The 126,418-nt window shown below is 44.6% G+C and overlaps 3 protein-coding genes across 12 annotated transcripts; all 3 read left to right on the top strand.

Annotated features, from left to right (window-relative positions):
- Nucleotides 1–6,563: 6,563 nt before the first annotated feature.
- Nucleotides 6,564–6,742, top strand: MTLN (mitoregulin; the record flags this gene model as incomplete). Its single annotated transcript, XM_079940958.1, has 1 exon — nucleotides 6,564–6,742. Exon 1 carries the CDS (start codon nucleotides 6,572–6,574, stop codon nucleotides 6,740–6,742), a length of 171 nt encoding a protein of 56 aa, XP_079797084.1. The 5' UTR covers nucleotides 6,564–6,571.
- Nucleotides 6,743–82,753, top strand: NPHP1 (nephrocystin 1). 9 transcript variants are annotated; one of them, XR_013831063.1, is made up of 24 exons: nucleotides 6,743–6,879; nucleotides 8,430–8,601; nucleotides 11,194–11,366; nucleotides 14,504–14,577; nucleotides 22,861–22,921; nucleotides 24,006–24,130; nucleotides 31,564–31,714; nucleotides 32,028–32,129; nucleotides 35,627–35,727; nucleotides 36,057–36,099; nucleotides 37,076–37,163; nucleotides 38,655–38,749; nucleotides 40,691–40,819; nucleotides 49,739–49,813; nucleotides 52,126–52,236; nucleotides 53,353–53,435; nucleotides 55,308–55,384; nucleotides 56,316–56,415; nucleotides 65,172–65,284; nucleotides 67,302–67,375; nucleotides 69,285–69,319; nucleotides 70,777–71,023; nucleotides 76,749–76,859; nucleotides 82,634–82,753. XR_013831063.1 is itself a non-coding variant. In XM_079940950.1 (23 exons), exons 3-23 carry the CDS (start codon nucleotides 11,298–11,300, stop codon nucleotides 76,800–76,802), a joined length of 2,004 nt encoding a protein of 667 aa, XP_079797076.1. In that variant the 5' UTR covers nucleotides 6,743–6,879; nucleotides 8,430–8,601; nucleotides 11,194–11,297; the 3' UTR covers nucleotides 76,803–77,400. The 9 variants fall into 9 exon arrangements, 6 of the variants coding, with proteins under 6 accessions (XP_079797076.1, XP_079797075.1, XP_079797077.1 ...); XR_013831064.1 differs by having other exon boundaries at nucleotides 69,285–69,329; XM_079940950.1 differs by lacking the exon at nucleotides 82,634–82,753 and having other exon boundaries at nucleotides 37,079–37,163; nucleotides 76,749–77,400.
- LOC307196192 (MAL-like protein) lies at nucleotides 82,710–110,162 on the top strand. 2 transcript variants are annotated; one of them, XM_079940957.1, is made up of 4 exons: nucleotides 82,710–82,834; nucleotides 104,359–104,526; nucleotides 106,758–106,880; nucleotides 108,806–110,162. In XM_079940957.1, the coding sequence occupies exons 1-4, from the start codon at nucleotides 82,730–82,732 to the stop codon at nucleotides 108,866–108,868; spliced, it is 459 nt and encodes a 152-aa protein (XP_079797083.1). In that variant the 5' UTR covers nucleotides 82,710–82,729; the 3' UTR covers nucleotides 108,869–110,162. The 2 variants fall into 2 exon arrangements, with proteins under 2 accessions (XP_079797083.1, XP_079797082.1); XM_079940956.1 differs by lacking the exon at nucleotides 108,806–110,162 and having other exon boundaries at nucleotides 106,758–107,033.
- The last annotated feature ends 16,256 nt before the right edge of the window (nucleotides 110,163–126,418 follow it).

Below are 126,418 nucleotides of genomic sequence, written 5' to 3'. Positions count from 1 at the left end.
TCATTAGAACCCTGTGCTTTGTTCTGTTGGATGCCAAGGTCCAGCACTGTGGCAGGCAGAATTATCTCCCCTGCCCCCCCCAAAAAAAATTCCACATCCCAACCCCCGGGATTGTGAATCTGCTACTTTATTCCTCTATAGAGACTTTACAGCTGTAATTCAGGTTACTAATCAGTTGACCTCAAAAGAGTGATTATCCTGGATGATCTAAATTGACCCAGTGAAATCACATGAGCCCTTAAAAGCAGAAGAGGAAGGCTTTCCCTGGTGGCGCAGTGGTTGCGAATCTGTCTGCCAATGCCGGGGACACGGGTTCGTGCCCTGGTCTGGGAAGATCCCACATACCGCAGAGCAACTAGGCCCGTGAGCCACAACTGCTGAGCCTGCGTATCTGGAGCCTGTGCTCTGCAACAAGAGAGGCCGCGACAGTGAGAGGCCCCTGCTCGCCGCAACTAGAGAAAGCCCTACGCACAGAAACGAAAACGCAACACAGCCATAAATAAATAAATAAAAATTTAAAAAAAAAAGCAGAAGAGGAAGGCAGAAGGGGTGGTGAGAGATGAAACTCCGGGAAGGACTCAGTGTGCATAGTGGGAATGCTACTGCCTTGAAGATGAGGGGAACTACAAGGAACTGAATCTGCTATCAAACTGAATCTGTCATCAATTTGAATGAGCCTGGAAGGGAATTCTTCCCAGAGCCTCCAGAAGAGAACACAGTGCCTTTATTTCAGCGGTTTGAGACTCAGAGCATAGACTCAGAGCTAAATGGATGTTCGTTTAAGCCCCTAAGTTTGTGGCACTTGGTTACATGGCAAGAGAAAATGAATACAGGACACTGGCCTTTCAATGCCAGATTCAATTTCTTGCAGTGAGGCTGGCCTACAACGAGAAGGTCAGGTGGCCCCAGTTCCTTAGTAGGCACACCAGGCATTGCATTTGCCACCATCCACCTCCTCTGGTTGTTCCCTCTCAATTCCAACATCACACCCTCTGGGAGGCCCTTCCTCAACTTCTCCCAGCCAGTGGATCACTTCCTCTCTGTGGTCCCATGCTCTTCATGAAAACAACCACATGGTACCTCAGTTCCTCTATTTATGTATGCTGTCCTGCCCCACTAGGCCACAAGCACCTGGCAGAGGTGAGGCAGGAAACCTTCATCTTTGAATCCCCAGCTCCTAGCACGGAGCAGGCGCATGGTAGTAAGTGAAATCCAAAAGCAGAATTCATACGAGCTTGTAGCCAGTGACCCATGTCTACACGGTGTCTGAAATAATTACTTCTTATAACTGTTTATTGTGTGGATTGCCCTAAAGCTCTCTGCATGTTCTTGAGAAAAGACAATAATTCTATTTCTATCCAAAGTCGTGACTTACGGAATGGTTGTTTTACAGTGGGGTCTTTTCAAATGGCTTTTCTTTGATACAGTGTAAATGTGTGCATTGTAAAGAGTAGAAACTAATCAAAGATAATCGTGGTCAGTGAGTTTAGGTGAGCATCCTTCTCCACATCTCTCTACCTGCACACACTTTAACACGCATGTATGCAGCTCTGTGCAAATGAGATTACATCCCACCCTGCGGACGCTGCTGACCTTGACCTTCTATCTACATCCTTCCTACCCAGGAACCCAGAATCAGGCCAGGCCTCCACCCATCTCTCACTAGAGGATAATTCTGCCTGGTTTAGGTGAATCCAAACGGGATGTTTTCCTGGCAACAGTTACCAAGGAGAGTATGCGACTTAAGGTAGCTCAACCTGACTAAAAAGAAGCAATGGGCTTAAGAAGAAAGGTTTCTTTTTCTCTCTCCCCTCCCCTTCTCCTATAATTGTAAATTTTTAAAAACCCAAAAAACATGTATTCCTAATGGCCACTGGCAACGATCTTGCAGCCAGCCTTGGGAAAGATGATTCTGAGGACGGCAGAGCAGAGAGATGCAAGTATCCAGGTCTCTGAGGGCCTTGGGAAGAGGCTGCTTTTTGGTACTTCCATCCTTAGAACTGTCTAACCTTTGCACTGAGAATTATGTGAGCTATATTATAGGATTCAGGAGACAGAATGTGGTAGATCTGTATGGCTGACAGGAAAAAAATCTGCAACATAGTACATGGTGGTAGTACCCTGCATGGAGTTTGATATCTTTTGTATACATTTTTTAAAGGATGCACATACCTATATTTTCTGATAAATGAATAAAATATTTTCCTGGAAGCATAATCAGGAAACTAATCAGCGTTTACCTTCGAGCACACAGCTGAAACAACAAGGGGTAGAAACATGAAGGGAGAGGGACTTTTTCCTCTTATTTTATACTTTTCTATAAGGTGTCATTTTTCACTGTATTTCTATCTTACTTTTATGTGTTCACACATGGTAAGATCAACAGGGATGTGGGATGGAATTTAATCAGCAATTTTGTCTGTTTCATGAAAAAAATATTTTCTGTAATGGAAAAAATTACAGCTCTGGTCCTTATGTCTGAAAACGCTTGTTCCTGGCAGCATCTCTGCTGGTGGGGACAACACACCTCCACAGGGTGAGAAGGAATCCGATTTAGAAAGCACAACCTTTAGAGGCCAGTTAACACAAAGCACACCCTATTACAACCCTTTGAGGTACTGTATTGGTTTGCTAGGGTGGCCGTAACAAAGTGCTACAGACTGAGGGGCTTAAACAACAGAAATCTGTTTTCTCACAGTCCTGGAAGCTAGAAGTTCAAGCTCAAGGTGTTGGCAGGTTGGTTTCTTCGGAGGCCTCTCCCTTTGGCTTGTAGATGGATGTCTTCTTCTCCGTGTGTCTTCACATAGGTTTCCCTCTGTGCATGTCCGTGTCCAAGCTTCCCTTTCTTATAAGGACACCAGTGGTTACTTGCAAGGTATTGATGAAAACCATTCCACACCACTTCCAGAAATTTCCATTCAACAAATACTTATTAAAAACCTTTTGTTTTCCAGACACTGTATCAGATGCTTGACAAATATTCACCCTAATGACCTCATTTTAACTTAATTACATTTGTGAAAACCGTAACTCCACATAGGGCCACATTTTGAGGTGCTGGGGTGTTAGGACTTCAGCACATGAATTTGGTATGGGGGGGACACGATTAGGCCCATAACAGGTATTGGTTACCATCCCCACTTTAGAGTTAAGGAAACGGAAGCTCAGAGAGGAGAATCAAAAAAGGAGGTGAAGGAGTTAGTCATGCAGGTATCTGGGGGAAGAGTATGCCAGCCAGGGGAACTGCACATGCAAATGTTCATAGGTAGCACCGAACCTTGTGAGGTCAAGAAACAATGAGCAGGGACTTCCCTGGCAGTCCAGTGGTTGAGACTTCACCTTCCAATGCAGGGGGTGCTGGTTCGATCTCTGGTCGGGGAGCTAAGATCCCAAAAGCGTCGCAGCCAAAAAACCAAAAACATAAAACAGAAGCAATAATGTAACAAGTTCAATAAAGACTTTAAAAATGGTCCACATCGAAAAAAAAATCTTAAAAAAAAAAAAACAATGAGCCGAAAAACAAATGAAACAGTGAGCAGGCCAGTGAGATGTAAGAGGTAGAGGAGAGCTGACCATGCAGGGGCTTTGGGCACTGCAGAGTTGGAGCAGAGGCATTGCACGGTCCACCTTCTGATTTCAAAGGCTCACTCGGGCTGCTGTATTGAGAATAGAATGTCATGGACAGATATGGAAGCACAGAAACGTGATAGGGGCTATTGCAGTATCTCAGGTAAGAGATGATGGTAGCTTGGGTGCCGTGGTAGCAGTAAGGTGAGAAGAAGTTTAATTCTGGTCATATTTTGAAAGTAGAAATGTTGATGCAAATAATCAATAAACAATCTATAATAAGAATAGAAGAGAGTTTTATTTGAGTCAAACTGAGGACTATAGCCTGGGAAACAGCCTCTCAGTAGCTCTGAGAGACTGCTCTGAAGGGGTAGGGGAGGAGTATATATACATGATTTTTTTTTTGGCTAGGAAATACACGTAGTCAAGCATACATCTTGGTAAAAGATTACTGCCAATCACAAAGAACACATATCACAACTTAATGATTTTAGTGCCTTTCTATGTAAGAGAAGATGCAAAAATCTGGGGTCATTGAAATTCTTTCTGAGGTATGCATCTTAACTACCTAAGGACCATCTATTCAAATCACAGAATGACCCATCCATTTTTTTTTTCCTGCATTTCCCTCAGGGGGTACTCTAGGTGGGCAACTGCAGTGGGTTGCTACTTATCCCTTTGTATTACTAGATGGTGGGCGATTTCTTTAATGGTTAATGCAGATGTATAATGTATGTTTGACAGGCCATAAGACAGGCTGTTTTAGTTAGCATAAAGTTCAAGGCACATCACGTATAAGCCAGAATGACTTCCCTGTACCTCAATATGTGAAGAGTTCTTCCACTAGAACCTACAGGATTGACTAATAGATTGAATGGAATATGAAAGAAAGAGAAGGTTTCTGAGGGTTTTTTTTCTTTTTTAAAGGCTAAGCTACATACTTAACTGTATATTCCAATTCATCAGAGTGTGTCATAATTATTTTTTTCCCTCTCTTTCACTCTGCACTAAGCTGTCTGAGGGCAGCTATTGTGCCGTATTCACCTCTACATTCCCAATACCTACTGCAACATTCAAGAAATATTTGCTAAGTAAATGATCATTAAGCATGGCAGACTTGAATTCACATTGGACCCGATACTGTCTTTATCATCACCCTAGTAAGATAGGTTTCATCTCAAGTATGAAAGTCCAATTGCTGATATCTATAGAGAGGCTAGGTCAGGCCCGTGCTCTAAAAGAGTTCAGGCTCCATGTGCTGGTCTCCCTTTCGTGACTGTATCTGTTTTCTATTGCTGTGTAACAAATTACCACAACACACAGTTATAATCTCAACTTTCCATGGGTTAGGGGTCCAGGCACATGGGTCCTCTGTTAGGGTCTCACAAGGCTACAATCAAAGCATCAGCCAAGCTGTAATCTCATCTGGAAGCTGCACTGGGGAAGAATCTGCTTCCAAGCCTATTCATGTTACAGGCAAAGTTAATTTCCTTGTGGTTGTAGGACTGAGGGCTTTTTGCTGGCTGTTGGCTGGAGGCATGCTGCTGTTCCTAGAGGCTACCCATATTTCTTTACTATATAAGCTTCTCCAACATGTTTGCTTACTTCATCAAGCCCACAACGGGAGTCTTCAGTCTGTTAAGAAGTTTTATATCACATAAGGTATATCACATAAGGAGTGACCTCCCAGCAAATCACAGATCAGCCCATACTCTAGGGGAAGGACTTAAGACATGAACTTCAGGAGTGGAAATTGTTGGGGGTTACCTTAGGGTCTGTCCACCAGCATGAATTTCATCATTAGAATTTGTTTTCCCTCTATCCCCACAACTCTGACCCAGTGTTAGTTGTGGAATAGAATGGCTCTCTAGACCTTGCTGTCCAATATGGTAGCCACTAGCCCCTTATGTGACTAGTGTGACTGAAGAACTGATTTCTGAATTTTTAAAAACAACTTAATAAAATTTAGTTTAAAAACCAATACTCGGACTTCCCTGGTGACACAGTGGTTATGAATCCGCCTGCCAATGCAGGGGACACAGGTTTGATCCCTGGTCCAGGAAGATCCCACATGCCGTGGAGCAACTAAGCCCATGTGCCACAACTACTAAGCCTGCGCTCTGGAGCCCGCGTGCCACAACTATTGAAGCCCGCGTGCCTAGAGCCCATGCTCCCCAACAAGAGAAGCCACTGAAATGAGAAGCTCACACACCACAACAAAGAGTAGCCCCTGCTCACTAGAGAAAGCCCGCACGCAGCAATGAAGACCCAAAGTGGCCATAAATAAATAAATAAATAAATTTATTTATTTTAAAAAAGATACTCAACTCAGATATTGGAGAAATTTTTACATGTGTTTGAAACAATGTGGGTACATGAATCTAATTTTTCAACTAACTTTTGTGAATTCTAGAAACTGATCAAGTCTCTCCACCGAAAATTTAGTGTTCAAATTGAGATGTGATGTTAATTATAACATCTACACCAGATTTCGAAGTCTTAGTATAAAAAAAGAATAAAAGATCTCATTAATAGCTTTTCTGATTACATGTTGAAAAGATAACATCCTTTATGTATATTAAGCTAAGTAAAATACGTTATTAACAATAATTTCATCTGTTTGCATTTTTTTAAATGGGTTCCCAGAAAATTTAAAGTCACATATTTGGCTCGCATTCTGCTGCTGAGAGAAAATACAAAGAGGTTGAGCTGACCATGAGGTTGGAAAGACGCACCACCGTAGTCAGCTAATAATAATAAATCGAGGCAACATCTGATGAATGCCAAACAATAAGTATGGTAGGGGTTCAGAGAAGGTAACTGTGGGGCTATCCAAGGGCGGGGCAAGTCTTCACCAGCAGGCGAGATCGACGAATCTTTAAATTGCAAGAGCTGCGCGGCAAGGCGCGCCGGGCTCTCACGGCCCGCGCCCCGCCCCGAAACGCGGTGCGCCTTTTGACCCGGCCGCCGCGCCGTAGGCCGCGCTGCAAGCCTGGGAGCCGCGATGGCGGACGTGTCCGAGAGGACGTTGCAGCTGTCCGTGCTGGTGGCCTTCGCCTCCGGAGTGCTCGTGGGCTGGCAGGCAAACCGGCTGCGGCGGCGCTACCTGGACTGGAGAAAGAAGAGGCTGCAAGACAAGCTGGCGGCGACGCAGAAGAAGCTGGACCTGGCCTGAGATCCCTGCGCTGTCGGTCCCCGCCGGCCACCGCGCGGCCACCTCGAGGCCACCTCGCCTCTCCGGCGCGGGGCTCCAGCCGAAGCCAGGCTCGCCACACTCTCTCCGCTCGCAGTGCCGGGCTCTTGTCGGAGTCGGTGAGCAGTACTTACAGCGACGCCTTATGGGGAGACTTCGGGGACGGCCAGATATCTTGGGACAGGAGGGTCTTTGGAGAGCCCACAGGAGGTGACTTGTCCCCCCAGGCACCAGAAAGAGGAGGAAGTTCTGTTTTCCCTAATAACTCACATTTTGGTATCGTAGTTCACTGCGTGTGTTTAACGGGACTGTCTTAACCGCGTGCAAAGTCGTTGCACCTTGGCAACATTAAGCTTCAAAATGGAAAATACTGGAAAGAATAGAAAATGAAAAAAAAGGACCGTGGAGGTCTTCCTACCACACCCTTCCCCCCTCCCCACATTAATTTATTTTTTAAAATATCCTTGGTAGCACCATAGTACATCTTTGCATTCATGTTTTGTCATCTCCAGTCTAAATTCTTAGGTCCTTGGCAGGCTGGCAATGGCTTGAAAGTCGGGAACCTTGAGTCTAGTCCTGGCTTTTTCATCAGAGCTCTGCAAATTTACAGGGTCGCAGTTTTCTTATCTGTAACACCAGATCTTCTTGTTCATGGTTTAACTAAACAATAGCATAATTTGAAGTTAACCATTATGTATTCCTAATTTTTATTTCTCTTTTCTGTTTCCAACAGCTTGTTGAAGATGGATATAGAGAACTGGACAGAAATAGTTTCTCCTTGCACTTTATGAATCAATTTTATTTTTAAAATAAAAAAATTAAACATATTTGAACCTTTTATTAAAAGGAAAAGGAGTATCTTGCCTCCTATGCAGCTTACTGAATTAAGAGATTTGATCCTCAAAACTTATAATTACTGTCTTTGGTCAGATATCTTGTTTTCTAAAGAATCTATGCTGGTTCCTTGGTACAACTGCAAAGCAAAGTTGGTCTAGGAACCACTATGATTCCCTTTGGTTAGCAGTTTTGCTGGACCTATTCTGGAAAGCAAATGGCTATGTAAAAATAACTGAGGTAGGGGTAATGTATGTAAGACCTTTACACATCTGAGGCAGACAACATACTCCAGGCACGAAGTATAAGTTTTTACTGACAGAAGTTTCATTTGTGTCATTATGGAGTATACATGTGAAGGAGAAACCTCATTGAATAGACCTTAGTGATAAATCCCAACTACAGTTGACCCTTGAACATGGGTTTGAATTGCACAGGTTCACTTACATGTAGATTGTTTTCAATAAATCTATATGTAAGTGGCCCACTGTCCACTTACTATCCATGGCTGGTTGAGTCTGTGCCTGCGGAAACATGGATAGGAAGGGCCAACTGTGGCGCTTGAGCAGCCTTGGATTTTGGTATCCGTGGCAGCTCCTGGGGTTCCAGGATGATATCCTCCGATGATACCGAGGGATAACTGTGTCTGAAAATCAAGAGTGACCAAGTCCCAGGTTATTTTTGATTTTCCAGAGGTGTTTTCTAGAACACTGCCCTTGCTCATTCCTATAAAGATTCATTTTGTTTCTCAGTAAATTTAGGATCAGGTCCGTATTAACATAAGAAAATTCGGGAAAGTTGTTTCCACAGAGAGCTTTTTTTTCTTCCATTTTAGGAGGGCCGTTATGCTTTATTACTTCCAACTTCATTTGCATTCTGTGAATGCAGTACTTAAGGACCGAAATGTTGGTTCTTAGAGCGCCATTCCGTCTGGGCTGCAGGTGGCTGAAGTATCTGAGTCACCATTCATCACTGAGGGTCAGGGAGTTGAGGCTCTTTGAGACAAGGTAGGTTTCTTATGGCACATCCACGGTGCCTCCAGACTGTTGGTTTGTTCCTGGTTAAGCATCTAGGTTATGACCAGTTCTGCCCGTATGGGCCTGTTCTTGTGCCACTTTCCTGGTGGACCTGGTCTTTCCAATGTGACTCCTTTCCCATTACTTATGTGCAGCACCCGGACACACTCGTCTCCCTCTCCTGTCTCACCCCAACGTTCTGTCATCCTGCCCCTCTGGGCCTGTGCTGTTCACCCCCGAGGCCTGTCTAGTCCTTACGCGGTTTTCAGCCACCCTACACCACTCAGTCTGCCCCTCGTTTTCTGCCTACTGCCTCTTTACACTGTGCCCATGTGTTCCCAGCCCTGTGGTGGACAATTCCCCCCGACATTTCCTCTCACTGTTTCACCTCTAGCTGTCTACCCCTTGCCCCACTTAAATGTGTTTGGTTTTTTTCCCTGAAACTGTTGGCTTACATGGAGATGTTACATTTTCCATGTTAACCACTAGTCTGGAAGCTGTTAAATTCTTTTTCAGTATCTCCTGTGAGACAGCGGTACAAAGTTGATATACATTGTAACACACTGATGGAAGAAAATGATAACGAGTTTTATGAAATAGCTTGTTCTCGGGAGAAGCAATGGCCGTGGTTTGCTTTGGTTTCGGCTACCTCACTTCAAAACGGTCTTGTAGGTTACTCTGATTTTCGTAATGGCATCAAGGGATGACAACAGAAGCAGTGACTAGTGCTAAAGCGACTATACTGAGCATTACAAGTCAAAAGAAATGTAAGTTAATGAAAAAGAAGGCAGCTAGCTGAGTAATCTCACTCCTTACGGCATGGTGAATACCTAAGCGGTATTTCTCAAACTTGAAGGTGCACATGAAACACTGGGGTATTGATAAAATTTAGATTCTGATCCTGTGGGTCTATGGTGAGGCCTGAGAATATGCATTTCTAACAGTCACCCAGGTGATATGGGTGATACTGATGCAGGAATCATAAGGAATAAATGCTTCTCATGCTGAATAGTGTACAAAAATGTATAAAATCAAAGCATCTTTCCACCCGAGATGAACAAGAGTAATAAACCTTTTTTGCACCCTTCCTCATACATATATACATGTGTAGGGGGTTTATTTTGTTTATTTTTACCAATATAGAGTTTTACCATCTTCATGACCCTGTAACTTTTCCATTTAAAATATGGAAATCCCTATAAAGTAGGTAGATTTTTTAAAAAAAATTTTATAGACATATATAAAATAAATGAGGATTTCATAAATGATGGGTTGTCTTTAGTGTAGTTTTTTCTTTTTGCTTACCTCTAACAAGATCACTTAGAAGTACCGATTTATTAATCCATCTAAAAATACTTTGTAGTACTTACTACTTCCTCATTTGTTGTTAGATTTTCAATGGAAAAACTATGGCTGTTTAAGTGAACTTTTAAGTATCATGAGCCATGGTGGAGAAATTACTTCAAAGTAAAGACATGAGATACAAAAAAGAGTAGAATGGATGAGTATATTAGAGTATGTCATACAATGAAACATCAGAGAGCAATGAGAATGAACAAACTACAACCCACGCGATGATATAGATTCATTGCACAAACAAGTTGAATGAAAGAAGCCTGACAAGATGCCAGTACACTGCGTGATTCCATTATTCAGTTCAAAAAAGAGGCAAGACAGATTTTTACAGTTAGAGATTGGGATAGTGTTTACATTTGGTGTAGGGGGTGGAGGTGGGCAGGGACTAGAAGAAGGGGAAGACCACTAGAGTGCTGGTCACATTCTGTATCCAAATCTGGGTTATGTTAACTTACATGGGGGTGTGTTCACCCTGAAAATTCAGTGCGGTGGGCGCTTTTCACTTCTCTCTATTGAAGAAAAAAGTATTGCAAATAACATGGCAGTTGGGCCTGTGGAATTACCTTGTGTGTTGTACTGAAGAACACATCAGTGTGGTTCATCTTTTGAAAAGTGAGCTCAGGTCGTCATCCTTATTCGGTGTAGTGGAAAGAGTTTGGGAATTGGATTTATAGGACTGAGTCCCACTTGGGGAAATGTTATTACAACCTCCCTGAGAGATGTAAAATGGAGCTCATAATTAGGTGCTCACAAGATTGCTGTAGAACAGAGTCACCATCCTCCCAGAACTCAGGATGGACCATGTGCAAAACTACAATGAAGTGATACTTCAGCAGTATCCCAAGTGGCAAAGAATTTAACACTGCCTTTTTGAAGTGAGAGTATGCGCCAGAACCACGTATCCCATTAAGGCCATATAGGCAAGCTATGCTTGCAGTTAATTTAAGACATTGAGATGCTTAAATTGTATCTTAAGGTTAGTTTAGAAAAACTGGTGTCAGAAAACAACTGCCAAAACACCCGGTACCCCAGGAGGAATGTCGTGGTAGTACTGGGTATTATGGGACTTGTAGTTTCGGACGCCGCGGGGCATTCCCCCTCATCTCCACCCCAATCCTTTCGGACTGGCGAGAAAAAGGTGAGTAGCTGGTCAGTGAGCTCAGGACCTGCGGGCTGGCGGAGCGGCTTCCTCGAGGGAGAATCATCCCCACACTCTTCCCGCACCAGGCAGTCGGGCTGCGAGGCGGGCGCGCGGTGATGGCGTCACCTTCCGGTGCCGCCGTCTTGGTTTCCCTGACGACCGGCGTGAGCTCCGCGCCGAGGCGAAGGAGATGCTGGCGAGGCGGCAGCGCGATCCCCTCCAGTCACTGCAGCGTCGCAATCAGGAGCTGAAGCAGCAGGTATCATCTGGCTGTCCATTGGGGGACCTGGGCTCTGGTGGCGGGCGAGCTCTGGGGCGCACCCTAACCCTGGGAGCCTACCCAACCCACTTCAGTTTCCAAGTTGTAACCTACCTCACCCCCAGCATCGAACTGATGCCAGCACCAAACTGATTCTAAGCCTTCACACTCCCAACCCAACCCCGGGGAGGCTAGAAAATCGGGACCATCGACTAAGTGCTGCTCTCCCCCGCATCTCACCCTAACGGCTCTATCTCCAACCTAACAGCTCCCCTTAACCCATCTCACCTCCAAATCTAAACTTTTTTTTTTTTTTTTTTTTTTTGGTACGCGGGCCTGTCACTGTTGTGGCTTCTCCCGTTGCGGAGCACAGGCTCCGGACGCGCAGGCTCAGCGGCCATGGCTCACGGGCCCAGCCGCTCCGCGGTATGTGGGATCTTCCCGGACCGGGGCACGAGCCCATCCCCTGCATCAGCAGGCGGACTCTTAACCACTGCGCCACCAGGGAAGCCCTACAAATCTAAACTTTTAACAATAATTATTCCAACCACCTCTGCGCCCAACATCACTCTCCTCCACTCTCCATGCCTCCTTTCCTTTATCCTTCATCCAGTGGAGCTACTGAGTGTTTTTGCTTCACATGAATCCCAGTGAAATAGGTGTCAAGGAATAGTCCTAATATATAAGAAAAATAAGACCTGACAAATGAACAAAGGACTTGAACTAAAGGAGAAATACTAGTAACACACAAATATGAGAAAAGTTAACTTAAAAGTTAATCAAGTAATTGCAAAGGAAGTAAGAGATCACAAACACTTAAAATATCACAATACCCAGTATTGGGGAGGCTGTGATGAAACAGGCACTTAACACTGCTGCAGGGTATAAGGCACAGCATTTCTGGAAAGCCGTTTGATAAGATGTAGCAAGTATTCATGCTCCTAAGCTGGGAATTACATTTCCAGGAATTTACCATACATAATAATAAAATATTGAGACACAGGTTGAGGTATGGAGGTATTCATCATAGTATTACTTATAATACAAAAGGCTGGATGCAACTTAAACGATCAGTAGTAGGGGAATGGATAAATAACATGTTGGGATATAATAGATTAAAATTTTAAGGAGATTTTAACATGTTAGGGAAGATATTTGTGATAAAATGTCAAGTTAGAAAAAATATAAAATTGAATATACAGTATTTCAATTTTAAAATTTTATATGTAATATACGTAGAAAAAAAGATGGAAGGAAACATGCCAGCATGGTAACTCTATGTGGCAGAATGCTAATGACTATTATGTTTCGCTTCATACTTTTTGATATTTTCATAATTTTGGGTTGGGGTGGGGAAACTTCCCTGGTGGTCCATTGGTTAAGACTTCGCCTTCCAGTGCAGGGGGTGTGGGTTCAACCCCTGGTCGGGGAGCTAAGATCCCACATGCCTTGTGGCCAAAAAACAGAACATAAAAACAGAAGCAATATTGTAACAAATTCAATAAAGACTTTAAAAACGGTCCACGTTTAAAAAAAAATCGTAAAAAAAAAAAATTAAGAAAGGGAATTCCCTGGTGGTCCAGTGGTTGGGACTCCATGCTTTCACTGCTGAGGGCCCTGGTTCAATCCCTGGTCGGGGAACTAGGATCCCACAGGCCGCGTGTCATGGCCAAGAAAAAAAATTTTGTAAGAAAAAAGTAAGTAGTAATTAATGTGTTGTTAATTTATTTTCTGAAATTCCTATTTTACTTTGCTAATTTTACTTTTTATTTTTCATTTGATCTATTACCAAATATTGTTTTCACTAAATAGAATTATTTTATAAACTTTGGCAGGTAAGAGGTGTACTGAATGCTCGTATTTTATCCACTTTTGGACTTTCACTTAAAAAGTACAAAAGATGGGATGGATAAATGTTTCTTAATGGACTCTATTGGAATTATAGTGGTACAACAAAATAGAATACTCTTCTGGTAGAAATAAAAATAAAACTTGATGAGACATTGACTTAAGCTAAGCTTTGGCCAGATGCTTAATATGGTTTTGTATTTAATTTTAAATTTAGTGGGACATTGAGAGAACCAGGAAATGTTGTAGAAGTAAACTAAAAAAATTATAATTATTACAAAGATGTAACAAAGTAAACTATTGCCAGGATTATTCAAGTCGGAGACAAATTGGCTCCAGAGCCTTTTGATACCCTGAATGTCTGTGAAGGACTCTGTAGGTAGTGTGAGCTCATTCTTCCCTGGCCCCACGGAAGACACCTGAAGCAAAAAATGGAACAGATTTCCAACTTGGTATCCATGGGACAAGTGATCAAGAGCCCATCTGGGTCATGCCTGTGATGACCGACTCTGTTAGCATGTGTGTGAATTTTGTAAATAACAGATGCAAAATGGCAAGAGTAGAGAATTTTTATTTCTCTTTTTTCATCCACTTTATCTTCTCCACAGTATCTATAGAATGCAAAAGCTGTATGTGCCTCATTTGTGGGTATGTTGGCAAAGTTACACATAGTGTTTGGAAATTACTAAATCACAATGTAAGATATAAGAATGAGGATTAAAAAATTTGTGGTTTATTCACATAATGAATACTACTCGGCAATAAGAAGGAATAAACTAATGATACACACAACAATATGGAAGTATCTCAAAAACATTCTTGTGAAATGATTACACAAATGAGTACATACTTTCTGGAGTAATGGTAATTTTCTGTACATTGATAGGGGTTTGGATTACAAGGGTGTATGCATTTGCCAAAACTCAGCAAATGTATACTTAAGATTTGTGCATTTCATTTGTATGTAAATTTTACACCAGATACTGAACTCTAGTTAGTGATACCCATGGTGTATTAAGGGGAAATATATTGATGATTGTAGTTTACTTTGACATACATAAAAAATAAGATGAATTGATGAATAGATGTGTCATAAAAGTATAGTAAAATGTTAATGGTAGAATCTAGGTGGTGGGTATTTGGATGTTCACTATAAAGTTCTTTCAACTTTATTGTATATTTAAAAGTATTCATTATAAAATATTGGGAAAAAAGAATTAAAATTTTATTTCCTAAGGTTATATGGTATTTAACAATATGATATTTTAAACAGTCTCCATTTATTGTAGGTTGATGATTTGCTTTCTGAGAGTCGATTGAAAGGAGCTCTAGAAGCCAGTAAAAGACGAGATATTTACCAAAGGTAAAGCATATGAAATTATGTTAGTTTTGTAGGGACTGTACTTACATTTCAGTGAGCAGTATTTACAGCATAGAAATTGAGGAATTATTTCTTTTTTTAATTAATAACATTTCTAAAAAGACAAAATAATAATGGGAAATAATATTGAGGTAACAATGAATGAAATTTTCCAAAATGTATTTTACAATATTTCTTACAATTATCTGTGTCTACCTAGTCTAAATGTTGGAATGATAAGATTAAATAGAGAATTACAAACGTTAAAAAGGGGCAGCTTACATCTATTTTGTACTCTGTATGTACCAAGCCGAGTGGTCCATGCTCTAAAAACTTCTTAATTAATTTTTACAATAACATTTTGAGGTACTCATTAATACAGATGAGAAAATTAAGGTTCACAGTGGTTAGTTAATATGTCTAACACTACTTAGCTATAAGACATTAAAGTGGGATGGCAATAAAAATGTTTTAAGATAAATGCAGAATTTATAGATATATTTAATTAATTAATTAAATTCAAGTATAGTTGACTTACAATGTTGTGTTAGTTTCTGGTGTACAGCAAAGTGGTTCAGTTATACGTATATATGTGTATGTGTGCATATATATATATATATATATATATATGTTCTTTTTCATATTCTTTCCATTATGGTTTATCACAGGATATTGAATATAGTTCCCTGTGCTATGCAGTAGGACCTTGTTGTTTATCCATCCTATATAGAATAGTTTGCATCTGCTAGTCCTAAACTCCCAATCCATCCCTCCCCCACACCCCCCACCCCTCCCTTGGCAACCAAAAGTTTGTTCTCTATGGCTGTCAGTTTCTGTTTCATTGATAAGTTCATTTGTGTCATATTTTAGATTGCACATATAAGTGTTATCATATGGTATTTTTCTTTCTCTTTCTAACTTAATATGATAATCTCTAGGTTCATCCATGTTGCTGCAAATGGCAGTATTTCATTCTTTTTTGTGGCTGAGTAGTGTTCCACTGTGTGTGTGTGTGTGTGTGTGTGTGTGTGTGTGTGTGTGTGTGTGTATGTATATATATATATAAAACATCTTCTGTATCCGTTCATCTGTTGATGGACATTTAGGTTGCTTCCATGCCTTGGCCGTTGTAAATAGTGCTGCTGTGAACAGAGGGATGCACATATCTTTTCGAATTAGAGTTTTGTCTGGATATATGCCCAGGAGTGGGATTGCTGGATCATAGGGCAGCTTTATTTTTAGTTTTTTGAGGAACCTCCATACTGTTTTCCATAGTGGCTGCACCAATTTACATTCCCACCAACAGTGTAGGAGGGTTCCCTTTTCTCCATACCCTCTCCAGCATTTGTTTTTTTGTAGACTTTTTAATAATGGCCATTCTGACCAGTGGGAGGTGGTACCTCATTGTAGTTTTGATTTTCATTTCTCTAATAATTAGTGATTTTGAACATCTTTTCATGTGCCTGTTGGCCATCTGTATATCTTTGGAAAAATGTCTATTTAGGTCTTCTGCCCATTTTTTGATTGGGTTGTTTGTTTTTCTGTTACTGAGTTGTATGAGCTGTATGTATATTTTGGAAATTAAGCCCTTGTTGGTTGCATCATTTGCAAATATTTTCTCCCAGTCCATAGGCTGTCGTTTTGTTTTGTTTATGGTTTCCTTTTCTGTGGAAAAGCTTGTAAGTTTGATTAGGTCCCATTTGTTTATTTTTGCTTTTATTTCTATTGCCTTGGGAGACTGACCTAAGAAAACATTGCTACAATTTATGTCAGAGAATGTTTTGCCTATGTTCTCTTCCAGGAGTTTTGTGGTTCTATGTCTTATATTTAAGTCTTTAAGCCATTTTGAGTTTATTTTTGTGTATATTGTGAGTGTATGTTCTAACTTCATTGATTTACACGCAGCTGTCCAGCTTTCCCAATACCACTTGCTGAAGAGACTGTCTTTTCTCCATTGTATATTCTTGCCTCCTTCATTGAAGATTAATTGACCGTAGGTGTGTGGGTTTATTTCTGGGCTCTCTATTCTGTTCCATTGTCCCATATGTCTGTTTTGTGCCAGTACCATGCTGTTTTGATTACTGTAGCTTTGTAGTATTGTCTGAAGCCTGGGAGGGTTAAGCCTCCTGCTTTGTTCTTTTTCCTAAGGATTGCTTTGGCAATTCTGGGTCTTTTATGGTTCCGTATACATTTTAGGATTACTTGTTCTAGTTCTGTGAAAAACGTCATGGGTAATTTGATAGGAATTGCATTAAATCTGTAGATTGCTTTGGGTAGTATGGTCATTTTAATAATATTAATTCTTCCAATCTAATCCAATATTAATTCTTCCAGTCCAATTAATAATATTAATTCTTTCTTTCTTTGAATCATCTTCAGTTTCCTTTATCAGTGTTTTACAGTTCTCAGTATAAGTCTTTCACCTCCTTACTCAGGTTTATTCCTAAGTATTTTATTATTTTTTTGATGTGATTTTTTTAAAAAATAAATTTATTTATTTATTTTTGGCTGCATTGGGTCTTCCTTGTTGGGTCTTCGTTGGTGTGCATGGGCTTTCTCTAGTTGTGGCGAGCGGGGGCTACTCTTTTTTGCAACGCACAGGCTTCTCGTCATGGTGGCTTCTCTTGCTGCAGAGCTCGGGCTCTAGGCGCGTGGGCTTCAGTAGTTGTGGCATGTGGGCTCAGTAGTTGTGGCTCACAGGCTCTAGAGCGCAGGCTCAGTAGTTGTGGCGCGTGGGTTTAATTGCTCTGTGGCATGTGGGATCTTCCAGGACCAGGGCTCAAACCCGTGTGCCCTGCATTGGCAGATGGATTCTTAACCACTGCACTACCAGGGGAGTCCCTTTTGATGTGATTTTAAAAAGGATTTATTTTTTTTACTTTCCTTTCTGATATATATATATATATATATTTTTTATCATTTTCCGTTTCTGATATTTCATCATTAGTGTAAAGAAATGCAACTGATTTCTGTATGTTAATCTCGTATCCTGCTACCTTGCTGAATTTCTTTATCAGTTCTAGTAGTTTCTGTGTGGAGTCTTTAAAGGTTTTCTATATATAATATCATGTCATCTGCATATAATGACAGTTTTACCTCTTTCAATCTGGATACGTTTTATTTCTTTTTCTTGTCTGATTGTTGTGGCTAGGACTTCTAATATAGTTGAATAGAAGTGGTGAGAGTGGGCATCCTTGTCTTGTTCCAGATTTTAGTGGGAAGGCTGTCAGCTTTTCACCATTGAGTATTATGTTGGCTGTGGGTTTGTCATAAGTAGCTTTTATTATGTTGAGATATGTTTCCTCAACATATGTTTCCTCAACATATGTTACCCATTTTGGTAAGAGGTTTTTTGGTTTGTTTTTTTTTAATTTTATTTATTTATTATTTACTTTTGGCTGCGTTGGGTCTTCATTACTGCGTGCGGGCGTTCTCTAGTTGCGGTGAGTGGGGGGGCTACTCTTTGTTGCAGTGCGTGGGCTTCTCATTTTGGTGGCTTCTCCTGTTGTGGAGCACGGGCTCTAGGCGCGCAGACTTCAGTAGTTGCAGAACACAGGCTCAGTAGTTGTGGCATGTGGGCTCACTCGTTGCGGCTCATGGGCTCAGTAGTTGTGGCTCACAGGTTCTAGAGCTCAGGCTCAGTAGTTGTGGTGCACAGGCTTAGTTGCTCCGCAGCATGTGGGATCTTCCTAGACCAGGGATCGAGCCCATGTCCCCTGCATTGGCAGGTAGATTCTTAACCACTACACCACCAGGGAAGTTCCTTGGTAAGAGTTTTTATCATGAATGAATGTTGAATTTTATCAAATGCTTTTTCTGCATCGATTGAGATGATCATGTGGTTTTTGTCTTTTCTTTTGTTGTTGTGGTGTATCACATTGATTTGCATATGTTGAACCATCTGTGTGACCCTGACAACTTGATCATGGTGTATGATCTTCTTTATGTGTTGTTGGATTCGGTTTGCTAATATTTTGTTAAGAATTTCTGTATCTATATTCATCAAAGATATTGGCCAGTAATTTTCTTTTTTGTTGTTATCTTTGTCTCATTTTGGTATCAGGGTGATGGTGGTTTCATAGAATGACTTTGGGAGTGTTCCCTCCTCTTCAGTCTTTTGGAAGAGTTTGAGAAGGATCAGTATAATTCTTTTTGTATGCTTGGTAGAACTCCCCAGTGAAGCCATTTGGTCCTGGACTTTTGTTTGCAGGGAGTTTTTAAAATTATAGATTCTATTTCACTTCTAGTGATTGGTCTGTTCAAATTATCTAGCTCTTTTTGATTCCGTTTTGGTGGGCTGTATGTTTCTAGAAACTTGTCCAGGAAATGCAGAACTTAGTCAAGCAAGAGAAGGAACTTCACTACAGTCTCAGTGGAGTTGCAGCCTTTGGTCCATTTGAATCAAATGCAAGAATTATGTCATGGTATAATTTGGGTCTAAGAGCAAACAACCTAAGCCTGAAGGTTATGGACTTGATGTTGTGACAGCAACTATAAAAACAGCTCAGAGTGAACATCAGTGGCATAGGCCAAATTGTGGTAAGTCCTTGGCCTATGTAGCCCCAGATCCTGTGACCTGTCAGAAGTCTCTGTCTATTAGCAATTCTGCCTTGCTTGGGATGGTGGCCTTAGCTCTCTTGAGATGGGAAAACTGTTCTCATGATGGATGATTGCTTTTTGTTTTGTTTTGAATTTTCTTTTTAATCCTTGGGAGAGTTTAAAATTAACTAGCGTTTAAAATTACATAGACACGATGAACTAAATCAAATTAGACTATTATTACTTTTGTATTACGTTTAGGACATCATTAAAATAATCTGTATGCTTTGGGTATTTAAAGAATTTATAACATTCAAATGGATGTGAGATTTGTGCTGCTAGTTTAAATGATTCATTAGAACATTTGAAAAAAATTTACTTAAGTCAGGCAGAGTGCTTAAAAGCAAAATAAAATTTAAATGAATTTTAAGATGTGGGAATTTAATTAACTACCTTCATTAGTAGGATTGATTATTTGAGGAATTTAGCTCAAGTTGAATTAATCAAACAATAATGAAAGAAAAAGGGAAGGTAATTGTACTTGCTTTACTAGATTTTAAAGTAGAATAAGGGTTATATGCTGAATTGAAGTCCCAGGGAAAACTAGATTTTTAAATTTTATTTTAATAAGCTAATAATTGTTTTTATACCCAAGTAATAGTCTTCTCTGTGTATAAAAAATCCCCTCACAGTCATTTTAAAATACACATTGATATTTTCATGTCTGGAAAAAACATTCAGCCCTTATGTTTGATTAATAATTGGGTAGATATGGAGTAAAAAAATTTTCTACTTAAACCTTTGAAGACATTGTCTGGTTCCTTTACACCCAGTGATGCTGACAAGTTTCATGGTCATTCTTTTGTAATTGATCTCTGTTTGAGGCTTTTCTCCTCAGCCTTGGTGTTTTGAAATTTTGTCACGGTGTATTTAGGTGTTGTTTTAATTCTTCTCAACACTCAAAGGGTCTTTTCAGTTTGAAAACTCTTGTCTCTCATGAGCTCTGGGAGAGTTTCTTTTACTAAAAGATAATTTTTTTACTTCTGTTTGTTTCTTCCTGAAACACCTTTGAGTCAGGTATTGAACCTCCTGGAATTTTCCTCTAGGTCTCTCCCCAGTAGTTTTTGTTTCTTTGCTTTTTTGTTTATGCCTGAGTGGTTCTCTTGACACTTTTTTTTTTTTTTTTGGCTTGCGGGATCTTAATTCCCTGACCAGGGATCAAACCCGTGCCTCCTGCAGTAGAAGTGTAGAGTCCTAACCACTGGACCGCCAGAGAAGTCCCTAAATGCAGTCTCATCTTAGCCAATCCTGACCTTGCACAAGCCTTTCTCAGTGTTCCTTTTCCTCAAACCTTCTGAAACCGTGCAACTCAGATCGGGATTTGAACCCATGGGCCAGGTCTCAGACCCAGCCAAAACCCAGATTGGGACTTGAACCCACGGTCTTTTAACTGAGATCACACACCTGGTCTCAGAACTTAATGAAGCTCAGGTTCTTGATGTCTCATCGCAGAAAGAATTCAGTGAGAGACAAAGTGATAGGTAAGAAGTGGATTTATTTAGAGAGAAACACACTCCGCAGAGTGTGGGCCACCTCAGAAGGCGAGAGCAGCCAACTTTTTCTTTTAACTTTTCCGTGGATGTTTTATTTCAGCAGCTGTGTTGTTAATTTACAAGTGTTTTTCCTTGTTCTTTAATTTTTCTGTTTTCTAGCATTGTGTTCCTGTTTTTACGTTATCTCATTAATACTTCCATGATTGGGAGTTGTTGTTTTTTTTAAAGTTCTTTTCTGTTCTCTGAGTTGTCTTTGGTTCCTCTGGGCTCAGATAGTTTTACTTTCGGTTAGTCTTAAATTTTATCTTCCATGTTGCTAGTTTTCTTCATTATGCCCAATGGTCCTTGGATTATCTTTTTTTTTAAGAATGAGGGACTAAGCTGATTGTTCTAGAGAGTTGCCATGGGTTCTTCTACTGTTGTGTTTATGGGTCTCAAGGACCAGCCCTTCCTGTCATTTTGCTCAGTCATCTTCAGCTTGTCAGTGACAGCTCTGCATACCATTACAAAGTCCCCAGTCATCATTACCTAAAAGCAGAAAGGATGATGGTTCTTTACCTGCTCCATCAGGGAGCATAAAATGGGAGGAACTGCCCAACACATTTCTTTTATGTATCATTGGCCAGTGCTGGGCCATACACGCACCCTACCTGCAGTGGAGGCTGATCACTTGCGTGTCAGTGGGAGGCCAAGCATGCCAGCATGGAGGAGGGTGGCAGAAGGGCTTTGGGGTAGATAACTAGCAGGGTCAGCTGCAGGTTGATGTTTCTACTTGTCTTTTCTGCCTCTTTCACAAAGGATTTTTGTCCCCCTTTTCACTGCTTATGTCATTTTATGAGTCTCTGGAAGAAAAAACAATAACTCAGCATAAAAATAATGACTTTTTCAGGTTATTGGTGGAGAAAACATTTGATTTTTGAAAACTCATAACTAGCTCTAGCCCATTTTCAGTCATTTTTTTCTCTTTTTTTTAAATTGAAGTACAGTTGAGTTACAGTGTTGTGTTAATTTCTGCTGTACAGCAAAGTGATTCAGTTATACCTATATATACATTCTTCTTTATATTCTTTTCCTTTATAGTTTATCTCAGGATACTGAATATAGTTCCCTGTGCTATGCTGTAGGACCTTGTTGTTTATCCATTCTTTATATAATAGTTTGCCTCCACTAACCCCAAACGTGGTCATTTTCATACTTCTAATTTGGGTGTCTAAGACTTAAGCCAAATTATATGAGCTGTCCATGAAATATCTAAAACACTGTACCCATATGGATGGGCCATGTTCACAAGGGGAGTGTGCTGTTGGGGGGAGAGGCCAGCTGTAGAATCCTAAACTCTGCCTTCACATGGTTACTCTCCCTCTGACTAGCTCTGGTCACTTTTCAGAACCTCACTTTCTTCAACTGGAGTGAGGATTGTTATGAGACTCAAATGAGGTGATGCTTGTAAACTGCTTAGCAGTATTTGTGATGCAAAAAGTAAATTTTAGCTGTTATTGTCATTATTAGTTTTGTCGTCTTGTTTGCATCCTAGGTTTATGGAATTTTAGAGCTGGAGAAGCATTTTTAAAGTCCAGTGCTTTCCTTATTTTAGAGATAGGAAACTGAAGCCCAGAGTCACTGAAGTTTTCTGAGTTCTGGTTATCATACCTCATACCTGAGATCTTGACTATGAGCATCACCCAAGCTAATGGATGGAAAGGCATTTACATATGAATTTTTAAACATCATTCATGCAATAGAAATTGCCTTACCTGGGCTTCCCTGGTGGCGCAGTGGTTGAGAATCTGCCTGCCAATGCAGGGGATACGGGTTCGAGCCCTGGTCTGGGAAGATTCCACATGCCGCAGAGTAACTAGGCCCATGAGCCACAAGTACTGAGCCTGCGCGTCTGGAGCCTGTGCTCCGCAACAAGAGAGGCCGCGACAGTGAGAGGCCCGTGCACCGCGATGAAGAGTGGCCCCCGCTCGCCACAACTAGAGAAAGCCCTCGCACAGAAACGAAGACCCCACACAGCCAAAAATAAATAAATAAATTAATTAATTAAAAAAACAAAAAAATGGCAGATGCTTGCTTTAAAAAAAAAAAGAAATTGCTTTACCTGCTTAAAGACTTATGTATGATTTTATAAAATAGCTTTTCGTTCTGACAATTAAAAAACCAATATTTTGTTTCTTTCTTTTTTAAAATTTAGATGTATCCAATTAAAACAGGCAATAGATGAAAATAAAAATACTCTTCAAAAATTAAGCAAAGTAAGTATTATGGTTAATCATGTTAAAAAAAATTCCGTTTTTACCCAAATACTTTGTTAAGTGGAAGTTCATTAGAGGGGGAAGTTCCTGGGTTCACATAAGTTATGAAGTGTAACTGCGGTCAGTGCTGACCTGCCCGATGGGCTTACTGAATGTGCTTGGGAGCAGAAAAGGCAGGGCTCCAAATCCTGGTAAAAGTTCAGCTTTTAATGAACTCACCCAGCATTGAGGACTCGGAAAAACCTGGAAGGAGCTATTTTTATTTTTGCATTGTGTAAGTTTTATGATTTACAGTTTAGAATTGTTTTCATTTTAATTACATTGTGGGGAGAGTACATAATCTGGCCCTGAGGGTAAGTGGTAGAGAAACTTCTTATATCACATGGCAGCCCTGATATTGGTGACTCTGCAGAAACAGGGCAAACTAGAGTTTACTCTGGGCAGTTCCCATCAGGATTTCCTCTTTTAATATGAGCCTGAGCTTCAGCTAGGTGTCCGGGCCAGAGACTCACAGAGCATTTAGGGTGGAAGGCATTTGAAAGTCATCTGCCTGCCTGCATGTGGATCTCCTTTACTGCGTCTGAGACAAGGGGTCACTGAGTGTCTCTTCTGCATTTCTCCAGTGACACAAAACTGTAATTCCGCAGGCAGACTGACCCTAAATTTGAAAACCTAACTATTCCTGTTTCACAAATGAGGAAACTGAGGCTTCCAAAGGTGAAGCAGCTTTCCCAGTGTCTCACTGCCGGTAAGTGGCAGAACTTGGACTTGGCACTTGTGTTTTCGACTCAGTCCTCTGTCTGGAACCTGTCCCTTACTGACTATAGAGGGACTGCAATACCTAGCAAGAAAACAAAACAAAAAAATTGGAGGTATACATTTATTTTGTCATTTGGTTTGCATTCCAACATAATAATCTACATTTCTTTTAAAGTTATTTCTCTAAGGTAGGCATAGTCTCGTATCAATATTTGCTTTGTCTTATAGCACTTATTGGAGTTTTTTACTTTTAACATAAATGTAATCGGAAACTGAAATTTTTATTTTTATTTTTTTAGTGAAATAGACTTATATTCTCTCATAGGCTGATGAACCTGCCCCTGTTGGGAGTTACAATCAGAAGAAAGAGGAGGAACACAATCTTTTGGATAAGCTTACCCACCAACTGCAGGAACTTGCTGTGTCCATAAGTAGAGAAAATGTCACTGAGTAATGCTCCCTTCCTTCCTTTCTTTCAGATATTATGTCACCAACAGTTTTAATGTTTGACTCAGAATAAAGTCATATATAGATGAAAACAAATGGCAGTAACAGTACAATTAGTCAACATTTATTTATTGTGTATAATAGAAAGTGTGAGATCCCATGAGAGACGTAAAGAAGTAGAAGCCATAATCTCTGCTCTCAGGTAAGTTATAAGCTAGTTGGGGAAACAAAACAGAGATCGGAAGAGCTAAATAAACAGATGTTAGAAAATAAGGATCGGGCTTCCCTGGTGGTGCAGTGGTTAAGAATCCGCCTGCAGGGCTTCCCTGGTGGCGCAGTGGTTGAGAGTCCGCCTGCCGATTCAGGGGACACGGGTTCGTGCCCCGGTCCGGGAAGATCCCACATGCCGCGGAACAGCTAGGCCCGTGAGCCATGGCCGCTGAGCCTGCGCGTCCGGAGCCTGTGCTCCGCAACGGGAGAGGCCACAACAGTGAGAGGCCCACGTACTGCAAAAAAAAAAAAAAAAAAGAATCCGCCTGCCAATGCAGGGGACATGGGTTCGAGCCCTGGTCTGGGAAGGTCCCACATGCCGCAGAGCAACTAAGCCCGTGTGCCACAACTACTGAACCTGTGCTCTAGAGCCCATGAGCCACAACTGCTGAGCCCACGTGCCACAACTACTGAAGCCCGCATGCCTAGAGCCCGTGCTCTGCAACAAGAGAAGCCACCACAGTGAGAAGCCCACGCACTGCAACCAAGAGTAGCCCCTGCTCACCGCAACTAGAAAAAGCCTATGCACAGCCTCGAAGACACAGTGCAGCCAAAAATAAACAAATTAAATAAATATATTAAAAAAAAAAAGAAAATAAGGATCATGGGCTTCCCTCGTGGCGCAGTGGTTAAGAATATGCAGGGGACACAGGTTCGAGCCCTGGTCCGGGAAGATCCCACATGCTGTGGAGCAGCTGAGCCCATGCACCACAACTACTGAGCCTGCACTCTAGAGCCTGCAAGCCACAACTACTGAGCCCGCACACCTAGAGCCCATGCTCCGCAACAAGAGAAGCCACTGCAATGAGAAGCCCATGCACCACAATGAAGAGTAGCCCCCGCTTGCCACAACTAGAGAAAGCCTACGCGCAGCAACAAAGACCCAACATAGCCAAAAATAAATAAATTTATTAAAAATTTTTTAAAAAAAGAAAATAAGGATCATGCCTTTAATGTCAGTGTTGATGTGTAAAAAGAAAATTATTTGGATTGTCTATTTGCATATTTATTTACTCCTTTTATAAATATTCTTTAAAAATTGGAAGCAGAAACATGCATTCTTTTCCTGCTGGAGTGGATGCTAATAATAGCCTTTGTAAAATGGAAAGAAAACTTGATAGTATAAACAAACCCAATTCATAGGAAGAAAAAAGGAAAAAGTCAACTATTTAGACTCTTCAAATGCTGTTCCCATACTTTTACACTGTATCCTGGGAAAAAATGCTAAAGAATATAGATGCAAGGATTCTAGAATTTCCATTGATTTCCAGTACTGAGAATGACAAAAGTGGCTGGTATTGGACTTACCCTTCCTACCATAAACACTGTAAAATCTGGACAAAATATACAAAATGGCTGTTTGAACTCATTGAACATCAACCAAGCAGGGTTGATATCGTTAATACAGGGAGACACGAGCTGAGTCCTGCATTTACCCAGACCCTCTTCCTGGAGTTAGTTTATGGGCGGTGGTGCAGGAATCCCAAACAGGGAGCTGCAGTCTCACCGGACTGAGGAGGCAGAGATAAAATTCTGGACTTGCTAAGGCTGCTGGTACTTGTGGAGAGAGTGGAGAGATAGAAGAGAGTTGCAGAGAGACAACTGCAGAAATCTAAATGGACTCCTGGGCTACACAGAGCATGATTCCAGAAGGCCTGGCAGAAAGCGCCTGCTGGGAGACTGAGAGCTTAAAAGATTCTGGAGGCCACAGAATCCTGGAAAAATATTCGAGTTTGTACCTAGCTGGAGTAAAGATACCTTGGTGAATGCTTCAGGCATTTAGTTGGAGATCACATAAGGCCTATGCCCTAGGAGTAAGGAAAACACCCTAATATTAAGAACTGTGATCTTGGAATACAGACAAAACTGAAGTAGGGCTTCCCTGGTGGCGCAGTGGTTGAGAGTCTGCCTGCCGATGTAGGGGACATGGGTTCGTGCCCCGGTCTGGGAAGATCCCACATGCCGTGGAGCGGCTGGGCCCGTGAGCCATGGCAGCTGAGCCTGCACGTCCGGAGCCTGTGCTCTGCAGCGGGAGAGGCCACAGCAGTGAGAGGGCCCGCGTACCGCCAAAAAAACAAACAAACAAAAAAACTGAAGTAAATCTTTTCCAACAAAGCCTAAAATCAGACCTTAACAGGAACAAGATAATTTAACTGTATAACAGAACAAAATTCAACACTCTTTAAAGGATGACCACATAATCCAAAGTCTCTAAATGTATTATCCACAATGTCTAGTAATTTTTAAAAAATGACTAGAAATGCAAAAAATAAGGGGGAAGTAAATAATAATTAAGCAGTGAAAGTCAATAAAAGCAGAGCCAAATCTGAGCCAGATAGTAGAGTAAGCTGACAAGGATTTCTGAATAATATGATTAATATGTTGAAGAAAATAGAAGAAAAGATGGATGGAATGGGAAAAACATGGCATATTTTAAGAGAACTCAAATGTAGAAAATAACCAAATGAACATTCTACAACTGCAAAATATAATATCTGATGGAATAACGGCTGAGGACTTTCTAAATCTGGTTCAATATATAGCTTCAAAAAGGTGAACGTGTCTTATAATAAAGAGAAAAAATAATCATTGGAAGTCTGGATGACCCAGATGTGAGAATTAGCAAACCAGAGCTATAAAACAACTATTTTCAATATGTTAGAGAGATGGGCAGATTGCTTGATTAGAGAGGAATCTTAAGCAGAGAAATGGAAACTAATACCAACCAAAATGGAAATTCTGAAACTAAAAAACAATATATGAAAAGAAAAAAAATTGGATGGTTTAACACAAGACTGGATACAATAGAGGAAAAGATCAGTGAACCCAAAGACTGAGCAATGAAAAGCTTTCAAACTCATGCACAAAAAGAAAAAAAGAATGAAAAGAACAGAACAAAATGTAAGAAAGATCTGGGACATGGTCATAAGTTATAGCATATGTGTAAATTGAAGTCCCAGAAGGAGAGGAGAGAGAGAATGGAGCACAAGAAATATTTCAATACGTTTTTAAATTGAGATCTAAAAAAGTTATCAATTCACTGGTCCAAGAACCTCAGGCAACCCCAAACAATAAATATAAGGAAAACTACACATAGATGCATCAGAGTTAAACTGCTGAAAACTAAAAATAATAGAAAATCTTAAAAGCAGTCAGGGAAGTAAAGAAACATATGTACCGGCAAACAACAATTCAAGTTAATGTTGACATCTTGTTAGAAAAAATACAGGTCAGAAGATAATGCAGTGACATCATAAAAGAGTTGAAAGAAAAAAAATCTATCAACCCAGAATTCTGTGTACAGCACAAGTGTCTTTCAGAAATTAAAGTAGAATAAAGACATTTTCAGACAAACAAAAGCTGAGAAAATTTGTCAAACAAATGCTGAGAAATTTGCTAAAGGAAGTCCTTTAGGCAAGAAGGAAATGATCCTACAGGAAACCTGTATTTGCAAGAAGGAATGAAGAGCACCAGTATGTGGGTAAATAGGCCTATTTCTTCTTTTCTAAATGTCTTTAGAGAACACTTGATTGTGTAAAGCAAAATATATATTTAAGAATTTATAATATATAGTCAATTCTCATTATTTGCTGTGGTTATGTTCCATAAAGTTGCTACAAATACTGAATAGGTGAATACTAAACCATGGCTTCTAGGTTCCTGTGAGGCTCTGGTCACAGTGTTTTTTGAAACCTGAGTAAAACATGTCCTTGTTTTATGTGTGTTTCTGTTTAAAGATACCTTATTTAATGTATGTTACTGATTCATTAACATTGAACTCACAGCCAACAGCCCTATAATTCATGCCTGAAGAAATCTAACACACTTATTTTCTCCATTAGGGCACATCACAACCTTCTTGTGCTTTATGGCCATTTAAAACAGCATAGGTAGGTTGCAAGTAAAAGATTAGAAAAAGGTATTCCATGTTAACCCTGACGAAAACAAAGGTGATACAGCTATAGTAGTATCAGGCAGAGAAGACTTTAAGGTCAAAAGTAATTTAATAGATAAATACATCTTATAATAATAAAAGCATCAATTCAATAGAAAAAATTTATCCCTAATGTGTAGACACCTAATAACATAGCTTTACAACGTATAAAGTAAAAATTGTTAGCACTGAAGGAGAGCTATATAATCCACAAACCTTAACCACCTTTACCTGATTAAAAATATATTTGTAGAATGCTGTATCCAACTAGGTAATACACCTCTCCTCCAAGTGCATGTATAACATTAACCAAAATGAATCATAATGGACCATAAAGCAATTGTCAACAAATGTCAAAGGATTGAAATCATGTAGTGTATAGTCTGATGACTTGGAATTACATTAAAACTCAGTGACAATCTAAAACTAATACAATGGTATATGTCAATTATATATGAATTTTTTTAAAAACTCAAATGACAGAAAAATAAAAGTCTCCAAATGTTTGCAAATTAAGTCGCATACTTCCATGTAACCTAAGGGTCAAAGAAAATATTACAATGGAAATCTTGAAATATTTTGAATGATAATAAAATACAACTGGGCTGCAGCTAAAGCAGTGTTTAGAGGGAAATTTATGACTTCAAATGCATAGTTTAGAAAAGTTGAAAATTAATTACTGAAGTTTCCAACCTAAGAAGCCAGAAGAAGAATAACAAATTAAACCCAAGAAAAATAGAAGTAAGGAAATAATAAAGAGCAGAAGACAGTGAATAATAAACAGACATACAGTAGATAAAATCAATAAACCCAAAGTTGGTTCTTTGGAAAAGGTAATTAAATGGGTAAATTCCAAGCAAGACTGATTAAGAAAAGAGAAAGAGAAGGAAAACAACAACAATAAAACAGGGAAGAAAACTAATCACTACAGAGTCTACAGAAATTAAAAAGGTACCATGAAGACACTATGAACATCTTTATGCCAATAAATTTGAAAATTTAGATAAAATAAGTTCCTTGAAAAATAAAATGTACTCAATTTACACAAGATGAATAGAAAATCTTAATAATACTACCAAAATATCTACTAAAGAAGTTAAATATATAATTAAAACCTTTCTACAGAATAAACTCTCAGGTTGCTTCACTGATAAATTTCTGCATTTAAGTGAGAAATAATACCAGTATTATAAAATCTTTCTAGAGAATTGAAAAAGAAACATTTCCCAAATCATTTTATGAGTGCTAGATAACTTCAATATCAAAACCTGATAAGAGTATTATAAGAAAAATACAAGGCCTTCATGAATGAATGCACAAACTCAATATAAAGTGTCAGCAAATAGAATCCAGGGCATATAGAAATGACAGTACATCATGACGAAGTGGGATTTATTCTAGAATGCAAGGTTGATTTGACATTGAAAAATCACTAATTGAAATTTACTGTATTAGCATAATAAGAGCCATTTGGGTCTATTTGGCTAGTTTTATGGTTAGCAGTGTCCATTTGCATCAAAGTATTGTTATCCCATTTTATTTTTTATTTTTAAAAATTTATTTCATTTATTTAATTTTGGCTGCATTGGGTCTTTGTTGCTGCGTGTGGGCTTTCTCTAGTTGTGGCAAGTGGGGGTTACTCTTGGTTGTGGTGCGTGGGTTTCTCATTGCGGTGGCTTCTCTTGTTGTGGAGCACCGGCTCTAGGTGCACGGGCTTCAGTAGTTGTGGCTCACAGGCTCTAGAGCACAGGCTCAGTAGTTGTGGCGCACAGGCTTAGTTGCTCCACGGCATGTGGGATCTTCCCAGACCAGGGCTCGAATCCGTGTCCCCTGCATTGGCAGGAAGATTCTTAACCACTGTGCCACCAGGGAAGCCTCTGTTATCCCATTTTAAGATAAGCTTCTCTAATGTAAGCGTTAGGAGAGCAAAGACCTCTATTTTGTTCATTGTTACACCCCTAGCACATAGTGTCTGTCACACAGTAGGTGCCCAGTAAATGCTGAATGTTGAATGAATAAATAAAGCTTAGGGAGACTTAACGACTTATTCAAGCTAGTATTTTAGCTCCTCTCTCTTCCCTCCTCAGTATCTTTCCCAAACACCTTTCTCTTCATCCCTAATTCTTAGTTTAAACTGTTTCATGTCTCACTGTTAACAGCCATCTTTGCCTTTAGCCCTTCTTCCAATCTCTTGCCCATGTGATAGCCTGATCAACTTCCTGAAGTGCAGATCAGATCGTGCCTTTCCCTTCCTTCATTTTTAGGGACCACCTTTAGAGGTAAAGCTCACATGGGCTGCGTTCTGCTCACCTCTTTTCAGTCTTATCTCCTGCTTATTTCTCCCAGGCCTCGTCCTACCACTCGTGAGCTACTTGAGGTTCCCTGAGCTTGAGCCTCCTTTCTCCACTCCCTTCCTTACCTTTCTACTCCCCTTTTACCTGATTAATTCCAACTCATCCCTCAAGACCTAATTCTAAGGCTTTCTGATCTCCACCCGTGCAGTCGAGGTTAGGTGTCTCTCTTGTGCTTCCTTAGTATCCCGTGTTTACCTCTGCTGCAGTATCTGTTGAACTATATAGTACTTATCCGTCTGATAGATTGTTTTCATTGTCCTCCTTGAGGACAGGGAATTGTGTCTTGCTTTTCTCTGTATCTACTGTGTCTGACACGGAACCTGACATATATCATCATCATCATCATCGCCGACTTTTATTGAAAGCCTGCAGACACTGTTGTAAGCACTTTGCAAGTTTGTAACTCCTCTCATCTTCATGATGACCCTGTGAGGCAGGTTCTATTATTATCTCCACTTTACCAATGAGAAATGGGGAGATTAAAAGAAACCTATCCAAGGTCACTCAGTGAGAAGGAGATAGAACCAGAACTTAAACTCAGAGCCCGTGCTCTAATCACTGTACAATAATGCTCAAGCAGCGTCTGCTGAATGGATGAATCCAAGATTTCAGTGCAAGTCTCTTGGCCTCCAGTCCAGCACATGCTTCACCGGTCACATACGTTCCTCAGATATATTAACTCCTCATCACTCTCAGTTCCTCGGTCACATATTCTTTGCTAGATGCTAGAAACTTAGTTGCACTTTCCCTTTATTCCCTTTATTTGCCACTTCCAAATATAGGCCAGTTCTATATGTAGAGGTTATACTCGTACTCGATCTGGATCTGTTCTTATACGTTATTTCAGGTGACCCTTGTCAAAGAATTATTTTTTGCAGAACTGGGGCGCTTACTGAAGGGGAGGACGATGACAGTTCTGCTGAAGAAGATGAAGAAGAAGAAGAAGAAGAAGATGAAGAGGCCGCAAGTGGAGAATACGTTGCTATTGGAGATTTTACGGCTCAGCAAGTCGGAGACCTTACATTTAAGGTAGTAGAAACAGACTGGAAGCTAACTGAAGGATAAATTTTCGTACCTAACGTAGTAAGAAAACTCTACCTGTATTCCTGGATTAGATATTCCTGATATTAACTTTTCAAAGACTCAATCTGTTTAAATAAAATAAGTGATAATTAAGATTTACAAGCGGTAGTCAGGCGAAATTCTGTTATCAAAGTTACCTGGTAGTAAAATGGTAAAAAGAGTAGACGCTCTTCTGTTTTTGAAAATAGTTTTCATGTTGATAATTCTGAATTTAGGGGTAAATTTTAATTTAAAAATTTTTACTTTTATTTTCTTTAAGAAAGGGGAAATTCTCCTTATAATTGAAAAAAACCCTGATGGTTGGTGGATGGCTAAGAATGCCAAAGGAAACAAAGGTCTTATTCCCAGAACGTACTTGGAGGTTAGTCTTTTTTGTTTATTCTTTCCTTTTTCTTCTTCAAGACATTTTTTCATTTATAAGAAAACACTAAGATGTAGTCTTTGATCAATTGACTAGTGAATGACTTAAGATATAGAATTTGCCTCAATTTTAGAGGGACAGAGCATGGGAAAAATACTGTGTATTATAGTTCTGGAGACCTGTGAAGTGCTGTTATGTAGCTGAGCCCTAGAATGTTATCCCACAATGAAGATGTTCTGTGGATTAATGTTGATCATAAAAATTAATAGGTATTTATTATTTGTTGGAAACAAAACCACAGTTAACTTTGTGTTAACTTCCACAAATACACGATCCTTTACTAAGATGTGGACATGCTATATATGCATGTTTATGGCCTATTTCTTTCACATTTCATAATATAGCATGGTCATTTTCTGTGCCAATATATATAGGTCAGTGCTGTCCAATAGAAATATAATGCAAACCACAAATGTAATTTAAAATTTTCTAGTAACGACACTGAGCTGTCTTGTTTTTCTTCGCACCACTTCTAACAGCAACTGTGTGTTTCTTTTCTGACACCAAATACATGTTGTTTTTCCACACTGATTCTTTGAAACCAACCAGGTATCCAACAATTCAGTTCAATTCTGACACTAGCTCCTGGAGTTAGCACAGACCTCCACAAGGTAAGGGCTCAGTCCCATAAGACTGTCCCACTTCAGATGCCCGTCACAAGTCCCCGGGGCTAGCTGTGCTTCTGTGTGACCGGCTCTAAACTTGGAAGTTCCCACACCTTTCCTCAGGTTCAATAATTTGCTAGAGGGACCACAGATCTCAGGAAACACCTCACTTTTGCTTCCCAGTTCATTATAAAGGATATAGTTCTGGAACAGCCAAATGGAAGAGGTGCACAGGGCAAGGTATTGGGAGAGGGAGGGAGTGGGGCCTGGTTCTTCCATGTGCTCCTGGAACCACCCTGCCAGCACTTCAAGTGATGGCCAACCCAGAAGCTCCCTAAACCCTGTCTTTTAGGGATTTTGGGGAGGTTTCATTACATAGACACGATTGATCGAATCATTGGCCGTCAGTGATTAAATTCAATCTCTAGCTCCTTTTCCCTCCCTGAAGGTGAGGGGGTGGGGGGCACTAAAAGTTTCCACCTTCTAATCACTGGTTCCTCTGGCCACCAGCACCCACCCCTCCCCAAGCCATGACCTCATGAGCATAAACTCAAGTATGTTTGAAAGGGCCTTGTTATGAATAACAAAAGACACTCCTGTCACTCAGGAAATTCTAGGAGTTTTAGGAACTCTGTGCCAAGGACTGGCATAAAGACCAAATATGTATTTTTATTATACCACACACATTTTTTAAAAGTAAAGGGAAACAGGTGACATTATTAATTTTTTAAAATTAATTTGTTTATTTTTGGCTGTGTTGGGTCTTCATTGCTGCGTGCGGGCTTTCTTTAGTTGTGGCGAGTGGGGGCTACTCTTCATTGCGGTGTGCAGGCTTCTCATTGCAGTGGCTTCTCTTGTTGTGGAGCACAGACTCTAGGCACACAGGCTTCAGTAGTTGTGGCACACGGGCTCAGTAGTTGTGGCTTGCGGGCTCTAGAGCGCAGGCTCAGTAGTTGTGGCACACGAGCTTAGTTGCTCCGCGGTATGTGGGATCTTCCTGGACCAGGGATCGAACCTGTGTCGCCTGCATTGACAGGCGGATTCTTAACCACTGCACCACCAGGGAAGCCCGGTGACATTATTTTTAATAATTTATTTTATCCAATATATCAAACATATTGTCTCATTTCAACGTATAATCAATATTTTAAAATCCTTTCTTTTTTTTTAATGCTAAGTCTTCAAATTCTAGTGTGTATTTTACACTTAAATAGCACATCTCAGTTTAGACTGGTCACATTTCAAGTGTCAGTAGGCACAGGTGGTGAGTGCCTGCCCTATTGCCCAGCTCAGTTCTGGGTCGTCTGTTTCAATGGTAGCATAGTATTCCAGTCTCATTTAGATGGACATTTAGGTTTCCAACCTATAATAACTATAAATGACATTGCAAAGAAGGTAAGATTAGCTTCCGCTATGAGTTACAGAAGAGCTCCAAAATAGTGGCCTAAATAAGGTAGAAGCATATTTCTCTTGTGTGTGGAGGAAGTGTGGAGATGGGCAGTCAAGGAATGGTAGGGCCCTATCTAATATTTTACCCTGTGGGTAGGTGCGAGCAGCTCTTCCTAGGGTTGTTATCTCTTTAGCTTAGATTGGCTGCTAGATCTTTCGTTATTAACAATTCCAAGCAGTGAAAGAGGAAAGGGAAAGAAGAAGTCAAAAGGCATGAGTTGCAGTCTTTTAAAGGTTTCTTGGAAGTTACACAAAAAACTTCCAGTTATACCTCCTTGGCCAGAATTGAGTTTCTCGACAACACCTACCTGCAAGGAGGGCTTGGAAAATGTAGTCTTTTAGCTGATTCATTGCTATATTCAGGGATTCTGTTAGAAAAGAAGACCCTGTGTTGTGATCAGTCTGTACATATACCTTGTAGACTGTCTGGTTATTCCCCTTAAATAAATTCCTGAATGCTCATTGCTGGTGCAAAGGGTTTGCACCTTTGTATTTTGATTGAATTTGCCGTTTTTCCTTTTAGGAAAGTTATGCCTATTTGGACTCCCATCTCCAGCAGCCGAGAGTGCTTGTTTGTCTACACATGTGCCAGTGATGGTTGTCATCAATCTTTTTGCCAGTGTGATAGACCAAAAAAACCCAAAAGGCTCATTATTGTTTTTTATTTGCATTTATTGTACTGCTAGTGAGGTTGAGCATGATTTCATTTGCTTTATGACCATTTCTATTTCTTCTTTGTAAATTGCCTTTTCAGTTCATTTTTGTAAGGGATTTTTGAAAATTGTGTTGATTTATAAGAGTTTTTGTCATATCTTGATGATAAGGATATCAACCCTTAGAAACTTGTGGCAGATATCTTCTTTGTTGACTTTCAGCCTTGTTTTATTTTTTATGTAGTTAAATCAAAGTTACATGGTTTTGGTATCATGACTGGAAAGGGCTTTCGAATCTCAAGATTATTTTCTTCGGGGACTTCCCTGGAGGTCCAGTGGTTAAGGCTCCACACTTTCACTGCAGGGCGCGCAGGTTTGATCCCTGGTTTGGGAACTAAGATCCACACGCCATGTGGCGTGGCCAAAAAAAAGATTATTTTCTTCTAACACTTCTATAGTTCTTTTTGCTTTTTTGTCTTTTCTTTTTTTTTTTTCATTTGAATAAGTCCCATCTGGCATTTATTTTTATTAAACTTGTTCTCTGCCTCTGTCATTGTAATTTTTTCACATAGTGACATTATCAACCACGTATTGAAATCTTTTTCCACTGATTTTTTATATGCCCATCATATACTAAATCCCTATCTACACTTGAGCCTTTCTGAAAGTACGCTTATTGGTTGATTTTTGCATTAGGTAAAAAGTACTTCATATTTCAATCATTTTTCAGCCCTATAATAAAGAAGAAGGCCCGGAGTCTAGTGAAGAAGGCAGTGAAGAAGATGTAGAGGTAGGGGATGAAACGGCAGAAGGAGCAGAAGTTAAACAAAGGTAAAAAGGTGTGAGGGGACATCAAAGTGGGTTTAGGAAACATTTTATTTGTTTATTTTTACTATTATACATAATTCAAGAATTTCTTGAAATGGAAACAGCTGATAGTTTGGGAGCGGGGCTTTTCATATTACTGTTTGCGTAAGACCATTACAACTTGAACTTGGTGATTATTGTTAGCACATGATATTATGCTTAGTTTCGGGTAGACTCTTTTAGGTTTTCAGAAGTTACAATTATATACTTTGTTCTTTGATTAATGAACTTCCCTAATTGAGTGAATAGGCATAAACTTTCTGTACACTCACCTAGCTACCGTTTCTCCCTAGAACCGATTCTCATTGGAGTGCTGTCCGAAAAGCCATCTCAGAGGTTGGTATCTCCTGTCTTATTAATGATGTCTCGTTTTGTTACCTAATAGCTCTGATAAGAGTTCAGATTCAAAACAGGATGGAAACTTTAAATGAAAGCATTGGATCTTAAGCAGGATACAGAGCATGGAATGCACAGAGCATTAAAACATATTTCTGGTTTAGTAAGCCTATGCCTATGAGGGCTTGGAAATGTCTCTCATTGATTCTGCTTGAATTTTCTATCATTTGGGTAAAGACAGTTGTTAAATTTTGTTAATATTAAAAAAGCTCAAAAAAGTAAGAAACTTGGGACTTCCCTGGTGGTCCAGTGGTTGAGACTCCACACTTGCAATGTAGGGGGCATGGGCAATGTAGGGGGCATGGGTTTGATCCCTGGTCGGGGAACTAAGACAGGCCATGGGGCGCAACCAAAAGAAAAAAGAAAAGTAAGAAACTATCAATAATCCTATCATTTAAAAAGTTGCATAACATAATGAAAATCCACTCCTTCCATAAGTAATCATCACTAACCATTTAGTAAATATATTCTTTCTGCCTTTTTTACCCTACGTATCACTTACATGGACATGCACGTGTGTGCATGCGTGTGTGTGTGTATGTACATATAGTGTACAAAAAAGCCATTAATTCTTCAGTGCGTATCAGTTTACGATATCAACTCATCTGTGACAGGGCAGTACTTTGTGGAGCAGGACAGGCCGTTTTGATGGGGGCCATGCAGGAAGCAGCAGGTCTGGAGCACAGAGCTCAGCCCCCTGGGCACTGCATGGGGCTTAGGTCCTCAGGAAAGGCCAGGATTCAGCAATGGCGTCTTCTCAGGAATTGGGGGTTAAATTGCTATATTCTTCCGCCAAAGTCTGTACATTTGTATTTTTCTTTGGGGGGTTGTAGTTGCTACAGTGATAGAGAGAGAGTATCCTAGAGGTGAGGAAACATGAATGAAACCAAGCAAATTTTTGTTTTACTCTCTTCAGCAGATTAACACCGTTGACGTACTGACCACGATGGGAGCTATTCCTGCCGGGTTCAGGCCTTCCACCCTCTTCCAGCTTCTGGAGGAAGGTAACAGGTGTCCATCAGCCACCACAGACTTTTAGTTAAGCGGTCACGGTTTACATCTAATTTTTCTGGCACAGCCAAAGCAAGTCACTGAAAAAGTTGTAACATCTCACATCTCTTGGACGCTCATCTTTTCCTTCATCTTGCTTGTGAAGGAGGAAGGAGCCCTGATCCTATCAGAGGCCAAGCCCCCTTCCATTATTTCAAAAACACGACTCTTTGATCAACCTTTTCCTGTATCTTCAGCCTGCTCTCCCCTGCCCCACTGGCTGATTCTCTCATCAGTAGTCCTAGCAAACCTAAAACCTCCCACCTTTACGGACCAGCTCCCCGCAACCCTGTCCCATTCTGGATGAAGCCTCCCTTTCTCTGCTTTTCCTCACAGTGAGACTTTTCCAAAGAGTTTTCCCTATTCGCTGTTTCTGTTTCCTTACTCATTCTTGGATTGCCCTGTACTTGGCAACATTTGTTCATAAGCTCATTTTAAAGAGGAATAATGTTGTGGTGAGGCTCCCCTGTATACCCTGAGCTGCTGAGTCATCTGTGGAAGGGCTGCTTTGAGGCTTCTCTGTCGGGAGGCTCTTCTCAGCCCTCCCTGAACACCCAGCTCCTTCTCATGCTTTGTTTTATTTTTGTTTTTTATTATAAATCTCTTTTTATTTATTTATTTATCTATTTATTATTATTATTATTTTGGGCTGTGCTGCGCAGCTTGTGGGATCTTAGTTCCCCGACCCGGGGTCATACCCGGGCCCTTGTGGAGTCCTAACCACTGGACCGCCAGGGAATTCCCCGCTTCTCATGCTTTGGGTCTCAGGGTACATTCCCAGAGACACCTTCCATGTAGGCCCTCCTACTCCCATTCACTTGAGCACCCTTTATAAGTCTAAGTCAGCTTATAATTATTTTGTCTTTTGTCTACTTATTTTTTGTAACAGTTTCCCCCACTGAAGTGTAAGCTAATGAGGGCAGGGGCCATATTTCTCTGATTCACGTTTATGTTTCCAGCTCCCAGCATAGCACCTGGCAGAGTAGGAACTCAAAAATGAGTTCTTGGGTGAGTAAATGATTTTGTAATAGGTATTCGTCATGACACGAGTATGGAAGAACAGTATTAAAATGCTTTTGTGTTAAGAAGTAAAATTAATGATTATATACTTTCTCTAAAATATCTAAAAAGTGTTCACAGAGTTTCTGCATTTTACAAAAATATTTGAATGGATCATCTTCATCATGGGGCATGTTACTGGCCTAAAAGTCTTTAAGATCTTTCCTAAAGCCACTTTAAGATCAGCTCTCATGTGCTTCTATCCTTACATTTCCTGCTGTTGTTCTTATCTCTGTTGGTATGTCTGTCTTAGGAAGCAAGTTTCTAGTAAACAGCTTGGCATTTTCGATGTCTGTTTCCTAAGTTTGTACCATAACATCATGAATTTGGGGTTTTGAATTTCATTCGTTCTTTGTAAGAAAATAAAGGAACAATTATTTTTGCAGGGAATCAATTTCGAGCAAGTTACTTCTTACAACCAGAGCTCACTACTTCACAACTGGCCTTCAAAGATCTAATGTGGGATGCTAAAACGGGCTCTGTAAGTATGGTTACTGTCAGTAAAATTATAAATTTTCCAGATTTTGTCATGGTTGCAAATATACAGGTAACGTAAATTGATTAATGCATTATAAAAAAACAAAAAAAAATTGTCTCCGCATTGTAATTTTGAAACACTTAGTGACAGTTTCATGACTGAGACAGAACTTGGGTCTGTTACCTTGATGTTATCTTGTTTCTCTTCTCCACTGCTCTCTTCTCCCATTGTTACAAAGGAAATAATACTAGGTATCAATCTTCATCATTCTTTGCCTCAATTTTTTCATCTGTAAAAAGGGAAAAATAGTAGTAATACTTCCAACATAGGGTTATTATGAGAATTGCACTGAATGTGTGAAGGGCTTAGAACAGTGCCTGACACATGATGATAACTTAGTAAATGTTAGCCAGTATCATTATTATTAGTGGCAGTAGTAATATTATTTTAATTAAATAGGAATGAGGAACTTGGCAGTACTTTCTGATTATATTTTGTGGGGAGCTTGGAGCGGAGGATTACTGGTATCCCCCTTATTTGAAGTAGGAAATGCCCTTGACATTTAATTCTCCTCCTTAGAAGATATAAACTGCATTTGAGCCCCTCACTCCCCTTCCTGTTTACCTTCTGCCTTTTCTCCCTTGCTCCCCCAGAGCCTCAGGGAAGAATAAGAGAACCCAGTGTGGCCAGGTTTTGTGGGAAGGGGTGGTGCAGAATTTTCGTACTCTTTTCCTTCTCAACCCGAGCATGCCTGGAATCTTTTTAGCATTAAATATCTCCTATTGCAAGTTTACAAATATGTTATATTTGGCGTTTGTAGTATACTAGTACTGAATAAATAGCATTTAATTTTGTGAACTTGTACACAGAGAGCTCAATTGTCAGCTCTCATTTTTTAATGGAAAAGGTGACAAACTGTTAAACATTGTCTGATTTTTTTCAGTGATATGTTATTTAAATGGAAAGGCCCAGGACCATAAAGCAGAATGTTAAGAATTGAAGATGTTCTTAAATTAAAAGAAACTAGAATGCCAGTTTTTTTTAATTGACATTCTGAATTATCTTGTGAAGTAGAACTGAATAACTACATCCAATGGTCAGTGCGTTCTCTCTGTCAAAACATCTATATTAGAAGCCAGGGAATAATGTAGATAAATGCTTGGAATTGAAACAAGGAGGAGCTAGCTGAATAATATTAACGCCAGGTGTCACTGGTCATTATGCTGTGGTGACCTTCTATGCGGACCTGCCTTACGTAAGAAGGAGCTGTAAGAACGAACCTGGAATACAGTTGATTCCATGGTCAGGTCATTCTTTTTCCCTGATTGTACTGACTGTTCTTTTCATCACAATTTTTGTGTATTTAACAAAAAAATGCAAAATTTTTTAAAAGATTTATTTATTTATTTTTGTCTGTGTCAGGTCTTAGGTGCGGCATGCGGGAGGTTCGTTGCGGCACTTGGGCCTCTCTACAGTTGTGGCGTGCGGGTTTTCTCTTCTCTAGTTGTGGCATGCGGGGTCCAGAGCGCGTGGGCTCTTTAGTTTGTGGCCCGCGAGCTCTCTTGTTGAGGCGCGCAAGCTCAGTAATTGTGGCACGCGGGCTTAGTTGCCCTGCGTCATGTGGGATCTTAGTTCCCTGACCAGGGATCAAACCCACGTCCCCTGCATTGTAAGGTGGATTCTTTACCGCTGGACCACCAGGGAAGTCCCCAAAGCAAATATTTTAAATATAAATATTGATGAAAATTTTAACTGAAGTTTTGGGTTAAATTAAACAGACTATTGAAACTTTTCTTGTGTGTGTATGTTGTGTGCAAAATTTATTCTTTTGTTCTTTTTTATTCTGTATGCATCTTCTTAAGCATTTACAAAAGGTGCTTTGAAAATGAATTTGTCTTATAAGTCATAAAAGTAAACCTTCCTCATAACTAATTTTTCTCTCAGATTAGGTCAAGACCAAGTCGTGTTTCCTTGATTCTGACCCTCTGGAGCTGTAAGATGATTCCTCTTCCAGGAGTGAGCATCCAGGTTCTGAGCAGACACGTGCGCTTCTGTCTGTTTGACGGCAGTAAGGTGAGCTTGCTGAGGAGTTAAACCGGTTGCCACCATATGTTAATGCCACATGTTAACCGCGTACTGCACAGGGTCTGTCTGTCTCTTTCTCCCTCTCAACCTCTCTCTCTCTCCGTGTGTGTGTGTGTGTGTGTGTGTGTATAAGTATCTATATAAAATGATGTGTGGTAGAGTGCAAACTACATGTGTTCTGATGACACAGACTTAACTCCTGGCTCTTTCAGTTGCTAAGTGTGTGATGTTTATATGTCACAGTTAACGCCTCTGAGCCTTAGATTTTTCACTTACAAAAAGGTACTGATGCCTGTCTTCTAGTATTGTATACGGTTCAGGTTTGAAGGTTAGAGTATTGCATTTTTGACAGGTGTACACACCTGTATAACCAACATCCCAGGCAACATATGGAGCATCACCATGACCTGACAAAGTTGCCTTGTGTCCTTTTCCATTCTGTGCCTCTCTGATTCCTAAGAGAATATTTTTTACCCAGTACCAAAAAATCTGAATAACTCTTAATTAATTGATTTATGAGATACAGATGAAACAGTGCCTGGATGGAACTTTATGGCTTTAATTGCATACACTAGACGAGAAGAAAGATTTTTAAATCAGTGATCTAAGCTCGAACTCAAGAGCCTGGAAAAGGAAGAGTGAGTCAATCCCAAAGGAAGTAGAATGGAGGAAATAATAAAGAGTAGAAATTAATGACGTAGAAAACAAGAGAAAGTCAGAAAAGGCAAAGTTTATTCTTTGAAAAGATTAATAAAATTGAGAGATGCCTAGTAAGACTGATCAAGAAATTTTAAAAGAGAGAAAGAAAACAAATGATTGTTGCCGAAACTCTGCCTCTGTTCACCGGTGCCAGATAGAAACACGGAAACAGAGTTTTGGATGAAGTAGAAAAGAAGAGCTTTATTGCTTTGCCAGGCAAAGGGGGCCACAGTAGGCTAATGCCCTCAGAACTGTGTGTTCCACCCTGGGGCAGGTAGTGAAGAGTGTTACAGTGCTCAAGGAGCAGAGCGTGATCGGCTCACGGACATTCTTCTGATTGGCTGGGGGTGAGGTAATTGGGAGTCAACATCATCAACCTTCTGGTTCCAACCAGTCTGGGGTCTGCGTGCTTGTGGGCAGCACACAGTTAAGTTCTCCCACCTGGAGGGGGTTTCAGTATCTGCAAAACAGCTCACAGGACATGGCTCAGAATATTATCTATAGCCCTTGAGGAAGAACTAAAGGTCCCTGACTTTGTTTAATGGCTAAAGTATTATTATTTTGTCTTGCTTGACTGTTTTCCTTTCTTTCTGCATTTTTTCACTTCTCTGATTAAATTTATGATTTGACTGACGTTTTTCTACAGACAAAAGGCAGGCGGAGGACAAGGGTGGGGCTCTTTTCTGGGAAGGCCTCATAGGGTCCTGCTTGGTTACGTGATCACCATCTGACATGAAAATGGAGACCTCAGCACAGATCCTGCGCACATTAAAGGGATAAGCAGGGGATGTTGTAAACAACTTTATGGCAGTAAATTTGATAACATCAATAAACAGATAAATTCTTTGAAAACCGTAACTTAATGAAACTGACACAAGAAGAAATAGAACAATTTGAATGACCCCTGTTAAAGAAATTGAAACAGTAATTAAAAATCTTCCAATAAAGAAAACTCCAGACCCAGATGGTTTCACTGGTGGATTCCTCCAAACATTTAAGGAAGAAATAATACCAATAGTACACAAACTTCCAAAGAATAGATAAAGAGGAAATGCTTCCCATCTCATTTCACGAGGCCAGGAAAAGCATGATACGAAAATATGACGAGACATTACAAAAAAGAAAAATTACACGACCAGTATTCCTTATGAATATATAAACTAAAATCCTAAACAAAATATTAGCAAATTGAATCTAGCCATGTATAAAAAATGACAGTATATCATGACTAATTGGGGTTTATTCCAGGAATTCAAATGTACACACCTGTGTAACCAATATTTAACATTTGAAAATAGATTATTGTAACTTGCCATATTAGCAGAACTGAAGTACAGAAATCACCTGATCATCTCAATAGATGCGGAAAAAGCAGTTGACAAATTTTAACACCCACTTATGATTTTAAAAAAGTTCTCACCAAACTAAGAACAGAAGGGAACTTCAAATTGGTAAAGGGCAACAAGAGAAAGCTAAAGCAAAGCTACTAGCATCATGACACTTAATGTGAAATATTGCATACTTTTCCCCTACGGTCAGGAACGATTCAAGGATATCCAAGAAATAAAAAAGATAACTCAGGTTTTTTTAATTGACAAAAGACTTGAACAGGCACTTAAAATATGGGGGCTTCCCTGGTGGCGCAGTGATTAAGAATCCGCCTGCCAATGCAGGGGACATGGGTTCAAGCCCTGGTCCGGGAAGATCCCACATGCGTCGGAGCAGCTAAGCCCGTGTGAAGCAGGGATGAAGCAGGAGGTACAGCGTAAGACGTTGTAAGCCATGATGTAGGGAGTTTCGTCTTTACCCTAAAAGCGGGGAAAGTCATTAGAGGTAGGACATGACTTAGACGTACGTTTGGGGATGATTTCTGGCTCCTCTCTGGAGATGGATTGAAGGGGGGTGGGGGTCAGAGGGATCTGAGTAGACCACTTGGGGGCTATGTCACAGTGTGGTGGTCAAAGGGCAGCAAGTGTCGCCTCAAGAAAACGAAATCTGGAGCCATTTTGCCTGGAATTAACCCTGGCTCCGCCAACTGGGTGTGGGACGCTGACCAAATGACTCGACCTTGCTGTCTTGTCTCATGTGCATCCCTTAGGGTCGATGTGAGGACTAAATGAGTTCATGTAAGTAAAGCACTTAGACCAATACATGGAACATCATAAGTTGACCAGATGAGAGATGACGATGGTAACTTAGATTAGGGAAGTGGAGATGAGAGCTGTGGCCGGAGGGATATTTAGGAGGCAAAACCCAACACACTTTGGTTGGTGGTGGGTTGGATGTGGCAGGTGAGGGAGAGTGGGACGCCAAGCATGACACTAGGTCTTTGACTTCCACATCTGGGTGGATGGTGGTGACGTGCAGTGAGGTAGAGAACACTGATAGATATCTTTCTTTCTGCTGAGTGTACTCCTAACTCGCAGCATGAGGAAAGTGCCTTTCTTTCATCTGCACTGCGGGTAAATAAGGATCTTTCCTTCCTTCTACATGCTCTGCGCAAGATCACTGCCAAAAACGAGCCAGTAGGTGTCGCCAGTGACCAAGAAAAGATGAATTGCCTTCTTTTTCCCAGATCTGGTTCCACACTTTTTGCTGTACCTCTCGCTATTCTCATACGTGACAACATAAAACAGAGATTAGAATTTTATTTTGAATAATATATCAAAATAGTAGAAATTATTTTATATAAAAATAATAGAAGTTTATGAAACAAATTTTTGCCAAATTTTCCAAATTGAGGAGTTAGAGAACATATTTAATAGTTACATACTCACGCTATTTACTTAAGAATACTTTTTTTTTTTTTTTTTTTTTGCGGTACGCGGACCTCTCACTGTTGTGGCCTCTCCCGTTGGCGGAGCACAGGCTCAGCGGCCATGGCTCATCGGCCCAGCCACTCCGCCGCATGTGGGATCCTCCCGGACCGGGCCACAAACCTGTGTCCCCTGCATCGGCAGGCGGACTCTCAACCACTGCACCACCAGGGAAGCCCAAGAATACTTCTTTAATAAGCCTAAGCCATGTTACAAATAAAAAGCATTATTACTAGAACTAGTTAATGAGACACTACTTCCAATAATGACTGAGTAAGCTCCTCTCCAAATAACTTGCCCAGTGATGAGAACTGTAAATTCTGGGTAATATATGAAAAGCAACTCCCTCGGGGCTCTGAAAAGCATCCCAAAGCAGCCGGGTCCTGGAGGGGCATCTTTCACTCTTGAGTCTGCTGTTTTATTTCTTCTCTTTGTTCCCTCTTTTTCATTCCCCTGTTTTATTTTTTTCTGTCTTCCTGAACATTTTTTAGAACTCCATTCTGAATTGTCTGCCATGTTGTTGAGTGGATCTCTTTGTACAGGTTTTGGTATGACTTTATACCTACATAACTTCCCACGGCTGGCTAGTGTCAACATTCCAGTTGAAGTGACATGTACCTCCCTTACCTCCCTTTAAACCTCTTTACCCTCCCTGCTTTCTAATTGTCTTAAATATCTCCTCTACATACATTGAGAACCACATCACACAGTGTTAGAATTTTCCTTCAACCATCAAGCATAATTTAGAAAACTTCAGAGAAACCTCTCATATTTACCCTTGTTCTTACTCTTTCCATTGTTCTTCCTTCCTGATATTCAGAGATTTATCATGTTTTTTCTATTTAGAGAACTTCCTTTAACCATTCTTTTTAGGGTAGGTCTGCAGGCTACAAATTCTCGTAGTTTTTCTTTATCTGAGAATGCCTGTTTCCCCTTTATTCCTGAAGGATATTTTCACTAGCTATACAATTCTAGGTTGGCAGTTCTTTTCTTTAAGCACTCAAAAAATATTGTTGCATTTCCTCTGGCCTCTGTCTGATGAGAATTGGTTTTTCCCTATGGGTGAATCTAGGTGGTGTTTCTCTCTCACTGCTTTCAAGATATCGTGTTTAGTTTTTAGAAGTTTATGTACTTTGTCATGGATTTCTTGGGTTTAACCTGTTTAGGGTTTTCTCAGCTTTTTAAACCATAGGTTTATATCTTTTGCCAAATTTGGGGATTTTTCAGCCATTATTTTCTCAAATACTTTTCCAGCTCCAAACTCCCCTCTCCTCTGGGACTCCGATGACATGAATGTTAGTTAGATCTTTTGTTATAATCCCACGGGTTCCTGAGGCTCCTGATCATTTTTTCCCATCTATTCTATCTCAGTTGTTCAGACTGCATAGTTTCCGTTTTCCTATCTTCAATTTCACTGATTCTTTTCTCTCTTTTCTGTTCTGTGGTTGAGTCTCTTCAGTGACTCGTGTAGGTATGTGTGTGTGTCTGTTTTTAATCTTGGTTATTGTATTTTCCAGTTCTAGAATTTCCATTAGGGTCTCCTTTATCTTTCATTTTTTTGTTGAGATTTCCTTATTTCTTTCTTGAGACTTTGTATTTCTTTCTACGTTTTAAATTTCTTTTAAGCATCTCCATAGTTGTTTATTGAAACATTTTTAGATGGCTGCTTTAAAATGCTTGTCAAGTAATTCCAATATCTGTGTCATCTCAGTATTGGTATCTTTTGATACCAATCTCATTCAAGTTGAGATTTTCCTGGTACTTGGTATAATGAATGATTTTTTTCTTTTTTTTATTGTATCCTGGACATTTTGAGTGTTGGGAGTCTCTGGATCTTAATAAGTTTAACTTCTATTTTAGCAGGCCTCTGACACCATTACTGCCAGGTGAGAATGGAAGTCCAGATTCCCCACTTGGCCTCTGCCCACACCCCTGGGGGTAGGTGTGCCTCCTTACTTTGGGGCCCTAATGGAAGTTCAGGCTCCTCTCTAGGCCTCCAGAGACAGCACTCACTGTGTCATTCCTCAGGACCTATGACCCCTAGTCAGCCCACTTTCCTGTCTCCATTGTGGACATTACAAGGAGGTAAAAACTAAGGTTACTGAATTTCATTGTGTTAAATTTTCGATCAAAAAAAGAACTGTGAACAAATGATGAACTCTAGCTAATGATATGCATGCTAATGTATTTAGAGGAAAGTTTACTTATGTCTGCAAGTTTGCAGTGTATCAAAAAATTAGGTGAATTGATGGATGGACAGAAGATATATGTGATAATGCAAGTATAGTAAAATATTGATGGCAGAATTTAGGTGATAAGCTTATGGGTGTTCACTATAAGTTTCTTTTAACTTGTATATTTATATATATTTAATATATATGTAGTATATATTTGACACATTTCATAATTAACCACCATTGTATGTTTCATCCTTAAAAATTGATTGAAAACCCTTAAGAACTCAGTAAGAAATAATACATCAAGTAATTGTATTAGTTTTGCCAATAATAAAAGAAATAGAACGCAAGTGTAAATCTCACATTTAGACTCTTATCTTAGAACGTTACAATCTTCCAATTTGTTTATTCTTTTCCTTTTACATGTATTTTATACCACAATCTGACTTTTACTGGAATTAGCAATATTTGTTAAATTAGTAACTATTTCAAATACATAGAAACATGCAGAAAAAAACGTAACAGCTACCCATGGCCTTGTCACTTAGTTCTATTGAAGCCTCTCAGTTTGCAATATGTAAATGTTTAGCCTACTCACTTAGCTGTAGATTATTCTCATAAATCTAAACTCCGTATTTCTTTCTCCTAACACACCAAAGATACTAACATGCTTTACCTACCTACTGGCCCATCTTGTCATCGTTGCTTAGAAGTTTTTTGGGTTTTTTTTTTTTAATGCAAACAAATCTGTTTTTTAAAAAACAGTAAATATGTAATTATGTATAGTGACATATTTTGTTAATATCTATGCTCTGGGTTGTTTCTTGTATTGTAAGTATTTGATTTCTTCATGTGTCCTTAGAAGCACATTTTATGCAGAAGATATTTTACCCTTCCCCCCCCAGCCAAGCCCCACCAATCTAATGGTGTTGTGGTTGCTACCTCCAAACTCCAGTCCAGAACCAGATCTTACAGTGAAGTTTAGCGTTCTTGATCTAAGCTGATGTCAGGGACATCAGCGATTCACTTAAAGGTTCACTTGTTTACTTGGTTCTGATCCTGGTGTCATGGCTCCATCTTTGTCCTTCCTGCTTAGGCTCTTTACTTCCTATGAGGAGGAAGGTTGGCCACCATCTTTCTTCCACCCTACTGGCTTCAAGCAATAAGGCTGTCTCTGTTCCTCTATCATGTGTTGAGTACCATTAGCCTCTGTAACATACAAATCCGGCTCCTTGTCACCATGTCCCGCTCTAGACTCAGAGCCCAGGAGACCTCCAGTTTTAGTCTCGCCCTATTCTTTGTTTTTCTCTTCTGTTTATGGGTCACTGAAATATTCATCTCACTTTTGGGTCCTCCTCTGTCTTTTTAAGTGTCACTGCTTTATATTTGGAGCAGAGCAGCTGTGTTGAAGCATAAATTCATCTTGAGCAGAAGTCCTTATGCATTCTTCTGTTTGTTTGCTTTTTAAATATCTATTTATTTATTTGGCTGCTCCGGGTCTTAGTTGCGGCACACAGGATCTTCGTTGCGGCACGCGGGGTCTTTTAGTTGCAGCATGCGGAATATTTAGTTGTGGCATGCGGGGTCTAGTTCTCTGACAAGGGACCGAATCCGGGCCCCCTGAATTGGGAGCGCGGAGTCTTAACCACTGGACCACCAGGGAAGTCCCCCTTATGCATTCTTTTTTTTTTTTTTTCTGTACGTGGGCCTCTCACTGTTGTGGCCTCTCCCACTGCGGAGCACAGGCTCCGGACGCACAGGCCCAGCGGCCATGGCTCACGGGCCCAGCCGCTCCACGGCACGTGGGATCTTCCCGGACCGGGGCACGAACCCGCGTCCCCTGCATCGGCAGGCGGACTCTCAACCACTGCACCACCAGGGAAGCCCCCCTTATGCATTCTTGATGCAGTTTGCTAAGTGGAAAAATCTCTAAAATTTTGAACCCTTGATTATTTCATCCTTATGCTCTGAGCCAGTCATTCACCCTCTCTCGAGGCAGTTTTCTCAAATGTATAATGAGATGTTTGGACTAAGTCCTTTTTAGCTCTCAGAGTCAGTAACTCAAGAAGGATGTAAAATTATCAAGCAGAGGAAGTTTTTCCTCAATCAAAATCAGCATTCTCCAAGTTGAGAAGATTAAAGCAGAGATAGTATGAGACCTCAATTTCAATGATTGCAAGGGACTTCTTAGATATTAGAAGTGGGGAACACTTCTTGAAAAACCAAGAAGGACCTTGGAATAAATAAAATGCAGTCTTAGATTAGACACCAGATAGTAATCAAAAGGAGTTTGTACTCCAAGAGCCCAGTCTGAGAATATATATCATTTTAGAAAGGGTTTAAATAAATTCATTTATATTAGTTGTGGAAGGAAATGGAGACTTTCTCTGTGGAAAACAACTTAGCTGCCCATAAGATCCTCCTAGTTGCTTGCCAATAGCAACACAGAGGGCAGTGAATTGAATTTGACCTCATAGGACACGTTCAGGATGATTTCTAATTATTTTTAAAGCTTAGTTTTAGAAATGCTATACTAAAATATTTTTGTCTAAAATAAAAATTGTATATTATCTGTTCTTCTGGAAAATGTCAGTTTTGGCCATAACTTTATAGAATTTGAACTCTTTTTTTTTTTTTTTACAGTTTTTGCTCCTTTTGTATTCTATTGATTTGTATATATTATAGGACTAACTTCTTGCAATAGCATTTTATAAGAGATTAAATTCCAGGAAAAGTATACTTTATAGGCCTAGGGATCTTGAAGAAAACTGTAACCGTGTATCTGAGAGGGTAGCAGTGTCTCTCTTGATGGCAGGGTAATGGATTGCACATAAAATGCTCTTGTGGGTCATATTTCTTAAAAGGTCGTTCATACCTAAAATTTCTCTGAATTTTCTGGTTAATCTATCTCATATATTAAGTATTTCACGTAATACAGTTTATCACTAGTGCAAAGATCTGAGTCTGAATTCATTTATCAGTTCTTCCGTTGTGTTATAAGCGCTGTAACACTTGTTTTTTTGTTAATCATTTTAAATGTTATGTATGTATAATACTTGATGTAAAAAGAAAAAAGAATTACAGAGTTACACAAAGTAAGAAATGAAATATCCCCCTCTCCCTCTGCCCCACTGTTAACTGTTTGGGACCTGGAAGTGATCATGTTTCAAAGAGCTTTCTACAATATGATTTCAAATGGGAAAATCTCATTTCAGGTTCTGAGCAACATTCATACAGTCAGGGCCACGTGGCAACCTAAGAAACCCAAAACATGGACCTTTTCTCCCCAGGTAAGTAACCTGCTTACTTGTGAATGGAAGTAAGAAGAATGGTATGAAACGTGAACTTCTTTTACCTGATAAGTATTATATGATTAATTTCTAAGGCAGGATTGTCAAAGTGTGTTCCTGAAATAATGTATTTGTATTTAACACAGAATATATGGGGCCAGATTTGAATCTTCAGATTAATGTTCTTTGAGGACTTTGATAACAATTACTCATGTTTCTGACTCACCAAAGTTATAATGCCTATGAATCATCTCATTCAATGGATCACAAGGTTTAATTCTAGAAAATTCCCTCTGATGAAAAATGAAAACAGAAAGAGAAAACTTACGAAATGTTTTTCAAAAATGCAGTCTCCAACTGTGCTCGTGAGAGTTGTGCTTTCTTCAGATAAAAATCAAGGGTGACGCCTAGGGAACTGGTCAGTACACCCAGGGACTGTCAAGACTGGGACAAACAAAGGCTGGAATGAGGTTAAGTGGCTTGAAACCACCGAGTCAGTGCCACATAGATGCCAGTGGAGACGAAGATATCTTTATGTTCTTTTAATAACATTAATTTTCTATAGTTCTATTTACTTTACTTTTTTTCTACCTCCAGAGTTTCATTACTTCCCTCCCACAACTAACTCCCTCATGTCACTGCCCCTGAGAACCCTTCATTAACCTTCTCCTATTGCATCAGAAGATCTTACAGCAAGATAGAGGTTCACTGAGAGGACACAGCATGTGGGGGAGGCGCGGCCACCTCGCCTGTGGGCTGTGTGTGTCCACACTTGTCTACCACGCGACTCCTACAAGTCCAGTTTGATCTTCTAAGCATCCTACTGCTTACATTTCTTTAAATTGTAACAATATAATTGTTCTACTGTTTTTTGTGTTAATTTCTTTTTATTTTTTTTTTTTTTATGTTTTGGCCGCCCCGCGCGGAGTGCGGGATCTTAGTTCCCCAACCAGGGATCAGACCCGCGCCCTCTACAGTGGAAGCGCGGAGCCCTAACCACTGGACCGCCAGGGAAGTCCCCCTACTGCTTCCATTTTGACACAGTACTTCACAGTTCTGATAGTGCGTCTCTGTGCATGTGAAGTGGTTAGGGTAGAATTTTCCAAGGTTTTCCTGGATATAAAGATGAACTGTTTGGAGGGATAAATAATATGTGTATGTTGCTTTGTTGAATGAAATTAAACGTCCTTAGGTGTGAGGCATTCTTCCTAGGTACTGTGGGAGCTTACACGTTAGTAGAGAAGACACATAAAACACCAATGTCCTCTATTTATGGAGCTCTGACTGCGTGCCAGGCGCTGAGGTAGGCCGTGATGTGCATTTTCTCATCTAATCCTTGGAGTCGCTCTAAGGAGTGGGTGCTTTTGATAACTGTCACGTAGGCAGAATGTAATGTCACACAGGCAGCACGTGGGGATCCAAGTGCTGTGGAAGCACAGAGGAGGGTGAAATTAATTCTAGTCCTTAGGCTCAGGGCAGGTTTTATAGAAGAGAAACTAAACTTTGAAGGATGGGTAGGATTTTATAGGCAAGGAAGAGGGATGTAGTTGTCCAGGGAGGGGGAATGGAAAGGGCAGAAGGGAAGGAAAGGAAAATTTCCAAGGCATGCCTGAGGAAAGTTGAGCAAGTGTGTGTGCAGTCTGCAATTTTAGTTCTGTTTCCAAAGGACAGCGGTTAATATAAATATAAATATCTTATCAGGGAATTTCCTGGTAGTCCAGTGGTTAGGACTCCGCACCTCCACTGCAAGGGGCACGGGTTCGATCCCTGGTCGGGGAACTAGGATCCCGCGTGCCGTGTGGCACAGCCCCCCGCCAAAAAAATCTTATCAAACTATTTTTGTGATACCTCTGAAGACCTTGGTACAGTGCTTGTTTCACATTAGCCTCTGCTCTAAGCATAGAGTAAGTGAACGTAAAGGTAGTTTTCTTCAACACAAAAATTACATTTTAAAATTTCAAATCATTGGTATAGATGGGTCCAGTCCATCTGCTTTTTGTTTCCTTTAAAAGACCTTTATTATGATGCAGCGGCATAAACTATTTATAGATGAATAGAGCTGAACCTTCCCTCCATTTTTAAAAAAATTATTTTATTGAAGTGTAGTTGATTTACAGTGTTATGTTAATGTCTGCTGTACAGCAAAGTGATTCAGTTACACATATATATACATTCTTTTTCATAGTCTTTTCCATCATGGTTTATGACAGGATATTGAATATAGTTCCCTGTGCTATCAGTAGGACCTCATTGTTTATCCTCCAACCATTTTTCATGTTTATTAGTAATTTTCGTTTTTGCTATCATTTCAGGTTACTGGCATCTTGCCCTGCTTGCTTGATGGTGACTGTTTCATCAGGTCCAATTCTTCTTCTCCAGATCTTGGAATATTATTTGAACTTGGAATTTCTTATATTCGCAATGTATGTCAGTTGAAAGATACAGCTTTCTAACGTGTCAAAGGGGAAGTTTTCCCTTATGTCTGTCTTTAGTAAAATAATCGAGGTTTTTATGTGTAACAGAATTTTAATCTCTTGAGGAATGAGAGTGACAGTGATTCTAATTTTTTTATGATGCTACTTTTCCATTAGTGTTTAAAATAAGTGTACTTGTTTACATTTATAGCTTGAGCGAACTCCAGTGCTTTTAAAGAATGAAGATTGGAAAAACATAAGACCTTGCAGAAAGTGATAAAAGATGCTAGCGGCCTTGCAGCACTGTGCTTTAGCTCTGTCCTGGAGGGTCAGAGTGCCCCTAACCTCGTAAATGAGCGTTCTAATGAAGGGACCTGGCAGAGGGGTAATTTTTATAAAGGGAACACCAGAAACTTGGATTAATTTACATCATGTAGACTATTGAATCAGTGGGTGTGGCTCTGTGGTAATAATTATGTATTTCCATAGATAGGTGTAGAATGTGTGCTGGGCCTCGTGATAACCCAGAGATTTGTATTATGTTAATGGTGTAATACCATCATATGTAATACCATTGTATGTTTTATTATGTTAATGGTGTAATACCATAATGGTGTAATACCATCCTTTCATTTCTTTAAGGCAAATTCATCCGTCCGCTGCGGGTGGGTAGGACAGGAGCAGGTCCCCCAGGTGAACCCCAGACGCCTCTGACAGTTGACATTGGGTTAAGTTCTGAGCAGAAGGACCCTTGAATGCTTTAATTGGCTCATTCCATTTCTTACTGAGACAGAGCCTCCTACGCTCGTGTATATTGAGGTGATCTGGAATCATCCCACTGCATATTTATGTCACTCAAGAAGCAATAGTAACAGTCGTCATATCATCAGCTTTAGGGGTTTTTCAGGAGCAATTTAACAAGAGATTTTCATTTTATATCCTGCCTTTACCGTCTGGCCTGCAAGTCAAATGGGACTCCACTGGGTTTCACTTTGTTTTCTTGTGAAGAATTTTTTAGTTCTAAAGGCAAATACTAGTTTTATTCCTTTTAGAAGAACTTGGTATGTGCTTATAGATTTGACTGATTCAGACATTAATTTTCATACACTTTGTTTTATTTTCTAGTCAACTGGTGAGAGAGGAGAATTAAGTTGTGGCTGGGTGTTTCTTAAACTTTTTGATGCCAGTGGAATTCCTATTCCAGCAAAGTAAGTTGGCTTATATATTCCTTCCAAACGGGTAATTTTGTGGAAATTCATTTTTTTTAGAATCTAGATACCTCAGGTTTCCAGAGTGTATTACTTACATTTCAGTAACTTGTGTGGAGAGGGCTTTTACTGTTGATTTTAATGTTCTTTTAGGTAGTATATGAAAACAGCACACATGATCTCATCCTAGCGGGGAAGAAATGACACAGGTAGCCACGGTATTTTAAAAGATATTTGCACCGGTTGTCTGCTGAGAATATTCTTCCAGTGATTTCCTGTGGTATTAGTACATTTCACAGTGCTGAAATAGAGCCTCATTCTCGCCAAAGAGTGAGAAAGCTGAGTCTGGGGTCCCCAGGTCCTCCGTGACTCTGCCTTTCTTCCGTAGGTGGTACATGGAAATTGTAGCAGCAGCCACTGTAAACAAATTTAAAATTTAAGACCAAAAACAAATATTTGTAATGCATTTGCAATATATACATAACAGTCACGAGATTATTATCCCTAATACAAAAAGAGCCTTCAAAAATTAAGAAGAGGCCAATCCAAATTTGAAAATGGACACACACACACAAATCTAAGCCTGGAAGATAAGAAACCCACAGAAGAGATACAGATGGGCAGTCACTAGGATGATGATTGAGATCCCAGATTTGGAATGGTAAAATTCAGGGCTGTAGCCTGGGCTCTGTCCATGTAACTGTAAGCAGGTTGTCTGCAAGCCTCAACTTCCCCCATCTTTAAAATGGGATCATAATAGTTCCCAAGCCCAAAGGTTTAATTCAGATGATGCACCCCTCTTCCATCTTTACTGATACCGCAGGGGTGGGCGTGACCTCCTTACCACTGGATGGAGGTAAAAGCCCTCCTCTGATGTTACCCCAGTGGGAGGGGGAGGGGCACGCTATCACGCCCAACCTCCCCAGCCACTGCCTGTAGATGGAGAGGCCCAGGCTTCTTGTGGGTTGTTTTTGTTTTTCTGCTTTTGTTTTTTGTCTTTAATACTGTTCAGGGTTTTTCACTGTGCTTAGTGGGAGGGAAAAGTGTGTTTATCCAATCCTTCTTAAAGTGAAGTCATAGCTATTTTTTAAATGAGGTGGAGGCCTATGTATTGATACAGAAACATCTCCAATGTATATTATTATATGAAAACGGCAAGTTGCAGAATCGTGTGTGTGCTGACTCCACTTCTGTTCGCAAAGAGCTGTGTTCATGTGCGTGTGTGTAAACTGTTCCCGGAGGTTGTCTCTGGCGAGCAGAACTGGGGAGGTGGTGCCACAGGATTAAGGAGGCCTCTTACCTTCTGCTTCCACACTTACGGAGTACGCAACTTTAAACGTGTGTCAGTTTAAGATTTACTGTTTAAATGTATGTGTTTGTTTCCATTTGTATTGAAACAGATAGGACAAGGGGCTACCAAACTAGGGGGGAAAGAAGGGGGGAGGGATTTTTTATTTTTTGTTTATCATTTGTATGCCATTTGAACTTTTTACAACAATCTACCTGTTACTTTTATATTTTAAAAATAGTATGAATTCATAATAGCTTTATTTCCAGTGATGATTTGAAACATTTGAAAAATGCATTTAAATAACACGAGTCATTAAAGTCAAAAGACCTTAATGACATTAATTAATCTTCCTCATTTTTATGTAGAAAAATGTGTTTTCTGTGGTTCATAGTTAAGAAAGAGACTTTATTTACTGAGATGATAACCCCATGGAGGTGTCAACAACCTTCATTCTCATTTACCAATGAGGCATAAATAAAATGTCTGTGAATGCGTCTGTGCTAAAAAACGTTCCACTACTGACTCTACTGTTTCTCAATGTCCGTAACACGTATCCATCATGGTATATTTTTCTTTTGTAGAACTTATGAACTCTTCTTGAATGGAGGTACCCCTTATGAAAAAGGTGTTGAAGTGGACCCTTCAGTATCCAGAAGAGGTACCACTCTTCTGTGTTGCTTTCTTTCCTTAAAGATTAAACAAGCAGAAGATACATCGGAGAAGATACCTATAGTATAATAAGCGTAACACTTTTCACGTGAATTCACATTTTTTAAAATATGTCGTTTGATGTTAAAATCTTAATCATTTTTATCTAAGTGCTTATTTTCTTGGTAGCATATTTGAGACTCTAACGTAGGAAATTAGGATGCATGAGGACCCTGTATTGGTTCCTTTTCGTTGAACACTGGGCCACAGAATTAATAGAATAGGCCAATTCAGTGATTGCCTATTGCTAGGTCAAAGGGTGTAGACATTTGAAATTGTGGTATACATACCAGGTTGCCCTCCAAAAATACTGAGCATCTTTTAATGTGTTCATTGACCAGGCACTGTGCTAGGTAAAGGGAAAATGGAGAGTAAGGCAGATATGGCCCTTGCCTCTTGGAGCTCAGAGCCTGATGGGTTTGAAACTCCCCTCTAGCTCCTCAGACATCCCCCTCCTTGCTTAGTGATTTAGGACACACAGCACTGCTGCCGCCCCAGCAATGCCAATCCCACCTTCTTGGAACAGGAAGGAGCTGGGATGTGGGATGCAGCTGGTTCTACTTGGAGTCAGACGTGCTTTTTAAACTCCCTTTTTCTTTGTCATCTGGCAGCAGTGATGCTGTCACGGTATCTGATGTAGTGGCAGCTCCAGGGGTGGGCTGGTTGGGTGCATTCTGAAGGTCCTTAGGGCACATCATATTCATCAGTCCATTTAGGGCGTATGGGCGACTGCTGCCTCTCATACAATTCAGCCCCACTGGTGCTGAAAAAAACTTTGTCTTATTTTTATATATAAAAAAATGTATATAAAATACTCTATTTTATTATATTCACTGCCTAAGCACTTAAAGTTTTGAGATGTATTTTTTATTTTTTTAAAGCACATGGTAGTGTTTTCCATCAGATGATGACAGTGAGAAGGCAGCCTCAGCTTCTAGTAAAACTGAGATCTTTGAACAGAAGATCAAGGAACATGCTAAGGTTGGTACCTGCTGTTACCTGTCTGGTGAACTTGGGCCCATTCAGCGTTTGTGGACCATCTCTGTTTCTGGCTTCTCCACGTGCTTGGTCACCTTCTGTTAATTATTTTTTTTCCTCACTAATTCTTCTGCCAAGGATCAGTAGGGAAATGGAATAATAATACATTTCAGATTAGCTTATTCTTCTGTTTACCAGTTAGCACAAATGATAGATGCGGTCAGAAATAGTATAGAAACTTTTGAGTCAACGGGACTTATCATCCACAGTCCTACCCTCAGGGAACTTTGGGGAACTTTTTTTAATGTCAAGTTTGTTGAGGTATAATTTACACGCAGTAAAATTTGCCCTTTTTAGTTTAAGTTCTTTGCGTTTTGACAAGTATATACAGTCATATAACTACCACACGGTCAAGATAGAGAATATTTCCATCACTATAAACAGTGAACTGATGCCCCTTTGTAATCAACTCTCCAGCTCCGGCCTCAGGCTACTGCTCCTCTGTTTTCTTTCCCAACAGTTTTGCCTTTTCCAGAATGTCCTACAAATGGACTCACACAGTACATAGCCTTTTGAGTCTGGCCTCTTTCATTTAGCGTAACGCAGTTGAGATACACCCATGCTGTTGCCTGTGCTAGTGGTTTTTTCCTTTTTGTTCTAATTGGTATTCCATTTGGTGGATATACCCTAATGTGTTTATTTATTCACTAGTTGATAGATACTTGGGTTGTTTCTGGCTTTGGGCAATTATGAATAAAGCTGCTCTATATATTTGCGTAAGAGTTTTTGTGTGTGTGGGCATGTCTTCCTTTCTCGTGGGTGTAGGTACTTAGGAGTGGGATTACTGGATCATCTGGTGTTTGTTTAACTTTATAAGAAACTGCCAAACTGGTTTCCAATATGACTAGAGGCCATTTTACACCCTCTCCAGCCACATATGAGAGTTCCAATTACTCCGTATTCTTGACAACATTTGATATGATCAATTTTTTTCTGTTTTGCCCGTTTTATTTATTTATTTATATATTTATTTATTTTTGGCTGCATTGGGTCTTCGTTGCTGCGCGCAGGCATTCTCTAGTTGCGGCAAGCAGGGGCTACTCTTCGTTGCGGTGCATGTGCTTCTTGCGGTGGCTTCTCTTGTTGCGGAGCACGGGCTCTAGGCGTGGGCTTCAGTAGTTGTAGCACTTGGGCTCAGTAGTTGTGGCACACGGCCTTCAGTAGTTGTGGCTTGCGGGCTCTAGAGCACAGGCTCCGTAGTTGTGGCACACAGACTTAGTTGCTTCACGGCATGTGGGAGCTTCCTGGACCAGGGATCAAACCTGTGTCCCCTGCATTGACAGGCAGATTCTTAACCACTGTGCCACCAGAGAAGTCCTTGCCCATTTTAATAAATGATTAGTGGTAGCTATTGGTGGTTTTAATTTGCATTTTCTTCAGGGAGATTTTGCACTGGTAGAATCCCAGGTCGATCCATCTCTAACTCAGTAACCTCTTGGACAAGTCATTTACCATCTTTCTCAGGGTCTCAAGGTCTACGTCTTTGAAATGGACATCATAATAGTATTAACCCCATCAAGCACTAAAGAGGTTTAAGGAAAAGAAAATATATAAAACACTTAGCTAGTACGTGGCACCCAGTAACACACAATAAGTAGCAGCTATAATTATTACTCTTATATAGTAATAGCTATATTATAAACAGCTATAGCTATTACTATTATCATATGTCTAGATAAATGTAAATACAACGACAGGTGGCTGGCACTGTGATCACATTTGTTCAGATGAGGATGTGCTATGTAGCTGGTAGGATCGGGGGATTCAAAAGAAGCTTTGAAGGTTTGGAAGAGGTGCCAGTTGATGACGTGGAGATGTGGAGAGTACGCAGTGGACAGGAGGGGCAGAGGGAGGAGCGTGGCTCGGGAACAGAGACTGATGCAGTTGACTGGTCCCACAGTGACCTGCTCTCTGCTCGCGGATTATCAGGAAGCAGGGAACCTTGGCCCACCTCTGTGAATGGTTGCTTTTCTCATTCTAGATCATGCTCCCAGTTTAAATATCCCTTGTTCTTATCTCTAGTACTGAAATGTGTATTATAATTATAGTGTTAACAGTTAAATCTTTCAATAACCATTAATTATGTGTTCGTGGGTAGTATTCATCCTCTTGGCTTTTTTTTTTCCTGGATGTTCATAGAGCCTATAAATTCCCTTCTTTTGGCCAATCTTTCCTTGGACAGTTTTTATTTTTCAAGATTAATAGAAGAAGCACAGTAGCGGTCTTTGTAGAAGAAAAGCTAGAATCCTGTTTGGCCTCATTCTTCCTACGTCTTCAGCCTCCCGCTACCCCCCTTGTTGATAAGCTTTCGAGAGTCCGAAGCACTCCCAAGCGTGTCTGTCAAGCACAGCTCTTAATAGTGTTTCTTTGGCCCCAAATATCAGTTTGCAGATACGCTTTACAATCTAGAGATCAAATCTGACTTGGGTGTGCGGCGGTCAGATGGGCGGGCCCGTTCCCCCAAAGCAATGAACATTCTTCTGCATGCTGGGTTCTCAAAGAAGGGTCCCAGGTCCTCATCCCCTGACGTCAGGAACTGAGCCCTTGTTGGTTACAGCATACAGTAGGCACCCGAAAAATGTTTGTGAAATAGTTTCCAAGTAGAGCTCTTCCTGCTGGTGTAAAAGGGGTCGGGCGCTCGCTCTGCCTTCTGCGGTCCCTGGCCTCCCCCCCCCTCGTCTTGGTGTCCGCTCCTGTCTCCTCCCAGAGCCCCGAGAGAGACCTGAGCACCGTCTTGAAATTGCCGCTCCACTTTGCCTGATGCAGAAATGCGCTCTGCTCTCCTGGTGGTGTCCAGCGTGGGCTTCAGGGCCCGCCGGCCTCAGGCAGGCTCTCCCAGGGGCAGACCGTGGGCATGGTGAAGCCAGAGGCCTTGGGCCCTACTGCCGGGCCATGGGCTGGGGTGCGAGGGCTGTGCTGTGGGTCCAGGATGAGAGGCTGGAATCAGGCCTGTGCACCCTGGAGGTGGAGCCTGAGATGGGGCTGATCCTTCTCAGTCTCCTCTCCCTGACCTGCCACCTGCAGTGAGTGGGGAAAGAAGGCGGATGATGCTACCAACAGCCCTCCTCCTCCACTCCTCCAAACGCCCATCCCGCCTCTGTCCCCACTCTCCCTTGCTTAAGAACTTCATATTTTGGGATTTCCCTGGTGGTCCAGTGGTTAAGACTCCACGCTTCAACTGCAGGGGGCACGAGTTCAATCCCTGGTTGGGGAACTAGGATCCTACGTGCCGCAAAAGAAAAAACAAAACAAAAACAAAAACACCCTTCATCTTATGTATATGTGTAACTGATTCACTTTGTTATAAAGCAGAAACTAACACACCATTGTAAAGCAATTATACTCCAATAAAGACGTTAAAAAAAATAAAAATAAATGAATAAACCCTTCATCTTTGTTTAGCCAGATTTCTCTGCTTGAAGGAGAAAGGACGGGGCTCTTTTTGTTATGCCAAGGGACCTACAAAACTGCGGGCAGGGCCAAGGGTGGGAAGCCCAGTTATAATCTGCATTAGTGCCCAGTTTCCCCAGTATCCTTGCTGGTTGGCTTCATCCTGCCCTCTCACCAGCCAGCAGTCTTCCGTGTGTGTCTCCTTTGGCTGTCAGGAGCCCTGTGAAAATCCGATGAATCAACGTGGACTCGTCTCCTTGACCAAAGAAACAGCACCAGAATCCTGTCCCTGGGTCTCCTTTTATGGAGACAACTCTGGTCATGTTGACCCTCAGCTGAGACGGAAGAGGGAGCAGATAGGTCCTCCTGTTTCACCAAGACTTGCCTTTCTGATTTGGGAGCTGTTTTTTTGATGGGGTTTAACTTGGTGTGATTTGGCCAAATGCATGCTTTTAAGCCTCTGATGAGGGAAAGCCCTGAATTTAGACCCAGACTCCCAGAGCACGGGTTCTGAATACCGAGACATACTGGTCTGTGGCAGTAGGCTACATGCCTGTATATAAATTTGCTACAAATTTGTTTATTTTCCTTTGCTCTCTGGATGTATGCCATCTTTTTTTCTCTTTTACTTCCATTGTATTATTGCTAAAAATAAATGAAGTAATAGTGTTGCTTGCCGGGGGCCCAGTATCATGTTTATTGCCCTTCTGTTGATCTGTCTGTGAGGTCAGAAAGAAGTATATCTTTACTTCTTCAGCTCAGAGCTTCCTGGTCACCTTGGATTTGGGAAAATCAAAGGATTTCCCTAAAGGAAGCTCTGATAAAGAGCCAGCAGCGTTGCTTCATGTTATGGGGAGGTACCAGAAGGAAAGGAGTGCCGGCACTGTGGGCGCTGAAGGCCTCCACTGCAGGCTGGCCGCGATGCCTGCCAGACAGAGCAGGCCGATCTGGGAGAGAAGGGGAGGAGAGAATGGAAGGAAGGTTCCACCCCTTCCCCTCGTAGAATTAATGTCTGTTTTTCAGCATGAGACATGAGTTTGGGCATGCTGCTGAAACACTGCCCACATGTCCCATAGACCGGAGGGCGGGGTGTAGAACAACATGGAATCACAGCATGAACACCGAGAAGGCATGTGGTGGCATCGAGGCAGCTTAAATGTCCCCCTGCAGCCAACCTGAAATCTAGGTCAGGGCTATGCACGATCAGAATTTTAGCGGGGCTGGAAAAGGGTGACTTCTGGCTCTGTGCATGAAATGCTCTATATGAATATAAGTGTGGTAAGAGAATCTATCTTGTGTTTTGGGGCATTTCTAGAATGCAAGGGTTAGGGAGTGGTCAAGGATACGTATCTAAATTCTGTGAAACTAGTCATAGGAACTCATTACTCCTGTACCATCCCTGGGGTCACGTTCATTCTGCTGTCTTTCAGCAGGCTGGAAGCCTGGATGTTACCTCTGTGATTAATTTTCCCTTCTAAAGTTCTCATCCTAGAAGTTAGAGTGAAGGATTATTTTCTGAAGTTAAAGTCTCCTTTAACTTTAGGTGGTTTCCCTTGGCCCAAAGGCATCTTCCTCTTGGTAGAGGACATTGTTCACAAGGTTTCCGAGATTTCCTGTACGCTCATTCTTCATGCTTAGTGACAGAGTTCATGCATTTCTAAAAATAACACAGAAAATGTGTGTTTAGAATGATTCAAGACATTTTCTTGAGTATCTGCTAAGGTTAATTCTGGTGCTCAATATTCTCAGTAAGTATTTAGTGTGTACCAGGTGTCAGGTTTTAAAGCACTCACTTGTATTTCCAGATTATATTTTGAAATCTCAATATTTGAAATTTTATTTCTATTTTTTATTCCCAAGTATTTTCTTTCTTTCAATGCTATTAGATATGCTATTAAATGAAATTAAAGTTTTAATTTCCTTTTCAAATTGTTCATTGTTAGTATATAGAAACATGACTGATTTGTGTATGTTGATTTTATATCCTGCAACTTTGCTGCATTTGTTTATTATAACAGTTTTGTGTGTGTGTGTGTGTGTGTGTTTCCTCTGCATTCGTCACATATCAATGTAACTTCAATATTGAAATCACGTTGTGTGTGAACAGAGATAATTTTACTTCTTTTTTTTCTAACATATACTTTTTATTCATTTTTCTTGCCTCACTGCTCTGGCTAGGGCTTCCAGTAATATGTTGAATAAAAATGGTGAAAACGAACATCCTTGTTTTGATCTTGATCTTGGAGGGAAAGCCTCCAGTCTTCTCCATTGAGTATGAGGTTAGCTATGGGATTTTCACATACAGCCATTATTACGTTGAGATAGTTTTCTTCTATTCCTAGTTTGTTGGGTGTTTTTATTATGAAGATATGTTGCATTTTATCAAATGCTTTCAGCATCAGCTAAGAAAATAACGTGTTTTTTTTTTTTCCTTGATTCTGTTAGTCTAGTGTATTACATCGATTGATTTTCTTATTTTGAACCATCCTGGCCTTGTAGGAATAAATCCTACTTGGTCATAGTGTATAAAACTTAATGTGCTGTTGAATTATGTTTGCTAGTATTTTGTTGAGGAGTTTTTGCATCAGTGTTCATCAGGGATATTGGTCAGTAGTTTTTTTGTTGTGTCTTTGTCTGGCTTTGGTATCAGGATAATGCTGGCTTCACAGAATGAGTTTGGAAGTATTCCTTTCATTTCAGTTTTTCAGAAGAGTTTGAGAGGGTTTGGTATTAATTCTTCTTTAAATGTTTGGTAGAATTCATCAGTGAAGCCATCTGGTCCTGGGGTTTTCTTTGTTGGCAGGTTTTTGATTACCATTAAGTCTCCTTTCTAGTTATAAGTCTGTTCAGATTTTGTATTTATTATTTAGTCGTGGTAGGTTGTGTGTTTCTAGGAGTATGTCTGTTTTATCTAGATTATCTAATTTGTTGGCATACAATTATTCATAGTCCTCTTTTATAATCCTTTGTAATTTTTGTAAAATCAGTAATAATGTCTCCTTTCATTTCTGATTTTAGTAACTTGAGTCTCTCTCTTTTTTTCTTAATCAATCCAGCTAAAGGTTTGTCGATTTTATTTGTCTTTTCAAAGAACCAGCTCTGCTTTCATTGGTTTTCTCTGTAGTTTTCTATTCTCCATTTTGTTCATTTCTGCTCTAATCTTTATTATTTCCTTTCTTCGGCTATCTTCGGGTTTCATTTGTTTTTCTTTTCAAGCTCCTTAAGGTGTAAAGTTAGGTTGGTGATTTGAAATCTTTCTTCTTTTTTAATGTAAGTATTTATAGCTATAAATTTTCCTTCTTAACACTGCTCTCACCGCATCCCATAAGTTTTGGTGTGTTGTATTTTCATTTTATTTGTCTCAAGATATTTTCTGATTTCCCGTGTGATTGCTTCTTTGAGCCATTGGTTGCTTAAAAGTATGTTGTTTGATATCCACATATTTGTGAATTTTCCAGTTTTCCTTCTGCTGTTGATTCCTAGTTTCATTCCATTGTGATCAGAAAATGTACTTTGGGGGCTTCCCTGGTGGCGCAGTGGTTGAGAGTCTGCCTGCCGACGCAGGGGACACGGGTTCGTGCCCGGTCCTGGGGGATCCCACATGCCGCGGAGCGGCTGGGCCCGTGAGCCATGGCCGCTGAGCCTGCGCGTCCAGAGCCTGTGCTCCGCAGCGGGAGAGGCCACGACGGTGAGAGGCCCGCATACCGCAAAAAAAAAAAAAAAAAGTTGAAAAGAAAATGTACTTTGGAAAAAAGAAAATATACCTTGTATAATTTGTCTTTTAAATTGTTAAGACTTGTTTTGTGGCCTAATGTATGACCACGTATGTTAGGAGAATGTCCTGGAGAATGTCCCATGTGCACTTGAGAAAAATGCGTATTCTGCTATTGGGCAGAGTGTTCTGTATATGTTGGCCAGTTACAGTTGGTCTGCAGTGTTGTTCAAGTTCTCTTTCCTTATTGATCTTCTGTCTGGTTGTTCTATCCCTTATTGAAAGTGGGGTGTTGAAGTCCCCTACTATGATTGTAGATCTATTTCTCTCTTCACTTTTGTCACTGTTTACTTCATATATTTAGGAGCTCTGATGTCTGTTGTATATGTTTATAACTGTTATATCTTCTTGATGAATTGACCCTTTTATCATTATATAATATCTTTCATTGTAACAGCTTTTTGGCTGAAGGTCTGTCTTGTCTGATGTTAGTATAGCTATCCCTGCTCTCTTTTTCTTTACTATTTGCATGGAATATCTTTAACTATCCATTCATTTTCAACCTATGAATGTCCTTAGATCTAGAGTGGGTCTCTAGTAGACACAATGTAGTTGGATCCTGTTTTTTTAATCCATTCTGCCAATCTGTGTTTTGGGGTTGGGGAGTTTAATCCATTTACATGTAAAATAATTACTAATAGGGAAGGACTTAATTGCCATTTTGTTATTTGTTTTCTGTATGTTTTAAGGGTATTTTTGTCCCTCCTTTCCTCTCTTCCTGCCTTCCTGTGTTTTTAATTGATTTTTTTGGTATGATACATTTTGATTTCCTTTTGTGTATATTCTATACATCTTTTGTGTGTGGTTACTATGAGGATTACATACAACATCCTAAAGGTCTTACAGTCCATTTTAAACTGATATCAGTGTAACTTCAATATTGAAATTTTCTTGTCCTTGAGACCTTGCTACAGTATGTACCAGGCATTGCATTAAGCATTCCACATTTACCTCATTTTAATCCTGTTAGTAACCTGAGATGCAGCTATGACTATCTGTGTTCTACAAATGAAGAAACCAAAACACAAGGAGAATAAATAATTAACCTCAAATCACATAGCTAGGAGGTAGCACCGCAGAGTCAGAATTCAGTCTGATCTGCCACACCCTCCTGTGTTCCACCCAGCACTGGGAACAGTCTGAACTCGTTTCCTCTGCATTCGTCACATCGGGTGAGGTGGCAACATGGCTTTGTTAAAACTTGTAGCTGACTAGTCCCGTTCTTTCTAAAACACATAATTGATGACTTTTATTTTTTATTCGACATTTAACATGGCTGTATATGCGAACATGGAAACACAGGAACGGTAACCCAGAGTCGCAACTTGAAAGTACACACGTAAAAATAAAAGTTTTCTGAAGTTTAACGTGGTCAACTTGTAGTGGAAGTTTTCCTCAAACTTATTAAAAATTTTTTTCAATAATGAAGCAGAACTTGAAACTCTTCATTCGAGTAATAAGTATACATTTTAAAAACACCGTAGGTTGGGTCATAGGGGATTGTTTAATGAATACATTTTTTTTTCTTCTTTAATAGTCTACTGCCGGAAACATTAATTGGAAGTATGTGCTCCGTTCATTTGTTGATATTTTACCGCCAGATTCTTGGTGACGCGCTCCTGAAAGACAGGATGAGCGTGCACAGTGCTGGTGAGAAGTCTTTGCAGTTTCCTCACGTACAACAGTGCATCATGCTTTGAGTAAATGTAACCTCTGCCAGCCTTTATCTTCTGCTTCTGAAGGTGACATTTGGAATAAAATATTTAGAATAGCATCAGTGTGAATCACTTATTTCAGACGCGAAGCACTGTGCTCAGCGTGCATCCTGTGTGAGCTCCGGACGTGTTCCGTTCTTTACGATATACACTTTTTACCATTCAGATTCTGGGGACTTGAGATCCTAAATTTCAGATATAATCATATTTTCCTTTAATGTCTTTAATCATGTTTTTACTACGTGTTTGATATGTATATCATCTTTTTTGGAAAGAGACCAAAATTACCCAAAATAACTGGTTCTTAATGCAAGAAGTTTAAAAATCAATAAAATTGGTGAATCCAGGTAAGAGGTGTTCAGCGGTTCTATTTTTACTCTTGCAACTTTTTTGTCAGCTTGAAACTTTTTCCAAGTAAAATGTTAAAAAGTAATTTTAAAAAAATCAGTGAGCCGTCACACATGATTGAACTTGCACAGAGATATGCATGTGTTGTAAGAATTACCTCCAGAGAAAGTTGAATTTTATTGGATATTCTTTATTGAGTGCCTAGTATATGCCAGGCATTGTGCCAGGACCCAGTGATGAATGAGACAGGCACCATCATCCCTACTCTCGTGGAGCAACAGACTTCAAACACAAAATTATATGAATAATCCTTTTCAACCTCAAGTGTTCTGAAGGGAAATACACAACAAGAGCGTACCCTAGGAAGACCTGAATTAATTCATAGGATGAGGGAAGGCTTCTCTGGGCAAGGAATATTTAAGAGAAGACCTGAGAGAGGAGTTAGACATACAGGGGAGATGGGTGGGGGCGGATCCTTTCCGGATAGAGGGACCAGCGTGTCTGAAGACCCAAGGCAAGAAAACCGGAGTGCACTGGAGAGATTGAAATTGAAGGCAGGCCAGTGTGGCTAGAATCGAGTGAGAGGGAGAGAGAGCCCCATGATGACTCGGCTCTCACGGACAAGTGGAGTTCATGGTTAGACACGAGTCCCCTCCCAGGGACACACCACCTGGATAGGTAGGTAGAAATGGAACTACCTAGAGTCAGAGAAGCACCAACATTCCTCAAGGAATAATTGTAATTCTAAAGGAAGGACAGTTTAAGCCTTTTAGTCGTCACTTGCCTCTGAATTTGTTTCAATGACTCTAGAAAAACTTCACGAACGACCCGACTCCTTAAAGAGGAGAAGGCTTATTAGTTTTCCTATAGGCAGGGAGAAGCCTACTCAGAATCGTTGGCTTCATTTGAATCTGCGCATCAGAATAAACTTAGTAAGACCTAGAGAGAGGATTTTTCTCTACTGAGGACACAAGATTATAGAAGTCATTGCCCTTGCCGTTTCTGAAGTGTCCTTCCTGGTGGGCCTCTTTGCACAGCCCTCCACGTGCCACTATTGATTGTGAAATGTCAGTATTCTCCTGCGCAGTATGTAGGCACGTGGTCAGAATCCCCAGCTCCTCATTCCTTCCGATGTCATCCAGCACCATCCGTTGGCCCCAGGCTGGGCAGGAGCTGCCCGCCCTCCACCTCCTTTCCCTTGGTGCCCCTCGTTCCCACTCAGCCTCCTGAGAGTGTGGGCGCCTCCTAATTGGAAGATTTCTCTTACCGCACCACACTCATGAGGAGGAAAGAGAGGTTGGAAAAAAAACATAGAAGAACAAAATGTTCTAGTCTTATTCTGTTCAGAGCCACTTTACTCCCACCTAAAAGCTTTACCTACTTGGTACCAGACTCATTTCAGACTTCCCCGGGGTGTGGATATAGGGGCAGATGGAGGCCGAGGGGGCAGCTTCCAGCCCTCCGAGAGGTTAACGTGGGTAGAATGTGTTATCAGCAAATCACGTGGCACAGTCATTGCAATCTGAATGCATGTTTCTATGTCTTGCTATAAAACACATTGGCTGAAGTTTATAGAAAATCCTTTCTATTCTTTTGTATTTCAGATTTAATTAGTAATCCAGTGCTGGCCACCTTCCCCAAGCTACTGGAGCAGCCCGACCTGATGGATGCGCTCAGGGTGGGTAGTGTGCATCATGATGGAAACCTGGCGGGTCCTAAAGGCGGTTAGACATACTGCACAATGAGTTCTGACACCAGCTCTAGGCTTCTGTGGGGTTCGTTTCTTCCCTATTTGGATGATGTCTCCCGATCCCTGTCTGTTGTCTAGCTAACTTGGTCTCATCTGTCCTTTCTTACTATGGAGGTGACTTCCCCAGGGCTGCCTTCCCTGACCCCGTAAGCAGACGGAGTGCCTGCCTTCTACCCCGTTGCAATCTCCTCCCTATTGTTTGTTCCTTGACTTAAGGTGGCCACCAATTGTGTCCTGAGAGCAAAAATCCAAAATGGTTTGTTAGATAGATTGACTGAGTTTTCAGGGGAGAATCAGGGCCTGCATATCATTTTTATTTTAATTTGAAGTATGTTATCTGTTGTATGAAAAAGCAGCTGGATATTAGGTTGAACCGTGTGAAACCTCTAATTTTTAGCCATTTATTGGCCTTCAAAAACGGCAGTTTCACAAAGTTCAACTTAAATATTAGAATCGACAAGTATTAGACCTGCGACGCAAATACTCAGATAACGTAAGTGCCGTAGGGGATGTGTAATCCAGGTCCTTGCAGATTTAAAGGAGGCAGCATGTAAGGATCAGGAGCCTGTTTCATTAAAGATGTCCTCAGGGAGATGCACCTAATGAAAGCCTGGGGGCCAAGCGGGGTTTCGACATACTGGGACGGGAGAAGAAGACATCACAGGTGGGAGGGTCAGCACAAGCAAACACTCTGAGGCAGGAGGGAAGAGGGCGTGCTCTTGAGGAGAGCAGACGACCCCGCCTGGCCTGTCGGATGTCGTCTGTAGACGGTCAAGGGCGATCTCAGTCTCATCCTGTGGGTGAAGAGTGTGGTAGGTGGTGGGCAATCCATGAAGGGTTTTGCTTTAGGGACCCCGGACAGCACAGAGACGTGGAAAAGCACGTGCGCAGGAGGGAGGGGAGCCGTGTTGGGAGGTGAGTCCTCTTGATAAGGAGGGAGGCCATACAGCCTGGCGGAGTTGGAAGGAGGAAGCATCGTCTACAGAGGTTTTTATTAGACTTTGAAACTGATTTCACGTGCTGGTTTGGCTGGGGAGGGGGTGTCAACAGCAATGATGAGGTTTTAGCAAAAAGATGTAAGAAAATGTTCTTGGCATATGCTTATCTGTAATTTCAGACAAGCTCATCTGGCACTATAGTTAGCTAATGCAGAATTTCTCTTTCTTCCCCTATAAAGCATTAGTATATTAACATTTACTCGTTATACAAAACGTACATACATTGATTCATTCAACAGATATTTCACGAGAGCCCGCTATGGCTAAGGCACCATGCTGGGCCCTGGAAGGTCTTTGATTCATACTTCTGTGGGGTTAATTGAACTCTGGGTTTTTTATTTCTTTAAAGAAGCTTTTGTGAAACTTGGTGCACAGATTGGAAATATTTACTTGCAAAGCTGTACTTCATTCTACCTCTCCCTGTCCACTGTCCTCATCTCGGCAAACAGAATTGTCGAGGGGTATGGTATTTGGCAGAATTGTCTATTTTCATGACTGTCTTACCTTGAAAGCGTAATGGTATTTTATTGTTTAGGTGCTGCGTTGGTGCAGTTTGCATGCATGTGTTAGCGTTGCACTGATTCTCTGTTCTTAAATTAGTTTTGACTTGTAAGAATCACGGGCTTCTGAGGAATCGTTCACTGATACCTCCCGCCTAGTCAGTCTGGTTCTGGGTCATTAGCACTCGATGCCTAATTAGAGATTCACTCCTTACATGTGCAGGATTTGTACAGCGTTTGTAATCCTGTCCGTAAGTTTAATTACAGAGTGAAGTTGCAGAGGTGTGGCAAAGACTTGTGAATACTCGGATTAACATAATATTTCTGTTTGCTTTTTAGAGTTCCTGGGCTGAGAAAGAGAGTACCTTAAAAAGGTCAGAGAAGGTAACGTGACTGTGCACCCCGAGCGTCACACGTTTTGTGCTCCGTGTCTGCCGCACACCCTAATCGTGCCTCTTTTTTAGCTGAAGTAACCATGGTCCTAGTCCCTCTTGACAGTTAAACGGTGTTATTACGGTTGCAAAGACACCTTCCAAGAAGGGTGTGGGTGATGGATTCCAAGTGTAAAAAGAAACACTTGATCGAGACAGTCATTTCAGATCACTGAGTTTATTGAACTGAGGGGAACTTTCTAAGCCAAAGTGTCCCAGTTGGCTATCAAATTTCTCTCATTTAAAAAAAAAAAAAAATTCCCCTAGCTCTCAAAGTCCGTATCAGGTAAGGAGAGGGAAGAAGAAAATTGGCATAAGCTGTAGCACACATTGAAAGCAGGCGTGGCTGTGCTTACGTGGCCGGAGAGTGTGGTCATTACAGAACTTGCGGTGATCAGTGAGTAGTGGCTTGACTGCTCTAGTCTGGGATTGACAAACTTTTCTGGTAAAGGGCCGGAGAGTAAATATTTTTGGCTTTGCAGGCCACATGTGGTCTGTCTCAAACACTCAGCTCTGCCACTGTAACGCAAGGCAGCTTCAGGCAATATGTACACACCTGGGCAGGGCTGTTTTCTGTAAAACTATTTCTAAAAAGAGATGGCAGTGGGCTGCATGGGGCCCATGGTCCATGGTTTTAGGACTACTAATCTGAACTTTTCATTATCCTCAAGGAATCACGGGAGAACAAAGACACTAAAAATTGAAAAAAAAAAAAGTGTATATATTGTATCCTTATTTGAGTTTTTGTTTGACTAAAACTGGCAGGTTTAATGCCCTTCTAGCTTGGCAGGGGACAGGTGCTGGGCCTCGGGCCTGTAGGAGCTGCCTGTCCACACACGGTAGCCTGCGGGGGCCACATCGCAGTGTAGGCCGCCACCCCGGCTGTGATGCCCACCCCAGCTGTTGGAGCCGGGCCGCGGCCCGTGTGGGTGTTGCCCAGCTCTTGTTATGGGGAGGCGGGGCTGACAACACATTCCTACTGCTTGGGGCGCCCTTCTCTGGATTTCACGCAGAGCCCTTGCTACCCTTCCCCCGTATCACCTTGACCTCATTCAGCAATACAGCTGACTTCACATCGTGTCCTAGTTCCGTTTACCTGGAACCGCACCCTCGTCCCCGGAGTTAGACTCTGGCACCCCAGTCTGCTTGATGGAATGTCCATGGCACTCAGGGGGCACCCCGGCCTCAAGGAGCCCCTTGCAGACCCTCAGAGAGAACCACTTGTCTCTCTCCGCGGTGACTCCTGTTGTGTCCACGTCCTGACTGAGCTGCCAGACACTGACGCACCCCCCTCCCACCCCCTAGACGGCTTCTAGCTAACAGAGCTCGTCCAGTGTAACCCTTGAGGAGTAATGAGCTGGGTCCACTCACAGTCACTGGTGGTGCCGGTGTTTTCGCAGAGAGACAAGGAGCTCCAGAAGGCCGTGTTCCTCCTGGTTTACCACGACTGCGCGCTTCCCCTCCTCCACTCTGCGCTTCTGCCTCCGTTCAGGTGGGCAGAGGAGGAGACCGAGGCCGCGCGATGGAAGGTCATCGCCGACTTCCTCAAGCAAAGCCAAGAAAACGAGGGCGCCCTCCAGGCTCTGCTGTCACCAGCGGGGCTCCATGAGCCTTTCGACATTTCAGAGCAGACCTATGACTTCTTGGGTGAGATAAGAAAGATCGCAGCCTGACAGCGGTGCCCCTTGACCTTCCACTTCCCGCTGAATCTGATAGACCCTCCATGACAACCTGCATCACGTGAGAAAACCAGAAGTAACTGTCCCATCATAACCTAGGCTTTATTCTTTTTTGTTCAGGCCACATTCTATAAGAAATATTTATCTGGTAATTTGAATATGTGTTAATACAATGAAGTAAATTTTTATGAGAAATACTATTATATCTAAATTTAAAAAGAATTTTTTTTCAAAAACCAACTAACAAATTTTTGTTTTGTTTTTCTTTTTTATTGAGTATAGTTGATTTACCATATTATGAAAGTTTCAGGTGTACAATATAGTGATTAACAATTTTTAAAGATTATACTCCATTTAAAGTTATTAATACTGGCTATATTCCCTGTGCTGTACAATATATCCTTGTAGCTTATTTATTTTATACTTAATAGTTTTGCCTCTTAATCCCCTACCCCTATCTTGCCTCTCCCCACTGGTAACCACTAATTTGTTCTCTATATCTGTGAGTCTGTTTCTTCTTTTCTTATTGAAGTATAGTTGGTTTACAATGTTGTGTTAATTTCTTCTGTATAGTAAAGTGACTCAGTTATACATATATATACACTCTTTTTTATATTCTTTTCCATTATGGCTTATCATAGGATATAGGATATAGTTCCCTCTGCTATGCAGTAGGACCTTGTTGTCCGTCCATTCTGTATGTAATACCAAGTAACAAATTTAAGTTAACTGTATCTATAGATTTATATGGAGGCAAGATTTTATCAAAAGCTAAATTTATGACTATTCAAGGAAGTGAAAATATAATCTACAGACTAGGAGAAGATATTTGCAAATGACATATCTGATAAGAGTCTAGGACCCAGAATATATTAAATATATGATTTTGCTAATAAACTTTGTGTTGTGAAATGTAGGGGAAATCAGAGTAATCTATTTGAGAAAGTTGTGCTATTAATCACTGAATTCAGTCTAATATTTGAATGTGGTTTATTCTAATTAGATATAAAAACAGAATCTAGTTTTACCTTTTCAAGTCCATATAATTGGTGCTCTTAAAAAGAAAAGAAAACAAAACAAAAGACACCTCCAGGCTTTGGGGACTAAGTTACCCCACCCCTGTGTCAAAGAACAAAGATTTTGTTGCATTTCAAATAAACCTGTGACTGCCAGTGAATTGTCCCAAGCCTTCACTGTGAGTGATAACAGTACCGCTGGCGTTTGTTGAGTGCCTGCTGCGTAGTTCTCATTTACTAGGTTAGCGCTCACAGCTACTACAGGAGGCCAGCACTGGTTTTTTCCTGTATTACTACAGCTGAAGAAACAGGCCAGGCAGATTCGATAATTTTCCTAAAGTCAGAGCTAGTAAGTGGCACAGCTAATGTACCTCGTAGAGACACCATGTATCATCTACAACCTAAGACACTCCCCTCATCAGTGCAAACATTTAAGAATTGCATGTGAAAATAAAACATGAGAAGGCTATTGGAAGAAAAAGACGATCAAATTAGAGTTTAACCTAAACTGTCAGAGCACCAACTGAGGAACTTTTCTGGACAGCGTGCTGCCTTAGAGGAGGCGCTTACTTTTAGAGACCCATTGTATTATGAAACTCCTGGGCTACATCTTTAGTCAGCTTCCGCTAAACCCTTAACCGAAACTCAACGTGGGCCTTCATCTCCGAACTTAACATGGGAAAGGGCTTCCAGCCACAAATGTCATGAGAGAACATGGCCTCGGAGAAGAGATTTCACTACGTCTCCACCGCCCCCCCAGACCCCACCCCATGCCCTCAGTGACGTGTGGGAAACCATCATGATGAGCTGCCTGTCCCCTTCCCAGGGCGGTGCCTCTCTCCCTCTGGGACCATGGCCCTCCACAGCTCCTGCTGCAGGAGAGGGGTTCCCGCCTGTGTAAATGGAGGTGGCGAGCGTATGTACAGAGATTTCCCGGTTCTGTCAGAGTTGTCTCATCTTAGGTCCCTGCTGTCTGCTTTGAGAGAACATGAAACCATGTCACTCCCCGTTGCAAAGGTCATTTTTCTGTAGACTCTTTAATTCCTAACTGCCACCTTTTACTTTTTCTAATCATTTAGCTTATTCTTAGCATCAAGCCAGAGGTGGGGCATTCTGAATGAAAGAAAATATTGCTGGTGAATTCCTTTCAGTGAATGCACGGCGTGGAGCGAGGGAGCTTTCCTTAGAGGGTGTTTTCACAGACTGTCTTCTGTGTTCATTTGAAATGTGTCGTGCTTGACGAATGCGGCCAACTTCAGGGTTTCTGACACATAAGCAAAACACCGAGACAGGAGAGAAAACAGTTTCAGTCATGCTCAGGCCCAAAAGGAAGGCGCAGAGGCAGTTGGCCCGCAAGGAGGAGGCTGTTCCGCAGGGGTGAGCGTGTCTCTGCCATCGAGAGGCTGAAGTTCCCTCCTCAGTCAGTGGAGGCTTTTTTTTTCAAAACAATGAAACCTCTCTGGCTTTTTAATGCCACCTTTTAGCTTCCAAAACAGGAAGAGGCTGTCAAGGAGCCAAAAACATCCTGGAAATGAGTCCTTGGGGGTCCGCATGTCAAGGAGCGTGACTTGGCAACACACCGACTTAACCGAGAACTGAAGCGGGGGAGCGGCAAGACGGCAGCAAGTATGGGGTGCCTCCCTGTGAGGGGGGATCCCCACATCAGAATCACAGGTCGGGGCAGGGGGACCTTCCCTGGCGGTCCAGTGGTTAAGACTCCATCTTCCAGTGCAGGGGGTGCGGGTTCGATCCCTGCTCGGGGAGCCAAGATCCCACATGCCTCGCAGCCAGAAAACCAAAGCAAAAAACAGAAGCAATATTGTAACAAATTCAATAGAGACTTTAAAAATGGTCCACATCAAAAAAAAAAAAATCTTAAAAAAAAAGAAAAAAGAACCATTGTGGAGGACGGGGGGACTGGCCCGCTCCCTCCACCTCCAGCCTCATACAATGGATCGAGCATCACATCCATCAGATCTGCTGGAGGCGGAAAATGTTGCAACTCCCTGGCCTGGGGGGCCAGTCTGAATGGCAAGAGACGGGGCATGTACTACGGAGCAGGTACCACCTCAGTCGCCAGTGGTTTTATGGTCTAAGATTGAGGCCAGAACAACTCACAAGGGAGTGGTTGAAATGCATGATACCACATACAAACGGAGCAGGTTTAACTTGCCAACCCAGCAGCATCTGGGAAACCTCCAGGGACCAGGGAGGGCGCTGGAAGTGTCATCTGCCAGCCCAGGGCTTTGTCAGTTTACAGTGTTACAGGACATCCTTTGCTGTGGACTTGGCCACTTCCTCTGGTGTGAAGCATTCCAAGCTGGGAGGTTTTCTCTGGGCGTGGAGGTGACCAGAGCTGGCTGGAACCTAGCTGCTTTGTGTTCTGCTTCCTCAAAACAGAGAATCTGAGACAGAGCCCTACTGATTCAAGGCACCGTACATCTGAGGTTTATAATCGCCCATTCGTTCGTTCATTCATTCATTATGTATTTGCTGAGCACTTACTATGCTCCAGGCACAGCATTCGGCTTGGAGGACCCGGTGGGAGCAGCCTGATGAGATCCCTATCCTGACTTACAGTGCACGATGTGGACGTAATCACACATGAGAACCATGAAGAAGGGCACAGACTGCTGGAAGGGCCTCTCGCTGTGTCTTTCCGTTGTTGCTGTGATATTTAAATTCCAGCCATCCCATGTCTGCAGGGTTAAGAGCCCTGAAGCGGGCACCGAGTAAGCGATCAGCACAGGTGGTCCTTCTTACTGCGCTCTGTCTCCCCAGACGCCGCCATCCCACGTTGGGGACCAGCTCACTCTCTGAACTCCCACTGTTCGCTGTCTGAAACTCAGGAATATGTGGATTTAATAACACGTGGATCCCTCAAGAGCCAGACTTGCTGGCGGAAATTCTGATACTTGAAGGCAGTAATCGAGTAATCACAGATGGACGGGGGGAGGGATGGGAGGAGTGATAAATGAACGGTGAGTGAAGGGCTGTGCCATGATGTGTAGGAAAACGGAGGCCTCGGAATTTATGTCTCAGTGACTGACACTGAATGAGGGCGTGCAGGCGTGCAGGCAGAGTATAAAATGGAAACCAGAAATCACGGATGGAAAACAGCTTGCACTCGGGACTTTGGTAATTTGGCCCTTGGGTAGTCCATTTCTTGTGCTCTGGAGACAGACTGGACCTTAACCTGCTCATTTGTATTTGACTTTGCCAACAAAGATTAACTTTGCTGAACTTTGCCCTTTCGAAGAGGCCACTTGGGGAGATAACAAAAAAGGCTCCAGGCTTTCTGAGCCATTCTCCGGGGAGGTCTCTCTGGAAGACCCAATCATTATCCCATGAGTCCGTCCTTTTTCCTGCCAGCTGTCCTTTGACCCTGAAGCCTTCTGTGCCTGCCCAGACCCCGAGGACACTGGGAACCAGACTCAGTTCTTCCTAATGGCCACAAACAGCATTAACCGCAGCCTCCTCCCAAGCCTGGTGCTGTGGTTGTGTGCATTCTAACTCCCCCATTTGGGAGTCAGATTGATTTGTAGAGATAGTAGCTGCAATCCAGCTGTGTCTGAATGAGCAGGCCAGAGCCAGTGAGACATGAGTGTCCCTGCAGGGTGAAGGGGGAGGGCTGGGCTCCTCCTTCTACAGGGGGAAGCAAGTGCATGGACATCTGGTGCATTTGCTGTCCAATATCCATAGACTTCTGGTAGCTCCACCCCCCCCTTCTCCGTCTGGAGGAGCCCCCCCCCACTATACCACACCCTTTGATCCCTTTCATCACAGCTCCAGGAGGGGCTATGATTGGCTCAAGAAGATCAGGATATGCCACTCCCCCTGGTCACAGTGATTGGATTAAGAATGGGCCAATAGAGAGCAAACCCCAGATTTATTCTAGAGCCCTCTCCTTCCCTGCCCAGTGTAGCAGGAGATGTGAGATCTGGAGCCACTGTGTATTGCAGCAATTTTACTACTGGGAAGTGAAAGCCTAGAGCTGTGTGTACATGGGGGTAGCACCGAGTGAGGTTAAGAACAAAGCCAACGGTAGTGACAGCGACAGGCAGGCAGGGCTGACCAAACAGGGGATCTTAGGTCCTTGGTAGCATTGTTTGAGTCCCTGGATCAAGCCTCACCTGAAGCCAACGTTCCCCCAACTTCTCACTTACCTGAGGTAATAAATTCCCTTGGTTGTTAGAGCCAGTTGGGATGGGTTCTTCTAACACGTGCAGTGGGAAGAATGGATACGCTGTCCCTTCTCCAAGCATCTCTGGCTTTCTCCTGGCCTGCCCCTTATCAGGCAACCAATAAATCTTTTATGAAAAATGTATAAGGCGATTTATTGGTGGGGAGAGAGTTTGAGGAAGAAGAGACAAAAAAGAGAGAAGCAGTTGTCTCCAAAGTCTTTCTGACGGAGAGGGTCGATTCAATCATTCGAAAACATTTATTGAGTGCTTACTGTGTGCCAGGCAATATTCAATACAAACAGAGTTACTGCTCCTCCGAAGCCAACATCCGAGGGAGGGCAGGGGCGGGAGACAAACAATATGCAAATGAATCAATAAACAAAAATACGAGGTAGTGATAAGTGCTATACAGAGAATCAAAACAGGCTGGTAGAGTTTTGGTTCTGGTCAAATAGTGATGGGTATTCTACCCTTTCCTCTCCACTGAATGCAGCTAAAGCCCTGGACAGGATGCGTGAAACAGCTTTCTGAGGACTCTGAAAAATAAGTAGAAGTGGGACTGTTTGGGAAGGAAACCAGAATTGAAAATACTACCAAAGTGGTGGTGAGTTTCCCATTTTTTCCCTCCAGATTCTTCAGGCCTGGGCTCAGACAACATGAAACCTAGAACTGTGTACAGGATACAGACCAAAAACGTCTCCGAAAAAGCCCTCCATTTCTGGGCTTAGGAATGGGAAAGGGAGCCCATATAGGGCAGAGAGAGTGTAGAAAACCCCTGTTTATTTGTGGAGTTTTTTCCATTCTTTCCTGCCCCCAGGCAATCTAGTGACAGTAGGGGTGACAATGGCAGTGGCAGCCAGATAGGTGACTAAACTCTAAGGAAGGGCACCCTTCTCTCTGACCAAAGGAACTGTGGTCCTAAGAGCATGGGGGGAAATCCTTCCTTCTTTCTCTTTCTCTGTGTAAATAAATATATCTTGTTGCTTTTTGTCAGAGTACAGCAGGGAGAGTAAAACCCTGGCTTTTTAGCCAGGGGACCAAGGTGAGGGTGGAGGGGTCAGGATCACCTGGGAACTGGAAAGTGTGGGGGGATCATGGGGAGGAGGGAGCTAAAGAAAGTGATCCCATAAAGTAGTGTGTGAATGTCTTAGCTGCCCCTAAACAGCATGCCAGAGGATTTTAGAACTGAGCAGCACGGTCCCAGACTGATCCTAGGTCCAAGACTAGCACACACACCAAACAGATCTCAATAGCACTGCAAAGCCTTGAAAACTGAACTGACATTGTTCAGGTGGTTTCAGACCAGAGAAGGTAGACAGGAACTTCCTTGGAGCCTGCATCTAACCAGGTTGGTCACCTGCTAAAGCAAACAAAAAATCAACATTCTCTATAGGATTTAAAGAAGACCCATAATCCTATAACATAATATTCAAAATGTCCAAGGTAAAATCCACAATTACTTGTTATTTGAAGACCCAGGAAAATCTCTCAAAGGGGAAAGATGAAAGGACAATAAGAGACAACAAGTCTGAGATGACATGGTTGTTGGAATTGAGATATTAAAGCAGCTGTTATAATCATGCTCTAAGAAGTAAGGGCAAATCCCCTCGAAATGAATAGTCTCATCAGAGAAACAGATGATATAGAAAGAACCAGATTGAAGTTTTAGAAACAAAAAATACAATAACCAAAATGAAAAAGATTAATTGCATGAACTCAATAACAGTATGCAGATGATAGAAAAGTCAGTAAATTTAAAGATACTTCAATAGGTCAACATAAATCAATATAGATAGATCAATACAAATTGTCCAGTTGAACAATAGAAAGGAAATAGATTGAAAAAATAAACAAATCCTTAAGAACCCATGGGACAATGCCAAAAGGTCTAACATTCTTGTAACTAGAGTCTCAGTAGGAGGGGAGAAATAGTGTAGTACAGGAAAAAAAAGTTTTTTTGAAGAAATAATGGCTGAAAACTTTAAAAATTTGATGAAAGACTTAAAAGTTACAGATTCCAGAAGCTTAGTGAACAACAAAAAAAAACTCAGGGAAAGCCATGCACAGCCATATCAGAATCAAACTATAAAACTAAACACGAAGAAAAAAAAGTCTTGAAAGCAGCCAAAGCAAAACAATGCATTCAACAGAGGGAACAACAGTTTGAATTACTGAGAATTTCTCATCAAAACCAGAGGCCAAAACATTTCTTAAGTGCTGAAAGAAAAAACAAAACCGGCAACCCAGAATTCTATATTCTGCAACAATACCCTATAGGAACGAAAGTGGAATTAAGACATTCTCAGATGAAGGAAAACTAAGGGAATCTATTGTCAACAGACTTGCTCTGAAAGAAATGCTAAATGAAGTTCTTCAGGCAGAAGGGAAATGATACCAAAGGAAAGCTTGGAACATCAAGAATGAAGGAACAGGGGCTTCCCTGGTGGCGCAGTGGTTGAGAGTCCGCCTGCCGATGCAGGGGACGTGGGTTCATGCCCCGGTCCGGGAAGATCCCACATGCCGCGGAGCGGCTGGGCCCGTGAGCCATGGCCGCTGAGCCTGCGCGTCCGGAGCCTGTGCTCCGCAACGGGAGAGACCACAGCAGTGAGAGGCCCGCGTACCACAAAAAAAAACAAACAAACAAAAAAAAAAGAATGAAGGAACAGCAACAGAAATGGTAAATATCTGGGTAAACAGATTAATTTTTTCTCTTAAGTAAGTTCTTTAAAATATGTATGATGGTTGAAAGCAAAAAACATGACATTGTCTGATGGGGTTTTCAACGTATGCATTTATAACATGAATGACAACTACAACTGAAAAGAAGAGGGTAAAGGGACCTATATGGTCTTCACTCCATCCGAAGTGGCAAAGTACTCTTGAGTTGACTGGAAAGTTAAGTATGTATACTGTAAATCCTAGAGCAACTTCTAAACAAATAATACAAAGAGACATGGTAAAAAACTCAGTAGATGAATTAAGATGGAATAATAAAAATGTTTTTAAAATCCAAAAGGAGGCCCAAAAGATGAAAGAAAGAAATGAAACACAGAGCAAACAAATAAAAAACAAAAAATGAAATGGTAGACCAAAATCCAAATATATCAATAATTACATTAAATGTAAATAGTCTAAAAATACCAATTAAAGGCAGCAAATTGTTGGGCGTTCTCTAGTGGTCCAGTGGTCAGGACACAGCACTTTCACTGCCATGGCCGAGGGTTCAATCCCTGGTCTGGGAACTAAGATCCCACAAGCTGTGTGGCACAGACAAAAAAAAAAAAAAAAAAGCAAATTGCAAAACGGATTAAAAACAAAGGCCCAACTCTGTCATAACCACACACACACACACACACACACACACACACCATTATAAATATAGTGATATAGGTAAGTTAGAAGTAAAAGAGTAGGAACATATATATCACGCAAACACCAAGTGTATGATAATAAACATGCAAACATCAATTATAAGCAATAGTATTTGTGTACATTGTTGGTAGGAGTATAAATGGTTTAACCATTTTGAAAAATAGCTTGACATTATCTAAAAACGCACACCACATGACCCACAATTCCATTCCTGAGATATTCCCAATAAAAATGCATACCTAGATGCCCTGAAAGATATGTTCTAGAATTTTCATAGCAGTGTTACTAATTAAGACCCCAAATTGAAATAACCCAAATGTTCATAAACAATAGAATGAGTAAAGTGTAGAATATTTATACAATGGAATACCGTGCAGCAGTGAGTGAACTACAGCAGCACACAACAACGTGGATGAGTTTCCCAGGCATAATGTTGGGCGAAAGAAGCCAGACGCACAGAAATTCATTCAAAATCAAGCAGAACTGACTGATAGGGTTAGACATCATGGGAGCAGACATCTGGGGAGAAGGGAGGGCGAAATGACTGGGTGGCGTCTGGCAACGTTCTATTTCTTGCTCTGGGTGGTGGTTTCATGGTCTGTATGTTTTGTGCATTTTTTCTGTAAGCATATTATACATCAACAAAAACAATTTTGAAATGATTTTTTAAAATCAGAATGGAGGGACTTCCCTGGTGGCACAGTGGTTAAGAAACCACCTGCGAATGCAGGGGACACAGGTTCGATCCCTGGTCTGGGGAGATCCTACACGCCGCGGAGCAGCTAAGCCTGTGCGCCACAATGACTGAGCCTGCACTCTAGAGCCTGCGAGCCACAACTACTGAGCCCGAGTGCTGCAACTACTGAAGCCCACACGCCTAGAGCCCGTGCTCTGCAACAAGAGAAGCCACTGCAGTGAGAAGCCCGCACACCGCAATGAAGAGTAGCCCCCGCTGGCCACAACTAGAGAAAGCCCGCGTGCAGCAATGAAGACCCAACGCAGCCAAAAATAAATAAAATTTTAAAAAATATCAGGATGGAAATATTAACAGAGGAGGTGCTGGTCTTACTATGGAAAGGAGAAGCAAAGAGAAGTGATTTCAGGATTAGAATTAGATGAACAACTACTTGTTAAGCGTCTGCCGTTAGCCAGAACTGTCCTGGAAGTTTTCAAATAGACTATATCTCATTTAACTCGCCCCAACACACAAAGGAGAAAATGTGACGCGCAGCCTCACACCAGGCTCTGACCTTGTCTCACAGTGCATTCACACCTACAGCCTCAGCGAGGCATCAGCTGGACTGGCAGGCGAAGATGTTCTCACAGCTCTAAACTTCTGTCCGTCCCGGCGTCCCATTGCCTGTGGTGCATTATGAATCCTACAGCTTTCTTATGAAGAGCCTCAGTAGATTGTGCTATACTTCATCGCATATAATAAAACATGACTTGGCTAAATGTAAAATGTTTAAAATATGCCAAATATTTTACAGCCTTGTTTTGTCACATCTTCCCTTCTAAACATATGAATTGTCTCAGAAGGTAGAAGTGGCTCAGGCCCTGTCCAGGTTCTGGTATTAACTCTACTTCACAGTCCGAGAAAGGTTATTTTCCTTCTTGTTTTCCCTGAGCTGTTCCCATAGACTATGTGCCATGTTGTCGGTGGCTGAGTCCAGGGTATCCTACAGCCCAAGAGAGTGGCCACGGCTGATTTACAACAGTCCGGAGAGGGGGCAAGAGGTGGGATTTCTGGGGCAGTGCCTGCTGTGCTGGGTTCATCCTGCAAATGAGGTGGGGCTGGAAAGCAGGTGGGATCAGGGCCTCACTTCCCCGCTAGATCCCCCCAGGCCTGAAGGAGGGCATGACCGGGCTGGCTTGACGTTTACTCCATGTGCCCTTTGCCTCTCTTTGCAGTGACTTTGCTTTGGGCTCATTTGTCCAAACTCCCCTGTCCCCTGGCTCTCACCCAGCTCTCTCCCAACCAGGCAGAGGCCCAGCAGATTGCTACCCCGACCTGTGCCCGGGAGGGCCGGCCCTGGTTGTTCAGGAACTGGCCTCTTGTTGTGGATATCTCCTGACCCCAGCACACAGAGCAGTCCTCCCACATCCCCTCCACTCCAGGGCTGAGGCCACGGAGGGCAGGGAGAATGGACCTCCAAACCCCAGCATCCCCAGCAGACTTTGGGGCACCAGGCCTTCCTGCAGGGTGGCAGATTCTCAGATGGACAGGCAAAGGGCCCACATCTCCAGGCCCTTTCTTTAGAGGGAAAGGAGCCACTTGGTCGCTGGGTCACAGCCCTGGAGCTCGGCCAGTAGGCAGGCGGAAGGCAGGAAGGAAACGCTTGGCCCCAAGCCTGGCTCCTGAAGCACCGGCTGGGGTGCTGGGGCAGGGAGGGGGTGCCCACTGGGGCGGATTCTTCCCAGAGAGGGAGCCCTCCTCCGCTGGGAGAGAAAAGTAGGAGAGGAGGATGGTGACAAGGGTGCAGAGAGAGAAGGAAGTGCTACGTCCCCAGGACGGGGCAGGAGCTGGAAGGGAGGGCGGCTCCTCGCCCTCCGGCTTGAGGCCCCCAAGGTGGAGAAGGCGGGAGCAGGGCATGCTGTGACCTTGACTTGACCTGGCAGATTCTTGATCTCCTCACTTGGAAAAGGGGCAACCCGGTCACGTGCCGGGCTGTGGGGAGCACCAGAGCTGACTGCGGATTTCTTGGCTCCTAGTAGCTCTTCAATAAACGGTCCTTGTTATTCAAGCGGCTCAGCCTGTATTCTGGGCACCCGGTTGGGGTGGTGGCTACAGCTGGCCTCCCCTGGAGTAGCATGCCTGGGATTCAAAACTTCCTTAGGAGGAAAAGTCTAGGAAGAGGCTCCGGCTCTCCTTCCTTAGCGACTCTGCCCCAGCCCGGGCGAAAGCCTGTCTGATGCACAAACCGCATTTCACTGAGGATTCTCTTGGCTGGAGCCAGTGGAAGGACCTGCTGGGCTGGAACGGTTTTTTTTTTTTTTTCCTTCCAGGCAACGTCCTCTGATGGGTGTGTCGGGCAGGAGGTGATATTTGAAGGGCTGCGGGCACGGGCTGTGGAGCCAGGGCGCCAGGCAGTGGGTGAGAGCATGGCCTCCCGCGACCCACCTCCCACCAGCTACACCCAGCCCGAAGTACCCTCGGGGATCGCGCTGTTCCTCACCATCCCCTACGCCTTCTTCTTGCCCGAGCTGGTGAGTGGGGCCGTGGGGGCCACCTGCATAAAGTGGGGGCTGGGAGATGCCAGCCTGGAGCTGGAAGCAGCTCCCTGGGGAAGGGGCTCCAAGGCCAGAGCTGCCGTGGCCTCCAGTCTCCCCCATGGGGCTCCAGGCTGGGTGTCCCCTAATCCTTCCCTGAGCACCTCTGGGCTTCTGCAGTATGGGTGGGTCACCTGCTCCCCAAATGAAACCCACCGGGGTAACTGGGCAGGCGACCTGGTGATCGGAGGTGTGGGCGAACTGCTAAAGTATCCTGGGTCCTCAGGAAGATGTTGGGAACGGACTTTTATGATGTGGTTTCTTTTCTCCAACTACTTGTTGTTTGTGCTTTTCTAAAGTTCACAACGGGGGCACTCTGTCTTTCCTTCTGAGAGCAGCTCTTGCAAGATTTTCTTAATTGTCACGTCAGCTAACCTTGAACTTGGAGTTGTGTGGCAAGTTGCTTATGATAAGATCTGCCATAGAACAGTCGTGTGAGATGCCCTGGGTGCTCTCCACGACCTGTCACTGCTTTCCTCTCCGGGTCCCTGCAGCTGAAACAGGGCCCCAATCCTTGCTGGGTCCAGAGTGTTCAACAGAATTCGAGTCCACTCCGAGCCGGCTGTCACCATGTCCTTTTCACTGACGGGGATCACAAGTCTGGTGAACAATTTAGGGCAGAGAAGTTTCTTTTGGTTTTCGAGCACCTTCTGAAATATCTAGTTGGTGGGTGGTATTTTCTTACCAACTCTGAGTTTGGCAGTGCTGGCCCCGGGCAGGGAGAAAAAGACAGAAAGTGGTTCTAACTTCCGGTTGGAACTGACGGCCCTGTCACCCTGTCATCTGCCTGGAAGGCTGGCCTGATTGAGTGATCTTTTGGCAAACTGGCTAAAGGGAGCCCATTGATGGCAACATGAAAGCTAAGCCTGGGAATTCCCTGGTGGTCCAGTGGTTAGGACTCCGCGCTTCCACTGCAGGGGGCTCGGGTTCGATCCCTGGTTGGGGAACTAAGATCCTGCATGCCCTGTGGCACTGCCTTAAAAAAAAAAAAAAAGAAAGAAAGAAAGGGAAGCCAGCCAGGGTGGGCCCCACGTTTGGGTGGCTCCAGCTGAAACCCCACCCAAGAAGCAGGTTTCTGCCAGGCCTGGCCCCTAGGGGGATACAAGTCAGGGCATCCTGCCAGACTGATGGCATCTCAGCGCTCCTGTGAGTTCTCTGGACCAGGTGTGCCCCTCGCCTCGGAACAGCCACAAGAATGGCCAGGGTCGGGGTCGACTCCTCCCCTTTTTATGGAGCACATGCTCTATGTCAGTCACACCAGCCACTGGCGACAGGACCCATGCCCTCCCAGGTTCCCTGTCTGCTGGACAGAGGCCCGCAAGCACTTCCTCGCTACAGTCAGACGGTGCTTGAGGGGGCGAAGGTCCTGCGCTGTGACACCAGCAAGGAGAGGCCATCCGACCTTGTCACCTCGGAGAGGGGTCCGGGCCTGTCACTGAGGAGGCGACTTTGCAGTTGGACCTCAAAGGACAGGCTGGATTTCCAGGCTGGGGGCAGGAGAGGGAAAGGCCTGGACCCCAGGAGAGGCTGGCAGGTAGGAGGCTGGAGGGATGGGGCTTCAGGAGTCAGGAAAGTACCCGGCAGTCGTGAGAAGGGCCATCTGGTGCCCGCAGCCCCAGGACGCTGGGCTCCTGCAGCGGAATTCCCGGAGGGGAAGAAAAGTGCTTTGTTATGCTGGGCTCTGGGGCCCAGAGTATCTCAGGGGGTGGGATGATGTCACTGGTTCCATATCGTTCATTTCCTTTTCTTTTGAAATCATTTTAGATTTATAGCAACGCTAGTAACAGTAGAACAGTGTTCCCATATACTCTCTACTCAGCTTCCCTTAAGGGCCACATCTTACATAGTACAACTGTCAAAATCAGGGAATTAACATTGATACCATGCTATCCACTGTTCTAATGAACCTCGTTCAGATTGTGCTGAATTCCCCACAAATGTCCTTTTCCTGGTCCAGGATCCAGTTCAGAATTCTGCATGTCATTTGGTGGCCGTAACTCCTTCATCTACTTTGATCTGGGCCGATTCCCTCCATCTTTGTCTTGAGACTTTTGAAAATACTGATCAGTTATTTTGTACAATGTCCTTCCATTTGGCCTTGTCTGATGTTTCCTCATTACAACTTCGGTTTTAATTCGTAAGTAACCCTTGTTCATTGCTGAACACTTAGAAAATACAGAAAGAATTATAATCCATGTGTATGCATATATTCGTATTTATACACATATGAGTATATATTTAATGGGTTTATTCGGTACATGCTCTTCTGCACCTGCTTTCTCCTTAAATGAGCGTTCCTAGCAGGGAGTATAGGACCAAGTGTGCATCATATCTGGGATGCGGATGGGAAGGTAAATGGGAGAGGACGGGAGAATGTCCAGTTGGTGGTTAATTATTATTATTTTTTTTAAACGCGTCGCGCGGCCTGAGGTATCTTATTTCCCCAACCAGGGATCGAACCTGCACCCCCTTAAGTGGAAGCGCGGAGTCTTAACCACTGGACCACAGGGGAACTCCCTGGTGGTTGATTCTGATCCCCATGAGCAGGAGATGTGCTGGGCTGGAGAGAAGAGTGCTGGATAAGCCTAGCAGAAGCCCCTCTGTCCCCGGCCACCTGGGTATGCTGCCTGCTGCCACCCATGGGGCTGACCACAGAGCCCCAGGCCTTGGGGGGTCCCAGACTCTCAGTCTGGGGGGCCTAAGGCATCAGGGACAGGGGTATGCTTTTCTAAGGCCGTGAGTCCAGAGAGTAGATTCTCAAACTGGGAGCTCAGGCCAGCAAAAAGGGGCAGAGAAAGCAAAATCTATAACTCGGATTCAGATGTGGTCCATGATGGGGGCGGCCGGGGTGTACATCAGGGGTGACTGCAGGCATAGCTTCCTCCAGCCACTGTTCCCTAAGACAGAGAGGGTCTTCTTATAAAACGAGGGCCCCAAAACACAGGGAGAGCAGAGGGCTCCCCTGAGGCCTCACGCCAGCCCCCCGCTGCCAACAGCCGCCAGCTCTTTTGTATCAATGATGATGACAGACTAGGATGGCCCAGACACCAGGGGCTCTGCGTGTTCCCTACCAGCTCTGCTCCCCACAGCCTGCTGTTAACGATCTTTGCCTAAGTGGCTTTATTTTAGAGTTTTTAACATTAAAATGCACATTTTCAAACCTTTGTCATAGTTATAGATTGATAGGGAGTTGCAAAGATAGTTCCGAGAGGCCTCCCACACCCTTCCCGCAGCCTCTTCTGTTAGTCACACCTTTTGTAATAACTCTCTCTTACAATATGACACCAGGGAGCCGACATTCTTAAGCTATGTCTCTACTTCCATGCCATTTTCTCACACGTGTAGATTTACGTAACCCCTACCACCAAGACACAGAACCGTTCCATCATCATGAAGATCTCCCCTCCTCCTTCTGTTTTATAGTCACCCCATCTTGTCTTCCTTCACTCTCTCTCTCACCCCTGGAGACTATTAATTCCATCCCTATAATTTTTTTTCTATAAATTTATTTTTATTTTTGGCCGCGTTGGGTCTTTGCTGCTGCACGCGGGCTTTCTCTGGTTGCGGTGAGCGGGGGCTACTCTTCGTTGAGGCGCGTGGGCTTCTCATTGCGGTGGCTTCTCTTGTTGTGGAGCGCGGGCTCTAGGCGCGCCGGCTTCCGTAGTTATGGCATATACATTTATTCATTCTTTTTTAGATTCTTTTCTCATATAGGTTATTGGGTGGATGTAATTTTCACGTCTCTGGGGAAATGCCAGAGTGAGTGTGATTGCTGGGTTGTATAATAGTGTCTGCTTCACTACAGACAAACTGTTTTCCAGAGCGGCTGGGCCATTTTACATTCCCACCGGCAACGGATAAGACTTTGGAGGTTTTAACATTAAAGTTTGTATTTTGTTTGGTTTACAGTTGAATTCAGATTTCTCATCTGAAAACAATGTTAATTTCAAAACGTAAGCTCCAAGCGTGAGGAGCCTTTGAATCAGTGCATTTTAAGGTGAGAACAGATGTCGTTTATTTTCTCCTTCATGCAGTGAGCAGACATTGTTTATTCCCTCCTTTCCTCAGTGAGTGTGGGAGCCTGCTGGTACCAGTGCCCCGCGGGCTGGGGACCAGGTGACTCACAGCCCCACTGCCGGGCTCTTCAGAGCAAACAGCGTGTGGGTGGCCGGCCTGGGGCAGGGATCATGTGACCATTACCTGCCTGCTGTGAGAGGGCTCATCAGCTTTTTTACAAGATGAAAGGTGGACACACAGCTGGCCCTGGTGACGACAGCTGAGGGGCAGTTCTGTAAATAAGAGTCCAAGGAAGTCTTTTAACTTTCAACCTTTTCACTAGTGAACTTATTAATTAGATACTTGACTAATGACAAAGAAACAGCTAAGAAGGTTTCTAGAGAGTCAGCCAGTTCAAAGGAGAGTCAATGTGGACACTCTGGTGTTTGATGCTTTCAGCTTTTTAATTTGCCCACACAGTGGTCAGAAGGAAATACTCTGACCACCCTAGAAGCTCATTCCAGAACCTTCCCGCTGGGGAAGCTCACCTTTACATCTTATCCAGATCCCCAGCTTCCCCTTCATTTCAGCCTGTTTCTTTTTCTACTCTGTTTATATGTAAAAGCCTGTTTGAGAGCTTACTGAGTCCCAGAACCGTCAGTCAACTGTGTGAGGCTGAGAGAGGGAATTAGGGCTCATCTTGGGCCTGGTTTAGGGCAGGTACCACCCCTTTGTTATAACACTTCTTTAGAAGTTGAGTTTTCCAAAAGGAAAAATCCTTTCTCTTGTTTCCCTCTGCTCCCTTTTCAATTCTCCATACTTCTGAGAAGCAGTAAAAGTAAACTCAATTTGCCCCAGCTTTACTTCATCTTTGTGGTGTCTGTCTTTCCCTTCATTCCACACCTGGTCCCCGGCCACGCCCCTGACCTTGCCCAGCCCCTGCAGGATCAGGGGCCAACAGCCTCCATGGCCAGGGCACCACTGAGACCCAGCCCAATGCAGTGATGCCCAAGGAGGCCCCAGGAAAGCTGCGACAGGGCGGGAGGACAGGGCAAAGGGAAGGTAAATTAAAGTGTGGAGCTGGGAAGAGCAAGTATCCTGAGAAGAACGGGAGGCGCCGTGTGGACAGGAGTCGGACGTCAACCTCCCCAGTTGCCTGGACCCGTTTTGGCTTCCTGGCCCCAGGCCCAGCTCTTACCCTGGGAGGCCCCCCGCCCCTCCCCCTGTGCTGTTCAGGTTCAGTAAAATAGAGTCAGTTGGGAGGGGTAAGCCTGGCTCTGCCGCCTAATGGCTGTGAGACCCTGGGCAGGTTACTTGACCACTCTGAGCCTCAACAATGGGGCAGCAGCAGCAAAGATCTCCTAAGACCGCTCTGGGGTTTCAGTAACAACTGTTCTAGAAATGTGAGCCCATGCTATGTTATTGTTGGTGGTCGTCTGGACCTCTTACTAGAAAGCGTGGGTCTCTTGTGAGCAAATCCCAGTTGTAAACCAAGGAATATTTACTGAGATTCTACTATTGCTCTAGCCCCATGCTTTGCTTTCAGGGGGATACAAGAATAAAAAGGTAATAATAAGAGGGATGTGGTAAATCCTGGACCCTGTCTTAAAGGAGTGATGCATGAGTGTTGAAGAGCATCGCAAGATAGGAAACGGTAAAAAGCAGGGGTGCACAGCCTCACTTGTCAAAGGCTCCTGCAGCTAGAGAAGTTGTCAGGACAAGCTCCCTCGGGGGGAGGGCTTGGCATTCTTAAAGAGTTTGGATTAGGGATTAGATATTTGCTTGTTCAGACTAAGACTTCCTAGGTCTGAGAAGTTAACAAATATATAAAATCAAGCTGTAAGGAAAGAAGTCAGCCCCACTTAAATCCCATGTATTCACTCAACAAATATTTATTGAGCCCCTACCCTGTGGCTACCACAGGAATATAACGAGGAAGAAGACAGACATGGCCCCGTCTCAGGGAGTTTGATGCTTAATGGGGGCAGACGGAGCCTAGCCAAGGAGACCAATAAGTGGTGTCTTTCAGTGCAGGAGGGAACGGAAAGCACGGGGCGTTCTGCCCACAGAGGGCATTGGACATAGGGAATTGTTCCTGCAGTTGTTGAAAGGCTGAAGGAGCAGCAAGGAGATGCTGAAGCACCCGAGGGTGATAAGTACACAAAGCGAGCACCGTGCACCCTCCAGCCGCTAGAGGAAGCCCAGCTCTGGTGGGGGTGCGGTGGGGCTGCAGTGAGGCGGTGGTTGCCCCAGAGGAGGGGCACAGGGACCTTGGGGTTGGAGCCAACTGTTGCTGGTGTGACGGTGCCAGGACCTGGGAAAGTCTCCTTTTCCAGTCCCCTCCAAGTTCTCCCAGTGCCAGAACTTAGCAAGAATCCAGCTTCAAAGGGAACCGGGAAACGTGGCTTGCAGGGCCCCAGCCGCGTGGCGCAGCAGAGCACGGCAGGATGGCCTTGAGCTGAGACCCTCAGAACTAACAGCCCACACCCCACATCTGCACACTCCCCTCTGCCTGTGTCTGGACGTCTGGTCCCATGCTTCCCCCGACCATTCAGCCAAACCATAAGCAACCTTCCCTGAGCTGGTGGCCTTTCTCAGTTCAGACAAGACAGGCCACCAAGGCTGCTGCTGGAAGGTCAGCCGCCAGGAGGACTTTTCTTAACCGGCAGGTGCCCTGAAGGGAATAACCAGGGCCCCCGGGCAGAGGAAACCAGGGAGGGGCCCAGCGCGCTGAGTCCCGCTGGGCCGAGGGAGCCCCAGATAAGAAGTCTCACTGATAAGAAGGCTCCACCTCTGCCAATGCCCTTCCAAGTGCTCTCCACCTGGGGAACTTTCCCCGTGGGAGGCAGGAGAGGCTGCTAGAGTCTCGTCCAGACGGGCAAGTGGCGGAGTAGGGAAGCAGGCCAGAGTAGGGCGGGGTGGAGGAGCCCCACGGCCGGTTCCCTGGACTTGACCCCTCTCCCCTCTCCCCAGCCAGCTTCCTTCCCTACCTGCCAGCCAGCCTGCCCCTCAGCTGTCGCCACCTGGTCAGACCTTCCCCATCTCAGCCCAGCCCTGTTGTAGCAGAGTCGGCCGGTGCCCATGTCCCACAGTTGCCCCCAACCTCCAGCCTCAGGTTGGACCCAGAAGGTACCAGGTAGGCCCCAAAGCCAGGCCTCCGTGGACTCCCCACCCAGCGGGGGCCGGACATCACGGGTTTGGGGCTCCAGAGTCCTTTGACCTATTTCAACTACGTCGCCCCCCAGCCCCTTCCCTTGGAGGGATTCTCTGAGCTTTGCTTCTCTGCGCCTGCACTGCTTACTGCTTCAATTTCCACCCCCTGACACCTGGCCCCTCTCTCTGCCCACATGATGCTGGGTGGGAGTGGGAGTGTGTGTGTTTATTTGAACACTGTCCTCTCCGACAGCACGTTCTTGCCCAGTCCTTCCTACATGCTGGGGGAGGAGGAAGGGGGTTGGAAAATCTTTCCAGGGAAGCCCAGCTGCTCTCCCAGGGGAGATGCTCCCGACCTAGAGAATTTCTAGGGCCCAGGAGGTGATGGAGTAGGAAATGCGTGAGGATGAAACAGATGGGTGTTTGTCCCCATGTGGTCCCGGCTCCTGGCAGAAATGCCAGTCTGTGGCTGGGCCAGTGGCTGGCCCAGAAGGCGTCAGGTACTGCCACCTGTGTGGGAATCAGGCCCAGGAAGATGAGAATGCGCTGCCAGGAGGGGAGAGTCCAGCAAGCTGCCACCTGCCTCTTGAGTGGATCAATAGCACGTGCTGCACACCTGCTTCATGCCAGGCTCCGTGCCCCACATCGGGGACGCAAAGACCACAGGTCAGAGTCCTGCATCCAGGAGCTCAGGGACTGGGGAGGAGTAGTCAGGAGAGGCTTCCTGGAGGAGGTGACAGTTGGTCTGGTCCCTGCCCTCGAGGGTCTGGTCTTAGACAAGCAGGGGAAGGGCAAGCTGAGCAAGTCAACTGGAACTAGAGTGAGTGGGTCCTCGGTGCCTGGTGAAGGGCAGGAACATGGCCACGAGTCACAGGATGTCTGCGGTTCCTGAGGGAAGGAGAAGGTGGGGCCCTCCCCTGAGCCCAATTCCAGGGCTCATCTGGGGACTTCCTGGGGACATGTGAAGGGAGCCAAGGTTAATAAACATAGTGGGAGCCAAGGAGGGAGAGACCAGGGGGGAGGCCTGGGAAATGGGGACCACTGGGGGGAGCGGGATGTATTTATCCTGCTTCTTTATATCTTTTCTGTACTTTCTAACTTTTCTAAGGTGCTCAAATTTTTTTTAAAAAGGAAACAAATTTGCCCCTAAAATACTTAGGTTTTTGTTTGTTTTTTTAAGCCCTTTAGACTTTAGAGGAATAAGAAGGTTTTTTTTATCTTAGTTTATGTTACATCGTAAACCTGGACTGCTGAGTCCATGAGAAGCGGGTCCAGTGGGGGTGGGTGTCTGAACGGGCGGGCGCGGTCCTGGGGGAGGAAGCCGATGTCGGGGGGAGGAAGCCGATGGGGGGGCGGGGGGAGGAAGGCAGAGGAGGCCTGGCCGCTGACTCACCAGCCCCTCCCAGCGGCATCCTGCCCCTCCCAGGCTCACGCCCCAGGGCAGGGGCTGATTTCCTGGCGCGCGGCCAGCCCAGCCTTGCGAGCCCTTGTGGGTACCAGGGGTGCGGATATGACTTCTTCTGCCGGGGGCGGAGCGCTGGCCCGCACCATAGTTCCTGGGGTGGACCTAATAAAACAGGGGTCCTCACGTGGAGGCCAAGGGTCCTGGGCCAGCAACTTCCTGCTCACCTTAAAGCCACAGAGAGAAAATTCTCACTCGGGGAGTCAGGACGGAGCGGCTGGTGTATGGAAGGGTCCTGGGTTGAATTATGGAGCGTAGCGCTTCCACGCAATGCCAGTGGCCTGGGTGGCCTGGGGGTCCGGGATGGCAGCCCGGGCCGGCCACGCCCCCACGGGGAAGTCGCTCCGCCTCTCAGAACCGGTTTCCTCCCGGGTCAGAAGAGGTGACCTGCCAGCCCAGAGATCCTCACAGGCTGGGGGCCCCAGATGTGGAGATGGGAGTGGCCTCGTGGGTGCTAAAGAGGACCCACGTGGGCACTGGGGGCCCTGCGCTGCCCGCAGGGAGGCCTGCAGCCAGGGGAGGACTGCTGAAGGGTGCCTGACCCCACGGAGGGGCGGGGTGCGGCCTGGAAGAGGCTGGGCCGCAACCCCCGAGCTGTGGAGGCCGCCGTGCCATTATGTTAAGTGCCGTCACCGCAGATAGGGGACGTTCCAGGACTCCCCCGCGTGTCTGACAACCCGCCGTCCCCTCTCCCTCCCTCTCAATGGCTCACGCTTCCCACACAGGCCTCAGCATGGCCCCCCAGGACGCAGGATGGGGCTCCGGCTGCTGCAGCTGCCGGGGCTTTGAGTGTCTGCCCGCTGGCACAGTGCAGGGAGGGACTGTGGAGAGGGACAGAGGCAGGCTAGACCTGGGGTTTCCACAGCTGACCGTGATGCACTGAAGAAATGTATTTTCATGGCAACTTCGTGTGTGTGTGTGTGCGTGTGCGTGTGTGTGTAACTGAAACAAAAGATTCAGGAAACGGTATTTCCCTTTCTATGGACAATGCACTGTATTTTTTCTTCTAGTCTACTTAACTTTTTTTTCAAAACAAGCTACTTTTTATTGAAGTATAGTTGATTTACAACGTTGTGTTAGTCTCGGGTATACAACGAAGTGATTCAGTTATACGTGTATATATTTTTGCAGATTCTTTTCCATTGTAGGTCATTACAGGTATTGAATATAGTTTCCTGTGCTAGACAGTAGGTCCTTGTTGTTTATCTGTTTTACATATAGTAGGTTGTATCTGTTAATCCCAAACTCCTAATTTATCCCTCCCCCCTTTTCCCCTTTAGTAACCATAGGTTTGCTTTCTATGTCTGTGAGTCTGCTTCTGTTTTGTAGTAAGTTCATTTGTATCATTTTTTAGATTCCACATATAAGTGATATCATATGGTATTTGTCTTTCTCTGACTTCCTTCACTTAGTATGATAATCTCTAGGTCCCATCCACGTTGCTGCTAGTCTACTTAACCTCTTAATGCTGGTGGTGACTAGATGGACTTCAACACCCACTAACAGATCTCAGCCCGCATTTGGAAGGCCCGATGCTGGGGTCACTGCAGGGGCCTCAGGGAGACTGGCACAGGCAGAGCCTGCTGGGTGGTGGCCGAGTGTGGCCTGGGGGTCACGGGGAGCCAGTGAGGGGGTGAGGGGCGGTGTGTGCAGACTCGCATCCCACGTCCTCAGCAGGGCTATGACAAGAGCTGTCGCTGGCTCAGACCAGCTCCAGCAGAAGGGAAGTAGACAATCTCACGTCCCGGGAAGCCCGAAGTTAGGCAGGCTCTGCCTGGGCTGGTTCTTTGGCAGTGCACTTGTGGCATCCATCTTTCCTTCTCTCTCTCCTCTTTTTCATCATCACTCCAGGCCTAATACCAGACACAGCCATGGCCAGAGTAAGAGTGGAACTGTCTCATCACTGAGGTAGGAAGTAGCCCTTCCCAGGAGTCCCCAGAAGGCTTGCATCTCACTGGCCAGGGCAGTCACATATGTGTCCCAGCCAAGGGATGCGTTGAACCTAACGCATGTTGGAAAGTCACCCACTGCATCCCCTCTCTCCCCACGCCACCCACCAGTACGCCCAGCTGGGCAATTTACTCCACAGAAAGAATTTTAAAAAGACAACTATCTCTGCAGTGTTATTTACTGTGTCATCATCTATAACAGGGAAAAGCTAGAAACATCCAACCTCCTTGCCCTGGGGCCTCATTGAGTAAATGAAGTTTTATCAACTTGATGGAATGTAACGGTGGCATTGAAAGTATAGTCAGGCCTCATTACTCATGGATTCTGCATTTGCAAATTCACTTACTAAAATGTATGTGTAACCCCCAAATCAATACTTGCAGTGTTGTCACTGTCATTTGAGGACATGTGCGGAGTGGAAAAACATTTAAGTCACAAATTTGAGACACACACGGTAAACCTGAGGTTGATAGCTGCCTTCTTACAGCTCATACTGTAAACAAGGTCCTTTCCCAGGTCTGTTTAGTGCCATGTCAGGCATATTTTTGTGCTTTTGGTTGGTGATTTTGCTATTTAAAATAGCCCCAAGTCCTCTGCTGAACTTATTTCCAGTGTTCCTAAGTTTGACAAGGCAGTGATTTGCCTTATGTAGAAAATACGTGTTAGATAAGCTTATAGTTATAGAGCTGTTGGCTGAGAGCTCAGTGTTAATGGATCAACAGTATATATTAAAATAAGGTGTCTTTAAACAGAAACACACATAAAACAAAGTTATGTGTTGATCAGTTGATGAAAATATTGTGACCACAATCTCACAGGAACCTAGCTCTGTATTTTCCCAGGAGCAATGCTTCACGATTCACAACTAAATTTGCCAGTGCTGAGGGCAACTTTACAGAACTACCTTGAATGACAAGAATCGACTGTATTATTGAGCCACGTAGCAAAATAGAAAAATATGAAAAGTTGAATACAAAATGTATGTTCACTATGATTTACAACTTTATAAAGAATATATATACACCAGCACTAGGCCTGGGAAGAAACATACTAAAAAATTCCTTTGCTGTTAACATTATTTTTACAATCAATTTAAAATATTAGGGTTGAAAAATAATAACAGATCTAATTCCTGGGATGCCGTTTAAGCCATTAAAATCGCCCTGGAGTTAAGGCATTTTGAGTGGACGGTACCAAACTCCCGAGGGACGCATGCTCTGGCCACAGTGGCACAAACAGGGGGTGCTCTGTTCAAAGGAGCTGTGTCTCTTGGGCATTTGCACCAGAACTGCCCGATGGGGTCCAAAGTGCAGCCCCTGGATGCGTCTCCTCTTATTTTTCCCGTTTAAAGGAGGTGCATCAAACAGGTAGTTGTACGTCATGTTCACAGTAGCACTACTCACAAGAACCAAAAGGTGGAAGCAGCCCACGTGTCCATCGATGGATGAGTGGATAACAAAATAGGTACATGGTATAATGGAATATTATTCAGCCTTAAAAAGGAAGGAAATTCTGACAACAGGGATGAACCTTGAGGACGATACGCTGAGTGAAATAAGTCAGACACAAAAGAACAAATACTCTGTGATTCCACACATATGAGGTACTTAGAGGAGTCACACTTATAGGGACGAAAGAAGGATGGTTGCCAGGGGCTGGGGGAGGGGGGAAGTAGTAAGTTATTGTTGAATGGGTGCAGGGTGTGAGCTTTGCCAGATGAAAAGTATTCTGGAGATGGATGGATGGTGGAGATGGTTACACAACGACATGAATGCACTTAATACCACTGTATTAAGTAACCATTTATTAAGTAACTAACCATTTTAACTGTACACTTAAAAATGGTTTAAATGATAAATTTTGTTCAGTGTATTTTACCACAGTTTTTTTTAAAGGGGAGGGGGGTAAGCAATGGCCAAAAGACCCTGGACTCACACAACGTGGGCCATGGACACCTGAATGTGAGGGACAATCATTTTCTTCATCTCGAGACACCTCAGCATCAGAGGGAGCCCTCAGGGAGTTCTGGTTCCCACCGTGGACAAGGCCAGAACTTGTCCTTCACGAAGCCCGTTCCTCCTGGGCCATCAGAATAGGTGGGAGCCCCCAGTGCACTTGGCACTGCTGACCTCCTGGGCCTCCCCGTCTTGAGTCAGGCCTTTTCCTCCCAGCCTGCAGTTTCTGAGGCTTCGTGGTACAGTCTGTGTTCACCCGAGTACCAGGAAAGGGAAGGAGGGGCCGTGAACGCTTCATGAAGATTAAGGCAAGTGGTAAGAAAAGGAATGCAGTGCTGGTGGTGAGTGGACCAGCCAGGCTGAAATACCGCCCAGCTATGCAGAAAAACCTGCCACCTGTAGTATCACCTGTAGTATCGCCAGCATCTCCTCCCGGGTCTCAGCACCTGGTCTGCCCCACCTGGACCACACCTGCCAGGTGCAGCCAGGAGCCCAGGTACAGACCTGAGCCAGGTGTCTTCCGGCTCCTCCTACCCCCTTCACATGGGGTCATCCCTAGGGCAGCTCTGTCTTCAGAAGCTCTCAGGTGTGAAGTTCGCTGCCCTGTGGCAGCCCAGCCCCTGCATGGGCCCTTCGGAGGCCCCTCAGCTCTCTGCTGCTCTGTCCAGGTGTACAGATCAAAGAAAAGGCAGTTCTCCCCAAAGGAAAGGCAATTCTCTTTTTGTCTCTCCCATTCAAAATCTTTTTTTTAAATTTTTATTGGAGTATAGTTGATTTACAATATTGTGTTAGTTTCAGGTGTACAGCAAAGTGAATCAGTTATACATATACCTATATACACTCTTTTTTAAAATTTTTTTAGATTCTTTTCCCATATAGGTCATTACTGAGTATTGAGTAGAGTTCCCTGTGCTGTCCTTATTAGTTATCTATTTTATATATAATAGTGTGTGTATGTCACTCCCAATCTCCCAGTTTATCCCTCTCCTCCTTTCACCCCTGCTAACCATAAGTTTGTTTTCTACATCTGTGACTCTGTTTCTGTTTTGTAAATAAGTTCATCTGTACCATTTTTTTAGATTCCACATATAAGCGGTATCATACGATATTTGTCTTTCTCTGACTTACTTCACTCACTGTGACAATCTCTAGGTCCATCCACGTTGCTACAAAATCTTTCGACTTTTGAAACGAGCATCCATCATCCAGCACAGCGTCTTTCTTCTTGCTTTTTCAGTGTATATGTTGGTGATTTGGATTAGTTTAAACCTTCCCAACCCTGTCCCTGAGCCAAGAAATTTTCCTCCCAGGAGGCCAGGGCACTGATTGGTTTATGGAGTCTCATTCCAGAAACATTCTGTGCACCTACAAACGAATACACATAATACACAAGCGCACACACATACATTTTCTTCTTTTTCTATATAAATCATAGCACACTGGGCACGCTGGTCTCTGCCTTGTACAGTTCTTAGAGTTTGTTTCATTTTGGTATACAGAGTTTTCATTCTTTTTGAAGGCTGCTGAACGTTCCATTGTGCAGACATAATTGTTTTCACTAGCCCCATCTGAATGAACATTTGGGATGTTTCTTTATCTTTCTGTAGCCAGCGAGGCTTTTTTGGGGGGAGGGGGGTTGAATTTTTAAATTTTATCTTATTTATTTTTTATACAGCAGGTTCTTATTAGTTATCTATTTTACACATATTAGTGTATACATATGCCAATCCCAATCTCCCAATTCATCCCACCACCACCACCCCCGACATCACTTTCCCCCCCTTGGTGTCCATACGTTTGTTCTCTACATCTGTGTCTCTATTTCTGCAGCAAGGCTTTAATAAACAACCTTATACATTCATCATTTTGTGCACGTGCATTATTTATAGGACAAATTCCAAAAAGTGAAATCACTGGGTCGAACCATATGTGCATTTAATGTCTTGATCAATATTGTCAAAATAGTAAATTGGCTGACAGCACCGTTATTTAACCTGGCGATGGCATTGGCAACTGACTTCAACCTGGGGGCTGCAGGTGGGCTTTGAGGGTCTGTGAGTCCCAAGATTTGTAGACAAAAATCGTGCACGTACATTGGTACATTTTTCTAGGTGACCAAAACTTTCATCAACTCCGTAAAAGGGTCTGTGCCCGCTAAATGTTCTCACTCACCCCACTGATGGGTCTTCCAGCTCTGACAGAAGTGAACTTCCCATCCCTCAGGAAGGCTGGCCTTGGAGTTTCCCACTTCTGGGTCTTTCTCAGGGAAGATTCCCTCCAATCTCATTATAGCTAATAACATGGCCACAAATGGTTACTCAACACTCACCCTGTCCCAGAGAAACTCATCTAATTTCGACGGAAACCAGGAGAGAGAAGCCATCCCCACCTCCTCTGTTTGATGGACCAGGACATGGACACATGGATGAGTTAAATAACCTGCCCAATAGGCAGAGGTAGGATTCGAATCTGGGAACATTGATGCTTCCTGTCTCATGAACTGAAGTGGATGAGCCTGGAAGCAAAGAGAGGGGCTTTGGGGGTTCTCAGTCCTGGCTGCATCACCTGGGGATCTTTTAACAATGCAGCCTCCCTCACTAGTTCCATCAGAATCTCTGGGGCAGGATCCAGACCTTGGGGCTTCCTCAAAGTCCCCGGATGGTTCCAGGAGTAGCAAGACTCAGGGTGCTGCTCTGAGGGTTAAGACTCAGGAATCCAGGTATTTTAGAAGCTCCTTACCCTTATGCCATATTTTTGACTTAGTTCTTTTCCTTTGTTAAGCGTTTTTCAAAATAATAATTATTGGCGGTATAGTGGTGACCATAGCTGCCTTCCAAAATAATAAACATCCTCCAAAAGTGACCAAAGTAGGGCTTTTTAAAGAGTATCATTTTCAACTCATGACTCGCGACTTGGTTGATACAGTCCAATCCCATAGTAGTTATTATATTTATTTAGAGGTCAAATTGTCCCATCTTTGGCCAGCAGGAGCCTTCTGAATCCTTCTGACCTAACCCCAGAAGCCTTTGCTATCTGCTGTGATGAGGTATCATGCCCAACTTCTCACCCTAGACCTGGAATCAGCCATCGCTCCCATCTGGGTGCTGTTACCCCAGTTCTCATCCTCTAGTTCTTTAACCAGCTCTCTAAACGTGAGGGAGCTATTCTCCATGTTCTAGAGAAGAATGAGTAATTAATAAACTTCTTGTTAAGCTCTGTCCTCCCTTAAGTGATCCTTTCCAGCTTAGGTTCAGCCTTTAGAAAATGCATAGATGGGGCTTCCCTGGTGGCGCAGTGGTTGAGAGTCCGCCTGCCGATGCAGGGGACGCGGGTTCGTGCCCCGGTGCGGGAAGATCCCACATGCCACGGAGCGGCTGGGCCCGTGAGCCATGGCCGCTGAGCCTGCACGTCCGGAGCCTGTGTTCCGCAACGGGAGAGGCCACAACAGTGAGAGGCCCGCGTACCGCAAAAACAAAAAAAAAAGAAAATGCATAGATGAGTAATCTGTGTTTGTTCTTAAGGAAGAGGCTTAAGAAATGGCCAGAATTGTATTTGAAATACACTTGCTCAAAATGTCTGCCTCTAATAAAATATTCTTCCAAGTTGAAGGCCAGCCCCAGACATCTAAAAATATCTCCTGCTCTTGAGAAATATAAAATGAGGATTAAAAGGAGACAGCAGTTTAGGTTGCCAAAGAAAATTTGGAAAGCTAAATATAAATTTTAAAAGAAAAGTCAAGACAAATACTCGAAATTGCCTTCCTTGTAACGAATCCAACCCAGGCTGCTTGAGACAGAAACAGGATAACAAACTCCACTGGGTTTCAGTTCACCTGGAGTTTGTCCTTGGCCCTGGTCCCTTCAACTGTTCAGAAGGTAGAGGGTGTGGAAATAAAAAGTAAATCACATTCCTCTTTGTAACGTTGATTATGGATTATGCAACCTTTACGCCAAGAAGATTCCCGTGCAATCTGAGTAGATCCCCAAATGCTCGGAGGCCCTACCTCTAGGGTGTGAAATCTGGTTGTGAGGCAAGACAGCACAGGCGCCCTACCCTGTGCCCTGCGTGGCCTCAGACCTCAGTCCCCTCCAGGGCAGCAGCACCTCACAGACCGTGGTGAGAATGAAGTGGGGACATATAGACTGCATGCATGCAGCAGTGTCTGCCCAGGGTGGCCTCTGATGGCAGGAGCTGGGCGGGGACCCCTTTGCCAGCACTGACAGGCTGGCTGGGGCTGAGGCACACTCGCCCGCTCCCCCGGGCCTGGCACAGGTGAGCTGCCAGTAAGTGGCGGCAGGTGTCAAGTGGCAGCTGTCTGGTCTTAGAAAAGCCCAAGGGAGTGAGAATTGCTGTACAGAAAAGAGGCCGTCTGAGTGAGTGCATTTTATAAACTGTAAAGCCCCTAGTGAATGTGAGGCGGTGGTGGGCTTATCACTGAGTCAGTTGAAAGAATGCTCTTTGATACCCTTCCCACCTACTTTGTTCCAGGCCCTGTGCTGGGAACTAGGAATACAGCGGTGAATGGCACAGACCGTTCTCTGTCCTCGGAGGTCTCAAGTGAGACTAAAATTTTACAGGTTCTGGTGCAGTCACTAACTCCCGAATGCTATTCCCACTAATAACCAGCATTGTTCGGGTACCGGCGGTGGGCCAGCATCTGTATGCACTTCCCATGGCTTGGTGGGGAAGGTGCTTGGCAGGTACCCACAAGCCAAGCCCTGGCACCTCCCTGAAGCATCAGCGCCCCCGTCACTGGGATCAACAGGCAAGAGCCTGGGGACAGCGGCTCTCATCCTGCATCGCTCCCTCCTCAGGACAGGGCAGCCCTGGCTCACTCACTGGCAGTCCCAGGCCCAGCCTAGGACTTCCAAAATTCACTTGGAGATTGTTTGTTGAGGTCTGGGGAGATGTGCTCCCAGAGCTGGTGCTTTCAGAGGCGGCCAGGCTTCCGGGGGTGTTGCCCAGCCCTACAAGAGCCTAGGAAGCTGTGACTTATTGTCAACTCTCTGGTCTATTCTGGCTTCTCCTCCTGGTGCCTTTCTCTTCAGAAGAACCTGAGAATTCTCCATAAATTCAAACGTACTTTTCCTCTCCAGGACAATGGCAGTGGGAACCTTACTGTTTATTTGTAAGATGAGAACTCTAGTCCGAGAAAAGCAGGACCTGAAAGCTGCATATCTTTCAGCCGAGCTGGACAAAAGTAAGTGGAGTTGTTTATCCAGAAAGTCTCCAAGAGCATCATTCAGAACTGAGCTACACCCACAGTTGTGATCACAATCAAACTTCAATAAACATGGGAGGGAAAAAGTGAACAGGAATGAAAGTTAACAGAAGCCACAAACTAGAGAATCAGGCTACCAAGACAAAGACAATGGAATCATCAGATATTGAATATAAAATAAATACCAAGCAAAATTAATGAAAAGATACGCAACACCTCAACGCCCTGTACCATTATTGCACAAACTGCAGAACACCAGAGACAGCAAGAAGACTCTAAAAGCATCCATATACCTAAGACAGATTCCACAGCAGCAATGAAGCTGGAGCAAAATGGAATATTATGGAAAGATGTAGAACACCATGGGAAAATACCTTCTAAGGAAACAATTGTCAGGGGGGAAATCAGGACAGTTTTCTGACAAACTGACTGCTGCCATCTGACCTTTCCTAAAGAAACTACTAACAGTTGTATTGCAGGAAGAAAGAAAGTGATCCCAGAAGAATATCTGAGATGCAAGAATATCTTCATTTCTTAAGGTGATCTTAAACTTGACTGAAAAAGCACAGTCTATAAAAGAAAAGATTAACATATTCAATTACTTTAAAATCAAGAACTCAGTTCACCAAAAGACATCATAAAATGTGAGACATAAATTGGTGCAGCCACTATGGAAAACAATATGGAGGTTCTTCAAATAATTAAAAATAGAACTACTATATGATCCAGCAATTCCACTCCTGGGTGTTTATCCAAAGAAAGCAAAAACACTAATCAAGAAGATATATGCACCTCAGTGTTCATAGCAGTGCTATTTATAGCAGCCAAGATATGGAAGCAACCTGAATGTCCATCAACAGATGAATGGATAAAGAAGATGTGGTATATACACACAATGGAATATTACTCAGCCATAAAAAGGAATAAAATATTGTCATCTGTGACAACATGGGTGGACCTGGAGGGTATTATTCTTAGTGAAATAAGGCAGAGAAAGACAAATACTGTATGATTTCATTTATATGTGGAATCTAAAAAATAAAACAAATGAACAAGTATAACAAAACAGAAAAAAATGTGAGCGACATATGCTGGCAGAATATATCTGCCATATTTATAATAGTTAATGAGATCCACACTATTAGGAAGAATTCCTATGAATCAATTAAAAAAAAACACACCTGTAAGAAATATGTAACCAATTAAAAAACAACAATAAAAAATTTCACAGAAGAAGAAATACATGAAACATATGAAAATAGAATCAATATTATTAGTAATCATAAAGATTAAAATCTAATGAGACACATAGAAAATCCCAAGGAACCTACCAAATAACATCCTCCCCCTGAAAAACCAAAACCCTCCTTAAAGTAATACGTGAGTTTAGCAAGTTGCAGGATACAATATTGACAAACAAAAAGTCAATCATATTTCTATCTGCTAGCAAGGAAAAACTGGGAAATGGAAATTTTAAAAAACAACACTATTTACAATAGCTCCCCCCAAATAAAATACTTACATGTAACTATAAGAAAATGTGTACAGTATCTGTATGCTAAAAACTACAAAACGTTGATAAAAGAAGTCAAAGAACATCTTAATCATTGGAGAGGCATACCGTGTTCATGGACTGGAAGACTCATCATAGTAAAGATTTCAAGTCTCCCCAAATTGATCTATAGATTTAACACAATTGAAATCCCATCAGATACATATTGTAGATATTGACAACCTGATTCTAAAATTTATGTGAGTGACTTCCCTGGTGGTGCAGTGGTTAAGAATCCACCTGCCAATGCAGAGGACACAGCTTCTAACCCTGGTCCAGGAAGATCCCACTTGCCGTGGAGCAGCTAAGCCCGCAAGCCACAACCACTGAGCCCGCGTGCCACAACTAATGAAGCCCGCATACCTAGAGCTCATGTTCCGCAACAAGAGAAGCCACGGCAAAGAGAAGCCCACGCACCGCAACGAAGAGTAGCCCCCACTCGCCACAACTAGAGAAAGCCCGTGAGCAGCAAAGAAGACCCAACACAGCCAAAAAGTAAAATAAAAAAATTGTTTTAAGTAAAAAAAATTTTAAATAAAATTTGTGTGGAAAGGCAATAGAACTAGGGAAGGGGATGAGCTTTCTCCTGAGATGGACAGAAATGTGAGTCACCTGCACTGACAACTATTTTGAGTGCTGTAACTTTAGAGAAAAATTTTTTAAAATCTAGTAGTGTGAATCCTCCAAACCACAAACCCAAGAGACATCCTTGGCTCCCTGTTTCCCATCACTCCGAATCTCCAGTGGTCTCATAGTCCAACAAATTCTTCTTTTTCAGAATTACTGTATTACTTAATAAAAGATATACTCCCATGTACCTTCTATGAAGTGAAAGAAATAGAACATTATCATATCTTTGGAGGCCACTGCACACTCGTTCCCAATCCCAAACTCTCTTCCTCAGAAGGATCATTCTCAGGAGGTGCTGATGAGGGTTTTGAAGGAATTGGGGAATGGCAATGAGTTCAGATTTTGTCCCTGTTAGACTTGAAAAGCTTGAGGGGGAGGGCCAGGAGTGGGGTGAGGCAAGTGGGGTGCCTAGGGTGCAAATTGTAATGAGGTACTTGCTCTCAGTGGTCATACAAGTGCAGAGAGATGTCCAAGTAGAGACACCAAGCGGGCATGCAGGGCTGAAGGCTGCAGAGAGACAAATGCCCTGCACTGGGTTCCTGGGATCGCCAGCCCGTGTGGTGCTTAAAAGCACAGATGTAACAAGGGGGAACCCAGGAGACTCGCCAGGACATTCTAAGGAGGGTCAGGAAGGAGAGGAGACAAACCAAGAACAAAATTCCTTGGTGTTCATGTGCCTGTAAACCCTTGTCCTCCAGGCCTCTAACTGAATGTGCTGTCTGGTGGACATTTAGTTCCTCCCTGGGCTCACCAACATGGCTGCAAGCCCAGCCCCAAAGCAAACAAATGCAGAGCCCAAGGCAACAGCAAAAATTTTGGCTTTTCCGCCAAAGGGATAATAAGTGGCTAGACAGAATTAAGAGGTGATTTAAATGGAACTGTATTACCCAACTGGTAACTGACTCCAGGGCGTCAAATACTATACCCAGGAGGCTCCAAACCAAATGTCCACAGGGCCAGGCAGGTACTGTCAGTGGATGAAGGGAGCCAGAAGGAGAATAGTATTCCACAGTGCAAGTGAGCAACCGGGAATGTGCCACACAATGGCATAGGGATTGGGAAGGTTGGGGATGTGACCCACTGAGAACTCCAGGTCCTTTTTAAAGAGCCAGCCCCAACTGGTTTCAGGCTACTCTGGCCTGGGAAATGGGCTCACTATGGCCAGAACTATGGATTTCTCAAGAAAATGTCTGAAATCTGAATTTTTCGTGTGAAATATCCCGTTTTAAATGTTGGCAACTTATGAAGAAATGTTTCAAAAACTCTATATGCCAACACTGTTTGGGCCAAGAAGACACAGCCACAGCCCAACTTTAGCCAAGTCCTTCCATTGGAAACTTCTGTGTTAACCAGGTGTATTTCCTAACAAAATTTACTCTGACTCAGGGGCCAGCCTTCCTTCCCCATTTCCCTCTTGAATCCCACCTAACTCCACCTGAAGAGCGTTTAACCAGAGCCAGAGGAGGAGAGAGGTGACCTGCAAAGGGAAACGTGCCCCACACCAGCCAATAAAGCCCCTTCTTCTGTGGTTTTCTCTTACAGATATTTGGGTGCTGGGTCTGGATCCTGGTGGCCGCCACCCAGGTAGCAAACCCACTGCTACAAGGATGGGTGATGTACGTCTCGCTCACCTCATTCCTCATCTCCCTGATGTTCCTCTTGTCTTATGTGTTCGGATTTTACAAAAGATTCGAGTCCTGGAAAATCCTGGTAAGAACAAGTGAGAGTGACCCAGGCCCTCAGGCTCCTGCCAGGCCAACGTCCTAGGTGTGGTGAGGACGACAGGCCTTCTGGGCGGGAAGGAGAACCAGAGACCTTTCCTGGCCTGGGCCCCTAGGGCAGCGGTCCCCAACCTTTTTGGCACCAGGGACCGGTTTTATGGAAGTCAATTTTTCCACGGACCAGGTTGGGGGTGGGCGGGTGCTTCAGGTGGTGATACGAGCAATGGTTCAGGCGGTAATGGGAGAGATGGGGAGCGGTGGGGAGCAATGGGGAGCGGCGGGGAGCAATCGGGAGCGGCAGATGAATCTTTGCTCACTCCCCCCCGCCCCTCACCTCCTGCTGTGAGGCCCGGTTCCTAACAGGGGCTGGGGACCCCTGCCCTAGGGAACCCCGACTTTTTGTTTGAATGTGTTTACTATTAGGTCGGAATGAAAGCTTCCCTCTGCCAGAGTCCATCCTTCACTGTATTCCCCCCATTGCCTCCCTCATTAGGGAATATCCATGGCCCGTCTGCTCCTGCAGCAAGTGCATCTGGAAGCGTTTTCCCTCTAGATTTAATTTATGGTCAAATCATTGGAGCAGCATTGAAGGAAAGGCTATAGAAAAAGACTCACCCCAATCTCAAGACCCTACCACAATCACCTATCACAATTCATTCTTCCATATTCCCGGCAAATTTTATGCAAAATGTATAAATCGCACTGAACCAATAATCTTGGATGTAGAGTCTTTCGTTTAATGTTACGTTGTTAAATTTTTTTCATCCCATCATCTCGATAACCACTGAAATTTTTTCTATATTGAACAAGTCAAAACATATACAAAAAGTAGGGAGGGTTATTTTATGGACCTCATGTAACCATAACCCAGATTCCAGAATTTTCAAGATTTTATCACCCTTGCTTCACCTAGCCTTTATTTTTTCCCCCTGAAGAATTTTAAAGCAAACCCCAAACATCATGTCATTCCATTCCAGACACGTCAGTATACCTCCAAAAAATACACAAATTTTCTTATATTATCACGCTTACATAAAGTTAACAATAATTCCTCGGTATCATCAAAGACGCAGGTCACATTCAGGTTTCCCCCGTTGTAACTGAAACATCTTTTTGCAGTTAGCCTGTTTGAATCGGGGTCCTCGCCACGCCCACTCGCACTTGGTAGTGATGGTTCTTGGGTACCTTTAATCTAGAATGATTCTCCCTGACGGGGACTTGCTGAAGAAACTGGGTGGTCAGGTGTCCTGTAGAAGGTCCCACATTTTGGGTTTGTTTGCTTCTTCCTGGTGTGATTTGATTTGCTCGTCTAGTCCCTGAATTTTCTGTAAGCTGGAAGTTAGCATCTAAAGGCTAAACCGAAGATGGGTTAAACCTTTCTGGCAAGAACGCTTCATAAGTGGCTTCAAGTCACATCATACACAGTGACTGGTTGTCCCTCTGTGACAACCATACCCCATCAACTTTTTCTTAATGCTTTCTTTCATCTACTGATGAATATTCTTTAGGGGCTGCAAAATGCCGATTTACCTATTATGACATTTCTCCCAGAATTGATAACTATGACATCCTAGTGGTATTGAAAACTCTGCTGAGAGTTGAGCATAGAGGTTCAAAAATTGAAATCTAGAGTCAGATTAGCCTGACTCTGCCATGTGTCAGCTAAGCCTCAGTTTTCTCATCTGTAAAGTGGAGATGTTAATAGTAGCAGCCTTATGAAATTAGCTGTGAAGATGAAATGACACGTGTATATTGTTAGGACAGCACCCAGCACACAGCAGGTCTTCATAACACTAATGGTTAGGAGCACAGGCTTGGTGTTAACGTGGCCTGGGCTCAAATCCTGGCTCAGCTTTTATTCACTGACTTTAACCTTGAACTTCTCTTTCCTCAGAATGGCACGAACGATAAATGGTACCGACCTCATAGTTGACAAGGTTAAATGAGATAAATGGGGAAAAGGCTTAGCCTAGAGCTTGGCTGGGAAGAAGCACTCAATAAATGGATGTCCATACTGGTATTATTATTGCAGTATATTAATCCACTATTGTTCACCACATAGAAATTTCATTAGAAACACTGCAAAAGAAAAAAGCAGGAGTTTCGGGAGCAAGCTAGTCTCTTTTGCCCCCTCTTCCCAGCTACGTAGTCAAAGAGGAAAGAGTTACCTGCTCGCGTGTCCGCGTGACTGTGGCCACGGCCTCTGCTCCATCTTTCCAGGACAGCCTGTACCACGGGACCACTGGCATCCTGTACATGAGTGCCGCCGTCTTACAAGTACATGCCACGATCATGTCTGAGGCCGAGAACCTGAAAAACTACTACATAAACACTGTAGCCTCGGTGAGTGCTGGACAAGAACGTGACAGCTGCCGCCATGGAGGGAAATGCATGAGGCTTAATTCTGTCTCCCGCAGAACAGATGTTCCTGAGCCCTCAGGCAGAAGGAGCCTTGCAGGATAGGAGGAGGGGTGTGTGTGTGTGTGTCTGTGTCTGTGTGTGCACGCACACACATGCGCACACAATCAGCTGTGCCCAAGCTCGCAGGGTACCAAGCCCAAGTTCAGGTGTCATCTCTCGTCTCTGGTTTTCTTGCCCCCTTACACCCACTACGCTACCCTCAGAATATGCTTTTCCAAAACGTAAATTTTCCAAAATACACATCTCTTATTGCAAATTCCTCAGTGACTCCCATGGCTGCTGGAACGGAGCCGGAATTCCTCAGCATGGCTCAAGTTCCCGTGTCCTTTTATTTCAATGACAGACGTGCTGATGGAATCCGAGGCAAGGTGGTCCAGGCGAGCCATGGGACGAGCAGGACCCCTGGACTTTAGGTCCACTGGGACCGGAGACTCTAGGCCAGCAGGGCCCGGCCTTTCCAGTCCCCGCGAGGCAGCCTCCTTCCTCTCTTGGTGGGATGGCGCCCTCACGTGGCAGCTGGCTCACAGCTGGGGAATTTCACCTCTGGAGCCGCCTAACCTTCCTTACACCTTCCCAGGAAGGTCTAATACTCAGGCTGGGTCCCAGTCCACCCCCACCTGTCACTGTGACCGGAAAGGTCCTGTGTCAGTCGGGGACTCCCACAGGGATCAGGCAGCAGGAGGAAGGGGTGTGGCGCAGGGTGCTGACCCCACTGTAAGAAGGATGAGGTGACCCACGAGGTGACCCACGAGGGAGGCCTCAGGGGACTTTGGCTGCCTTTCCGGCCTGTCTGCTTCCTCCCGTTCCTGGCCCGGCACCACCGCACCCCGCAGCCCGGCTGCTCGCCCTTGCTCTGCTGTTCCAGCCACATCAGTCTCCTTGCTGCCCATGGACCCGCTCTCGCCTTGGCCTCCTTCTGGGTGAGGCCGTTCCCCTCCCTGTCCCCTTCCTGCTTTGTTTTCTCCTGCGCGCTTAGCCCCACCTTCCATACCACTCTACTGGTTTATCTTGCTGATTTTCCGCTTCTGCCACTAAAATGTAAGCTCTAGGAGGACAGGAATTTCTGAATTTTGTTCAGCATTATTGCCACAGTTGCTCTTGAAGCACAACAGGTGCTTGCAAGATATTTGTTGGATGAATGAATGAATGGAACAGAGTGTGATTGGACGGGGGTTGAAGTGAGGCTGGAGTCGTCTGCTGGGCCAGGACATCTTCAGGCAGTGCAGTTGGGCGACTCTGGGGATGGCTTTGGACGTGGCGGGTTGGGGAGGGACCCCTGGGGAGGGAGGGGTGGGAGGGATCACAGGTTTGTGGCTTGGGTAGCTGGATGAGATGAGGGTCCTGGGGCCGACTGAGCTTGTAAGGAAATCCCAGGAGTTCAGTGTGGACCACAGAGAGGTCGTGGGGCCTCTGAGGCTCTGAGGGGCTGAGAGGTGGGTGCGCAGATATGATTTCTGGACCAGTGAGTGAAACTTGTCATCAGAGCACAGACAGTGGCTGAAGGTGGGTGAGGGGAGAGTGCCCAGAACCAGACAGCAAGAGAGAGAGACACACAGAGAGAGAGAAGAGGGAGACAGTGTCCAGGGCAGGGATGGAGATGGACCCACTTTATGGCCAGGTAGAGGAGCACACGTCTGCAGATGAGAGGGACGCTGCACAGTGGAACATGGGGATGGAGCGTTTCAAGGAGGATGGAGAGGCTGGCCAGTGGTTGCCGCCCTTAAGCCAGGCAGGGCTGGGGCAGGGAGGGGATGAGGCAGGGTCAGAACAAGGGCCTCCCAGCAGCTAAGGGCCTCTGTGGGCTGGGAGCGGGCATCCCTAAGGAAGTAACTCCCGGACTCTTCCAGTTATTTGCCTTCATCACCTCCCTGCTCTACATCCTCCACGCCTTCAGCATCTATTACCACTGAAGGAGCAGGGAGCTGGGCCGGCATGGGAAATGCTGTTTTGAAGCCTGGAGTATCAGCTCCCCAAAGAGGTTTTCAACATGTGCCATCTGCGTGATAAACAGAAGCTCAACGATGACATCACTGGATCAACAGACCATCTTTTCAGAACGAGTGATGAAATCGCATGCTGGGCAGATCTGTTCGGACATTTTAATTCATTGTGATGAATATGAAAAAGCTGGGAGGAGGGCTTTGTTGTTTTGTTTTGTTTCGTTTTGTTTTGTTTTGCCTGGGAAAGTAACTGTCTCTTGGAATTATCTGACAATGAACCTCGCTCTTCTAGAAAACTAACATCTGTAAGCCCTCACTACTGAAAATTCAAGGTCTACCATCATCAGGCCTGTTTGGGCCTCAGCAACGAGATTCCCCACAGCAGGTCTATGGGAACCTTCATAATTTTCTTAATATCGAAATGGTGCTGTCAACGCTTTCAGATCTGAAGACCCATAGACCTTGTTCCTGTCCCGTGGTCCTGTCTCTGCTTCTCAGCAGTGGTCCAAACCCAATGCCCCCTCCCACGCTGCCCGACCCCCATTCACATGCCCTCCCCTTTCCTCCCCAGCTTTGGGAGCCAAGGGAAATCTGTGTAAAATCAGCTTTGAGGGTAGATTTGTGGGGGAAATAAGCGATTGGTTCTAGAAAATTTTTACACAGCAAGACCTGGGGGAGGGGAGGAGGGGTCAGGGAGGGAAGGGTGTAACCCGCTTCTCTGTAACTATAAGTCAGGCCGCTCTGCTCAGAGAACTGCAGGGCTGCAGGACGCCTGGGTCAGGCCTCCGGACCCCACCCCCTAAGGACTGGGAGTCACCCTGTCCCTCAGAAAAGACCATCAAGGAAGCCGGCAGGACATTACATGCCAGGATTCTCCTCTGGGCTCCTGTCACACGTGGGACATCGATGAGGCCGGAAAGGACCCATCCCAGGGTTCCTACTGTTTCCCATGCATCCCTGAGTGGTCCAGCTGGGAGGGGCCTGGAACCACCCAGCCAGCCTCCTGCAGTGAAGGGCGCCCAGGGGCCAGGACATGCAAATGCATTTGCACTTCGGGGCCATTCTCAAAGAAAAGGCACAGAGAAGTGTACAATCGAGGTGCTGGATTCCCAAGTAAATGTTTTTCAAAAGTAGGCTTGCCATCTGGCGTTTCTGTCCCTGTGCTGGGGTTCCAGCTGCTTGGCCTCAATCTCTAACGTTGAGTCAGGGCTCAGCCCCTTAACTGCATGGACCCGATGCCATTTTGAAATGAAATAAATTATTATGTGCAAGGGACTTGTCTTAGCCTATTCTAGGGCTTACAGTTTTGTATTGACTCTTTTCTGCTCCTGAAGGGGAGGGGGAGGCAGGAGGGGAAGTCACTGGAGAGAAAACTCTGGCTTCATTCCCTGCTCACTTCCTAATCGCCCCCATAGCTTGAAAAGCCACCGTTCATCTCTCACGTTCTTGCCTGGTGGCTATCTGAGATGGTCATTGTTAAGTATTTACTGAGTAACCACATCCAAGTAGAAGTCATTTGTACAGTCAAAAGCCTGGAGTTGGTCGGTTTCGTGGTGTCCGCACTGGAACCGGCCACCATGTGACAGGTCCCGACAGCAATTACACAGAAAGCACCCCGTGGAGGGTTTTCCGGCCCAGCCCACCGGGCCCTGCTTCTAGGGCAGCTACACAGGGACACTGAGACTGTCTCCAGAGCTCCGGTTTGTAGTGTCATTTCCACTTCAGTAAGAATAGTTTGGGTGCAAGTTCCAGAAACCAAACTCATGCAGCTTAAGCAAAGTCAGGGATGCCCTGGCCAGGGCTGGGGGGTGCAGAGGCCTGGGGGGGCAGGAGAAGACCCCTCACCCAGCCCTCTCCCTCATGTCCCTGCTCTCCTTCATGGGGTGCTGTCCTGTCCTCCCATCACATTGCAAGGCCCCCCACCCACTGGGCACACACTGTGGACCCAGCCCTGAGCCCCGGCACCCCCTAGTTCACCTGCAGCTGCTGCAGCTCCCGGCCACCTTCCTTCCTTCAGGACGGCTGTCCTCTCTCTCTAGGACTCTCCCCAGCTCTCATCTTCTGTGGGGAAGACCCGAGGCAGCCTACCAGACTCCTCAGAGCCCCCAGCAGAGGGACGCACCCCCTGGGCCAAGCCAGGCTGGGCTTTGCTGGGTGGCCCTCACCCAGCAGGATCCAGGGAGCCCCTGCTTTCCCATGGGGCTCCCTGGATCCTGCACCGACATCCTTGCCTCAGGGTGGGCTTCAGGGGAGCTCAGACTAAGACACCCTGATCTCAGGTGGCCTCAGCCTGCAGCGGCTTAAAGCAGGGTTTCGGTTCCCCAGCCAGAGATTGAAGTCAGGCCGAGGCGGCGAGAACGCTGAATCCTAGCCTCGAGACCACGATGGCCAGTGACAAGGCCCCTGGCCCTTGGGCGTTGCAGAAATGAATTCCCACAAAGAGAGAAAGTAGCAAAACAAGTAAAGTGTTTATTAGGAAGAAAAAGAGTACGTGTGGATAGACACAGAGAGAGAGAGTTGCGCCCTCAGGGTAGTTTGAATCACTTACATGGGGCATTTGTTCCAGGTTTCCTTTGGCCAATGATCTTGCTCTGCCTGGTTCTGTGTCCATATTTGGTTTATCTCAGGGTCCTCCCATGTGTGCGCATGCATCTCTTAGCCAAGATGGATTCTAGCAAAGAGGAGTATAGCTAGGTTGACATCACTCCCTTTGGGACCTCCTGAGCACGTATAGTCGGGAAGGTCTCCTTGACCTCAAGAACAAGGAATATGTGGTCTCTATCTCTTATCTGGGCGGGGCTCAGCTCCTCTCTCACTCCTGCCATTTTGGAGCTCAGCCTGGGGCCCATCTATCTCCTGCCTCAATCCCACAACCTTGTCCTGAGCCTCAAGGCCATGCTGGGCACTGGGGCCACGGGCATTGGGATGCAGGGTCCTGCCAGCTGCGCTCTATGGCCCTGGCTGAACAAGTCGGTAGCAGGTTTGATTGCCAGCTTTGTCCAGACAGCCCAAGTTCTGCTTTGACCAATAACTGGGCTGTGATCTTTAAATGAGATAAGAAAAAAAAAAACCATTAAAATTTGAAAAATAAACAACATATTAGCTCTGGGGTCTACCTCAGCAGGAATGGAAAATCCCTAGTTGACAGGGTGTTACCCTCACCCTCCTGCCCCCTCCTGCCCCCAAATCTGTCACTGACCTTCCCGTTAGGGATTTGCCGGGGAGCACAACTCAGTGATAGCTGCACGTTGACCATGGAGGACCTCAGGCAGCCCTTGATCAACGTAATGAGCAGTGGGGGAGCAGTGCCGACGTCCCCCGACATCTGCAGAGCTCACACCCCACGTTCTGCTGCTAGATTCTCCCGGGTGGGACCCGGTGCATCCTGGGACACCAGAAGATGACGAGTCTTATTCCCAGCACTCCTGTCCCTCGGTCAGCCATCTCCAAAGCTGCATGTCCCTGCCTCTGTCCTAGCCTGGTCATTACACAGAAGCTGGCCCATCACCTCTCAGCAACTCGTGGGCCGGGGGGTGGAGGCTGTGGGTGACATTTCCATGGTGACGCTGGACCTCCCCTGCACAGAGACTTTACTCCCAGGAACTCGTACCGACCTACTCAGCCTGACTGTGTTGGGATTGATCTCTGCATACAAATCTGGAACGGGCGTGTAAGACCCTCTATCTCCTCTGTGTGTGTGTCTTATCAGAGAAGAAATGTTAGAGGTAGTGATTAAGCACCTGGGGTGAGTCAAGACCCCACCTATGGAGGTTCCTTAAAAAACTACAAATAGAACTACCATATGACCCAGCAATCCCACTACTGGGCATATACCCTGAGAAAACCATAATTCAAAAAGAATCATGTACCAAAATGTTCAATGCAGCTCTATTTACAATAGCCAGGAGATGGAAACAACCTAAGTGTCCATCATCGGATGAATGGATAAAGAAGATGTGGCACATATATACAATGGAATATTACTCAGCCATAAAAAGAAACGAAATTGAGCTATTTGTAATGAGGTGGATGGACCTAGAGTCTGTCATACAGAGTGAAGTAAGTCAGAAAGAGAAAGACAAATACCGTATGCTAACACATATATATGGAATTTAAGAAAAAAAAATGTCATGAAGAACCTAGGGGTAAGACGGGAATAAAGACACAGACCTACTAGAGAATGGACTTGAGGATATGGGGAGCGGGAAGGGTAAGCTGTGACAAAGCGAGAGAGTGGCGTGGACATATATACACTACCAAACGTAAAATAGATAGCTAGTGGGAAGCAGCCGCAAGGAGATCAGCTCAGTGCTTTGAGATCCACAGGAGATCAGCTCAGAGATCCACAAGGAGATCAGCTCAGTGCTTTGTGACAGCCTGGAGGGGTGGGATAGGGAGGGAGGGAGGGAGGGAGACACAAGAGGGAAGAGATATGGGAACATATGTATATGTATAACTGATTCACTTTGTTATAAAGCAGAAACTAACACACCATTGTAAAGCAATTATACTCCAATAAAGATGTAAAAAAAAATACAGTATATTGATGGAACTATATCAATAATCATTGTGAATGTTCATGGTTTAAATGCACCAAATAAAAGGCAGGGATTGTGGGAGTAGATCAAAAAACAAGACCCAAATATACGTTGTCTACTTTAAAAAAAAAAAAAGACCTCACCTAGACACCTCTTTTATTCTAACTTATCCACCAGGGCGTCCAGGAAGCACACTGGTTTCTGCCCACTTTAAAGTGTCCCATTGGCCCCAGTCCCCCACTTACACCCTTGCTCCAGGGCCTTTGGCTGCATCTCCTGCAGGGTGCAAGCGAAGAGGGTCATCTCTGGCCCATCCTTCCCCTCCCAGCCCCGCCCCCTAGGCCTCTGCACCAGCCCCCCTCCCTGTATCAGCCCCCTCAGAGGCGGTGCATCCTTACCTTACAGAGAGGAAGACATCTGGATCTCACATCCAGAGCGCCACAGTATCAAGTCATAGCTCAAAGCCCCAGGGTTTCTCCAAGTTTTCTTCCTTGTCTTGACCCTTCCCTGTAAGGAGACGTTCTCAAAGCACAGGAAACAGAAAAATATGGCCCAGTTTATCAAAACATGCAGAACGTCATCCCAGGAAGGTTGTGCATCCCTGAATCACACTTTCTTCTCGCTTTCACGTTAGCGCCGAGTTGTTAAGTTAAGCGCGTGTGACAGTCAGGGTTCCCTCACCCATGTCTGGCTCCCCCTTTGCTGGCAGGATCCAGCTATTGCTAACAGCAGCAATGTACCCAAGCTGCCTTGCAGCTGGGGCTCGATTCTGGCTAATGAGAGAGAATCAGAGGTCTGCTCCAGTGGAGGGTGGGGTGCAAGACTGGGGAAACATTTTTCCCTCCGGATAAAGGGGTCAGACATCACTGGTTGTCTGAGATTGAGTTTCCCCGGGGACAGACTCTGAGACCGAAGCTGCGTGCATGCAGCTTCACCAGGGAGGGCTCTTGGGAGATGCACCTGGGACAGGTGGAGGACGCAGGACCAGGCAGAGGGAGGAGGTGGCCTGCAGTGAGGTTGCAGCCGAGGCCTTGGTGGATGAGCTGGCCACCCTGCAGGGACGCCCTGCCTGAGTCCAGAGGGCAGAGCCTTTGTCTCCCACATCAGCCATCATTGGCGATCATTGGTATCAGGTCGTTTCCAGAGGGGAGGGGGGCGTGTCCATCAGTGTGAAGAGGTGGGCTGGGCAGTCACCACCATGCCCACTGCTCAGCCATGTCCCCTTCCTGCCGTGAACGAGAACACCATGGCCGGGCTACTGACAAGGAGAGGGCAAAGACATCGGCCCAGACACTGAAGACTGTTGGACAAACATAGCCACCTCTTTCCTCAGACTTTTTTCTCATTATGTGAGAAAGATGACTCCCTGTTTGGTTTTTTTTGTTGTTGTTTTTTGTTGTTTTTTGTGGTACGCGGGCCTCTCACTGTCATGGCCTCTCCTGTGGAGGAGCACAGGCTCCGGACGCGCAGGCTTAACGGCCATGGCTCACAGGCCCAGCCGCTCCGCGGCATGTGGGATCTTCCCGGACCGGGGCACGAACCCGTGTCCCCTGCATCGGCAGGCGGACTCTCCACCACTGCGCCACCAGGGAAGCCCGACTCCCCGTCTGTTTACTCCACCGTGGTCTGCTGGCCGATACAGTGGCTGAACGCACAGCTGCCGGAGACTTGTATTCTTTCCTGCCTTCCCCTCCACCCCCAAAGCCTGGCCTCCCCTCAGCGCTATCCCCAGACACTCTACGTCCTGAATGAATCTGAAATTTGTCTCCTCCGTACTACCTCCCAGGTCCTCATCACTGGGAATCCCAGGACCTAGGTCCCCAGAGCCAGACAGCCAGTCGTGGATAAGATTCTGTCCCTCCCTGGCTCCAAATCCTTCACTGCCCTCAGAAGAAAGTCCAAACCCCTTGGAATGTGACCGCCCAGACTCTAAATGCAGGTCTGACCCCTGTCCCAAGTCCAGCTGCATCGCTGTCTGGCCCTCACCCCAGGCTCACCCAGCTCTGATGGTCCAGCTCAGCACTGCCGCTGTGTCTGTGCATGTAGTGGACATTCCACTCCCTCTTCCTGGGAACTTGAAGGCCCTGACCTTCCTGTGTGCGTAAAAAAACTCTTGTTTATCTTGCAAGATGGATTTCTTGTCCCCTGGAGTTAATCTTTGCCTTCTCAGGCTGCCTCTGTACCTGGGGCGTGTGCTGCCGTCCCACTGCATTGCTCTAAATGCTGTGGTGTCCCCCCACCAAACCAGGACGTTTCAAGGGCAGGGGTTTGGGTCTTGGATGTTTTTATTGTCTTTGCTCTTCCCTACTGTCCCCTGCCAGGGCCCCCAACCTCAGCTCTGAGTGCTTGGCCAGCACTGATGACAGAGATGTGGCCTTGCAAAGGCTGCAGGGACTGATGGCACAGCTGGCTCCCAAGCCCTCCCTCCCAGGTCTCACCTCCAGCCCACGGTCTGACATCCCGGGGGGCAAACGGGTGTTCTCTGCCTTGTCCCTTTTCTTCCTGGACTTTCACATGACAGTTCAGCTCCTTTCACCCTAGAATCCCATCCACAATGAGGAAGAGCCCAGTGTGCCACCGCCAGGGCCCAGTCCAGCGCTGGTGGCCCTGCTGCAGTCGGCTGGAGCTACCCGTCTGGCAGACTTGCTTCCCAGTCCACACTGGTGCCGGGCCCAGCGCACAGTAGGGTGGATAAAAAGGCATTAAGTGCGCCCTAGAGCTCCGAGGGCCCGGGTAGAGAGGCGGCTCCTCCGAGGGAACTGTTAAGACAGTGCCTCCAAAACATCAGAGCCAGACGTGAGAAGCACGGGGATTTGGGAGCTGGGAGGGGCAGCTGTGAGCTTCGGGTGCTACTGGGAGCGAGGTCCTCCTCTTTGCCCGAGGAGGACCCTGGCTTCGGGCTGCCGCTGCTCTTTTTAGGGTGCAGGGAAGGCTGTGCAGAGGTGGCTGCTTCTGCCTCTTTCCAGCCTTGTGAACTCAGGCAAGGCGCGTCACTGCTTCAGGCCTCACCTTTCCTATCTGTAAAATGGGATGCGAGGGATCCCTACACGATAATATCAAGATGAGCTGTGTCAAGGTAAGCTTATGCCGAGGTGAAGTGAGGTCCAGGAACAGATAATGTTAAGCTGTAATTACGCAGAGGTGGAGTGATATTAAGGTGCATTTATGTCAAGATGCAGTTAGGCAGGATTTAGATATGTCGGGGAGTATTATGTCAAGGTTCAGTGGAGCTATACCAGGATGTGCTTATGTTATGGTGTACTCATGCCAAGTTATCTCAAGGTGCAGGTCAGCTATGGGGCACCTGTCAACGCCATGGCAGCTGTAGGATGGGAACCTGTGAAGTGGGATCATTATTGACTTGTGTAATCGGACTTGGCAGGAACCCACGAGGGCGCCCGCGAGGTTAGGTCCCTTCCTTCAGCAACAATAGGAAACGACTCCACCTCCATTAAGATCATGAAACTATTTCTCCTTTCACAGTTGACTCCTAAGCGAAAATAATTCAGGAGCCAGATTGACGTGGGAAACTGGTTGAAGGAGCTCGGTGCAGCTACCCGAGTGCTCCACTGGGTGGCGCGCGGGCTCTGCTCCGATGCGGGAAAGAGCGGACTTTCCAGGTGGCGGGAGGTGGTCGGGCCGGAAGTGGCGGGAAGTGGGGACCCGACGCAGGCGGGCGTCTTTGGGGATTTTGCCGGGGAAGGCGGCCCCTGCCGCAGGAGACAGCAGAGATGCTCCCTGCCCTCGGAGCTTTACCCACTGCCTCACACATGGGGAAGGAGGCCCAGGGACCTGCTCTGGCACAGTTTGCATGTTGGGTCAGGGCTGAAGGAGAGGGGGCGGGTGTCACACGGAGGTCCCCTCTGTCCATCCACCGTTGCTGTGGCGGGGGGATAGCTGTGCCCAAGCCAGGGGAGAGGTCTGCTCTGCCTGGAAGGGGGGCGGAGGGACTTCTGTCTGATGCCCTCCCAGCCATCACCACCCACTCCACTCTTTTCGCTGGGCTATGTTCACCGAGCGCCCACAAACTCCTGGGACCTGGGGTGATGAGTCTGTGCCGAGGATGGACACATGCTGGGTGGGAGCTGAGGCTGCTCCCAGGGGCCACTGAGGGAGGGAGGGCAGAGCATGGAGGATCCCAGGGTTACAGCACGACATTAAAAGCCACTCTTTCCTTTAATCAGCTTCTATCAGGTATATGCCCAGGTTTCTAGATGCTTCCAGGGGCATCCCTGACCCCGCCTACCCAGCTCCCCAGCCCCCTTCAGCGCCCCTGAACAGATACCTTTATGCAGGTGTTTTGGGCCCCAGCCCTGTTATGTGGCCCTACCCATTGCTGAAGTTCTGCAGCTGGGTCCGAGGAGGGGGCCCCCAGCGTGCACTGACACCTGCAACCCTGGACATGTGCCTTCACTCTGTGCCTTGGTCTGCTTCTCTGTGGATGCAAAGATGCCCTGGAAGGCCCTCTGGGGCCACTGCTTCCTCCTAGAGAGGCGGGCAGGGAGGGTGGAGGAGAAAATCGAGGAGGGAGACCCCAGGCCACTTTTGTGCAGTGGGAGGGCAAGTCATGAGGCCCAAGTCAAACCCGGGGGGTCCCCTCCGAGCCAGGCTCCTTTGGTGTGGACTCAGGAGACACGGGTGGGAGCAGCTGAGAGCTTTGGGGCAGGGTGCATGCCTTCTAGAGGCAGCCTCGATGTTTGCTGTCAGCAAAAACTCACAGGTTTTGTTCTGTCGCCTGCATGTTTGCTGAGTGTCTGCTGTATGCCTGGCCCTGGGCAGGGCTCTGCTCTCAAGGACTTAGAAGTGGGGTGTGGCAGGGGCCACAGGGCTCACGTCTTAGGGCGATGGGGCACTGACCCAAAATGGAAGTGATCTCGGGTGGCCTCGGCCTGCAGAGGCTTGAAGCAGGGTTTCTGTTCCCCGCCAGAGATTGAGGTCAGGCCGCGGCAGTGAGAGCACTGAATCTTAGCCTCTAGACCACCAGGGACCAGCGGCCAGTCACAAGGCCCTGGCCCGTCCGCTGTGTAGAAATGAATTTCCACAGAGAGACAGAAAGTAGTGAAACAAGTAAAGTGTTTATTAGGAGGAAAAGAGTACAGTAGGTGTGGATAGACACACAGGCTGACTCAAAGACAGTCACGCCCTCGTGGTAGTTTAAATCACTTATATGGGGCATCTCTTCCGGGTTTCCTTCGGCCAATCGTTTTGACTTGCCTGGTTCTGAGTCCGTATTCGGTTTATCTCAGGGTCCTCCCTGTGTGTGCGTACATCTCTCGGCCAAGATGGATCACAGTGAAGAGGCCTATGGGTAGCTCGACATCGCTCCCCTTTTGACCTCCAAGAAGCTTAATAGTCGGGAAGGTCTCCTTGACTTCGAGAATGAGAAACGTGTGGTCTCCTATCTCGTATCTGGGCGGGGCTCAGCTTCTCCTCCCTCCTGCTATTTTGGAGTCTCTGTCCACAGGGGACCAACTCCAGCTGTTCGGCCTGGGGCCCATCTATCTCCTGCCTCAGAAATAGCGGGGAAGGATTTACAAAGGGCCTCCTAGAAGATGGGACCTCCTGAAAGTTTACCAGCGCGATCAAACACCTGGAGTCCTTCCCCCACCTGGAGTCGCAGGCTGGGGTTCTAAAGATGGGATGCAGCCTTTAGGTGGGAGAGGGCCGTCGGGATGGGGAACAGTGTAAGGAAGGGCTCCGAGTCCAAAGCAGCTGTGTTTCTGGAGCCAACAGCAGCCAGGGGGGAGGGTGACTGTGACAGCGCCTGGGCTCACAGGTCTTAGCAGTTACCACGATTCTCCCACAGGGATGAGGACCTCGGGGTGGAGGTGCGGGTTAAGCAGGGAGTTCTGACCTTGTGCCTGCGCTGGCCACCCTGCTGACCAGAGCATCTTTGGAGACTCGTTAAGAATCTGTACTCTCGGGAACTCCCTGGTGGTCCAGTGGTTAGGACTCTGTGCTTTCACTGTCAAGGGCCTGGGTTCGATCCCTCGTTGGGGAGCTAAGATCACACAAGCCACAGGGTGTGGCCAAAAAAAATCTGTATCCTTGAAAAGAATGTGCAAAGTAGGAAAAAGTCCATTTTGGTTTTGGAAATTACAGCCTGCATAGCTCACACATGTGTGCACACCTGCACACACACCTGCACACACATGCCCTCAGCGTAGGGTGCTGCCCACAGTGGGATCTCTGAGCCCGAACTCGCACCTGTGGACACTACAGCCTTTCCTCTTCGGCTCAGCCCACAAGCAAAGGCCAGAGCAGCTGTCGCCCAGGACTGTATTGTAGGGATTGGCTGGAAGCTGCAGGGAACACCTGCAGGGGTTGTGGGAAAGCCCGTCTGTCTCCGTCTTCCTCTGTTCAGGAGGGAGGGGAAGGGGCAGGCCAACGGGCAACCTGGAACGATGTCAGAAGGGCCAGTCCTGCCCCCAGCACAGCCCTGCTTCACGTGACCTTGTTTCCAGGACGACTGTGGTGGTCCAGCTGAGTCAGTGGCCTGGTGCCCATTTCCCTGGGATGGAGGTTTGGGTCCTCGCTCGGTTTGGGCTGAGAGCTTATGGGTGGTGGAAAGGGGGCACCCAGCCAGGCCACAGTTCACGAAGCAGAGGACCAGCGGGACTGCCGCGTTCGGGCCTGGGTCTGACCGGCGAAGGCCCCCAGGACCTGTCCAGCTGAGGGGAAGCTGAGGGAAACAAGGGCTCTGCCCTTGACCTCAAGTGGCTTCTGTGAGAAACTGGCTAGTAATATCTCCCATGCATTCCAGAAAGGGCAAGATAAAGCAGGGTGTGGTAGGTTAGGTTGTTTATTTGAGATTTTCCCTGTTTCTTGAGTTAGACCTGTATCACTAGAAACTTCCCTCTTTGAACTAGTTTTGCAGCGTCCCATAGATTTGGGAAAGTTGTGTTTCTATTTTCATTTGTCTCGAGGTGTTTCCTGATTTCCTCTTTGGTTTCTTCTTTAAACTCTTGGGTTTTTTTTTAGTAGCATATGTTTTAGTCCCGAAGGGTTGTTGTGGAACCTAAAAAATAAAACAAATGAATGAATGTAGCAAAACAGACTCACAGATATAGAAAACAAAGCAGTGGTTGCCAGTGGGAGAGGGAAGCCGGGAGGGACAAATTAGGGGTATGGGCTTAAGAGGTACAAACTGCTGTGTATAAAATAGATAAGTGACAAAGATACATTGTACAGTACAGGGAATTAGAGCCACTATCTTGTAAAAACTTTTAATGGAGTATAATCTGTGAAAATGTTGAATCACTGTGCTGTACACCTGAAACTAATATAATATTGTAAATCAACTATACTTCAATTTAAACAAGAAAGAAAGATAGGGGGAAGAAAGCAGGGCATGAATGACCCCAGCTCTGGGGCCAAAGCAGTGGGCAAAGCAGTGGGCTTACCACAGGAAGCTGCTGGTTCCCCCTGCCTGGAGTCACAGTTCCCAAGGCAGGTGGATGCATCTGCCCAAGATGAACAGACCTGGGTTTTCAGTGTCCAATCAGGCCAGTGTATTCTGCAGCCCTGGGTCGAAACACTTGTGTGGCTGAAACCAGCCAGCCCCACGGGCATCTCTTACTCATGCACTTTAAATGAAACCTTTGCCTTTCATGTCACACATAGAGGTGAAGTAATGCTCTAGAAATAATTTCACACCAAAATGTAAGTGGCGGGCACAGGCCATTCCTTCCTTCACAAATGTTTATTGACAGCCAACAGGTCAGCAGTCAGAGGCGAGAATTAAGTGAGGTAATACAGACTGACAACCAGGCACGTAGTAGAACCTTCTTACATCTTACTTCCCAATCCTTTACACAACGTGGAACACATAGAAAATAATACAACTCTTTCTGCACATTGGGATAAACTGAGATAACTATATAGGGCTTAATGAAAAAATTCATTACATTATCTTTAAGTATATAAACAATTATGATAAAGATAAATTTAAAAGTTTGGGGGACGGGCTTCCCTGGTGGCGCAATGGTTGAGAGTCCGCCTGCCGATGCAGGGGACACGGGTTCGTGCCCCGGTCCGTGAAGATCCCACATGCTGCAGAGCGGCTGGGCCCGTGAGCCATGGCCGCTGAGCCTGCGCGTCTGGAGCCTGTGCTCCGCAACGAGAGAGGCCACAACAGTGAGAGGCCCGCGTACCGCAAAAAAAAAAAAGATTGGGGGAGATAGTAAATGTGGAATTGATATGAAACATCAAAATACATTTTCAAAAAAAAAAAAAACTTGCACTTGCATTTATGTACATACCTTTGGGGGTAAGCTTGTTTGTTTGGACTGGCTACAATCAGCTCCTGATCAAGACTTTTAGATCATTTCTCAGTTGAGTGAGTGCATTTGCCCCCAAGGTCTTCAGGTAACTGGCACAAGAACTGTCCTTGCCAGCAGGCACCTGGATGCCCAGATCAGAAGGACTCCGCATGAATTCAGAAATGTTTGGGTATTCGGGTCCAGGTGTCAGGAAGGAGTCTCATATCTGGAATTTTTTGCAAGTAATGTATTAGAGACTGGGAACTCTCAGACTCTGGTGTGTAATTGCTTTAGATTTGCGGTTTAGGCTGAAATCTAAGTTTGTAAACAGTGCTGGAACATTTAAGAGAATGTAAGGTTCATCATATTCAAATTCAGAATTTGAAATTAAAAGGCTCAGAATGACTTTGTCATCAGACCATTGAAATACTTAAAAAGGAAAACGTATATTAAACTTATAAAGTTTTAAATGTTAGAAGAGTTTTCCTTAAGTAAGTTTGCAGCTGAAAACAAATGTTAGTCAAAGGCCCATTAAAAGTGATTGCTGGCTGTACACTAACAATGAATAATCCAAAAATAAAATTGAGAAAACAATTCCATGTAAAATAACATCAAAAAGAAAAAATACTTAGAAATGAATTTAATTTATAAATTGCAAGACTTGTGCACACTGAAAACTACAAAACATTGTTGAAAGAAGTTTTAAAAGACCTAAATAAATAGCAAGATATCCCATGTTTATGGATCGGAAGACTTAATATTGTTAAGATAGCAATATTCCCCCATTTAACCAACAGGCTCAATGCAATCCCTATCAAAATCCCAGTGGCAGTTTTTGTAGAAATTGACAAGCTGACCCCAAAATTCATGCAAAACTGCAAAGGACCCAGAACAGTCAAAACAACTCTGAAAAAGAAAAAGTTGGAAGATTCACATTTCCCAATTTTAAAACAATACAAAGTACAGTAGTCAGGACAGTGTGGTACTGGCAAAAGGTTAGACATGTAGATCAAAGGAATAGGGTTGAAAATCCGGAATTAAACCCTCACATTTATGGTCAATTGTTTTTTGACATGAGTGCCAAGACAATTCAATGGGGAAAGAATTGTCTTTTCAACAAACAGTGCTGACAACTGGATATCCACGTGTAAAAGAATGAACTTGAGTTCCTACTTTGCACCAGATACAAAAATTAACTCAAAATGAAGCAAAGACTTAAATGTAAGAGCTAAGCGCTTCCCTGGTGGCGCAGTGGTTAGGAATCCACCTGCCAATGCAGGGGACATGGGCCTGAGCCCTGGTCCGGGAAGATCCCACATGCTGCGGAGCAACTAGGCCCGTGAGCCATGACTACTGAGCCTGTGCTCTGGAGCCCACGAGCCACAACTGCTGAACCCACATGCCACAACAACTGAGGCCCTCACACCTACAGCCCGTGCTCCACAACGGGAGAAGCCACCGCAATGAGAAGCCAGCGCACCACAACAATGAGTAGCCCCCGCTTACCGCCAACTAGAGAAAGACTGCGTGCAGCAAAGAAGACCCAATGCAGCCAAAAATAAATAAATAAAATAAATAAATTTTTAAAAAATGACAACGTTATAGAAATAAAGAACAGATCAGTGGGCCTGGGGCTAAGGAGCGGGTGGGGCAGGTGAATACTGAATGTGATTATAAAGGACACATGAGGGTTCCTTGTGATGGTGGACATGTTCTATACCTTGACTGTGGTGGTGGATACATAAATCTACACATGATAAAACTGCATAGAACTAAATACACACACACACAAACACACACAAATAAGTACAATAACACTGGGGAACTCTGAGCAGGACCAGTGGCCTATGCCAGCGTCACATCCTGGTTGTGATGCTGTACGATGGTTTTGCCACACGTTCTTATTGAGGGAGACTGGGCAGAGGGTACCGAGGTCTCTCTCTGTATTATTCTGACAACTGCATAGGAATCTGCAATGATCTAAAATTTAAAGTTTTTTGCTTTTTGTTTTTTTTGGGGTTTTTTTGCGGTACGCGGGCCTCTCACTGTTGTGGTCTCTCCCGTTGCGGAGCACAGGCTCCGGACGCGCAGGCTCAGCGGCCATGGCTCACGGGCCCAGCCGCTCTGCGGCATGCGGGATCCTCCCGAACCAGGGCACGAACCCGTGTCCCCTGCATCGGCAGGCGGACTCTCAGCCACTGCGCCACCAGGGAAGCCCGAATATTCATATTCTTATTTGATTCCTAGGCTCATTGTTTTTCTCAAAAAAAACCTCATGATAGAAATAGTAAATTGCAGACATTTTTATAATATTTTAGGAAGTTTCAAGGTGCAAAAAGCGAAAATAAAACTCACTTGGAACGCTCCTACCTTGGGGACTGCCAAAGTTAATAATTTGGTGCGGGCGTGCCCTTCCTGACGGTCTTTGTAAATGTGACAGGGTGATAATGGGGTCTTGGCGTCTCTGTGGAGAGATGGGAAGTCCAGCCACGTAGGTTTTGTCAAAGGGATCTTCTACCACTATTATCGTCCGTTACCCACTTTAATGGTAGGGGGTAAGGGAGGACAGTACCCGCAAAGCAAACAAAGGGGCATCAAAGGAGCTGCCAGAGAACTTGGCTGGGTCGCCGGGGGGGTGGGGAGGTAGGTGCCAGGGTGCGGCAGCAGATTTGTGCCAGGAGGATCTAAGAGCAAAGAGCTGGGCTGGGGCTGTCCCTAGAGCAGAGCGGGGAGAGTCACGCAGAGAGTGCACTGCCCTCCGTGGGGGGGCCGCAGGGCCAGTCTCGGTAACAGGCATCACCAAAGGGCCCGGGAGGCCTGGAGAGGCAAGGTGACCTCCCCCCGGGGAATCCAGGAGTGGAGGGCAGCCGGCAGCCCAGAGCTGAGTGCAAGCAGCCCGCAAGGGAGGAGCCCCTGTCAAGGAACCTGGGGTGGCTATTCCCCAGCACAGAAGCCCACGGTGGCAGAAGGCAGCCCAGGGTGCTACCCTGACAGGAACAACTTCAGGGACACACAGCGACCCAGGATTCTGTCCTTGTCCTCTAATGGCCCCTGCCCCCGGTCCTGGGCAGAGGAAAAGGGGTGGGGTGGAGGGGCAGAAAGACTACCTATCAGTGGGAGAACAGGTGAAATGAGGAAGAGAGAAAAGCAGCCCTCCACTCTGCCACCTTCTGCCCCTTCTACTGCTGGTTTCCAAGCCCAAGTCTGTTTGGACTTCTGAATTGGATAAAAGATGGCAGCTTTGGGGCTTCCCTGGTGGCGCAGTGGTTGAGAGTCCACCTGCCGATGCAGAGGACACGGGTTCGTGCCCCGGTCCTAGAAGATCCCACATGCCGCGGAGCGGCTGGGCCCGTGAGCCATGGCCGCTGAGCCTGCGCGTCTGGAGCCTGTGCTCCGCAACGGGAGAGGCCACAACAGTGAGAGGCCCGCGTAACGCAAAAAAAAAAAAAAAGATGGCAGCTTTGGTTCCAGACTGGACCAGATTTTTTAAGACCTGAAAACAAAACCATTCCTCTATATCTGAGAGCCAACTGAGACTACTGAGCACTTGAAGCGAGGCTGGTCTGAACAGAGACGTGCTGGATTGTGAAGTCCATACTGCAGTTCATTTTTGTAGTTGACGTAAAAGCAGTATTGACAGTATATTGGTTTCGGGTGTACAACCTAATCATTCGATATTTGTATACACTGCAAAGTGACCACCACAAAAGTCTAGCTCCCATCCGGCACCACACAACTGGAGCCCTTCACCTTTTTGTCCAACCCACAGCCCCTGGCCCTCTGATATAATCACCCATCTGTTCTCTGCATCTATGAGGCTTTTGGTTTTGTTTTGTTTTCTTTGTTCATTTGTTCTGTTTCCTTTAGCAACAGACACATAGATCAATGGAACAGAATAGAGCCCAGAAATAAACATAAATTTACGGTCAATTAATTTACAACAAAGGAGGTAAGAATACACACTGGGGAAAGGACAGTCTCTTCAATAACTGGTGTTGGGGAAGCTAGACAGCTACATGTAGAAGAATGAAATTAGAGCACTCTCTAACACCACACACACAGAACTAACTCAAAATGGATTAAAGACCTGAATGTAAGACCAGAAACCATAAAACTCCTGGCAGAAATCATAGGCAGTAAGCTTCCTGGTACCGGATTTACCAGACGGGTCCTCTGGTGTGATCCGGCACTGGCAGAGGTGGGAGCTGCCTCTTTCTTAGACAGGTGTTTTCATGACTTCTAGGGAGATCCCCAACCCGCTTCACGTGCTTTCCTGCGCACCTGTGACCCACAGACCCGCAGTGAGGGAGGCGGTCTCTGTGCACCCTGGCTGCTTACTAAGGAGCCCTGGGCAGCCAGCCTTGCCTCCAGCCTTGCCTCCAGTCCCTCAATGTGGCCCTTTTCCCATGCGAGCCCATGCGAGGCCCTTCCCTCGCTCTCTGGTCCACAGTAAACCTTCCCAGCATCCTTTGCCACGACGCTTGGGGCTCCAGCAGGAGAGCAGACCATCAGCTGGTCACTCACTCTCTGGATTTTTCAGGCTGGAATCCCAGACCAGTCCCTGTGTTCCCCAAACCGTGGGGTCACATGTTAGCCTCTTCAAGCAGGCTCCTTAAAGCCCTGCACTTGAAGCAGATAGTACCCCCTCCGTCCCCTTGGGGATCAGCTCCTGAGGCCTGCCAAACTCCTTCTCATTTCCAACTCTCAGCCTTCTACCCCGC

This window comes from Stenella coeruleoalba, assembly GCF_951394435.1.
Source record: "Stenella coeruleoalba genome assembly, chromosome: 13".
In the NCBI taxonomy this organism is placed as follows: Eukaryota; Metazoa; Chordata; class Mammalia; order Artiodactyla; family Delphinidae; genus Stenella; species Stenella coeruleoalba.
This window is presented reverse-complemented; position numbering and strand designations above follow the sequence as displayed.

Coding starts and splice junctions, on each gene's coding strand:
- NPHP1 (XM_079940949.1), top strand. CDS start 11,298: ATGCTGGCGAGGCGGCAGCGCGATCCCCTCCAGTCACTGCAGCGTCGC. Junction 32,130..35,626: donor TTCCCAGAACGTACTTGGAG/GTTAGTCTTTTT, acceptor ATCATTTTTCAG/CCCTATAATAAAGAAGAAGG. Junction 67,376..69,284: donor ACCTGATGGATGCGCTCAGG/GTGGGTAGTGTG, acceptor TTTGCTTTTTAG/AGTTCCTGGGCTGAGAAAGA.
- LOC307196192 (XM_079940956.1), top strand. CDS start 82,730: ATGGCCTCCCGCGACCCACCTCCCACCAGCTACACCCAGCCCGAAGTA. Junction 82,835..104,358: donor CCTTCTTCTTGCCCGAGCTG/GTGAGTGGGGCC, acceptor TTTCTCTTACAG/ATATTTGGGTGCTGGGTCTG. Junction 104,527..106,757: donor TCGAGTCCTGGAAAATCCTG/GTAAGAACAAGT, acceptor CCATCTTTCCAG/GACAGCCTGTACCACGGGAC.